At 46.1% G+C, this 137,616-nt stretch overlaps 4 protein-coding genes and 2 pseudogenes across 6 annotated transcripts; 2 read left to right on the top strand and 4 right to left on the bottom strand.

The window, feature by feature from the left end:
* The first annotated feature begins 45,497 nt into the window (after positions 1 to 45,497).
* LOC136512673 (transcription factor WRKY5-like) lies at positions 45,498 to 52,717 on the top strand. Its single transcript, XM_066506651.1, has 6 exons — positions 45,498 to 46,096; positions 46,286 to 46,375; positions 46,517 to 46,663; positions 48,495 to 48,794; positions 48,955 to 49,068; positions 50,274 to 52,717. Exons 1-6 carry the CDS (start codon positions 45,863 to 45,865, stop codon positions 50,994 to 50,996), a joined length of 1,608 nt encoding a protein of 535 aa, XP_066362748.1. The 5' UTR covers positions 45,498 to 45,862; the 3' UTR covers positions 50,997 to 52,717.
* An 871-nt stretch (positions 52,718 to 53,588) lies between these two features.
* On the bottom strand, positions 53,589 to 66,255 carry LOC136512856 (aspartic proteinase-like). Of its 3 annotated transcripts, none has more exons than XM_066506867.1 (12): positions 66,098 to 66,255; positions 65,359 to 65,756; positions 65,181 to 65,241; positions 64,941 to 65,035; positions 64,733 to 64,845; positions 64,355 to 64,628; positions 63,997 to 64,110; positions 63,806 to 63,870; positions 54,943 to 55,084; positions 54,723 to 54,842; positions 54,089 to 54,177; positions 53,589 to 53,997 (listed from the first exon to the last, which is right to left on the bottom strand). In XM_066506867.1, the coding sequence occupies exons 2-12, from the start codon at positions 65,737 to 65,739 to the stop codon at positions 53,913 to 53,915; spliced, it is 1,539 nt and encodes a 512-aa protein (XP_066362964.1). In that variant the 5' UTR covers positions 65,740 to 65,756; positions 66,098 to 66,255; the 3' UTR covers positions 53,589 to 53,912. The 3 variants fall into 3 exon arrangements, with proteins under 3 accessions (XP_066362964.1, XP_066362965.1, XP_066362966.1); XM_066506868.1 differs by lacking the exon at positions 66,098 to 66,255 and adding an exon at positions 65,948 to 66,091; XM_066506869.1 differs by lacking the exon at positions 66,098 to 66,255 and adding an exon at positions 65,953 to 66,091.
* Positions 66,256 to 80,395: 14,140 nt separating this feature from the next.
* LOC136514085 (protein AE7-like) lies at positions 80,396 to 82,682 on the top strand (annotated as a pseudogene).
* Positions 82,683 to 83,886: 1,204 nt separating this feature from the next.
* On the bottom strand, positions 83,887 to 85,776 carry LOC136511977 (diacylglycerol O-acyltransferase 3-like). The gene is made up of 2 exons (XM_066505980.1): positions 85,466 to 85,776; positions 83,887 to 85,066 (listed from the first exon to the last, which is right to left on the bottom strand). The coding sequence occupies exons 1-2, from the start codon at positions 85,718 to 85,720 to the stop codon at positions 84,089 to 84,091; spliced, it is 1,233 nt and encodes a 410-aa protein (XP_066362077.1). The 5' UTR covers positions 85,721 to 85,776; the 3' UTR covers positions 83,887 to 84,088.
* Positions 85,777 to 96,991: 11,215 nt separating this feature from the next.
* LOC136512453 (ABC transporter B family member 21-like) lies at positions 96,992 to 103,094 on the bottom strand (annotated as a pseudogene).
* A 7,001-nt stretch (positions 103,095 to 110,095) lies between these two features.
* LOC136512989 (putative F-box/LRR-repeat protein 22) lies at positions 110,096 to 114,077 on the bottom strand. Its single transcript, XM_066506990.1, has 2 exons — positions 113,655 to 114,077; positions 110,096 to 111,076 (listed from the first exon to the last, which is right to left on the bottom strand). Exons 1-2 carry the CDS (start codon positions 114,008 to 114,010, stop codon positions 110,431 to 110,433), a joined length of 1,002 nt encoding a protein of 333 aa, XP_066363087.1. The 5' UTR covers positions 114,011 to 114,077; the 3' UTR covers positions 110,096 to 110,430.
* Between the last annotated feature and the right edge of the window lie 23,539 nt (positions 114,078 to 137,616).

The raw sequence follows: 137,616 nt of genomic DNA, 5'->3' as shown, positions 1-137,616 counted from the left end.
AATTCTAGACTTCCTCTTGACTAGGGTTGGCAATGGGGTAGAGTCGAGTTAGGTACCCAAGGATATTTTGGACCCTTTGGGGGTGGGGGTGGGTTCGATTCCCCCTCTCCCTGGATTTGCGGGTTTGTGAACCCGAAACAGATTAAGGGCATGGCAGATTTTAAATTTCCCCCATGGATCCCCAGAGTGAGTAAGATAAGCCCATAACAAAACCTAGCCCAATATGTTCATTGATGTAAAGACAGCCATTTCCTCACAGAAGCCAATGTGAAAGCATGCAGGGATTCCAATCATCACTCTTATCCCGAATAAAATTAAAATTTAGGATGGAGGCATGTTCTCTGTCATCTTTGCTACTACTTGATACTTGTCCAGGCGATATTCCAATGCGTTGTATGGTTACCCTAAGTTTAATAATACATCAAACTGAAATCAAATCTATTTCCAAGGTTTCGCATGCAGTTCTATCTACCCTGGACGAAAATTTGTCATCTCGAGGAGTACGGAGTACAGGTCAATGACAATCGACAAATTGGTTGTTCCTAAATCCTAATTCGTGCAGCCATCTTCCTAATTTGCAAATTCTAGCATGTCATGATCTCTGCTATTGCCAATATTGATATTTACTGGTCGGCTGTTCCCGATACCCATCTCAAACTGAATCCTACTCAGCCACAATCCAATACTATCTGTTAGAGTGTACCTATTCTTAGTGCTATAGTTAGGCTAGTATACCTGGTCTTAGTGCTATAGATAGGTTAGGTTGCTCTCAGCCATTTATCCTAGCATATACGCATACAGGCACTCTATATGTACCAAGGATCTCAATGCAATACAGGCATTCATACCAGTGTTCTGATACCATGAAAGAATGTGAACAATAGTATGAATGCCTATGTTGTATTGGGATCGCGTCGGAGCCTACTCGCCGATGCATCCAGTCCCGCAATGCTTCTTCTTCGCCAAGCACAACCACGCCATCAGCGTCGCCATCTCGTCCCCACCTACTTCGTCTACTCCGACAACCTCGTGCTGCGCCTTCTACCCCACTGCTCCACGCGCCGCAAACATCGTCGAGACCTTCTCTACTGGTCCCTCAGACGATGATGTATGGTTGGGGCCCTCTACCTTGTATGTCCGGTATTGGCAACACCGGTGCGTGCGTTCGTCCCCGACGCATTGCTAGGTCTGGCAAACCCAGCCACGTCTCGGCTCAGGCGGCTTGACTGCATCGACTTTGGCATCGACCCTCCCGTTCCCACCCCATCTGCCTCGATTGCATCGTCGTCTTTCTTCTACGTCCACGATGCCCTTGACTGCGTCGACTTTGGCATCGCTTTCTCCCACGACGACTACCTCGACGCGTCTCCGTCATCATCCTGGCGCACCTTGTGCGCCTGCAGCTCCATCGACACGGTAACCCGACCACAATTACATCGACCTCGGCTACCTCTAGCATGGCTTCTTCAAACACGGCAACTGCACCCTTTAGCTCGGCTACCTCGACATCAGCACAAAGGGCTATTATTTGCGAGAGTCCTCATCAGTTTTCTCTCCAGTCCCAGCGTCTGCACTACGCCAAATTGTGACTACAGGGGGATATTCGTTGAGTTCTTCTCTAGTCTCATCGTCTGCGGGCGGTGCTCCCGCTGTGACTATGGGAATGTTAGAGTGTACATATTCTTTGTGCTATAGTTAGGCTAGTGTACCTAGTCTTAGTGCTATAGATAGGTTAGGTTGCTCACAATCATTCATCCTATCATGTAATGATGCAGGCACGTCGTAGCGACCGAGAATCCCAGTGCAATACAACATTCGTGCCGGTGTTCGCATTCTTCCACTATCAAACAACCCGCTCCCGGAAACTTCCTAGTCGAAGGCAAATCCAAAGGCAACAGGTAAGGAGAGGCATGATGCCAGACCGAGAACGACGAGGAGCAAGGCGAGCCCCGTCTCCGAGTCCCTCCGGATGGCGCCAACGGCGGCAAGCGAGGTGGAAGGAGGCGACTCCACTGCCACGAGTCGCGGCAGCGGTTGCGGATGCGGGCCGTAGCGCGCGCTGGCGCCACGTGCTAGATCGCAGGAGGGCCTCGAACATCGCGCGGGCCTACTGAGGACGAGCCGGCGGCGGCGAGGGCGCGACGGCGGCAGCAGCTGCGCCGCCGGCGAAGAGCGGAGAGCCGGTGGAGAGCTCATCGGAGTCGGAGGGCCTCAGTCCGTCACTCCGTCTCTATCCGTTGGATTGGATGGAATGGATGAGAGTGGGATGGGCCGTTGCAAATGGGTCTTTGCGCGTCATGGGCTGGGCCGTTGCGAAGAATTGGATGGAGCAAGTCCGTTTGATAGCATGTGGGCTGCTGGGTTATAAAAGTTGGTGGTTTTCGAAAAAAAATATTTCTGTATTTTTATTAATTTGTTTTCTACAAAAAAATAAGTGTCCCATGTATCCTTTGCGTCTGTGTCCATATGTGTACGCGTATCTGTATGTTTCCCTTACTTGGTAATATATGCAGCGCGTATTTAATAAAAAAAAAGCGTCCCAGAAAAAAATCAGAAGTATACTCCTACATCTATTCGAGACGGGTATTTAAATTTATCTAAGTATGAATTTAGATGAAGATAAAAAGTACATCAGAGTTATAGAGCTCGATCAAATATATAAGTTTGTAGTTCACAATATTTTGGTTCGAGCGCATCTTGCTGCTGTAAATAGATAGAAAGGAAATTCCAAGGGAAGTGTTGCGGTATTTTCACCATAGATGCTACGGATCTTGCCCTCTTTGCGGCTGCAACTCGTGTGCATGTAAAAAAATGGGAACAAAGCTAAATTTTAGACTTCCTCTTGACTAGGGATGTCAACGGGATAGAGTCGAGTTAGGTACCCAAGGATTGTGTACCCTTCCGGGGTGGTAGGTGGGTTTGATTCCCCCTCTCCCAGATTTGCAGGTTTGTGGGCCCGAAACAGATTGAGGCAGGGCAAATTTCAAATTTCCATATGGATCCCGAAGTGAGTAAGATAAGCCCACCACTCGACCTAGCCCAAATAATAACCCATCTAAAAGAGCCCTAATTCACCAAGCTCTCACCCCTCAACCTGAACTCCTCGTGTCTCCTTTGCTCATCATCCACTACCCATCAATCTCCCGCCGCAACTGCAAGGGGCCAACACCCAATGGCATCGAGTCGTCTATGCATCCTACAAGGCACAAGTGCAGTTAGAGGCGCAACCCGCAGGTGGCGATTGTTGGTGCATCCCATAGGCTAGTCTCAAAATGCGACTTAATTATGAGCATATGGACTTCTTTTGACACGCGGTCTTGTTGTCTTTCCTTCCTACTGCAAAATTAGGATAACCTTGCGGTCTAATGGATTTGTATTTTGGATTTGTGGTGGACTTTTTAACTTTGGCAGAGGTGTCCGTGGTTAGGCCATTATCACCATCTGGATTATATGGATTGAAAGGAACCATCGGACTTTCAAAAACCTCTCTAGAGAGCCTCAACAAATGATTGATGGAGTATGCATGGGACACTACTAGAGTATGGTGCCCAGTGGGTGCAAAGCACCTCAGTTCATTGTTAGTGCTCATACATGGCGAATTGGCGAGTACCTTATCACTGGAGGCTTGCATCTTGCTCTTGTAAAACTCTAACTCCTCTTATTAACATTTGTCAAAACATTCCGGGTCTTTCAAGAAATTTTGCTCGATCAGTGTGAAGAGGTCAAGAGATATGATCCATGTCGCATGTCGGCAATAGCAATCGAGGCAAATGTTGTACACAGGGTCGCGAATGAATAATGAAGTCAACTTGAGTTCCAATCAGTCCTCCGTTGAGCTAGTCGTGGTTGTATAGCGATGTTCAATGGTGTGTTCATCATGATAATGAATTGAGTGTAACGCAATTATTCAGATTTCTTATAGTGGAATTTTCTAACTTAACGTGTGGGTGCTCATATTTTCTGAATTTATTTAGAATTTAAAGACGTCTTTTTTTCAACGATAGACAATATATCCCTCGATAGCGAGACGATATAGACGTGTTCTCAATTCTCATCTTCGAGAGTCTAGCTTTTCTGGATGTCCTCGTAGGATAGATGAGCCTAGCTATTTTTTTTTATGTCCTCGTAGGAGACGATCATCAGTAGTCAGTCACGACTCACGACGTCGCGGTCTTATCTTTGAGAGAGGCTAATTCGCGGTCCCATTCATTCGTGTCTTACAGGCAGGTCGACGAGAGCGACGACGATGACTGCACTGGAATATCCGGCCGTTCTGGACGAGATGTGTGTAGTAGTAATAAGGAGGACGCAAATTTTCGTATAATGCTCCTTAGAGGCTGATTTTGACAAAGCTTTTTTTTGCCTCTACCAAAAAAGAAAAAACACCTCAACTAAAAATTATTTACGTAGTACTCCATCCGTCTCACAAATATTTGCACATCTACGATTTGAATTTTTTCCCCAAATTAACGTGCACTTATATGACATCACATCTGCTGCTCCGTACCAGTAGCAGTGCTGCAGCATTCTCCCCGCCACAAGCTTACTAGCGTGTGGGACCAAGGAAAAAGGAAATAACAAAAACTTGTGATAAAAAAAAGGAATAAAAATGACGAAGGCTCCAGCCACTCGTTCCTCTCTTTCACGCGTTCCGCGCCGATGCTCCTTGGTTCTTCGTCGTCTTCGTCTCCACCGCACTTCCGAGCACAAATCCAATCCAGTGCAAAAACTCCTCTCCCCTGCCCCCTCCCCATCCAGATCCAGTGCTCCTACCCCGTGGGCCCTCCCCATCCAGTGCTCCTTCGTCGTGCGTGGATGGCAGCGCAGCCCCGGCCCGTGTGTGGAGTCATGGGCAGGCGGGGCTGCCGGCGTCGAGCTGGCCAAGCTAACAAATAGCAGATAGCAGGTCTGCAGTGGATTGACGACTACGCTGCGGATTACGGATAGCGGGCGTTATAACGGACGCTAAGTTGCAATAGCATAGTCTAATAATCTCATATAATTTAGATATATGTGTATCTTAAAAAATATCTTTCTTACACATTAACAAATCAACTAAATACAAATTAATGATAGACTAATAAACATATAACTTAAAAAGTGTAAATAGATATTTAATTGTATTCGAAGAGTTGATTCTCGATCAAATATATCTTAAATTAAGGCCTCGTTCGCGTGTCCTTAAACCCGGTTTAATTCGTTTTTTTTCATCCGGAACAGTGTTTTCCTCTCATAAATTCTTCCAAATTCATCCAGATTCCTCCAAGCGAACGGGGCCTAAGAATAAACTAGTTATGTTCTGGATTTGGACCGCTATAGCGGACTGCTATGTCAAATAACGCCGCTATAACGGCTTGCTACGTCAAAATAGCGGATGTTAAGTTCCAACATGCTATACCCAAGTCGCTACGTCATAGCGGTAGGGGTAAGGGCCGCTACCGCTATTGCGGCTGTTATAGCAGACGCTACGAACGCTATTTAGTGATGTGGCCGCGAACGGGGCTGCCGGTGTGGAGCTGGCTGCTAAAGTGGCTGCAGTCGACAACGTCGTCGGTCCACGCGGGCAGCACGAGCTCGTGCCCGTCGGCTTGGAGGAGGAAGACGTGGCCCAACCGCCGGTGCGGTGGAGAAGGTGTGCTGTGCGGTGGAAGATGAGGGTTGATGCGTCTTCAACCACATGGAGGGCGAAGGGCTGGGCATGGCGCCATGGCCGACGGTGCGGTGGAGAGGAGCTGGAGTGCACTCCTGAGGCGGTGCCAAGGCGCGGCAGAGCGAGCGGTGTCGTGGTCGGCAGAAAACACGAGATATTTCGTAGGGACAGTTTCATCATTTTGGCTTCGTCTTGGTTTTCACACCCAAACTTAGATGTGCAAATATTTCTGGGACGGAGGGAGTAGTGTGCAAACCCTTAGATTAATTGTACAAGCTGACAATCTATGGGCCCAAAGCAGCTTATTTAGATCATACGATCTACCTCGATCTATAATGTATCATGTTTGGTTACCACCCACTAGGGCTTGCCAACTAAGACCGAAGACTCCTTGAAAAATACCAGTAAATATCGGCTACCACGAAAAGAATAAATAAACAAAAATACGAGCACTCGTACTCGAACTCCAGTGAAAATGTTCCACCGTAATGCTGTTATTCTAAACGATAAATGGCGGGTCGTCACTCTCTGTTTAGCCCTCAAACTACAAATATACATGGGCTAAATGGTTTTGTATAGTGCCACTAAAATGTAAACATTTTATGTATGTAAAAGTTAAAGATGCTAGAAAATATACATATTAGGCATATAAAAAGTATTTTAGCAAATAAATATTTTCATAATAAATAATTTGTACACATTTTTATAATAAACTTATTTGGAGATACAAATGCTACTAATATTTTCTACAAATTTAAGAAAGTTTGACCGGCACGAATACTATGCGACAATTATTTTGAGACTGGTAGGACACAAATTCCGCGACTGCAACGTAGTAAAACATCTTTCTAGACTATTATTACTGTAGAGGATGTATCCGTGACGGTTTTCGAGCAGGGTTGCATGACTTTCCAATTTCCCTATAAGGCTAAAATCGCTGACGGTGCGTAGCTGTACAACAACCATTACGACTGTTTACCGTTGGATGAAAACGGATAGGATACGGACGGATATCACCGATATTACATTTGTTTTCATATTTTTGTCCGGATTCGGATTCGAATACGGATAGTGTCAATTATGTCGGATAGGATACGATTGGATATCGACATCATAAATATGCGATTTGAGTATTTGGATACGGATACGGTATCGGATGTTGGATATCCGGACTCAGATACGGACAGATCTCAACCCCTCTAAACGGATTTGGTTTCGAATACAGTCGGAAAATATCCGTACCGTTTTCATTCCTATTTACCGTGCTTTTACTGATACTATGTGAAAGCACAGAAAACAAACGGGGAATTAAGACCTTCAAAGCGATAATTTGACTTGCAGCTAAGCTTTGTAATAATAAAAATATACCAATTTGAATCGTAAAAGTTATTCTGAAAGTATTTTCGCAATAAATCAAATAACATCACCAAGGATGTTGAGAAGGGATCGGAGTTATCATTGGTCGAATTTGCCGTTGCGCTATCACTCAATCATCTTGCATACAGTGCTTCATGCTTGTGAGGAATATTTAGGTCATATTTGGTAGAGTTCTCGGTAACTCCGGCTCTCTAGCACCTCTATATATGCATGGTAGTGAGTCATTTTTCTCTCTCTTCTCAAAATAATATAGGAGTCCGTAAAACCACAGTTTTTATTGAAAAAGTCCACTTAGCCCCCTCAATTATATATTGATGGTTGTCTATTTCACCATCTTACCTGTAAAACCAGTTATTCTACCATTAAACTATTGAAAACCATCTAATAACGCACTAAGGTGGTTTTGAAGGTGGTTTCGCTGATGTGATATATTAAAAATTATACATGACCCTCTAATATATCAAGGGTTGACTATATATATAACCTCCTCAACTACAAAACATGCTATTGTAGCCCTTATAAAATCATAATGTTCAAATGACCCTCCTTGAATGGTCTTGTAGGACCATTTGGACATAGTATCCCACCACGCTGGCCGAATAAGTATCCATGCTTGCACGCGACCCAATTACTGACTACACCTCTCTACTCTTTCTAGACTGACCCACCGTCTAACGAGGAACCATAGGAGGAGAAATCGATAGGGGGCGAGGATGTGGGAGGCGTTGGATGACCAGAGCACTGGTGCAGTGCATGAGCTCAATATCATTAAAGAGTGTCATGAGGTGGAGTAGGAGATAGGGTGATGCTCATTGGGCAGTGGTGCAAGCTTGGGGAGTTACATAGTCAAGATGCTAGTGTGGTGGGATACAGTGGCCAAATAGCCCTACAAGACCATCCAGGGAGGGTCATTTAACATTATATTAAATAGTTTTAGGGCTACAATGTCACGTTTTGTAGTTGAGGAGGTTATGTAGTCAAATCTTTGATATATTAGAGGGTTATATAGACTTTTTAATATGCTATGTCAGCGAGACAACCTTCAAAAGTACCATCTCAGAGGGTTATTCAGGTGGCTTTCAATAGTTTAAAGGGTAGCAGAATACTTAGTATTATAGGTGAGGGTGTGAAATAGACAACCACCGATAGTTTAGGGTTTTAAATATAGTTTTTCTATTTTTATTTGGTAAAGTGACTTCATCGGCTCTGCTCCTTCAGGTACCATGCAAGAAGTCGAAGAAAGCCACCCATACCAAACAGACCTTAATTTGAAGAAAATCGCACTCAAATGTATATGTACTAGCCAGTGAGGATCCATCCTGCTAGATTCCCAGCTAGGTCCCCGCCGGCTGACCGCGGCCCCTGTACGTCGCTCTCTCCATCAACTAGAAACTTGGACAAAATCATGCATAGAGATACGTACCATGCACCCATCGATCTACAGCCTGTTCGGTTGGCTGGTTTATAAAGAAGTACTGCTGGCTGGTTTGTGTGAGAGAAAAATATTGTTTCGGCTGAAAATTTACGATCGTTTACGACAAGCCACAGCCAAACGAACAGGCTGCTAACTGATGAGAATTGGGAGTTACGTACTGATCCTTCGACATAATGAAACCATCTGGATGTCTCCTTTGGCCAGCACTAACGTTACGTTGATATTTGAGTGATCTGCGATCTGCCTACATGTACTACGACGTCCCTCTCGCTTAAGAGTTAAGACACGCCCATCTATGACTAATTTTCCTGTCGAAAGTCCAAGAGGTCGGTCATACGCGCAGAGACTACTGACCATGCACATCAGAGCTAGTACACACCACCAGGTCCACACAAGTCTCTGTCCCTTTGGATTTTTTTCACTGGAGCAGAATTATCGGATCAACGATATTTACCTGCCTCCATCCCTATTGCATATATCGACATCGCCATCTACATGTACTAGATGTTGCAATCGGCAAGTAGTCCCAGTCCAGTCTAGTCCAGTCGCTCCAGAGTGCAAGCTAGGGCGCCGCTATCTTTTACCGCCTGAACCTACCTACCTTTGGTGGACATTTTGGCCTGCCTGTGGTATTCTCTTGCAGCTTTCTTGTGAGAAGCTGCACAAATCGATGTAACACTATAAAATTTGCATCTTTTAAAAATAGGTTTAAAAGGATTTATTTTTGAATTTTTGTGCTCATGAAACATAGGAAAATAAATTTTTTCATTAAATTAAAATCCATCGTAAGCTAGCAACATGTTTGAGCATATATGCCCTTACAATTTGATTTATTTGGTTGAGTGGTTTTGATTGAAAATTTAAAATGGTTTAAATAGCTTTTGCAAATAAAATTAAAATTTACTTTATAATGAAAGAAAAGAAAATTTGAAAATAAAAGGATTTCAAAAGGTGTAAAATTTATTTTTAAAAACTCACCAAAATTTCTCATTTATGTTTGAATTGAAAAGTGTATTTGAATCCTATTCAAATTTGATTTGGTTTACATTTGAATTGGTTTTGAAAACAAAATAGAAAAGGATTTGGAAAAAAGAAGAAAACTCTCTCTCCCTCTCTTTAGGCCCGGCCTCACCCTTTCTCGCTCAGGCCCTTCCCGAGCCGGCCCAGCGTGCTCTCTCTTTTCTCCCTTGGCGCCCGGCCCAGTTCCCTTCTTTTCCCTTTGGCCCCGCGCGCTTGCCCAGTCTTCCCCTCCCCGCGCGCCGCTTCCTCTTGAGCCGATGGCCGCGACCCGCCAGCAGGCGCGCCTGCGCTTCTCCTTTCTCCGCTTGCCCCGCTGCCATCCCGGGTCCACCCGTTAGCTCCGCCTCCTACCTCGGCCCGTCGTCGACACAGACTCTACTGCCGCCGTCGAGAAATCCGTGCCCGCGCCGACTCCGCCAATGCCTTGCGCCACAAGTTCCTCCGTCCCATAAATAGCGAACCCCCGTGTCGTGCCGCCTACCCCGCGCCCTATCCCGCACCGCTTCGCCTATAGCTAGCCCTGCGCCGCCGTCCGCCGTCGACTCGCCAAGCCGCGCGCCGTCTCCGGTGCTTGGAGGTTCCCACCAGTGCCCTAGGTGAGCTCGCCTCAACCTCCTCTATTCTCCCGTGTCTTCTTTGTCGAAAACCATGGCCCCTAAGGCCGTTTTCGAGTTTCGCTGCTGAGCTCTGTCGCCGGCCATGGAGTGCCACCGCGCCGGCTACTGTTCCGGCCGGCAGCCTCCTCCCTCTCCCTTCTCGATCTTATCCGAGCCATCCATCTCCGATCCTGTGGTCCAGAATCTGCGATACCCCTTCGCGTGGCCATCTTACTAAAGAGCCCCTCCAATTTTCTAAAATAGAACCCGCGGTCCAAAGCGCAATCACAGATTACACTTTCTTCTTTGAAAAGCGTAGTTTCGTCGGTTTAGATCTAAAATACGTTTTTACTTATTTACAGTTTTGCCACTGGATTTATTTAGGCCATAAAATCTATGTTTTAACTCCGATTTGACCCTTTCAACTTGCGTTAGGTTCGTAATTTTATAATCTACATGTTCATACTACTGTTAGATAAGTTTTCAAGTTTTAAAATTTGAGGTTAGATTTAATCTATTATTTTAATAAAGAAAATTTTGTTTAATTCATATCTTCTACGTTTTAACTCCGTTTTAGCCCATTCAAGTTGCGTTGGATTCGTAATAACATAAACTACGCATCGGTAACAATGTTTATCATGTCACTATTTCTAGAATTTTATGGTTTAAACTCTAACTTGAGTAATAATTATGCAACTGGATTTTATAAATAAAATATGATTTGTTTTACTTTAGTTTTATTATTCAAAACTAAATTTGACTTAATTCAATTTATATTATTTATAAAATATCTTATATATATGATTTTATGTAGTTAAAATAAATGAAGTTTATAGTTTTATATTTTTTTTATAAGTAAATCTATTGGTAGATGTATCTTTTTTACCGTAGCTCCAATTAGCGTGCTTTTCGCATTTGTGTGTTCATAGCGAGATGTAGATTCGCTTTACAAACTTTTCATCTTAATTTTATGTTTGGTGTACTATTCTAATTTAGATCTATTGTTTGCTTCGTGTATGATTGCATGGATGCTTGTGTGGTGCTTTATGATCTTGTCTGGTCAGTGAGTTATACATGGTGAATCAAGAAGCAGATCTTTAAAGTTTTGGACTTGAAGAAGGATCTAAGTTTAAGGCTAGTATAGCATGGGATCATCATTGTTGTTCTATACACCTTTAATCATTTAATTCATACTGCATGTGTCTACCTTGACTGCCACTAAGTATTTCCTAGTTTTTTGTATCTTGTGCCTTGATATCTATGGGGTATTGCATTGGGTAGTATGATGCTAGTGCTCAACTACAACCATGATCTTGTAACTTTACTAATGGTATATGCAATAAACACTAAAAGATGCTTTTTAGCAACATGGAACAAGGGGACTATAGCATTGGGCTGTTTTTATGGTGCTCTAGATTCCTCTCCCTAAGAACTTATCTATAAGTGATCATCCAAGACTTACAGTACAACCATGAGGACTACATGGCTCTGGTCTTAGTCTAGTACCTTGCTATTTCTAGTTTATAGCAGTTTATCGAAAGGGCAAGAGGGGCATACCAGGCTGGGTATGGGCCTCATCCCTAGGGTGTGTACTATGATGCATGTATAAGTGCCACTTCTGGAGATGACTCCATAACACTTGGGAGATGGAATCCTTAGCGGCTGCTCCTTATTAGAACGACTAGAGAAAAGCTTCGTAGTATACCCTGTCTGCTCACATTGAAAGTGTTTTGGGAGTTGCAAACTTGGGCATATGGGTATCATGACTCATGGTGAAAGTGTACAACCTCTGCAGAGTGTAAAACTGGTATATCAGCTGTGCTCATGGTCACGAGCGGCCTTGGAACTCTTACGGAATAGATGATGAACACTAATGATATGGATGATGAAGATGCTCACTAATAGTTAATTGTTTATGCTATTCATTATTCATGTTTATCTGATTATATGTTTATGGGCTTGTGATAAACTTGTTGCCACCCAATTGCTAAAAGATAACTCATTAAAAGCTAATCACAGTTAAATTAGTGTCAGCCTTTTGAGCCTCATGAACCTCATGTTATATTTGTTGAGTACGACGTGTACTTACGTTGCTTTACTTTTTAAATCCTTGGAAAAATCCTAGATGGGTACCAGATTGCTAGAGTTTGGAGGAATTAGGCTTGTGATCAACCAGTCAGCTGTCCTTGTGGAATTGGAGTCTTCACCTGAAGATCGAAGTTGTCTTTCCGCTATTTGCTATCTAAGGTTATATTCTTTATACTAAGTACATTATATATTGAGCATTGTCTATTGACATTACCCTTATTTGTAGCTATATTTGATATTTGACTTCCTGAGCTCATATATGGTATGTATCTGGTTTTGTTCTTAAAACCTGGTGCTACAATCGAGGAAAAACACAGTTAAGATAAGCTGGTCTAACTCGAAGAGAAACATGGGTACAAAAAGCTGCATCAGAAAGACGCAATTGTTCATTTGCTTCTAGTTTCAAGCTCATTTTGGCTACAAATATCTTATAAGCTGTACCAACTAGGCCCTTAATCTTCTTCTAAAAGCTAGCTAGTAGCCATAGGTTCTCTCTCCCGCGTACATTCATGTCAACGTACATGTCGTGGTCATGCATATGTACATCACCTTTTCCTCCCGGCCCCTAGATCTTGTTGCTTTCAACTTTAGCACACTCGCTCGCCTTTATGTATGTCTTTCTCTTTCCCTGCTGCTGCCATGGGATGGTTGCTTAGCTTCTTTCTTGTTATTGACCTCAATTATTCCGTCGTCGTTTGTTGCGACCTCGTGACGACCTGGGTTCGTTCATCGTCGTCGTTTCTGTGTCTCATGCCCTTGTATTTGTCTGTGCATCCATCATGACTTGATCTTGGAGAAGGACAATTCATAATTGTCTGCAGCAGAGATATATACATGATTTTCTTAACCACCGTTGCCTAATTTCAGTCCCTTTTTACACTACCTAGCTAGAGATGCTGGCTTGGAGCTTGCCAAACAAGTCTCCTCCTTCAGATGATTTGCCACCCCACTTGTCAACTTAACTTCATTAATTGGATGGATGCATTACATTCGTGCATCACGTGACATGAAAGCACAGTTTGGAACTTAATGACCACTCAACTCTGGTCGTACACTCAAGTGTCAACTTGTATATATAGAATACACAGAGGTAACAATATCGGTGCTTAGTTTGTAGAATTCTTATTAGCTAGTTGAAAATTATTAAGCATAAGACAGCCTTGGCAGTAGGGTGATCACATTTCCATGGTTTTATTTTAATTAGCTTCAAACATGTGTATGATGTGTGCGAACTTACACCTTACAAATGGAAACGAGATTTTGTTTCTTATATGGTCAATAACATTATGTCATAGGGACCAGGGGTTTAGGCATGCACTTACCAGGAAACAGAAATTTTGTATGGGTCAAAAACCAGTAAGAAAGCTAGCAAAACTGCACCAGGGAAGTTTTTATATATGGCCTAATGGATAGAGAGGGACAAAAGAAATTTTGTTTTGTTTCTTACCGTTGGTTGCTAATAATGAAGATTTTTTATTATTGGCTTTCCTGGTTGTCGTCGTTTCTAGGAACCTAGAGTGTTATTATGTTTTTCTAAGCCATACCTTTCATGGGCAACACTACAAAAGAACCTTTTCCTTAGGGTTTCAGTTTTCTCATATAACTGATCTCCATAAATGAGTTTTTTTTAGAGATGATGTGTAGGATTTTCACTAAGCCGGCGCCTCCTCGATGGAGGGGAAAAGCAGGTGCCTCTTCCTTCGCCGCCATCACATCCTCCGCTAGATCCAAGCCACCGCCACCACCCCACCCGATATGTGAAAGGAGGGAAGGAGAGGGAGATTGACAGAGCTAAGGATTGATCACGAAGGTACCACTGTGCCTACGAATCTTGACGACCAAGGTCAAAGGAGGCCACTCGGGGGAGGACCTCTGTCGCCCAAAGTCGGAGGATGCCGAGTGTCGATGTTTGACCACCGATAGCCTGCCATGGGGGTCCCCGGGGCAGTTTATTCAGGCTTCAGCGTATGCGGAACTCGACGGTAAACGCAAGAGACAGTCGATTTATCCTGGTTCGGACCCTCAATCTTTGATCGAGTAATAGCCCTACGTCCAGTCGGCGTTAGCCTTTGCGTTGGATTGATTGTCAAGTGTTGTGTTGTACAATTGTTCTCTTAAAACCCCCAATCCAAGGAGCCCTGCCCTCCTTTACATAGTCAAGAGGCCAGAGTCCTAGTCAGTTTACAATGAGAGTTCCTAGTAGGATTACAGAGTAATACTACTACTAAGATTACAGGAAAAGAATCCTAGTTAGACTAGTTCTCCCTTCCGTGCGGGGTATCCCGTGGGTCCCACACCGACAAGCCCCCAAGCACTTCATGGTTGAGTTCTGGGAGCCTCGTCTTGTTCCTTTAGGTCTTGCCGAGCAGGAACAAGCGTTGTCCAAGTGCTTTCTTGAGCGAAACCGTGTAGCGCTTCGTGAGATCTTCGCGTGGTGTGTACCTTTTTGAAGAAAAAAGTACTCCCATTTGGATATAGCCCCTGAGCCTCTTGCTATTTGGCACAAGGAGCTTGAGGGTCTTTTCTTAAAATTGCCTTGATTCTTCGTCGAAGGGCTCCCGTGCGTGTATCCAGGTTCTTTGTCGAGAAGAGCTTGGATATAGCTATTTCCGGGTTCTTTTCGTCGTGTGGCCTTGAAGTCGTCTGTCTTGAAGAAGTCTTCTGAGTCATGTGCGCTTTTTTTGAATAAAAAAAAGTGCACTCACTGAGTGTAGCCCCCGAGCCTCTTGCTATTTGGAACAAAAAGTTGGAGGGTCTTGAATCTTTATGCTGTTTGAAAATTCCTGTTTGAGTGTAGCCCCTGAGCCTCTTGCTATTTGGAACAAAAAGTTGGAGGATCTTGAATTTGAGTTGTTCAACGAATTGAAAACTTCCCCTGTTGTAGCCCCCGAGCATTGTTCAAAAAGAGCTCGGATACAGGATCCTGGCATATTCTCTGGTAGTCTGTTGTTGTCAGATGTAGAGTCTGCTATAGTCAGGTGTAGTTGTATGGTGGTGGTTGAGTATAAATGCCTTTTGTTCATGGGTTGTACTGTGTTGGTATATTCTCCCGAATACACTTGTTGTTGAGTACTGTCTCTTCACGCCTGAGTTCCCTTTCATTATTGAGTTCTGTCTTTTCATTGTGTCCTTTGTTAGGCTTGTTCCGTTGGTGCTCCTGGTCTATGTGCACCGCTCCTTCGGTCTATAAATACCCTCCTAGAGTGTTATTTTGATTCGTTGAGCGTTTTGTTGCTTGTTCTGAAGTCTCTATAGTTATGAATATGGTAGTTTGTGAGGTAGAGCAGCCCTCGGGTTTATTTTGCAGTTCTTGTATGTCTTGCCGTAGCTGGAGGGAGTCTTGTGAGATGTGTAATCTTGTATCTTTTGAAGTCATTTGTAATAGAGAGAATCTTGTCTTCTAAGTTGTCATTCTTTATTATGCTGATGTCCTAGTTGTTTATGAGATTCCCGAGTTCTTTATGTTAGAATCGGGTTGTTATGTTCCTTGTGAGGTAACCTCCCGTTGTTTCATGGCTAATGAGTTCTTTTTGTAGCCATATGGTAACTCTGCCGTTTTGCTGGATGGATAAGTCTAAAATTTGCCCGTTGAACTGTACCGTTGTGTGGATTTGTGCTTTCCGTTATTTTAGCTGTGTCAGTAAATGGACCGTTGCGTTCTCACACCGTGTTTTAACGGGCCTGGTGGGCCACGTTTTTACCGGTGTAAAATCTTTTTAAAGGCCTTTGTCCTCCTTTTCTTTGGTACTCTGCCTTTGCCTTAAAAAACCCTAGCCTTCGCAACTCCGCCGTCGCCATTGCCGCCACCATCTGAGCGCCGTTGTCTGTGCCTTCTCTTTCCTTAGTGCCTTTTGCCTCCATTAGTACATGGGTAGGAAGAAAGTTGCGAGCAAGTCCCAGGCAACCTTCGTGGATGAGGAGTCATCCCTCTCCGTGATCGAGAACCAAGAGTTTATGGCCATGAGGGCTGCCCAGAAGTTTTGGCCGGCTCCAACAACAACTGAAGACCAGCTTCGCGAGCTTGTCAGTGATGGCTTGATCCAGAGTAAGGACATTGCTGAATGGAGAGCATTGGGTCCCTGCTCTAGGTCTTAGTGAGATCATTCTTTTCATCTCCTTTATCCGTGCTGGACTCTGCCTTCCTGCTTCCACCTTCCTTCATCGATATCTCAATTATTTTGGGGTTAGCTTGAATCATCTTACTCCCAATGTTGTCCTCTATCTTTCTATTTTTGTACATCTCTATGAAGCTTTCCTTGGAATTCCTTCTTCTCTTTCTCTCTTCCGTCACTTCTTTCGTCTGAAGCCTCAACCCCGCCGTGAAGACACCAATGTTCTTGGCGGCTATGGGATTCAGTTTTGCCAAGGTCTTAAAAGCAAGTTCTTTGACTATGACCTGGTTGATTCTATGAGGGATTGGCGTGCTGACTGGTTCTATGCCGCCAATTTGATTCCTTCTCTCGTCGTTCATTCTAGATCTGGTCCCTCGGTTAACGACCGGTGGGAAAAGAACTCCCTGACGTCGGACGAGCTCCAGGCGATCTAGCCATTCCTTGAGCGGATAAGCACTCTGAAGTAGCAGGGCTTGACCGGTTTCAGAATCATCTCGAGTTTTCTTCGTCGTCGTGTTCAGCCTCTGAAGGAGCGATAGAACTTTGGCTTCGAGTACTCTGGGGCTGAGGATCCTTCACGCATGGTCCCTGCCCTTGAGTTGACCGACAAGGAGGTACTCGAGCGTCTTCAGAAGATGCTGAAAGGAGCAAGCATTGTCCCGCTTACCGTCTTCGAGTACTGTGCAAAGAACCTGCCTCTAGCTGTAAGTCGTTTTCTCTTTGTGTGGGTACTTTTTTCTATTTCTTTTTGATGTATCTATTTTCGCTTAATCTTCCCTGTCTTGTTGTCTTATTCCTTTTGTAGGAATTGGGGTGTAACTTTGTTGACCCGATTCCCCTTCATGACCTCCCTGCCATTGTGGGGGCTGGGGGTAGTCTTGCTACGGGTTCTTTAACCAGTAAGTCACAAACCGCCATAATTCTTCCTGGTGTTTCTTCTGTGAACCCTGATGTATATGTAGAGTACGTTCCTCGTTCAGTTCCCCGAGCTGCTCGTAGCATTGGCAAGAGGGGGTGAGTGGCTAGTTCTTCTTCTGGTGTGCCCGTTGCCAAGAAAGCTCACCAGTCGAGTACTTCTTCAGGTACTCAAGTTATAGCTAGCATGCTCTTAGGTGAGCACATTAATACGCTCTGTCCTTCTGTTGCTTGTTCTCATCTTTAACTGAGTACTTTTGTCCTTTTTCAGCTGGTGCTATGGTGGCCTTGGTCGAGACTGAGGAAGAAGAGGATGATGATGCACCCCTTATCACGCGGCGGTGAGTTGTTTTCTTATTTTCCTGTACTTGAAATCTTCTTTTTGTTTTGACATTGGTCTTGATCTCTTTGTAGTAAGCGGTCGTCAGGTACCAGTTCTTCTGAGGCTCCTGCACCGGGTTCTTCCATAGCTCCGATACCGAGTTCTTCTGTAGCTCTAGTACCGAGTTCTTCCGGGGCTCTGGCACCGGCTACGCCGCTCCTACTGCCGAGTGGCAGGAACGTTTTTGCTACCATGGTTCCCCCAGTGAGGTCTTCTTTTGGTTTAATGAGGAAGAAGATAACTGAGTGAGTGAATTCTGGTTTTATTTCTCTTCTTCTATTCTTCTTTTTTCTTATTCTTTTTTGACGGGTTTCCTTGTCATCTTTTAGGCCTTCATCTTCCTCGAGCCTCTAGTCGACTTCTTGTCAAACCTCTAGTGCGCCCTTGCATACTGAGTCTCAGGACTCGGAACGCATGGGTGTCGAGGTGGCTATGAGGGGAATAGAGTCTGCAGCTGCTGATTTGCTAGCTCCTGAAGTGACCGTGGCCATGGCGGCGGGTCCATATGAGGGATTGGCCTTAGCTTCCTAGGAGATTGCACTAGTCATGCCTTCTTTGCCTCGGTCGGCTTCTCCTTCTCCTTCTCTTGCCTCTGGTGGTCCACCTTTTGCCGATGACATGGTGCAGCAGTTTGATGCCACTCATCGGCTGTCGGAGCTAACTACCGCCTAGGGAAGCTTATCGACCCTTGCGACTTCTTTTGGGGACAAGCTCTAGGTAAGTTTTTCTACCGTTCCTTCTTTAGATGTTCGTTTTTCTTCTATCATTATGTCTTGTTTTTCTTTGTCCCTTTTTGCTCAGTCCTTCTCTCATGATCATACTGGCTTCTTTTTCTCGTCTGAAAACGAGAAAAAGTTGTCTTCTGAGGTGAGCGACTTGAAGGCCGATCTTGACCTCCTCCGGGCTGAGTGGGAGACTGAGCGCCAAATGCACCAAAAGGAGGAGAAGGCTCTTCGTGCTTGGGTGGTAGAGGCAGAGAAGCAGAAGGATGTTGTGGTGGAGTCCATGAAGAACGAGTGCAAAGGTATTGCGGGTTCTGTTTGTTTCCTTTCGTATTCTGACTTCCTTTTTTGCTGACTTGTTTTTGTTGCTTCGCCTAGCTCTCCGAGTTGAAAAGCAGAAGCTCTCGGAGGGTATCAAAGAGATAATGACACTCGTCCGCACTAACCACAACAAAGCTAAGGAGGTAATTACTCGAGCTGAAGAAGAACTCATACTTGCCAAACTGATTAGGTGTGGGGCTAACAGAGATCTTGTGCAGGCTCAAAAGACTATTCAAGACTTGTCTGGTAAGTTGGCGACGGCTACTAAAAACTAGAAAGCTTTGTGGAAGTCTTTTCAGTCAGTAGCCGACCTTCTTCGGACTTCAGCAGACGATGGTCATTCTTGGGCTCAATTCATTCCCCAAGTGCCCACCCATTTCCAGGAGTTTGTGAAGCGGTGTGCCCATCTTTGCACTAGGAACGTTCTTGCTCAGGTTCGAGTTCTTTCTCTGGATTTTCCTTTGTCCAAGGTTGCCGATGAAGCTGAGAGCCAAGAGTACTTGGATGCCGTTGAGAGGTTGGAGCCTGAGGTCGATAACTTAGCTAGGAAGATTGTAGATAATCTTAATATTGATGTTTCTACTCCTGATGACAATGCTTGAATGTAATCGATCTTTACACTCTAGCTTTTGTAACAGAATACTTACAACACAACACTTGACAATCAATCCAACGCAAAGGCTAACGCCGACTGGACATAGGGCTATTACTCGATCAAAGATCGAGGATCCAAATCAGGATAAATTGACTGTCTCTTGCGTTTACCGTCGAGACCCTCGATCTTTGATCGAGTAATAGCCCTACGTCCAGTCGGCGTTAGCCTTTGCATTGGATTGATTGTCAAGTGTTGTGTTGTACAATTATTCTCTTAAACCCCGGATCCAAGGATCCCTTGTCGATGTTTGACCACCGATAGCCTGCCACGGGGGTCCCTGGGGCAGTATTGTTCGGGCTTCAGCGTATGCGGAACTCGACGGTAAACGCAAGAGACAGTTGATTTATCCTGGTTTGGACCCTCGATCTTTGATCGAGTAATAGACCTATGTCCAGTCGGTGTTAGCCTTTGTGTTGGATTGATTGTCAAATGTTGTGTTATACAATTGTTCTCTTAAACCCCAATCCAAGGAGCCCTGCCCTCCTTTAAATAGTCAGGAGGCCAGAGTCCTAGTCGGTTTACAATGAGAGTTCCTAGTAGGATTATAGAGTAATACTACTACTAAGATTACAGGGAAAGAATCTTAGTTAGACTAGTTCTCCCTTCCGTGTGGGGTATCCCATAGGTCCCGCACCAACAAGCCCCCGAGCACTTCATGGTTGAGTTCTGGGAGCCTCGTCTTGTTCCTTCAAGTCTGGCTCAAGCATGTTTTCAGCTATTTTGCTCTCGGCCGGTATGCTCAGGCGTCTTTTCAGCCATTTTGCTTTTTGTTCAGGTGTTAGCTTATTGGCTACCCTCATCGGTGGGCTCAAGCATGTTTTCAGCTAGCTCAGGCGTCTTTTCAGCCATTTTACTTTTTGTTCGGGTGTTAGCTTATTATCTACCCTCATCGGCGGGCTCAAGCATGGTTTCAGCTATTTTGCTCTCGACCGGTATGCTCAGGCGTCTTTTCAGCCATTTTGCTTTTTGTTCGGGTGTTAGCTTATTAGCTACCCTCATCGGCGGGCTCAAGCATGTTTTTTAGCTATTTTGCTCTCGGCCGGTATGCTCAGGCATGTTTCAGCCATTTTGCTTAGTGAAGACAACTTCGGAGAAAGTCATAACAAGGCATATGTTTTGTGGAAAGACCATCTTTATTGATCATGAATCGTTGATAAGCCATAATAATACATATGTTGTTGATGAGCGCTATCTTTGTTGATCATGATCGTTGATCTCTTGTGTCTTGTATACATATTTTCCCTTGAGTTGTTTTCATGTGTAGAATCTTTGTAGCTGACTGATGTGCCATGTATTGTTGACTTCTTTTCCGTCCTCAGTTATTAGCTTGTATGTGCCTAGTCCGGTGACTTTTGTGATAATAAAAGGACCTTCCCATGGACTGAGTAGTTTATGGCGTCCGTCGGTTTTTTGTATTCTTCTTAGTACTAGGTCTCCGTCTTGTAATGATCAAGACTGGGTATTCTTGTTGTAGTGGCGTCTTAGTCCTTGGAGGTATCTTGCTGATTGAAGGGTAGCGTTTACTCTGACTTCTTCTGTAATGTCGAGTTCTAATCTTTGGGTGTGTTCTACTTCTCCTTCGTCGTATTGTTCTATCCTTGGTGACGTCCAGATGAAGTCTGCGAGTAGTACTGCTTCTGATCCGTACACCAGGAAGAAAGGTGAGTATCCGGTGGCTCTGCTTATTTGAGTCTGTAGCCCCCATACAACCTTGGGTAATTCTTCAATCCATTTTGATCCATAGTCTATTAGTTATTCATACAATCTTGATTTTAATCCAGCTAGTATGAGTTCGTTTGCCCTTTTGACCTGTCCGTTGGCCTCTGGATGTGCGACTGATGTGTAATCTATTCTGAAGCCACAGTCTTGTGCCCAACTTTGGAATTTTGTGGCTATGAAGGGAGAACCCAAATCCATGATGATTCAATTGGGCATGCCGAAGCGGTGCATAATGTCTTGGATGAACTCGACTGCTTTGGCTGCGTTGTATTTTGCGAGTGGTTTGAATTCAATCCACTTAGTGAACTTGTCAATTGCTACAAAGATGTACTCGAAGTCGCCTTTTGCTTTCTTGAGGGGTCCTACTTGATCTAGCCCCCAGCAGGAGAAAGGCCAAGCAGGTGGGATGCAGATGAGGTTGTGAGCTGGCACATGAGCCTGTCTTGCGAACATTTGACAACCTTTGCATCTTCTAACGAGTTCTTCTACGTCTTTCAAAGCAGTTGGCCAATAGTAACCGGTGCGGAATGCTTTTCCAACTAGTGTTCTTGAAGCGGCATAATTTCCACAGCAACCTGAGTGTATTTCGTCTAGGATCTCTTTGTCCTCTTCAAATGAGACGCATTTTAGGTGTACTCCTAATGATGCGGCTCTTCTATAGAGCTTGTCTCCTACTAGGATGTAGTTCTTGCTTCTGCGAACAACTCGGGTAGCTTCTTCTTTTTCCGCTGGCAACTTATTTTCTTTGATGTAATCAATAAAAATCTGGGTCCATGAAGTGGTGATTACCAAGATCTGGGTGTCTTTGGCTGAGATTTTAGGGGTTATCTCACTGGGTTGTTTGATAGAAGGAGCTAATAACTCCTCTATGAATACACCAGGTGGGACCTTCGCCCTGTCTGGTCCAAGCTTGGCGAGGATGTCTGCCGCAATATTAGAATTGAGCAGGACGTGTAGAATTTCTAATCCTTAAAAATGTTTTTCGAGCTTTCGTATTTCAGCACAGTAAGCACCCATGTTTTCTTTGGTGCAGTCCCAATCTTTGTTGACTTGATTGATTACTACTGCTGAATCTCCGTAAATGAGTAAACGTTTGATTCCGAGGGTAATTGCCACTCGTAGCCCGTGGATGAGGGCTTCGTATTTTGCCTCATTGTTTGTAGCTTGCCATAATATCTGAAGGACGTACTTGAGTTGCTTTCTGTCTAGAGAAATTAGGAGGACACCTGCACCGGCTCCGCCTAGCTTGAGTGATCCATCAAAGTACATCTTCCAATGATCAAGGATGGTATTTGACACAGGTTGTTGAATTTTTGTCCATTCAGCAACAAAATCAGCCAGAATTTGAGATTTAATTGCCTTCCATGGGGTGAAATCGATATTGAGAGCACCAAGTTCAACTGCCCACTTAGATTTGCACTTCGTTGCATCTCTGTTGTGTAGGATGTCTCCGAGTGGAAAATCTGTCACCACGGTAATCTTGTGACTTTCAAAATAGTGACGAAGCTTACGTGAAGTGATCAGGAGGGCGTAGAGTAGTTTTTGCACATGTGGGTACCAGATTTTTGATTCTGATAGTACTTCGCTGATGTAGTATATGGGGCATTGTACTTTATATACACGCCCTTCTTCTTCTCTTTCTATGACAATCGTAGTGCTGATCACAGTAGAAGTTGCCACAATATACAACATCATTTCTTCGTATTTCTTCGAAGGTGTGAGAACGGGTGAGGATGTGAGATATGCCTTGAGCTTCTTGAAAGCTTCATTGGCTTCTTCTATCCACTCGAACTTGTCTGTCTTCTTTAGTAATTTAAAGAAAGATAACCCTTTTTCGCCCAGTCTAGATATGAAACGATTGAGGGCCGCCATGCAGCCTGTTAGTTTCTGCACATCTTTCACACTTCGAGGAGGTCCCATCTCTATTATGGCTTGAATCTGCTTGGCGCTTGCTTCGATTCCACGATGACTGACCAAGAATCCGAGTAGTTGTCCTGAAGGAACTCCGAATACACACTTGTTTGGATTCAGTTTCCACCTCCATCCTTTCAGGTCTTCGAAAGTTTGCTTTAAGTCTTCGATTAGTGTATCTGGGTTCTTTGTCTTTACCACTACATCATCCACATATGCTTCTACATTTTCGCTGATCTGATCACCAAGGCATGTTTGGATAGCTCTTTGGTAAGTTGTACCAGCATTTTTGAGTCCAAATGACATGGTTTTGTAGCAGTAGGCACCGAATGGAGTGATGAAAGATGTCTTGCTCTGGTCTTGTTCCTTTAATGCAATCTGGTGATATCCTGAATAGCAATCAAGGAAGGATAATAAGGCAGATCCTGCTATTGAATCAACTATCTGATCAATGCGTGGTAGTCCGAACGGATCTTTTGGGCAGTGTTTGTTGAGATCTGTGTAGTCGACACACATGCGCCACTCGTCCGTATTCTTTTTCTGTACTAGAATTGGGTTTGCTAGCCAATCCGGATGGAGGATTTCTCTGATGAATCTGGCTGCCATTAGTTTCATAATTTCCTTTTTAATTGCTGCCTTCTTGTCGGGAGAGAATCATCGTAGTCGTTGCTTCATAGGCTTGGAGCCTTCATTGACATCAATTCTGTGCTCAGCCAACTCTCTTGGAACACCTGGCATGTCAGCTGGCTTCCAAGCAAAGATATCTTTGTTGTCCCAAAGAAAGTTGGTGAGCGCGAGTTCCTATTTTGTTGAGAGGTGGGCGCTAATGGTTGCTATTTTGGAGGGATCGCCAGTGCCTAGGTCGATTTGCTTGACGTCGGCTTCTTTTGGTGGTGCGAGGATGCTGGGCTTTTTAGCCGGTATCTCTAATTCTTCTTGGCTTATTTCTGCGGCAATAGTGGCTATTTCTTTTCTACCATTGTCGGCCTGTGCTTTTGCTGCAATTTGGATTGCCTGAACATCATAGTCAAATGCGCGCTTCAGATCACTCCAAAGAGAAAGAACACCGTTAGGCCCTGGCATCTTAAGCAACAAGTATGGATAATGTGGTATTGCCATGAATTTTGCTAGTGCTGGGCGCCCGAGGATCGCATGATATGATGAATCAAAGTCCGTGACTTCAAACTTGATGAACTCTGTACGGTAGTTCGAGGGAGTCCCAAAAGTAACTGGTAGAGTGATTTGTCCAAGTGGCATTGCTGCCTTGCCGGGTACTATGCCATAAAAAGGCGTGCTTGTTGGTGTGATCATCCCAGCGAGTTGTAGTCCCATCTTCCTTAGAGTTTCTAAAAAAATGATGTTGAGTCCGGCTCCTCCATCGATTAGTACTTTTATAACAGTCATACCGGTAATGGTTGGATCTAGAACCAGTGGGTAATGGCCTGCGTTTCCTATGCTGGTCCATTGGTCTTCTCTTGAAAATTGGATTGGATACTCTGACCAATTGAGATATCTTGGTGTAGCAAGTTCTGCTGCCATGATGGTTCGTAACGCTAGCTTTTCTTGATGTTTGCTTCTGGAATCTGGAACCCCGGCAAAGATTACTGCCACTGTCCCCCTGGATTTTTGGAATCCCTTGTCTTCATGGTTGTCTTCTTTTTTCTGATTTTCTTCTATATTGTTCCCCTTACTATCTTTTCTAGTGTATCTTTTGTTGAAGGTGTAGCAATTTTCGATGGTGTGCTTTCCATTGGGGGGCAAGGGGCAACGTATATTTTCAATGTCATCATATCTTATGGGTTTTGAAAACTTCTTTGATTTGTCCGCCATTGCTACTGTGTTGTCTGGACCGCGCTTTCTCTCCTGATGTCTGTTGTTTTGAGGATTTTGCCTATCTGGGTTGTCTCTGTTGTTTCTATCTGGGAATCTTTCTCGTGTCTTTTCCTCTGCAGTAATCATCTTTTTCGCTGTTCATCTGAATTCTTCATTGTTTCTTGGATTTTCTTTGCAGAAGTCTTGAAATTGCCACCTAGCCATGATTTCGTGGGAGAAAGCTTCGATTACTTCTCGTTGTGTGATGTCATGTACTTGAGCTCGTAGTTCGCCGAATCATCGATAGTAATTTTTGAGACTTTCACCTCCTTTCTGCTTGAATCCTTTTAACTCTGCGTGGGTGATTAGGTGTGTAATAATACCTATGAAATTTTCACAGAAAGCTTTTTGTAAGTCCTCCCAATTTCTGATTGATCCTAGATTCAATTTGTCAAACCATTGAAGTGGCATGGTTTCTAGGGCCATGGGAAAGAACAAGGTCTTGATGTCATCGTCTCCTCCGGCCAATTCAATCGATTGCGCGTAAATCCTGAGCCACTGCTTTGGTTTGGTCTTGCCATCATACTTGGAGTGGTTGGACGGCTTGAACTTGTGAGGTAGTCGTATTGAAGCAAGTCTGTTTGCAAAATAGGGGAATCTATCGTGCATTCTGGTTTCTATGTATTCTGATTCAGCGCCCCCTTCTTGCCAACTATTGTCTTGGTGAGAGTAGTTTTGCGTAGCTGACCATGTGGGTTGCTTCTGGCTTTTCTTGTTTGTTTGACCCGGTCGTTTTGACTATGATTCCTTCTACTTTCTCTGTTGTGACTTCCACTCGGTCCAAGTCTTTCGAAGGCGGACTTCCTTTGATTTTGATCTTCCTGTTCATGAGATGTTGACCTGTCTGGTAGTCTTGAGCGGGCCCTTTCGTCGTGTGTCCTTAGGACTGTTGATCGGAGGAAGTCCCGAAGCTGTTCTTATTTTTCATTGGGATGTGAAGTTGCTCTGAGTTCTTCTAGTGCTTCTCGGATCTTATCGTAGGGTGTATTCGCTGCTCATCCTTCTTTGACCTCTCGCTCTGATTTTCTTCTATTGTACTCAGTCAATGAAATATGGTCGGCAGTCTACCTAAAGGTATGCCCAAGGTAGTAGATTATCGGCAGACAGATGCGCAAGCCCCAAACAAGATAGTGACGCAAGACAGACACAAGGCTTTATCTAGGTTCGGCCACCGAGAAGGCGTAATACCTACATCCTGTGTCTGATTTTGTATTGCTGTATGTCAATGAGAGATGTTTTTTAGAGGGGTCCCCTGCCCGCCTTATATAGTCCGGGGAGCAGGGTTACAGATCTGGATACTAATCCTAGTCAGTTACAATTGCCATGTGTGGCCAGATAAGGATTCCTATTCTAACCGACCAGGATCCTGCTTGGTCACCAAATCTGTCTTGATTCCTTGTGCGGGACTCCGATTAGGTTAACTGGGCCGCACGTCGCCTTTCGGGTGGACCGAACTCATCGATCCGGGCCAGCCCAAGCTTAGCCGTAAGGGTATAGGGGTTAATACCCCCACAGCTAGTCCCCGAGCATCATGTATTATGTTGTGACACGCCATTTTAACCTTCTCCGACAAGTGAGGCTTGAGCCCTTGATGCCTCCGACCACCGTCATCACCGGAGAAGTAGGTTGTCCAAAGAATGTATGGTGCTCTTCCGAAAAAAGAAAAAGATTTCTTGTCCTGAGAAGTGTGCCCACTTGTATTTCTGAAAAGAAATGTAAGTGGTTTGGAAGCATAACGTCTTTAACCATCAGAAGCGTAGGGGTCGAGTAAACAAACACATTCACCGCAAGGTGAAGTGTGCCCACTTAGTCCCCGAGCCTAGTAGGAGGTGACGTAGGCACGTGGTGCCAGGGTCTAAAAAGAATTCCTAGTTTAGTTGAAAACTAAATTGCTGTACAGGCAAAACAAGATGCACCGGTAGGTGCATCGTACCGACGTAGTCCCCGAGCTTGCTGGAAAGCGAAGTATGAGCCTTGTAGCAAGGTCTAAAGAAATGTCTCTTAACTGTATGTGAGTATAAATCACATGTAGCCAAGGAAAACCATTATTCAAGCAGTGGTCGGGGGAGTCCCCGAGCACATTAATAATCCTTACAATCATTCAAAGCACAGAGGTCGAGTGGACAAACACATTCACCGCAAGGTGAAGTGTGCCCACTTAGTCCTTGAGCCTGGTAGTAGGTGACGCAGGCACGTGGTGCCAGGGTCTAAAAAGAAATTCCGCTGACGTTAAAAATCCAATTGTCGTACAGGCAAAACAAGATGCACCGGCAGGTGCATCGTACCAACGTAGTCCCCGAGCTTGCTAGAAGGCGAAGTATGAGCCTTGTAGCAAGGTCTAAAGAAATGTCTCTTAACTATATGTGAGTACAAATCACATGTAGCCAAGGAGAGTGAACTCCAAATAGTGGTCGGGAAAGTCCCCGAGCACAGCATTGGTCATAGCATTTACTGAGTACGGTAATGGTCAGAAAAGTCACCGTGGTCGGAGTAGTCCCCGAGCACGGGAGTGGTCTGGTCAGTCCCCGAGCACAGTAGTGGTCTAGACAATCCATTATCACGTGTGCCGCTTGTACTATTATTTGGTGTATTTATTTGTCGCCGTACTCTGTCAAGTCCAAACTGACACGTCTTGGTCAAAAAAGCAAACAGGTACAGCACGACATTCTGCCCTCTTACTCTTTCTGGCAAATTATCGCTTGGCACCTGTATAGAGGTGCGTCAGTGTGGGCCCTCTGACTTTATCAATGAAGAGGCGCGTACACTGTAAACGAAGGGGCGTGTTTATTGGCATAGATCTCGAGGCGGTGTGAACAACTGTCCGCTGCGCGTGCGCACGTCTCCCAAGAAACTCGGACAGACAAAACGACGGAACTCTTTGTTATTTATAATGTAGATCTGGCAAGTTACTGTCACTGTTCCCCATTGTCATTTGCCGCCGCCACCTTCGTCTTCCTCTTGCCAAACCCTATTCCTCCGATAAACATCGCCAAATCCCCTCGCCACCGCATCCACCCCCCTAGAAAGGATAGACTAATGGCGAGGAGAGACGCCCAGAAGAAAGGCGGAATCATGGCGAAAGAGTGGTGGAAGTCACGGAGCAACGAGCAGACCATCGAAGACCTCGTCGCCATGGGTGTGCTCCACAACAAGGCACTCGCTGGATGGCGCGCGCCGGAAGGAGAAAGCTTCCCCGATCCACAACCAGGTGAGATTGTGGTTTTCGAAGATTTCTTCAAACGGGGCTTTGGGATTCCAGTGCACCCTTTCCTTCAGGGTCTCTGCTTGTACTACGAGGTTGGGATTTGCAATCTGCATCCCAACTCGATTCTTCTTGTCTCCACCTTCATCCATATCTGCGAGGCTTATGGTGGCTTCCAGCCCCATTTCGACCTCTTTCGCCACCTGTTCTGTCTTCGGAAGAAAAGGAGCGGTGGCTCGAAGATCGCCGGAGGTGTCTACCTGAACCTGCGTGACGGCATGAAGGCTCAATACTTGCACTGCCCCTGGAACACCTCATTAGACGAGTGGTACAAGAAGTGGTTCTACATCCGTGAAGAGCCAAACACCATCACTCTGTGCGACGTGGGGCTGATTCTAGAGAAGAAGAATAGCTGGTCGGAGAAGCCCGAGAACTTGGAGCAGATCGCCAAACTGCTCGGGATGATCCCGTGGGAAAGGCTTGATGGCCCAAGCGTGGTCGGCAACTTCATCAGCCAAAGAATTTAGCCCTGCCAGAAAAGGATTCATCCTGGCTTTGAGTACCAAGGAGGCGCTGATCCAACGAGGACCAGGAAAGAGCCACTTGACAAGATGGAAATCAAGGCTAGGATTGGAGAGTTGTTCAACCTGGCCGATCCCAATTATGTCGCGCTGAACGCCATCGAGCATGCCTTCAAGCTGGCTCGACCTCCCCCAAAGGTAAATGACGCCTCCTTTTAACTATAGAGTCATGTTGTAGCAAGAAAATAACTATTTGTCCCCATTTTGTGTCTCAGTGTAATGGTCATGACCGGGTAGCGGTGTTCGTGTCGCCTCCCCCGGTGTAGAATGGCCGCAAGCTACCGGCCCAGCCGCCCAGACCAGCGCCAGGACCGACGACGTTCACTGGGCGGTACTCGAGACTGTAGAAGACGCATCGACCAGAGCCGCTGGCAAGCGTCCGGCTGCCAGCAAACGACGACAAGCCATCTTCCCCCTGTCGGACGATGAAGCAGAGGATGCGGACATCTTCCGGCTCGTCCCTCGAAAGAGGAGAAGGCAGGTGGGACCGACGGAGCAGGGTGGCTCCTCTGGGCCAGCAGTGGTCACAGCACCGACCACTGCAACACAGAGGACAGACAAAGGAAACGTCAAGCATCATACCCCGACGCCTGTACCGGAGGTGGAAAGAGTCCCGTTGGAAACTGCCGAGCAAGCGGAGCAGGGCGGTCGAGGAGACGTTCCTTCGCCACATCATTCCGCAAGTCGAAGCTGTAAGTATCTATATTTTTTATGTAAGCTTGCATTTTGCATTGGATACTATTATCTTCTGAATTTGTCTCTGATGCATTAGATCGGCATCCACCGAGAGCCCCGACCAGCTAGCTGGGTGCGGCACGTCTTCGCCAACAACAGTGGGACAAACTGCCTAGTAGCCAGCCGTGGAGGAGCCCATAGTAGGGACTCCGCCTGGGCCTCAGTAGGCGGATGACCAGACGCCAGTCCCTGAGCAGCTGGTCAAGAAGACAACCGAGCAGAATACAAGTGCTCCGAGCACAAACCCTGCTGAGGTGGATACCATGGCGCCAAGGGAGCTGGATCTAGCTGAGGAGCAGCAGCCAGAAGTGGCCCATAATGTTTTTGCCGATGCGACGGCTCGTGGAAAAACCCTGGTGGTCGTGGAGTCTACAAACTCCAGACCAGCGCCGCCTCCCGAACAGGAGGCTGAAGAAGAAGAAGTGGAAGAGGTCCTAGGCCGTCCCCAAGATAGGCGACAACATGTATATGTGTCGCGCTATCGAAACGACAAATGGGTCATGCACGAGGAAATCCCAGAGGTCGAAGAGACCTTAAGAGTCGAACGGGCGGCCAAGCGTCTGGTGACAGAAGTCCAGGTATATTTGGCTTGAGTCCTTGACCCTGTTGTGAAGTCGAACTGTCTGACGTAGCTTGTCTGTATGCAGGACTTGATGAAAACCGCAAGATACCGAAAAAGGTGCTTCGACCAAATTGAAGGAATCACGGCGACCAATAAGGAGCTGACGGCTGAAGTGGAACGCTTACGGCGCCAACTTGAAGCCGCCGACTAGGAGAGGACAGACCGAGAAGCACAGAACCAAAACCTGGTCGGCCAGCTCAATAACAAAGAGCGGGAGAGAACAAGTAAGTTTTCACCGTATCAGAGCAAGTGCAGGACTTGTGTTATTGTGTTCTCGGCAGTAACAGCCGTAATGCAGGTTTAGAAGCTGAAGTGACCCGCCTCCAGGGGCAAAATAACCGTTTGACCACAGAATGTGGTCGCCTGAAGGAGGACAACAAGAAACTGGCACGCAGCCAGTCTGAACTCCAAGACCACACTACCAGAATGAAGGATGACCTGAAAAGTAAGCATTCCAGATCACCTCTCTCATTCTATTGCCCACCTTGCCTTGTCGTATCATCACGTTTGATGTCTTGTACTGCGTTCAGTTTTGAAAGTCAATGCCAAGAGGCACCTAGAGGCCGTGATCAAGGAGCGTGATGACTGGAAAGCACGATGCCTCAAGGCCACCGAGGAGCAGGACATGTGGAACAAGCAGTGCCAAGAAATGGCAACTGGCATTGTGCCCATCCTCGACCTTATTGATCCAGTGCTCACAGAGGAAGAGCTAAGGACGCCCTAGCTCGGACTGGTCGAGAGATGCAAACAAGCATGGGGATGGTTCCAAGAATTCATGAAGGAGGCGGGTGAGTACACGGGTGCCCATGTGCTAAGCATGGTGCGTGCTCACTACCCCCTGATCGATCTCAAATGCCTGGAGGCTGGGTACCCAAAGGAGATAGACCCAGACAAGGCAGAAGAGCTTCAGACGGCCTAGCTAGACTTGTCATCAAAGATAATTGGCGATATTAACCTGTGTGGAGGTGGGACAGCACCTGTACAGGGTATGCCATCGACAAGCCAGCTGGAAATGCCATCAGCTACGAGCCAACCAACGAAGCCTGCGGTCTCGACCAGCCAGGCACCGGCAGGGCCATCCCCTTCAGCTCGACTAGCGCAAGAGTCCCCGAGACTCGAGTAGGGTATCAGAGGCGGCGAGCAGTAGATGCCATGCGCCCCGACCAGCCAATGTAATAGGCTTAGAGCTGTAGAAGGAGGACATAGTTGTGTTATTGTAAACTTGAGCCTCTTTAGGCAAGCTTGTAATAACATAACTATATATCATTATAAGCTTGTTTGCTTTATATAAATCGTGTTTAAGCTTGAAATTTTTTGTTGGTGTAACTAAGTGGGAACGTGTTAATGTTCCGTTTAGTTGTACTGTTTTGCTCGACACACCATCCCGAAGGGTTTGTGCGGGCCCTAGTTGGCATGTGGTCAGAGTGTGAGGTAATATGACCTGTGCACACGTGGACACGGACAAGTCAAACCAGGGGGGACCTGCCGATCACCCGCAACGCAGAGAGCGGATCCCGTGCACGTGTTGGGAGGAACCGAAGACAGGACCTGCTCTGTAAACCGTAGAAGGAGTGGTGGTCGGCTTGTACTGGCTAAGTCAGAATAACCATAAAATTCGGAGTGACACATTAGAGTGGTCGGAGAAATCATAATTGCTTTATTAAAGTAAATCGAAAATACAAGTGGAGTACATATCTTAGTAGTTAAGCATAGAAACGTCTAAGCTTGTCGATGTGCCATGAGTTTGGTACGTCCGTGCCGTCCAGGTGAGCTAACCTGTAAGACGTTGGATGTGTGACTTCCTTGATCATGAAGGGTCCCTCCCATGGGGTTGCGAGTTTGTGGACACCAGCCTGGTTCGTCTTCCACTTCAAGACCAAGTCCCCGACCATGAAGAAATGCTCTTTAACGTTCTTGTTGTAGTACCTGCGCAAAACAGCAAGGTATTTGGCCATGCGTACGCAAGAATCGAGCCTTTTCTCCTCTACGCTGTTGACTTCTAGCTCCCGTACTTCATTGACCTTGCCCTCGTCGAAGTTCTCTACCCGTGCTGATCTAAAAGCTATATCTGGTGGGAGGACTGCCTCGGCGCCGTAAACCATAAAGTATGGTGAGACGCTGGTGTTACGACTGGGCTGAGTCCGGAGGCCCCAGACCACGGCTGGTAACTCCTTAAGCCATCTTCCAGGAGCTTTATCGTTTTCTCTGTACATCCTTTTCTTCAATGCGTCCAAGATCATGCCATTTGCCCGCTCGACTTGTCCATTAGCTCTAGGGTGCGCCACCGAGACGTATTTTACAACTATGCTCCTTTCATCGCAGAAGTCCCAAAAAGCGTTCCCGGTGAGCTGAGTACCCAGATCAGTAATGATGCTGTTGGGCACGCCGAAACGGTGGATGACCTGGTCGAGGAACATGACCGCTTTCTCTGAGGATGCCTGTACCAGAGGCATGTATTCTATCCACTTAGAAAATTTATCAATTAGCACGAAGACGCATGTAAATTTCCCAGGAGCTGGTTTGAAAGGCCCGATCATATCCAGTCCCCAGCATGCGAAGGTCCAAGAGGATGGAATAGTCTGGATCTCATGTGCTGGTACACGGATTCTCTTGGAGAAGAACTGACAACCCTCACAGCGGCGGACTAGCTTCTCTGCGTCGACTACTGCTGACGGCCAATAGAACCCTGCTCGGAAAGCCTTACCGACCAGTGTTCTTGAGGCCGCGTGGTTGCCACAGGAGCCAGAGTGGATTTGGTCTAGGAGATGCTCGCCTTCCTCCTGGGTTATACACTTCATCAAGATTTCCTCCTTAGCGTTTTTGTGCCATAACTTGCCATCGACAAGCAGATATTGCTTACTGCGACGCATCAGGCGCTCATTTTCTGTTCGATTGATATAACCGCTACCATCTGTTAAGTACTTGATGAAAGGCGTTCTCCAGTCCGGCTCATGAGTGGTCGGAAGCGGCTCGGTTGTGCTCGGCGCCGGAACCGTTGCCACTAATTGCTGATCTGGAGTTTTGTCAACCGTAGAATCTTCATCTTCGATGGAAGGCGTGAGCAGGTCTTGGACAAATACACCATGTGGGATTTTGGCTCAGGATGATCCTAACTTTGACAATGCATCCGCTGCCTAGTTCTTGTCCTAGACCACATGTATGTACTCGATGCCATAGAACCTGCCTTCCAGCTTTCTTATCGATTTGCAGTATGCGTCCATTTTTTCGCTGGTCGTGTCTCAGTCCTTGTTGAGTTGATTGATGACCAGGGCCGAGTCTCCGTAGACATAGAGACGTTTAACACCAAGCTCAACCGCAATGCGTAAACCATGCAGGCACGCTTCATATTCGGCGGCGTTATTAGACGCTGGGAAATAAATCCTGAGGATGTACCGGAGCTGCTCCTTGGATGGTGACACGAAAAGAACTCCTGCTCCCGCACCATCAATGTTGAGAGAACCGTCGAAATACATCGTCCAATATTCGTCGGATCCCAGAGAGGCAGGCGTGCTTAAGTCTGTCCACTCGACGATGAAATCGACGAGTGCCTGAGACTTGATTGTAGTACGGCTTGCAAATTCCAAGGAAAAGGGGCATAGCTCCATTGCCCATTTGACGATGCGTCCGTTCGCATCCTTATTGCGAATGATGTCCCCCAAAGGATACTCGGTCATGACCACCACACGATATCTGTCGAAGTAATGTCTCAACTTTCGGGATGTTATCAGTATGGCATAGAGCAGTTTCTGAATCTGTGGGTACCTGGTCTTGGATTCGTTGAGTACCTCACTAATGAAATAAATTGGCCGCTGTACCTTGTAGGCGTGGCCCGGCTCATCGCGCTCGACCACCATTGTAGTGGAAACCACTCGATCGGTTGCCGCAATGTAAAGTAGGAGAGTTTTGTCTTCTCTAGGAGCAGTAAGCACCGGGGGTGATGTGAGGTATTCTTTTAGCTGCGTGAAAGCAGCGTCTGCTTCCTCCAACCACTCAAACTTCTCGGATGCTTTGAGCAGTTTGAAGAAAGGTAGCCCTTTTTCTCCTAATCTTGATATGAAACGGCTTAGAGCGGCCATGCATCCGGTAAGCTTCTGGACATCTTTCACCTTTTTTGGGGGCTTCATGTCTAAGACAGCTTTGACTTTCTCCAGGTTAGGGCGTATGCCATCGTAGCTGATGACGTTGCCGAGCAGTATGCCAGAAGGAACACCAAAGATACACTTCTTTGGGTTTAATTTCCATTGGAACGTATTGAGGGCTGCAAAGGTGCGTTCCAGATTGTCAACAAGGGTACGTACTTCCTTGGTTTTGACAACTACATCGTCAACATAAGCCTCGACGAGGCTGTCTCTTATCTCGTCGTTGAGACAGGCCTGTATAGCGCGTTGGTAGGTAGCTCCGGTGTTTTTGAGCCCGAATGACATAGTCGTGTAGCAGTAGGCGCCAAAAGGCGTGATGAAAGATGTCTTGATCTGATCATCCTTTTTGAGAGTGATCTGGTGATAACCAGAGTAGCAATCAAGAAAGGAGAGCAGCTCGCAACCGGCGGTTGAATCTATGACCTCGTCTATGCGAGGTAAGCCGAAGGGGTCCTTAGGGCAGTGTTTGTTGAGATCAGTGTAATCAACGCACATTCTCCATTCATTATTCTTTTTGCGTACAAGAACCGGGTTGGCTAACCATTCCGGATGATACACTTCTTTAATAAATCCGGCTGCCAAAAGCCGTGTAACTTCTACCCTAATCGCCTCCTTCTTGTCGCGAGCGAAACGTCGTAGCTTCTGCTTGATTGGTTTGGCCTTGCTGTTGACATTTAAGGAGTGCTCAATCAAGTTCCGAGGTACACCGAGCATGTCGGAAGGTTTCCATGCAAACACCTCCACGTTGCTCCTCAAGAACCTGACGAGCGCGTCTTCCTATTTGGGATCTAGGTTGGCCCCGATGAGGGCCGTTTTGCTGGGATCACCATCGACCAGCTGGATCGTCTTGTGCTCCTTGGACCTGATGTTCTTGCGTGGAGCCTCGAGCTCTAGGATCTCTAGGTGGTCGACCGAGGTCTTCTTAGCGTCGAGCATGGTCTCGGCCATACGAATAGAGAGGTCGTGGGCCTCTGCTATTTTGAAGCTGTCGTCCTCGCAGGTATAAGCTACGTATACGTTGCCCCTGAGGGTTAAAACTCCTTTCTCGGTGGGCATCTTGAGCACCAGATACCTGTAATGAGGTATGGCCATGAACTTAGTGAGCGACGGTCGACCAAGAATAGCATGGTAGGTGCCGTCGAAGTCAGCGACCACGAAGTTGACGTAGTCGGTGCGGAAGTGGTTTGGGGTCCTGAATTGCACAGGTAGCGTGATCTACTCGAGAGGTGTAGAGCTCTGTCCAGGGAGAACGCCCCAGAACTATGCCTCGTATGGCTTCAAGTCCGCCTTGGATATTTTCAGGGCAGGCAGGATGTTCTTGAATAGTATATCGATGGAGCTGCCACCATCGATCAGTACCCTATCGAACTGAACCTTGTTGATACAAGGATCGAGGACTAGGGGAAAACGCCCTGGCTCAGGTATGGCAGCCCATTGGTCCTTCCTGCTAAAGTAGATTTCACGGTGAGACCACGAAGGAAGCCGTGGATCGGTGAGAAGGTTGTCGGTGTTTGCCACGTTCAAGCAAGCGCGGGCAAGGAGCTTGCGCTCTCGTTTGGTCTCAATGGACACCTTGCCGCCGATGATGGTGTGCACGTGATCAGTTGGCTTAACGTATTTATGACGAGGGTCTGCATCGTCGTCGTCGTTGTCCTCGTTACGCTGTTCCCCCGCGTCGTTAGGCTTGTTGGACGTATCCGGAGCCTGTTGATGCATGTAGATAGTCTTGAGGACGTGGCAATTCTCCATGGTGTGGTTCGACTTCGGATGGAGCTAGCAGGGCCCCTTCAATGCTTTGGCGTAGTCGTCCTCGTAGTTACGACATCCACCGCCCTTTTTCACGATATTGACTTCACCGTCGTCTTCCCAAGCACGCTTGCTCCTGTAATCGTCACGGCGGTTGCGCCGCTGATTACGTTGGTCACGGTGGTCGCGGGAGTCGTTGCGCTGGTTGCGGCGGTCAAAATTGTCGTTCCGACCATGATTGCCGCGGTAATCGTCGCGGCGTGGAGGGTGGTCGGAGCGTGGAACCCTTGCTGCTTCTTCAACGATTATCTTTTTAGCGTCGTCGGCGTCCGCGTATTTCTTAGTGGTGGCCAAGAGCGCTGTGACTGATTCAGGTCTCTTTCGGAGGAGCTTGTCTCTTAGGGCGTTGTGGAAGCGGAGGCCGGTGACGAAAGCCTCGATTGCTTCGTTGTCGGAGATTGATGGAACCTTGATGCGCATCTCCGAGAAACACCGAACGTACTCGCGCAGTGGTTCGTCTTTCCGATCTCGGATCCGTTGCAGATCGTACTTGTTGCTGGGTTGTTCACAAGTAGCGATGAAATTGTCGATGAAGGCCTACTTGAGCTCCTGCCAAGAGTCAAAATAGTTCGCCGGCAAGCTAACCAGCCATTGGTGACCTGCATGATCAACGGCGACTGGGAAGTAGTTAGACATGACGTGCTCGTCAGCCATGGCTGATCGGCACGTAGTTTCGTAGAGCATGACCCATAATTCGGGGTTTTCCTTGCCGTCGTACTTCTGAAGTTTCTCGAGCTTGAAATTCTTGGGCCATATGACTTGGCGAAGGTGTGGAGTGAATTGCTTCAGACCCGGCGGGCCGTGGGCGGTGTCATACTCCATACGGCGATAGCTTTCATGGGATGCACGATCGTTGGCTCTCTGGTTGATGCGAGCACGCAGATCACGTCCACCGAGGTAATGGTGGAGATCGTTATTGCCATCGCGGCGATCTCGATTGCCATCTGGATTAGCCCTACGACCGTGGTTATCACGGCAATTGTCGCGGTTATCTCGGCGGTTGTCACCTCGAACGTCGTGGCGGTTATCCTCCCGGCGGCGATTTTCGTCCCGACCACCATCATGACCACCATTTCCACCTTGACGGTTGTCCGACGGGTCGTTGTTGTGCGAGCCACGTTGGTTGAGCGGCTGTGAGCGACTTGAGTATTGGCGGCTGTGGCTTGATTCTACTGAAATGGATGGTGCCCGGGCTTGATTTAGCTCTGCGGTCTGAACCATAGCAGCCGTCAGATAAGCTTGTATGTCATCACGGATCGCTTGGGTCTCGGGAGTGTTGGGCAGCCGCTGCATTGTCGCCATGGCAACGGCTACGTTGGCGCTTGGGGTCTTGAAGACTTGTTTGTCCCCCACCCTGTCGAAAGCATTGTTGAGGTCACGTGGTTGGACCCTTATGCGTCGTGCCTCCTGGTCTGCTTCAGCTTCGATTTGCCGGTGATTAAACCGGTCAATATTGCGTGCTTCGCGTGCAGTCTTTTCTTGTTCTGTTTCACTAACTACCGGCGGCTCGTCATTGCTGACAACATGGATCAAATCCCCTCGTCTTGGCGGGAAAGACGGAAATTGGGGGAAACCCGGGGTGTGGTCTAGTAGATCCAGATCGTATTTGACGCCTTTCTCTTCGTGACGCTGAAGCTCGGTGTGGACAGATGCGTTGGATGCGAGGCCGGATGAGGAGCTGGAGTCGCCCTCTCAGACCGTGTGGATGGATCCTTCTTGATAATCTTCAATCCGGACCATGTTGACGATGTTACATGGCTTCGGCTGGGATCGGTGTATAGGACACAGATCCAAGCGGCGGCGTAGATTGTACGCGTAGCTGGAGGCAGCGTTTTGCAGGCCGTAGGGCTAGACCTGGTGGTTCTCCATCGGGACTTCGTACTCGCAGAGTCGGAGACTCATCGCAAAGGCTGGCTGGCGACGAGCGAAGCGCCCCTCAGGAGTAGATACGACCACGAGATCTGTTCCAAGTCGCGCAGGACGACTGGTCCGAGCTGGTCGGGTAGATCTGTTGTGGGGAGCTATTACTTGCTCATTGGGTTGGCTTTGAATCATACTTACCAGAGCAAGGGTTTCAGCGAGTTTGATGCCGACCTGATCGACGGAGTCGAGCAGGTCGGTGTTGTCGATCTGCCTTCCTCTGTAGCGGGGAAGCGGATGACGGGTTGTCGGCATGGCTGTAGGCGTGGTCGGAGCCAGATGTACCATGGTCGGAGCCAGATCCATCGTGGTCGGAGCCGTATTCTTCGTGGTCGGGGCCGTGTTCACCGTGGTCGGAGCCGTGTTCACCGTGGTCGGAGCCGTAGCCGATGCAGGTGAAGTAGTCGTCGACGCAGGTTGAATCCACGCCTCCTCCGTGGTCATGGCGATGGAGTCATCGGAGCCGGTGGTCCAGGTGATCTGGCCAACGGTGAACGTGAGGCCGTTGGGCATAGCCATGGAGCCAGAGATGGTGACCATCTTGTTTGCTTGGAGAGCAGTATGCACACCCCCTACCTGGCGCGCCACTATCGACGAAATATGGTCGGCAGTCTACCTAGGGGTATGCCCAAGGTAGTAGATTATCGGTAGATAGATGTGCAAGCCCCAAACAAGACGGTGACGCAAGAGAGACACAAGGCTTTATCCAGGTTCGGCCGCCGAGAAGGCGTAATACCTACATCCTGCGTCTGATTTTGTATTGCTGTATGTCAATGAGAGATGTTTTTTAGAGGGGTCCCCTGCCTGCCTTATATAGTCCAGGGAGCAGGGTTACAGATCTGGATACTAATCCTAGTCAGTTACAATTGCCATATGTGGCCGGATAAGGATTCCTATTCTAATCGACCAGGATCCTGCTTGGTCACCAAATCCATCTTGATTCCTTGTGCGGGACTCCGATCAGGTTAACTGGGCCACACATCGCCTTTCGGGTGGACCAAACTCATCGATCCGGGCCAGCCCAAGCTTAGCCGTAAGGGTATAGGGGTTAATACCCCCACACTAGGTCTGACTCATATTTGATCCAAGTGTCCTGTCGCTGCTTAGCATGGCATTGACATCCTTGTTTCAATTTGTTCTTTCTCTCTCTGGCTTACCTCTGACTCTCAGTCTCACCATCGTGCCCCTGGATAAATGGTGATATGTTGGATTCGGATTCATCTGAAGATCTAATGTCGGGTGCTTCTGGGGGGATTAATGGTGATCGAGGACGGTGAATCATGAATACTTCTCTAGCGTGAGTTGTTCTATCATCATCGTTGATTTTTGTACTGCCAGAGCTGTTGATAACTTCAGTAGAGGTTTCAAAGTCATAGATCGAGTCTCCTTCTTGGTAGGGTAGAGTTGTTGTTGTCATATCGTCGACTAGTTGGGTGCTGTCATCTTTAGGAACAGAACCTGGCCAATGGACGATGCATTCTTGAGATGTTATAGTTAAGACGAGACCTTCCTGGGCTCCCTTCAGCGGCATTCTAAGCACGGGATAGGTGGATCCTTCGAGCCATGTCTGATAAGATGTTGCCATGTTGTGGAGTCCGAATGGAAGAGGACCCGACTTCTTTGAAGTACTCCGAGTGTACTCCGAGTAGTATTCTTGATAGGTTGACATCATGTTCCAGAGCTTTGTCGGAAAAGAACTCGATTTTCTGAAAGAACTCGGATAAGACTCTGTCTCGGAAGCGGAACCTGAGTTTGAATCAGATGTGTGAAGTCACAAAATCCAAGTTGGATTGGACATCACGAGCTGTGCAAATCATCTGGCAAGCTGATCTGTCGTTGTCGCCGAAATGAAAAAGTCCTGATGATGATCTGAATCTTCAAGGAGACGGCCTTGGAGCTTGCCATCATCGCCTACCTCGTAGATCCATGAACCGAAGATGAAGATTGATCCCTTTGAGAAGATCATGTTGTCGAGGTCCATCAAGCTCTTGGGTACAAAGTCGCCGAAAGCCCCTACCTGGCGCGCTAGCTGTCGATGTTTGACCACCGATAGCCTACCACGAGGGTCCCTGGGGCAGTTTGTTCGGGCTTCAGCGTATGTGGAACTCGACGGTAAACACAAGAGACAGTCGATTTATCCTGGTTTGGACCCTGTATCTTTGATCGAGTAATAACCCTACGTCCAGTCGGCGTTAGCCTTTGTGTTGGATTGATTGTCAAGTGTTGTGTTCTACAATTGTTCTCTTAAACCCCCAATCCAAGGAGCCCTGTCCTTCTTTAAATAGTCAGGAGGCCAGAGTCCTAGTCGGTTTACAATGAGAGTTTCTCGTAGGATTACAGAGTAATACTACTACCAAGATTACAGGAAAAGAATCCTAGTTAGACTAGTTCTCCCTTCTGTGCGGAGTATCCCGTGGGTCCCACACCGACACCGAGAGCCTAGGGTTCTTAGTAGCTAGAGGTCGCAGGCAGCCATGCACCATCGAGTCTCAGTGGCTCAAGGTCGGAGCAGGCCGGACGCCTGTAGATCCCAACCACTCAAAGTCCAAGGAGGTTGGTCATGTTAATATCGGTGTAGTTTGTAGTATTATTATTAGCTACATGCAAATTATTAAGCATAAGACATCCTTGGCTGAAGGTGATCATCTCTCCATGGTTTTATTTTAAGTAGCTTCAAACATATATATGATGTGTGCCAATATTACAACTTACAAATGGAAATGAGAATTTTTTTTCTTATGTGATCCATAACATTCTGTCATAGGGCTAAGGTTTAGGCATGCACTTACCAGGAAACAAAAATTTTGTGTGGGTCAAAAACCAATAAGAAAACTAGCAAAACTACACTAGGAAAGTTTTAATTGCCTAATGGGCATAAAGTGACAATGAAATTTAGTTTTATTTCTTGGTGTTGATCACTAATGAAGATATTCATGTTGGTGTTTCCTGGCCATCGTTTCTACAAACCTAGGGTATTATTAAGTTTTTTAATCCATTACTTTCATGGGCAACTGCTACTAAAGAACCTTTTCCTTGGGGTTTTGGTTTTCTCATATAACTAATCTTGAGAATTGAGTTTTTTATATGATGTGTAGGCTAGGTTTAACTAAGACGCCGTTCCCTTGATGAAAGGGGAGAGTATGCCTTCTCCTTCACCATTGTCACCTCCTCCACCAGATCCAAGCCACCACCACTGTCGTCGAATCTGTGAAAGGGGGAGAGGGTGATAGAGATTGAGATAGGAGAGGGAATGATGACGAAGGTATCACTGTGCCTACGAATCCTAAGAGCCGAGGTCAAAGCGGCTCGCCTTGGTGGCCCTATGCATGACCCGGTTGTGCCCTATGCACAAACATTGACATCATGAGCATCATTAGCATTTTTATTTTTAACTCAGTTTTTGAAAACTTGCGTACAAAATTCTACATTTACTGGGCTCTATTATGCGACAAGGAGACCCCGGTCAATGAAACCCCTGATATGGAAGTTGAGCAACCAACCCTAGAGAACCAAGGCAGGCTCCTAAGCACCCCTACTCTTTGCAATTGCATAATATGACTAATGTTAAGTAATGCATGCTATGTTACTATATTACCTATCTCACCTAATTGAGCTTCATACCTTGTTATTGATCCTGATGCATGTCTAGCTTGTACCTTGATTGTTTACTTTCATTTATCGTATAATGCATGCTAGTTTGCTTAGATGGTAGAAGTTGAGAAGGTGATGGGTTTCTCACCTCTCGCGTATGTAGGACTTGTTTGCCCACTAAGCAACTTGAGATGGAGAAAAGTCTAAAACTTGGCCAACGTGATAAGAATTGAAGCAAGGGTCAGCGAGGGATTGGACCATGGCAAGATGGGAGATGTCTTGGGTGGTGTAGCTAGCTCGCTGGACCAATTAAGGACAACCTGAGATGCCTAGGGTGTTATTAGGTTTTCTAGGCCATTACTTTCATAGGCAACCACTAAAAAGGAACATTTTCCTTAGGATTATGATTTTCTCGAGAAATGAGCTCTTTTAGATGATGTATAGGCTAGGTTTCACTAAACCGTCATCCCCTCAATGGAGGGGAGAGTATGCATCCTCCTTCAACATTGTCGCCTTCTCCATTAGATCCAAGCCATGCCCCCACCGCCGGATCTATGAAAAGGGGGAGAGGGATTGATGACAAAGGTATCACGTTGCCTATGAATCCTAATGGCAGAGGTTGAAGGAGGCCACTTGGTGGCAGGTCACAGTGGCCTGAGGTCGGAGTATATTGAGTGCCTAGGTTTCCCGGTACTCAGAGATTAGAGGTAGCCACGTGCCATCGAATCCAAGTGGCTTGAGGTCGGAGGAGGGCCGCAAGGGGCCAGGGTTTAGGCACTTACTAGAAACAAAAACTTTTTTGAGACTCGGAAACAAAAACTTTGTGTGGGTCAAAAACCAATAATAAAGTTAGTAAGACTGCACATGGAAAGTTTTTATTGCCTAATGGGTAGAGGGGGGGTAAAGAAATTTAGTTTATTTCTTGGTGCTGGTTGCTAATAATGAAGATTTTTTTATGGATTTTCTTGGTGGCCGTCATTTCTCAGAACATATACTACTATTCATGTGTTTTTAGGCCATACCTTTTACAGGCATCCACTACAAAAGAACCTTTCCTTAGGGTTTTGATTTTCTCATATAACTGACATCAACAATTATTTTTTCTTTTCAGATGATGTGTAGGCTAGGTTTTGCCCTTTTAAAAGTGCGTGGACCTGGAAGAAATTTTTGCTATAATTTTTTTAGAGAAGGGGCCGAGAAGCCCTAGTCTAGTAGCATGCACATAGAAGAAAATGCTATAAATTCCTGACTATTTTCCTATCACCCGTATCAATGCATTTGAGCTTGTCCGAGTAATTATCTTGAAAGAAGATCATCAATCTTTCTTACATCATATAACCTAGCCCCATCTTGATTATCATAGTTTTTATGCAACACTAAATTTATTGAAAGTTCTAAACTATTGTTAAGAGTTAAGACTAAGATATGCTGCATATAATAATTTGGCATTCCTCCAATAGTACAAGGGTTGGCTCATTCGTATATACTCCATATGGATAGAAAGGGAAATATCCATGTAACGGGTAGCAGACAACTAAGGGCATGCTTGGATATAAGAGCTAATTGCTAGCTAATTAAAAATTGGTTAAAATTTCTCTAGTGCATCCAAACAGGAGAGCTAATAGGTGGGCTAATTTTTTTAGCCAAGTATTCAACTACTGGTTAGCCAAGTAGCTAGACAACCATAGCTAAATTAAGCTAATTTTTAGCCCAGCTAGTAATTAGTTATGTGTATCCAAATAGGCCCTAAGTAACATCGATATATGGATAAATTTCCAATGTGCGAGGATGGAGAATGTACAAGCTACCGTTCATTCGTTGATCTCAGGCATTTACATATGCTTATATTATCGACCACGCCACGACAGCATTTGAGTAGCTTGTAGGAATAAGCTATCTCTCCAGCAGATTTTTCATATTATAAGTCACAGTTGAAAACGTCCTTGCTCTTAGATAATGCACATTGTCAACTAGCTGATGGTGGCCATTGACCAGCTAGTTAATCAAGCCAGCCCCAATGGCCGGCTATCGTCTCACATCTCCGATCCCTTATTGTTTCTTTCTCAAATTCTCCACAAATTTGCTATGGCTAGATAATACATAATATGGACACATGATGACTGAAAATATGCGTGTGACTATATAAGTCCACCTCTGTTTTGTCTTGCAAGCATAAGTTTGAACTACCTACAATTTTCTCCGAACCCAGTACAGCTCATATACACGCATGCATATGCGCACATCTTACTCGAGATTGACGAACGAAGTTACCACAAACGTCTCACTATTAACGAGCACGTTACCTACCATGGAAAGAGTAGTGACATTAAATCCTAGAATGAGTACAAGAAAATGTCAAAACTCGTGTTAAGTCAAGAACTTGAACTCAGATAGATGGGTCATTCCATAATAAACCTAACCAACTGAACTACTCTTATAGTTTGCTAAAAAAATACATACAAGTTGCATGTTGTTTACAAGCCATTGATATTTTCTTGCGAGCACATGGACATAGAGTCAACAAAATCAGCGCTTGGGTTTTTCTTTCATTTCCCAAAATGAGTTTCCAAAATTAATGTAGTAGATAATGCGGCAGATAGATAGATAGCCACTGCTTGGGTTTTTCTTTCATTTCCCAAAATTAGCCGGTGTATATTGTGGGTTAGTGACGACACAACCATAAACCCCTAATTTTGTATGAGCTTTCACACTAAAATCTTCAAAACTTTTATTCAAGAATTTGCATATCAAACTAGATATTTGATTATTTGTTTCGACAAACAAACATGTTTCAGGCACTACTCCATGTATTGAATCTAGACCATAGACATGAGTTTTTTGTTTTAAAAAAATGAACTGGGCATGAGATGTTTTATAAAGAGAAAATGCTTTGTTTGTTATTGGCATAAACCTAAATCCCCTATCCGCCACCTAGAAAACACAATTTACACATATATGCCATCAGTGCTAAACTATAATTCTTTCCATGCATGCAAGATCATTGCCTCAGTGAGCATCCACTGTTAGGGAACATTCCATATACATACCAGTATTTCCTCAAACTGCAGAGGTAGTCCATGACGAGCGAAATAGGGGGCCTCGACAAGGAAGGGGGTGGCCACACTTGATTTCTGGTCGAGGAAGGGGCAGTGCGGGCTAATGGGTGCCTCAGTTACGTGAGTTGCTCTGCGGGTTGGCAGATTAGGATGTGCCATTGTGAGCTACAACTATTATTCGATTTGTTGGCTGGTTGCACTCATCACTACTACAAACAACTACTATAGGGGCGGCTAGGAAGCTTCTATAGCCACCTCTAATTTTTCACCTTTGTATAGGCGATTCTCCAAATACATTTCTAGAGGCAGCTCGATTCAGATTGAGCCGCCCTTACACCCAAAAAAAAAACTGGTTGTTAAAAATCAATTCTGTAGTAGTGTGTGCTACTACTTGGCTACGGTTGCGACAGTTGTTGTGGAGGATAAGCCCACTGAACACTCTTTAACAAATACCCTCTATTTCTCTCATCAAACTTGCAACATGGGTTCTAAGATTCCAGACTCGATATAATTTACATCCTTTGTGCTCAATTGGTGGCATAAAAGAGATCAGATAAATTTGTGTCCAGATGAAAGAAAGGAACAAAACAGGTTACTTTGACATGTTTATTAGTCAAGATGATCAGAACATGCACGGTGAACAATTAAGCGTGCAAAAAAGATTAAAAATTTTGGGCAGTGTTGAGAGGATATTAGCTAGTCTTTTAGGTGGGAACAAATATTTTAGCACATGATATATAAAAAAGTTCCCTATTACAAAAAAAAAAGATGAGCCCACAATGGATATTACAACAGAGCACAACATACATATATACTCTTATTTTTCTTAAAAAAGACATATATATACTCTTAATAGGTGTGTTTTTTAGGTTCCGTATCATTTGTTGGAGGAAAAACCTGTTCCATACTTCCATTTGGCCACAGAACAAATATTATTGTAAATGAACCCAACTGATAATAATAAAAATAATAACTTTAATAAAAAATAATAATGAGAGAGATGTTATGGTTCGTGGCCACTCCCCAAGTCGCAAAACGCAGCATCCGTTGACTGAGTTGACCCGGCCCACGCGCAGCGACACGTGGGCAGGGCGGCGTCCCCTCCGGTCCAGCCTCAGCCAGCTCTCACGCTGACGCCACGCGGGCTGGCCCACCCAGTTCGTCCCCGTGCCATTGGTCCAACTCCTCCAGCCGTCTCGTTCCTATGGACAAGTCCAAAGTCCAAGTCTTTCCGTTTCACGTTTCCGGCTTCTTCACTGTACTCTGTAGTAGTAGCTTGCATAGTTGGACATCTCTCTCTCTCTCTCTCCCCTCTCCTTTTTCTCTCTCTCTATTCTCTAGCTAGTACGGCACTGCAGGTCGTCACGAGCTGTATATAGCCGTCTCTTCCTCACCATTACCTGGGTTGATACCTCTCGCTCCAACCCGACCATCCATGGACTTGGTGCCGAAGCAGCAGCAGAGCAAGGAGAAGCAAGAGGAGGAGCAGGAAGAGGAGATGATGATGGTCTTGGCGGAGCACGGGGACCGGCCGGCTTTCGGTCACGGCGGCAGCGGCGGGCGCAGGAGCGAGATCAAGGAGGTGGACTTCTTCTCCGCCGCCTGCGGTGCTGCCGCTCGGCGCAGGACCGACGGCGAGGACTGTGGCTGCGATAATACCACGGTCAACGTAAGTCTCCCCGTCGAGATCGCGATCGAGCTTGAGATTATTGATTATTGATGTCTGTGCTTGCAATTAATAAGACAGCCATTAGATCAACGATGCGTACTTACATGTATATACATGAGCCTTGCTTGTTTCTGCTGCTGTTGTGCCTGTACGTTCTTTGATTCGTATACATGTTTTCTGTCATCGCAGACTGCACTAGACCTGCTGACCAGGGCGGCGGTGGCGACGCCAGCAGCAGTCGACGGCGGCGAGGGCACGGCGAGTGGTCGTGATAAAGAGGTACTAGTAAGCTTCTTCGTCTGATCTTGTTCGTTCTTCTTCTTCCACATCAGAATTTGTATTGATCTTGGTCGTAGCACGGTCCATGCACACTCATGGTGACTGATCCGATCCTCTTACACATATATGTGGTGGTAACAGGTGGATGTGGCGGCGGCGGCGGTGGAGGAGGAGCTCCGGCAGGCCGGCGAGGAGAACCGGCGGCTGCGGCGGATGCTGGAGGAGCTCACCCGCAGCTACAGCGCGCTCTACCATCAGCTCATTCAAGCCCAGCAGCAGCAGCAACAGGTATGGTAAACCTAAACTAGCTAATTGGGTGGCTTGATTCGTGTTCAAGACTTCAAGTTCAAAGTTTGTTGAAAAGAAATGGCTACGCGTCTTAATTGGAGCCTACCTAGTCAACGTTGTACTTGTCTTGTTATCAAAAAGATATGACCCTGTTTGCTTATGCTAAAATTTAATTTACGCTGATGCTTATGCTAAAACGTTGGGAGAGAAAAGCACTATTCTATGATTGAAAAGTAGCTTAAGCCAACAGGAACTCCTACCTAGTCAACGTTGTACTTGTCGTCTTGTTATCAAAAAGATCTCCCGAATATCTCTGTGTTACTATTATATATAATCATCAAAGAAAAAAAAAGGTACTCCTACCTCGTGAATGGAGCAGCGAGCAAAGCGATACTAATGATACTTTATTCACTTCACATTCACACAAATTTTAAATCGATCGTTCCTACAAACCCGCGCATATATATATATATATATATATATATATATATATATATATATATATATATATATATATGCATGCTAATTATTAATTGCAATCTGTGACACCCTACCTAACTATTTGACTCATATTTTCCGTTCTGGATCCATTTAATTCCTCAAATTAGGTCTTGTTCTAATATATATTCAACCAATAACTTCATATATGTGTCTAACCAAGAATAAATTTCATATATAGCGATGTACACCAATTAATGATCGATGAAATTGTAGAAATTATGCATTGTAAAAGCATTTCCTTAAAGTTGCATGCATGCCCAGCATTTCCAATCATACGTGAACAAACAACTAAGGATAGCTCTAACAATCGACTTTTAAGCTAGCTTTAAATATTTTTTTATATTTTAATAGAAGAGAAAGAAAAGCTCTCGCTCTTGATTAAGAGCTAAGCTCTTGCACACATTTGAAGATTATGTGAGAGTGTTAAGTGGAGCTATCCATGTTATAAGCTACTCCTATGTGCTAAAAGTTAGCACTATTACTATTGCGAGTGTCCTAATGCCGCTAATTTCTCTACGGTGGTTCAGATGGGCACCTCATTTAGTTTCCGTCACCACTAGCTATAGTGTTTACCGTATTGAATTTAAATGCAAGCTGCTTTTCTGTTGACATTCTTCAAGCATTAACATCCCGAGAAAAATTTGGACACCTAATGTTTAGGTGGCTAATCAAATCTATGTCAATCGCCCATGCATTTGCATTGATAATTTGGATTGGAGAGAGGTGTCTCCATCCATGTGTGCACCCCCACAGGCCGACTACATATACACAAGTACTGTAGCACAACACACGACGTGTCTGTGCGTTGTAACAAAACTTAATGTCTTGGAGTGTCATACTCCGTACACCATCACTAAACGTGAGTTGTTCTGACTCGTATATATGACCATGGATCTTAAGTTTAGGTCACATATACATGACATGGAGAGCGCGATGGTATTTTAGGATGAAAAAAAAAGACGGATGGAAAAATCACTTTGCTCTTTAATATATTATTAGGTATAAGTATAGATATAGAAGATAAAATAGATACATATATAGTTGTATATGTAGATCTCGCCATCGAAAGCAGCTTGGCCGTGCAAACAGAAACTAAGCTTTGACAGCAAAGCCTCACTTACTAACGGTGGTTAGCATGCATGTTCATTCATGTCAATGTTACATTGGGAGACATTACACTGCCCCCATGCATGCATTTCCGATCACGGTAGTCGGTAGGTGCTTTCATACGCACCATTTTCTTACTCCTATAACTAACTCGATCAAGCAATTAATGAGCACGACTAGTTCATGGCAAGTGATACAATGGTCGTTGGATCGATCGATGCAGGCCAGCACAGCGAACCCGATGCTACCGGCGGCAACGACGACGGGAGTGCAGTTCATGGACCCCGGCCGCGTGTCTACGGCAATAGCAGGAGCGGCGGCGCCCCCGCCAGCGTTCAGCGCTGACAGAGCGGATTCAGACGGTGGCAGCGGAGGAAGCGGCGGTGAAGCGGATCAAAACGATGGGATGAGGACGCCTGAGCGCAGCGAGAACGCCGACCGGGCGGCGACGGCGACGGCGCCGGCGGAGGCGCCTTTGCGGAGGGCAAGGGTGTCCGTGCGCGCACGGTCCGAGGCCCCAATGGTATGTAAGAATGCAGATACAGATTTATGCTGCTGCTGTCAGCAAATAGCTAGAATACATATGTGTGGATTCAAAAGAACAAAATCCACATGTTTGTGCTGGTTTGTTTCCTCAAATTTTTAACGAATCTTTGTTTGGGGATATGTGTACATGTGTGTAGATCAACGATGGATGCCCATGGAGGAAGTATGGGCAGAAGATGGCCAAGGGTAACCCATGCCCCAGATCTTACTACCGCTGCACAATGGCCACGGGATGCCCAGTCAGGAAGCAGGTATATATTACGTACACTAACAATCTATTATCTATGCATATTACGGTTGCTATTTCGTAAATACTCTCTCCGTTCTAAATTGTAAGTTTTTTTTGGCTTTTATAGATACATAACCTTTCTTATGCGTCTAGATATACATTTTACCTAGATACTTAAAACGAAAGCGACTTGCAATTTAAAACGAAGATAGAATTGTTACGGTACTGTGCATTCTTCTTCCGTTAGCTTATATTCAAGGACAGGTTTTTCCTAGCTATTGGTCAAGGAAATGCCAAACAAAAGGTTGCTGAGTGTACTTGATTTGAATACTAATATACTGCAACATGTATGTATAGCTAATAAACAAGCAAATGGTCGCATGGTGTATTATTATATGCCGTGGTCTGATACGTTGCGTGCTCCGCAGCACAATTCAAACACATGTAGTACTTTCTTTGCATTTCAATATTTGGATATACGTGTCAAATATGGCATTTGAAAACGCACACGCACCCAACAAAGCAGCTGCAAGTAGATTTTGAATATACCTTTGCATGCAACTCTGATGACATTATCCTATGATAGACGATGACATTTAAATGTGAACATACTATGGCCTTGTTTAGATTGTAAGTTTTTTCACTTTCTCTCCATCACATCAAATCTTTAGACACATGCATGGAGTATTAAATATAGATAAAAAAATAACTAATTATACAGTTTGATTATAAATTACGAGACGAATCTTTTGAGCCTAGTTAGGCCATGATTGAACAATAATTGTCAAATACAAATAAAAGTACTACAATGCCAAATACTGATTCATAACGTCAATCTAAACTAGGCCTATATGCTAAAGTTGCAGGTTCCACGCTTGCATACGTTATTGTTTTGAACCTCTGTCTCTCTCTCTCTATAGCCTTACCTGTCCCCAAATGAACATTTACAAATAGAAGATCAAACTGTTTACAGATTGTGACATCTCACCAGACGGACGACCATCCCTCTAAAATATTTTGCTCAAACTTGCTACGTGTTTGCCTTTAACAACTTTCATTAATAAAATGCTGCTACGTGTTTGGCTTTTACCTACGTACACATGCAGGCGTATTAGAGATGAGCTAGATGCCTGCATCTGCATCTGCATCTGCGTGCATGGGAGAAATGAGCATACGTCATCAGTAACTGATGGGCACACACGTGTGCGTGCATATATGTATGTGCAGGTGCAACGGTGCGCGGAGGACAAGGCGGTGCTGATCACCACGTACGAGGGCACGCACAACCACCAGCTGCCGGCGGCGGCGGCGGCGATGGCCAAGACGACCTCCGCCGCGGCGGCCATGCTCCTGTCGAGCCCGGCCGTCAGCCACGACGCGGGCACGCTCTTCGCCGGACACCACGTCGCGGCCCCGGCGCCGCTCTTCCAGTACCACCACCCCTACGCGTCCGCCATGGGCGGCGCCACGCTCTCCGCCTCCGCGCCGTTCCCGACCATCACCCTCGACCTCACGCACTCGCCGCCGCCGTCGTCGTCGGCAGCGGCCGCGGGTCTGCTCCAGCATTACCGTCAGCTGTCGTCCGTCCCTGCCATGCCGCCGTTCCCGATGTACGGCTTCCCTGCTGCCGCTGGGCACAGGCCGGTGGCGCCGCCACAGCCATCGGCGGCGACGCTGTTGGGTTTGGACGGCAGGAACCGGTCGGCGCTGGAGACCATGACCGCCGCCATCACCAGCGACCCCAACTTCACCACGGCCCTGGCGGCCGCCCTCTCGACGATCATGGCCGGAGGCGCTGAGCCACCAGCTCTCCGGAGCGGCGCCGCTGACGCCGCCGGAGATGGTGGTAACGGTAGCGGGGGCACTGACCCCGCCACGGCTGCGGCAGCCGGAGCACGTGAGACTGCATTGCATGCGCTTTTGCAAAGACTTAATGATAGCCGGCAATGACATTGCTGGAATCAAGCTCATGCACCAACAGCTGTGCATACATCCATATACACATATCGGCTTTGTACACGTAATGTATACCACAGAGTCCTCTTATATACGTTGTAGAGTTGTAAATGGATTATAATTGAGGTTTTTAAAGAGGCAATTTAATTTTGGGACTTGCTAGCGTCCGGATGTCCGATCCGGGGAGCTAGCATCGGATGATGCCCGCGCAGTGAGCGAGAAAGCGCCCCAGCAACTGGCCAGCGCCGCCCTGGACGTCGCCCGCGCTGCCAGACCACGCACGAGGACCGCTCACGCCCCCTCCCGCTTCCCACGCACACCCCATGTGCAACGCTCGATCTACTTTTGAAACATCCAGATGAAACACTTGCAACATGTAAAAGAAGATAGATGGAACACTTGAAACATGTGTCTGAAATACTTGCAAAACACCTGAAAACACTTTAAAATCATTGCAAACATACGCAACATCCAGATAAAACAGTTACAATATATGTGTGAAACATATGCAACATCCAGATAAGCACACTTGCAACATACATCTGAAAAACAGATGAAACATTAGGAACATACGTTTGCAACATACGTGTACAACCATTGCAACATATGGAACATCCCGATCTACTTTTACAACATCAATATAAAACACTTGCAACATACCTCTGAAACATTTGAAACCTACGTTTGCAAGCACAAACATCCTAGTCTGATCTCGTCCACATTGCTGGATGCCATCGCCGAGGGAGAAAGCGGACCGAGCGCGGTGGAGAGGGGGGAGGCCTACTCGTCGCCGCTCCTGGCACAAGCTATCACCGAAAAGGGCCAGAAGTGACCGGGCGAGCGTGATGCAAAACAGAAGCCACGCGACGGACGGTGAGCGCGGTGGAGAGGGAGGAAGGCGGGCATGGCACTCGGTTGCGGTGGAGATGAAGGATGGTGGCCGTCTAGGCGCGATTGAGAGCGTCGTAGTAGAGCATGCCGCGGCAGTGTAGGCGCGACGGCGTGGTCGCAATGCAGCGATCGAGAGAAAAGTGAGAGCAGAGTTGTTTGTTTTTTTAACAAAATGTGAGATGGGTGCGACCATGCGAATGATATTGTTGGGCCATTCGGGCGGCATCGAGGCGCACCAACGCAAGCGTCCGGACGAACAAACGCCCTACCCATAACATTTCCATTTAATTTATCATACTTTCTGTACTTTCTTCTATACTTAGTTGGGGATCGGCACTCGCTACACGTTAAACAATCTATTTCTATTCTAGTATGCATAAGCATAATAATCTTACTATTATTAATTAGATATTCCAAATGAGACTCCACACAATAACCCTCACGAGCCATACTAAATCTATAAAATATTATAATAATTAGAAATATCTAGTCTTTAATTTGGTTAACTCTAATCATCATCGTTGGTAACAAGAAAAAAGATAAATCATAGGAAATTGCACGATAATCAGAAACATTTAGGCTTTAATTTTGTAGACTCTAATCATCATAGATAATAATAGCCTTGGGATCTATTCTATTTTATAAGAAGTTACCCACCTCAACATTATGAAAGTACACAAGGTAACCCATAAATTTGTATCTAAATTACCTACATACTCCATCTAAAAGATAATTTAAGATAACCCCTAAAATTTGTAACTAAGTTACACCTTTGTCATTAGGAAAAATAATTAAACCCTTAAATTTTGATCTAAATTAACCACCTTTTGCCATTACAAAAAATAATTAATGTAGAACTTAAGTTTACATCTAAATTTATACTTTCTTGTATATTTAAATTTTACATATGTAAATATATATATATATATATATATATATTTAATAATGATACTATACAAGACTATTTAACCTCATTTAAACACGGTCTAAATAGCCTAACTGGTAAATAAAGGATGACTGATTGTATACCTATGGTGTTTAGGACCTGTTGTGCGTCTTTATCCTACGGTAGAGGTTTGGGCTAGCTTCTGTGGCAGTCCTCTTTCTCCTTTCTGGGTGCTGCAACTGTTTGTTTGGCCGGGCTCTGTATTTTTAGACGCTTGGTCACGTTTCCTCTTCTTTTACTGAAAATCAGTGCAATGCACGTTCTCATGTTTCAACTTCCAGCACCATTTACGTGGGAGACTAATGTTCAACTGCCCGAGATTTTAATGCCAGACCACCTTTTTTCTCACTTACGGATTTTAACCCATTTAGCCAGATGATATTTGTGTTTGGCACTACCTCTCTGCTGCATCACGGTTTTGGCAACAGAGACCCTATTTACATATTCCTGATGTAGTTTTGTTTATTTTCCTTCTATTTTGCTCTTTGTTTCTTTCCTGGTGATTATATTTCTCAACTTTTATCTTTTTAATTTTAATACATATAAAGAGCAGGAGATCGCCCCAACTGTTGCAGGAAAAAAAAAAAGCTACAGTTAGTAAATATACACCTATTGTTGTCTCTCATGCCAGGCTTAAAAAATGGCATCATTGTTCAGGCCCAGCCCATGTTCAGTCTCTCCATTCTTAATAATAGCCCACTTTGACACCCTGAGCAACTAGAATAGGCCATAGCCAAGAAGGCAAGAGCTATCCCACTGAAAGTAGAAGAATGCATTTATACATGCTCATCAGTTCATAGGCAATCCATAAATTATTTTACAAATGATAAGTTGTACTGCCATGAACAAACAGTTTCAAAGAAAGCTCTGTTCAAACATTTGCTCTTCAAGCATACATACATGTCTTCGAGCATCCATTTGCTCCTCCAGAAAGAAAGCTCTGTTCATATATTCAGTTTCAGCATTTTTGGCCATCCATTTATTTGCAGCGTACTGTCTGCACGTAGCGGATAGAGAAACTACACATCCCTAATAGATACGATGTCTTCATAAAGAGCAGAGTGCTCCCACGCTCATGCAGATTCCGCGAAGCCAATCCTGTCGTTGCCGAAGTCGAACACCGTGTGGTAAGCTCCCATGAAGACATCCCCAAGAATCCTACAATTGTTCATATGCAAAGCTCTCAGACTGAGATGGGGTAGAAGAAAAATATCAAGGTATGAAGCAATGTCATGTCCCCTATATATACCAGAGAGGACCACGCGGGGGTGGGACGTCATATGCCATGAAGCCACTGATGCAGACAGTTTGGCCTCCTTGCTCCAGCTTCACAATGTACTGCAACACATGTTTCACAAGGTTTGAGGGATGTACGCACTTGCAGGAATGATTGTCTAAATAAATAAATTATAACAATTCTAAAAAAAATATATAACAAAGGAACTTGAGGTGAACTAGAACGACTTCACTTCAAACCATGTAGAGTATAAGACCTATAAATTTATATTCAATACATCTACTAGGCACTTTTTGGTTCCAAATGTCAACTACTGATCATGTCACTTCAAGACTTCAAAATTGTTGCCCTCAAATGTTGAGTTACTAACTGCCCCAACACTGGATCCTTCATTCCTTCTTAAACTAGGATAGGTTCCTTCTAATAAACATCAAGTATAAAATGTTCGGGCCTACTAATAATAAACATCAAGTATAAAATGTTTTAGCCTACTAATATATACCTTGTTTACAAAATGTTCAGTAAATTTGATTAATCATTTATCGATAGCATCATTTGCTGAAAAAAATTGGCTACTTTATTTTATAAAAATGAAGAAATGCTAATATTAGTTGAAAACGATATATGATGGGCTACTGGAAAGCACCTGATCTGGTGTTAGGGTGAAGGTCTTGTTTGCAATGGTGAATGCAAGATTGGGCATCGTTGAGATATCCTCGCAGCTGACTGTTGATTCTCCGCTGGGGCTTGGTAGACGCTCACATAGCTGGAACACAAGCAGAGTCTTGTCACCAATTATATAATTGAACTTATTATCTAAAAAATTATATAATTGAACAAATGGCAAAAAGAAAATCCACAGTAACCTGGTTAGCATATTGCAATATCAGCTCCTTAGTTTTGTTTTCACGGAGCTGGTTCTCTATCCACACAACAGCCATCTCACAGGCTGAGCACATAACATCTGAGCCCAAGTTTTCTTTGCCAACAACAGATTCAATTCCCTCGCTGCAGAAAATTTTGCATGATAATTTATCACAGCATGAAAAGAACATGCAGTAACATGGGAAAAAGCAATGTTTTTGTAGGCGCTAGGCGGTTTCTAGGCGGTGACCCATCGCCTAGCGCCTAGGCGTTTCAAGGCGTTTTTCTAGGCGTTTTGATAAATTTGCATTCAGCATGTATAGCTGAATAAATATATAAATGGAGTTGCTGAAATGCTGAATAAATAGAAGTTCCTACAGCAATAGAAGTGGTATCTTGTGAAAAAATAGAAGTTCTAGGGACTAGAATGTAAGAAATCAGTAAAGGAAATCATAGCAAGAAAATTTGCTGAAATTTTTTACAAAGTGGAGGGGCAAGTTGCAAAATCGCTCGGTCTTATCCACATCTCATCTGCAGCCCGAGCAGTCCGTCTTCTTTCCCGTGACCTTCTTCTCCCTTCTTTCCCGTGACCTCTCTCTCTCTCTCTCGTAGAGGCCGGCTGCAGGCAGGCAGGCCGCAGGCTCAGCCTTCGTGCGTTGCCGCAGCTTCGCCTCGCGCCCCCACGCCATCACGACCCAAGGCCTGCCTTTCCTTTCTACTCCCTTCCCCTCTCCTTCAAACGGATGCGCATCTGATGGGATTGGGAGGAGGGAGGCCCGGAGGAAGCGGCCTGGCAATGGATCCGGCAGCGCAGCTCCCTCCCTCGGGCGGCGTGGCTCTGGATCTGGTGGCACGGCGCCTATTCTCCGCTTATCCCCCTAGGCGAGGCGTTACCCCTCCGCCCAGCGCTGAAGTGCGCCTAGGCGAGCGCGGAATCGCGCCTTGTTTTTCATTGGGAAAAAGCATGTTGGCGTATGTTATGACCAGCATGCAGTACGAGAGGCGCAAGCGCGTTAGTAGGGAGGGCCATCGGCCATCAAGGGGTAATGGGACCAGCTATCCCTTTGATTAGTTTATTTCTTATTTAGTCCCATAAAATTAGGAGATAAGATCTCAAATTTGGTTTGTTAGGAAGGGATAAATATACCTAAACATTGATTGAGATAATTAAACAGATTTGTTGCTGGGTTTCTCCCAGCATCTCTCTCTCGCTCTTCTTCCATGCGGCCCCACCTTCCCCTACAAACTCCGCAGTCGCCGTAGGATCATCGATCCTATCAATCTGGTATTGCCAGGCTCCAATCACGGTGGCAAGCAGCCCACAGCGCCTCCCGTGCCGCCGCCTAGTGCCACTGCAAAGGCACTGGCCAACCTGGTGAAGCGGTTGGCAGGCATCTCAGTGTGCCTGGCCAACGTGGATGGCATATGGGGCCCACTAAACCAAGTCCCGCGCCACACTTGACCACAGTCCAGAGTCCACACACCGCGTCCGAGGCCGAGGCCGTACCTACAATAGAGCAAGACAGACCTATCGATTTGTGGTTGGCTCCGATCCGGCTGACATGTCACATGTTTAGCCTATATACTAGTTTATTCGGAAATGTTGTGTGCAGGGCGTTCGTCCCGGACGCCTCTTCCTGGGCTGGCGGACTGCGTCCGCCCTTTCCGTTGCTCCTCCCGCCCGCCCCGCCTGCTCCTGCTTTGCCACCCGCCGCGCTGGTCCTGCCGCTGCTCCGCGCGCCCGCCCCGCTGCTCGTGCTTGTGCTCTGCCGCCCGGCCCAATGCTCCGCGCGCCCGCCCTGCTGCTCCTACTCCGTTGTCCGATGACTCCGACAGGCACCGCCAGCGCAAAGAGAAGCGTCAGCCCAGGCGCGGAAGCCCCTCCTGCTACGGCTGCGGTCCCGATGCAGACGGCAGAGGAAGCCGCACCCAGATAGGATGCATGTTGCAAGTACATTAAAATTGTTTCAGATGTTGTACAGATATGTTACAAAAGTAGATCGGGATATTACATACGTTGCAATGGTTGTACACGTATGTTGCAAGCGTCTGTCCTCAATGGTTCGTCTGTTTTTTCAGTCGGACGTTGCAAGAATGTTTATTTGGATGTTGCATATGTTTTACACATGTCGCAATTGTTTTATCTGGATGTTGCGTATGTTTACAATAGTTTTCAAGTGTTTCACACGGATGTTTCAAGTGATTTATATATGTTCAGACGTACGTTGCAAGTGTTGCATCTAGATGTTCAAAAATAGATCGGATGTTGCACACTGGTTAGGCGTGGGAAGCGAAAAGCAGGCGCGGGCAGGGTCTTGCTGGCACAGGCGCGAAGTACAACCGCGCGTGCGGAAACGAATCGGCCTAGACCACTGTACCGTCTGATGGATCGGTATCCAATCGGATGTCTGGGGCCAGTAATTCCATAGTTTATTTAGGGGGTAGTACCTAGTACGTACTCACTCGTATAGACTAGTAGTAGTGCTTCTCTAGGTGATGTTGTGTTGTCACCACTCACCAGACCAGCAAATCCGTTTGGTTTCGGGCGGATCACGGACGATATGTATTTGGTTTCGCGCGGATCGCGGACGATATGTGCAGGGGCGGAGCTAGAATTTGAACATAGGGGGCTGATTTAGATGACAACAATTATACGTGATAAAATATGTACACGCTAAGAGCCCGTACACCCCGGCGGCGAGTGGGCGCCGTGAGAGTGCCGGCAAGGAAGATGAGGGAGAGGGGGAGGGAGGGAGGGAGACGTTGGGAGAAGCCCACCAAGGCAGCAACAAGTCTGTTATATTTATTACCATGATTCTTTTTTCGGTCTAAGAATTAGAGTCACTGAGTGGAGGTTAAAAACCTAGGGCTAATAAAAATAGTTTAATTTTCTTAGTAATATATATTTTAGCTTTCTTTTGTATTATAAAATTAGCGTTTATTTGGTTCTTATCTACTCCCTCCATTTTAAATTATAAGACATTTTACCTTTTTAGATACACTAGTATATTGCCCGTGCTAACGCTACGGTGACATCTAGAAAAAATAAATCATAAAACTAAAAATTAAATCAACTAATGAAAGAAATACAAACTCACAAACTAATGAAATAAGACCATGCATTATTGTGTGTTAAAAGATATTCGACTTTGGAGATAAGAAACTAAAAAAATAAATAAGAAAAGTGAAAAACTGTCTGCCTATCACAGCCCAAACATTCATGTCTAAGGTATCCATGTGAGTACTTCAATAGATAGATAGATATGAGCTGGAAAATTAGTAACAATAGCAAAGCTACATATATATAACTGGAAAATATTGCAAATCTCACAAGAACAATTGTTTCAATAGCAATGTTTTTGTACCCATTCTTGATATAAACAGGTAGAAGGGCAGGCCTGGTGCAGTGGTGAGAGTTGTTTCACTGAGTCACCAGGTATGTGTTCGAAGCAGCCTCTGCAGATTTTGCGGGGGAAGGTTTGCCTCCGGCACTGGGTCTGCCCCCCTAAGAGCCTAAGAGCATACTCCATCCGTTCCAAATTCTATGATGTTTTGGCTTTTCTCGATACATTAATATTATTGTGTATACAGGCATGGTGCATATCTAAGTGTATGACAAAATCAACTTTTTTTTCTTAGATCCACAAAAAAAACGTCCCCCGCTGAGAAACCCCGTCTCCATTTACCCAAAAAAGTGTACCCAGAAAAACATCTTCGAAATGGACTGTCCAGATATAGCCTGAGTCTTCGCTCTCCTAATTCACTCAAATCCAAGGGCCATCATCGCTTGTGTCAACCTCCTCAGCCTCAGGCGCCTGCGCACACGCCCGACGCTAAGCAACCGTTAATCACGCTCACGCCCGCGTCCGACGCAAGCCGCCGCTAATCACGCTCGCCTCCCTACCGCGGCCGCTCCCTGCTCGCATTCCGTCGCTACCTGCCATAGGAGTGTTACGCTGAAGATTCGTCGTCGAAGTGCAAGTCTAGGACAGACACGGGGCTGAGCTGCTGCCCCCCACAGTTGATGGCAGCGCCAACGCCGTCGTAGTGGTCGGCGGGAGCGATGACGTCAACGTGGTCGGCGCGTGGCGGCACACAGGAAGCAGCCGGCAAGGACGTCCTCCGCCTAGCGCAGAGCAAGCTTCGTGACGGTGGCCATCGTGCTCCCACGCAGCAGGCTCCTCGCCGCTGACGCGACGGCGGTCGTCCGGGCAGGCCGGCCGCGTCTCCCTCTCCCTTTCCCTTGCCTACATCGGTCGGCCTCACTCTCCCTCCCCGCACAGCGCCTCGCTCTCCTACTCCCAGTCCGCCTGGCGGCGGCGCCACCAGGCGCAAGCACCCTGTCCGGCCGCGCCTCCGTTTCCCACTCCGGCCGGCCCCGCGGATCTAGCTCCAACCACCTTCTTCCAGCGATGTAGCAGCCCCCGTCGACCTGTTAGTGTTGATCTCTCCTGCTCGGCCCAACAGCCAAGTTGGGCCTTGACCTCGCGCCCTGATCGGGGGCGCCCAACCCTACATAGTTGGTGGGTCTCCGTCGCACTGCGCTATAAAGAGAGGTGGAGACCGACGACTCTCAATACGAGGTTCACCGTGAGCCGCCACACCCACCGACAAACCCAATCCGATCTAGTGAGGGGCGCAGCCAGCGACGGGAAGCTCCACTGTCGTCTTCACCGCCGCCTCTGCACCGCCACTGCACTGCGACTAACCTCAACACTGTCACCGCGACACTGCCGACCCGGGCCACATCACCTTCGCCATGGCTACGTCGAGCTCTTCCTCCAAGCCCGCGGATGGTCGGTGACATCTCATCTCCCTTTCTCTCTCTCTAGATCATGTTCTAGAAAGTTTTCATCCCGTATGTAAGAGCATCTCCAAGAGTTTGCTATCTCAACTTGGCATCCATATAATTTTGGCAAAACAAGAAAAAATAGCCTCCAACAGTTTGGCAAAACAACTTGGCATCAATAGCAACTTGGCAAATCTTCCCTCCGCGCGCGCAAATATGCGCGCGTGTATACGGCTTGGCATCCGGGGCTCTTCGTTTCTTAGCGGAGCTCTTCGTTCACTTAGCGGGCCTCTTCGTTCGCTTAGCGGGCCTCTTCGTTTTGTTAACGGGTTTTTTTATTTTACAAGTCAAAAATGCCAAACTCTTGGAGATGGATTGTTTTTTTACTTGACATATAATTTTGGGAGTTGGCAAATCACAAGATTTGCCAAGTAAAATTTGACAAACTCTTGATGCTCTAAGGTTGTACCCACTAGATCTATGTCTAGGTGATCCACTAAGTTTATCACGACCATCTTTCTCATACAAGTGTGTTCTTCTCTGTTCCTTTCTCTTCTTTTGCAGATGCAGAATGTCTGATTCCTCTCCTGCTCCCAGTACGCCCGGCGGCGATGCCACCAGGCTCGGGCAATCTGTCCGGCCACGCCTCTGTCTCCCACTCCGGCCGGCCCCGCGAATCTAGCTCCGGCCATCTTCTTCCAGCGATGTAGCAGCCCCCATCGACCATCTTGCTCGTGCAGGTATGTTCTTAATCCAGAACCCAGAATTTCTCTTAATTCTCTACGTCGCCATCTAATCCAACAAGGTCAGTATATCAAAAGGAGTTGCTTGAGAAAATAGCTGATATAGTCAAGAAGCATCCTAGGCTTCTGGTAGTTTCTTTGGTGTTTATATGGAACTTTTAATCAACCTGTTAAATTTTACTCGATGAACATCATGGGTTTAGATGCATCAAGGGGGTGATGCTTGGTTAGTGAAGCGAGTTCGCTCGATTTGTGTGGACTGGATGCAATGTTCAGGTTCTCTTCTGTATTGATTTTGGGGCGCTGATTTGACTGATTGGATTCGTTTCAGTCAGTTATAGTTCTGATTTTTGTTGTGATACTGACAGAGACCCCTCTTATTATGTTTTGATATCTATTGCAAATTTAGTTAATGTTTATTCATTTGATATGTGTACAGAAGGCACTAGATCCCTCTTCAGTTGTTCCCGTGAATCTGGAACTGAGACATCTTGTTCCAGGAGAGCCTGAAATACCGTTTGTTCGGCTCTGAAGGTGATATTGGTTCATGGGAACATGAATATGTGAGGTATGACTGAACTGAAATGATATGATTCCTGGCTCCTTCAATCACCGAAGTCTAAATTTTTTGGAATGAAAATGCGCTGGTAATATTCAAGTAGACTAGGAATAAAATTTTCAGTATCTAAGGAATACAAATGCGCTGGTAATATTACTGCCTGAAGATACTAAAGCCTCTTACCTTTTGTTCATGGACTTCCCTAATTCATTTATCTGAATGGGGAACCGTTGTCGCATGGGTGATATTCGGAGCATGCCTGCTGGCTTGATCCGTTCGTTCCTATAGGACGCTGGACCTGCGCGGGGCTGGAATGATCATCACTGTATGCTTGCATGGCTTTGATATGGTTCCTATAGGAGTGTCAGGACGTGCATAATTGTGGATATGGTTTTCAGCCCTCATAACCGTGCATTTTTCTTGCGAGTGGTTGACATAAACTAAACTTCAATAAATCCTTTTTCGTATTTCTGTGTGGCAGGATGAGATGGAGACCTTCACCGCTCTCAAGTGTCAACAAGATGAATGACACTAACACGTCCAGTGGCGGACCCAAGATTTCAAACTTGGGTATGCCCAAGCCCCAAGCTAAAGAAAATATATTACAAATTGAGCCAAGATCAAAGAAGAACTTGAGTTGTTGCCTCAGAAATTGGTTAACAAAGATACCGAATCAAGATCTGTCTGCACTTCCAAACGCCTCCAGTGGTGTGCGCCTGCGCTGGCGACCAGCGTGCCCTCCTACCCGTTGGTATCTAGCGGGGTGTGAGGCGACCCACGGTTGAACTATGCCTACCTGCTTGCCGAGTGCTCGAGCCGCAACAGTGGTACATCCACGGCAACACGGTGCGTCTTAGGGCAACACCGCGCTGGGGTTTTAAGGTAGTCAGGGGGGTGGCCGACATCTTTGCTTGGCAGGTGCTAGGATTTCATCTCGTGGTAGCGTCCATTGGGCTCGCGGCTCTTGCGCTTTGCCTCGCCAGTTGCTAGACCGAGGGTGGAGAATGGACTAGAATCCGTCTGGCTGTTTTTTGATAAATAAGATGAAGAGAGCTACAATATTAAAGCTTAACTATATCATACATATGTGTATACTTATATCTACTAATTTTTGTGGCAAAATGTTGGGTATGCCCGGGAATACCCGGGCACAACACCAGGTCCGCCCATGAACACGTCGTAGTACAGTGAGGCCCAATCATCCTGGCTCGGGTGTATATCCAACATTTCCCGTTTCACTTGTATTGTGGTGAACTATATATCTACTATACTATGTAATAAATCAATATTAATTTGCATGCCATATTCTCAATACAAATATATAATGCTTGCCTATCTATATTAAGGGGACAGACTCAGTGTCGGAGGCTCCCATATGAGTGGGGTCTGGGGAAGGAAAAAACCGAGGAAGCCTTTCCACGTAAAATCTGTAGAGAGGCTGCTTCGAACACATGACCTGGTGACTCAGTGAAACAACTCTCACCACTGCACCAAGCCTGCCCTTCTGCCTGTCTATGTCAAGAATGGGTACAAAAACATTACTATTGAAACAATTGTTCTTGTGAGATTTGCAATATTTTCCAGTTATATATATGTAGCTTTGCTATTGTTACTAATTTTCCAGCTCATATATATCTATCTATTGAAGTACTCACATGGATACCTTAGACATGAATGTTTGGGCTGTGATAGGCAGAACAAGTATCCAGTTTTTCACTTTTCTTTTTTTTTCAGTTTCTTATCTCCGAAGTCCAATATCTTTTAACACACAATAATGCATGGTCTTATTTCATTAGTTTGTGAATTTGTGTTTCTTTCATTAGTTGATTTAATTTTTAGTTTTATGATTTATTTTTTCTAGATGTCACCGTAGCGTTAGCACGGACAATATACTAGTGTATCTAAAAAGGTAAAATGTCTTATAATTTAAAATGGAGGGAGTAGATAAGAACCAAATAAACGCTTATTTTATAATACAAAAGAAAGCTAAAATATATATTACAAAGAAAATTAAACTATTTTTTATTAGCCCTAGGTTTTTAACCTCCACTCAGTGACTCTAATTCTTAGACCGAAAAAAGAATCATGGTAATAAATATAACAGACTTGTTGCTGCCTTGCTGGGCTTCTCCCAACGTCTCCCTCCCTCCCTCCCCCTCTCTCTCCCTCATCTTCCTTGCCGGCGCTCTCACGGCGCCCACTCGCCGCCGGGGTGTCAGAAACTGTAGAAGGAGGCGCGGGAAGTAGTGTGGCTAAGTGTTGTCTTGTGACAGTGATTTGGTGTTGGGCTTCGTAACTGTATCGAGTATGGAGAAGAGTTGGGCTTGGCCCATGTAGGTGTAGGGGCTCGGTCCAAAGAGGCGGCGGAGTGGCTTATAAGCCGTTGTAAGAAACCTGGAAGCGGTTATGGAATAACAGAAAACCCGTTTCCCCCATTTGCTTCTTCTCTGTTCTTCAATTCCCCTATTCTGCTCCCTCTGTTCTTCTCAAATTCCCCAAATTCTATCCAAATTCCCTACTTATCCTTCCTTGTTCGTCACGCGGGGGTATTAAAGCCGGCTGATAAGCCGGCTGAAGCTGTTTTGTTGTGAGAGAAAAATACTGTAGATTCTAGCTGATAAGCCGGCTTATAAGTTCAAGCGAACAGGCTATCAGGCCCCGGCCACCGGTCACCTTCCCCTACAACCTCCGCAGTCGCCGTAGGATCATCGATCCTATCAGCGTATATCATAACTGTACGATGGTCTGGTACTCTGCAATAATCATAGGCTCACCTGACAGACTGAGCGCCATCAAACATACAAAGACCAACCTGGCTGCACACTCTCTCTGGAGATGTCTGCAGTGTCAAAGCATTACCAAATTACTGGAGTTCAAAACTAGTTTAACAGAGCACAATCATCTATAACACCCGTTCCACGGTCAGAAGTCTGACGAAAGATAAGAAATGCAGAAGCTAGCAAACCTGTGCTACGAGCAGTTCGAGGATCATCTCTCCATACTGGCTCACAACTTCTTTGCATTCTTGGCTGATAATTCCAGCAGCCCCAATTGCTTCGTTCACCTGAGCAATTATTGTCTGTAAAAAAACACGAGGCAGGTCTTTAGTCATGGCATATTGCAAAAGCTGTACTCCCATTCAGACTCAGTACCTAGGCACCTTGTCCAGTTGTGTAAAGACTAGTCAATAGTCTACTGATGCTACATATTCTAGTAATTAATCTATTGATGAATGACTCCAAATCAGCTCAAGCTTTGTAACCCAAGTGCCTATGATCGTGCAAAAGATAGAATTTCAGGATCATCAGTATGGAGATACATACTGTTGGACCAGCCAACAAAGAAGTCCCAGAGTCCACAATAGCAGCACAGCCCTTGGCGCAGAAACCAGTGGACTGGCCATCAATGAGAAGATCCCCCATGTTGAACTGCCAGTAACCCTTGCTGGAAACAGGAACATAGGTGTGGTTTCCCTTGAAGTGATCAGGGTCCACGCCGCCAAAGACAAGCTCACCACCAGATTCCTCTTCAGTGTTTCGGTTAAGCCAGAAGGAGAAAACATCTTCCGCAAGCAGGTTTTGCTCTTGCATGCTCTGCCTGGCAAAGAGAGAGGGAAAAAAAAAACAGGTCTCCTGTTAAATGGCAAACAGGCAAGCCAACGCCAGCGACCTACATGGTAACACAGGCACAAGACTATATACCAAATTGGAGGAGCTTTGCCGACGGAGATGTCAGGGTATCCAAGACCAAGAATGCCATCAAACTTGCCGATGATAAACGTGATGCTGCTTTCGCGCGTCGTCTCGATGAACTTCTGAAATGGGTAGATTGATTTGCAGCGTTAGAGATACAGTCCCGCCGCGCGTGAATGTCAACACTGGAGGCAGGTGTTGTTAGTGTTAGATTTACCTGGCTTTTGACAGTAAGGTCTCCAACCAGCACGTCGTCGTAGCTGAAGAATCCAGCAATTGAACCGGAGCCATAGGTGATTTTGCAAGTCTCTCCTGAACAATTTGAGGAAGAAAGAGTAGAGGCATTTAGCAATGGCCTTTGAACTACCCACAAAACATATTTTTTTTTCTTTTTTCTTTAAAAAAAACAAAGAGAAGAAAAAAGATGAGGCCAGGCCACAAAATCACAAATATATACCATCCTTCTTGTAAGTGCTAGACTTGGCGGACTTGTATCTGGGGTGGAGGTAGCACGCTATCTGCAGTTCAGTGGAACCAAACAACAGTCAGATCTATTTCCAATGATGCAAATGTACACATGGCAATGGCAAACCAAACATCAGATACAGAAAGAAAGAAAGCAATGAACGACGGACCGACAAGTAGCATTTGGAGGAGGGGACCCAGAGGTTGGAGCTGCCGGTGTCGAAGATGACGGTGAAGTTCTGCGCCGGCGTGCCGAGGCCGACTTCCCCGTAGTACTGGGTGTTGAGGTAGTCGACGAGCGGGACGTCGTCGCCGCCGCCGCTGCTGCTGCTGCTGGCCCCCAGGCGGCCGCGGAGGCTGTCCTCCTGCCTCGCGACCTTAGCCGCCTGCAGCGCGTGCTGGTCGAGGCCGCGCTTGCTGAGGCCGACCCTGAGCACGCCGTGAGGGGACGCTGACGACGCGCGGAGCAGCAGCAGCGCGCATGACAGAGCCCACAGGCAGGCGGTGGCCGGAAGCATGAGGTGGTGGTGGGTGCGCCGGCGCCCGGCCATGATCCTATTCCTATCCCCTGCAGAGAAGTCAATACAGGTAGGTGATGGAGAATTTTGTGAGAGGATGGATGTTGGCACGGCCACACGCATGCAGTGCAGCAAGCTTATGCGGACTGCAGAGTGAACAGTCAGTTCATCAGCTCATGCATCCTACTACTACCAGTAGTGGAAAGTATGGAAACAGCAAGCGTCCAGATCGACGACCTACCCTACCCGGCAACGGCGAGGTGGAGCAGAGGAGGAGCAAGCAAGAACGCGCGCGGCAGAGTAGAGCTCAGCTCACGGAGAGGAGAGCTGAGCGAGGCAGGGAAAAGCGAGTCAACGGTAGGCAAGGCGGTTGGAGCAAGAGACTACTCACCCTTGTTGCTTCTTCTTCTCGCTTCCTGAAAGAGCGGATTGAGGAGGAGGATGAAGAGGACGGTGGCGAAGGAAGTCAAGGCGGAGATGGAGAGGGGTGAAGCGGAGACGGAGTGGAGGAGGGGGAAAGAGGAACTGGGGCAGTTGCAGGCACTGGGATTGGGATTGGGATTGGCATCGTCCACGTACGTACTACGTCCAGTCACCTCCCTGGGCCCTGGCTGGCTCCCTCCGGCAGCTGGGCTGGGCCTGTCTTTTTGATTGAAGCAACTGCGGTACGGCCACGAGGGGAGTCGGGAGGCGCATTGAGTGCTTGTTTACTCCCTCAGTCCCAGTTTAAGTGCACGTTTGCACTTCAAAAAAATTTCCGAAATAATCAGTTCACATAGTCCTGGCATAGCAGTGCAGTAGTAACCTCGAATCTTATAACGTGGCAGAGACGATTAAAAAAAACATGAAACAGTCATTCCAACGCTTCCTGTCCACTCGTTCCCACCAGCCGCAGAACGATTTGTCATTAAAAATGAAAATGGACGTCCAGCCTTATCCCTCCGTCCCCGTGGACTTTGTGAACTGTTATCTTCCCAGCCTTACTCCCTCCGTCCCGTAATATTTGCATCTTTAGGTTTGGGCGCGCAAACCAAGGGAGGAAGATGAGCAGGTACGGCGGCAGCGACGGCCATGCGGAATAAGGCTGGGAAGATAACAGTTCACAGAGTCCACGGGGACGGAGGGATAAGGCTGGACGTCCATTTTCATTTTTTAATGACAAATCGTTCTGCGGCTGGTGGGAACGAGTGGACAGGAAGCGTTGGAATGACTGTTTCATGTTTTTTTTAATCGTCTCTGCCACGTTCTAAGATTCGAGGTTACTACTGCACTGCTATGCCAGGCCTATGCGAACCGATTATTTCGGGAAATTTTTTGAAGTGCAAATGTGCACTTAAACTGGGACGGAGGGAGTATTCCGCATGGCCGTCGTTGCCGCCGTACCTGCTCATCTTCCTCCCTTGGTTTGCGCGCCCAAACCTAAAGATGCAAATATTACGGGACGGAGGGAGTAGTTGTGAAAAAGTTTTCTAAAAATGCTATAGTAGCCATCATATCGAATCTTGCGATACGTGTGTGGAGTATTAAATATAGATGGAAAAAAAAACTAATTGTATAGTTTGATTGAAAATTACGAGACGAACGTTTTGAGTCTAATTAATTTATAATTAAACAATAATTGATAAATAAAAAACAAAAGTGCTACAATAGCCGAATTTTTAAAATTCACTAATAGACGTACGATGTGTCACCCGTGTTGGGCCCCGTGGCCGAGCGTGAGCCTGGCCCGCGTGTCAGTATCCAGGGCGTGGAGGTAGGTTTACTTGTGTGGACAGGACACACAAGTGAATGATGAAGCGAATTGAAGGAAGAAGCCCGCGAAAGGGACGGGCAGTTGGTGATGGGGGTTGACGTGTTCCACGCCGGCAGATATTTCAGTGGGAGTTTCATTGCCCGTTCGCTTGGCTGTCGTGGGTGAGGGTGTCAGTGTATTTAAAAAGAGAAAAAATAAGTTTAATTTAAATGAAGATGAAACTCTCTTGATATGATTATCGACCCTTTATGAGTTATGAAATTAAATGACTACAAAGCTCTATAATAAAACTTTACATTGAAGTACGATGTTTCATCCAAATTTTATTTTATTCTATGTGACATGATAGACTTGAAAACAATAAAATAAAACTCTCCACTTAAACTGACGTAAAAATAACTACCGGGTAAACATCTTGTTCCTTGTGGGCCTTTCTTTCCATTATTAGGAGGGCCCCCCAAAAAAATCTATGGCCCTATTTGCTTAAACTCATCAGCCATACCGTTTCAGCGAAATTACAGTGTTTTTCCTCTCATAACGAATCAGCATCAGCATCAGTGTGACAAAACCGCCCAATTTATATAAGATCAAGTACGGCTGTCCCCGCTAACACATTGACACGCGCATACTTTCACTTATATAAACTCGATAGTCCGCCGATTGTCACGAAGGACCTCGGTAAATCAACATTACAACCAAGATCGCGTGATTAAGAAAATACACATCACATACGCAGAGTTACAGCGGAAATAATATTACAAGTGGGTTCACAAATAATAGTACAAGTTTGGGTTTCAAAAACCGATTAGTGAAAACAACATAGCTTTCAAATGATAATATTAATATAAGTTCTAAATACATTGCTAGCATAAGTGACATCCTCAGATAAAAGCATATAGATGAGAAATAAATATAGAGTCATCGAGCCCATCTGTGGTTAGCCACCATCTTCAGCAGGCTAAGAACTTCACCTGCAACATGGTGGGATAAACCCTAAGTACTCGAATGTACTCATCTAGACTTACCCATCATAAACCAAAAATAAAGTAACACCAAAGAGTATGTAAGACTTTATAGGTGGAGCTAGCTTGACAACATTTTGCATAAAACGTGACTAATTCAGTTATACAATTATACTTTGGTCATCAAGTTAATTATAGCTATTCATCTCTAGATTAACAACCAACCTATGTCAAACATGTGGTACATTATTTAGTAGCATAACAATAGTAATCATAGTCGGTGTAAGATTTTTATATTCATCATAACCATCATATTCCATAATACAGTTACTACGATGTTGGGACTAGCCAAGTTTCTCACTATCCGGGAGAGACGACGATTCGAATCGATTTCAACCAGCTGGGAATTTATTTCTAACATAAACCCAGATATACCTGCGCTAAGGTAGTCTTAGATCACCTTTGGTACAACTCAGGTACACATTTCGTGGGTTTGGCCAGCGCCGCACAATCAGGGATGACCAGTTGTCAGGACAATCAGGACTACCTGCTCTTGGGCTCACTTCTAGCTCTCCGCACATCCTTACTATCATCCAGAGTGCGCACTTTGACATAGCGAGGCCTGGCCTGAGTTGAGCTACTCGGCTTCACGGTCGAAACGAGTTATTCGGCCAGCTAAGTGATAGGCATGCGTTCAATCTTGTTAGAAGCGCCAACAATGATACGGTACTTAATCGACACAGATGGGGATAGATCCACACCCAAGACCACCATATCTTGTTTCTTCTCTATCGACATCCCGCCCGGTCTCCATTCATTATTAACACATGGTTATTTTCACGATAGCAAATATAGTCAGTCGTGCTTTAGTATCTACCTATATCTCGCAGGTGACAGAAAATCACTTGACTTCTACAGGTCTAAGCATTGCTAAGCATACATTCGATCCTAGACCTACATAGGGTTCAAGGTATATTTCTGGACAAGGTAGTTCTATGCATCAAGTGGTTTCAATCAACTCTTATAACCTAATGCATCAAACATAAAGAACTCATGTGATATTTATAAAAACATAGGAGGCTTAGAATGCTCCGGGGCTTGCCTGTGATCCAATCACAAGGTTAGTGTTTGTTAGATGACACTCGCTTGGTGAGCATCTCTCATCCTAACACTTGTCTAGTCCTTTCATCTTTGGGATAGGTTCACCATACACCGTTTTCGGGTTTAGCTCCAACATCACGTCCTTCACGTAGTTCATCTAGCGTACCTAGATGAGATACAAGATGCAAGTGCATGAATATGAAGAATGGTAATATGAGATACATCACATAATAGCATTCAAGACAAACATAAGATCATGCAAGATATAGGCACCTAGAGTTATTTAACTAAACATCACATAATCCTATTATAGAGAGATAGTAAGCATATTAGGCATGGCATACAAGTGAACTTAAGTTCAGATATTGCACACATACATCGATCAAGAACTAACCAACATGTTTAGCCAAAACAAGAACAAGCTAAAACAATCACCTAGCATATGTATAGAAATCTGGATAGCAGTACAACAGTCATTTATTTTAACCATAACTAGAGACATAGGCATCCAATAAAGGAGAAACTAGACTTTCTGGAAAGCTAATGAAATTGCCTGCAACATGGTTATTATCACCAAAAACTTATTCTAAAGCTAACTAGGTCAAACATGCCAATGTTACAAATCTACACAGAACTAGGACATAAAAGTAGTAGTAATTTCAACAATGCATAACTGGAGTTATGGATATCGAACAAGCATGAACCTTAACTTTCTAGAAAGTTTATTAAATTATCTAAAATGTGTTTATTATCATCACAAGGTGATTCCACAATTAACAAGGTCAATCAAGCACAATTGAGCACCTCTGTCCAGACTTGGACATATTCTACCATGAAACTTCATAAGCTTATAACTGGAGATTTATACCACCAAAAGGAGTGATATTTAACAATTTAGAAAGCTCATGAAAAGAACTACACTTCTTATATTATCCCCAAGACATGATTCAAAGCTTAGCTAAGTCAAATAACACAATCATTTAGATCTATACAGAGAGCATGCAAAATCTTACAATGAACTTGCAAAAGTCTATAGCTCCTAAATTATCAGGCCTATGGTCATGAAACTTTATCACAAGCTATATTATGAAATTAGCCACAACTTTGGTATTCACTACAACCACAACAAACATCATTTACATCACGAAAATAATTGCAAAATTAAAACTGCACATGCAACTGAAACAGTAGTGGTACAGAAAACTGATAGGAACTTCAAAGAAGCATAACTGGAGTTCTATACCTCCAACAAACATGAATCATAACTTTTTGAAAAGCTTATGAAGTTACCTACAACTTTATTATTATCATCATAAGATGATTCTATAGCTAACAAGGTCAATTAATCCAATGAATGCATCTTTGCCCAAAACATGGTATAATCTGACATGCCACCTTAAACAGATATAACTAGAGTTCTACATGTCCAATAAATGTGGTTCTAGACTTCTAATAAAGCTTAGAAATTTGTAAACAACTTTGTTATAAACACCTAGAGCTAATTATACTATTAAAAAGTCCCCACAGTACCAACATGGCAACCCCATCTGGGTTTAGGCAGAAACAACCACAGAGATTTAAGCAACTATAACTAAAGATCTACTTAACCAAAAATTATGCTATTTAGCTTTTTGAAAAACTTAAGAAAATTAATACAACTCATGTATTGTCATGAAGTCATTATTAATAACATAATTGAGCCAATTAATTCAAACATGCAGGCCTATTCAGAATAGGAGCAAAGCAACATAGGACATTTGTTATTTTTATAGATCTTAAACTATCAAACCTCAACTCCTCAAATTTTTATCACAGCATAAACATAGCATCAGTAGCCTACCATAAAAATTTCATATTTATTTGAGCACAAAAACTATAGTTATGAAAAAAGACGAGACATAACTAGTATTAAGAACCTAACTGCACAAATTGATTTTCACAGCAAAAACTTTAAACTAAAGATGTCATATTATAGATCTAATGCATAGATAATTTCACAAGGATTCTGAAAAGTCCTCATTTACTTTTTTATGATTTTATACTAATTACTACGAATTTTCAAAGTTGATCATTCAAATCTGCATAAATCAAAGAAAAGGAATGTAAATCTTGCATCGGGGACCCTGTAGTTTCTACAAATTAAACTCGAACAAACATATCATTTCTAGCACTATTCAACTGAGTCACGGCTTCGCAGTTCAGCCCTCCAAGTTCTTCAAATTCTTGCCCACGGTCCTTTGCATCCTCTTCGACACAGACATGGAGCAGCGCACGACATGGGCCAGTCGGGCTCTGGCCAGTGGAGAGGGGGAGCCTGTGGCAGAATCGCCCAGAATAGCATACTTAAGGAGGCGCTCGTCTTCCACCAGACACTAAGCACCTCGAAAGCGGGCTACAACGAGCGGTGTCCGTCGGGCACACCCCGAGGGAGAACCCGAAAGATCCACATTTTTCCTAAGGATCCAATAATAAAAACGAGTTATAATACTAGTTCATTTCATACATCAGAGTTTCTTAAAAAGTATATTATTACAATACCAAATACCAGAGTGCGGAATGATAACAGCGGAATTTAAAATAACATCTAGCAGTAGGGGCGAGGATTCCGACTGAGCCCACCAGAAGGATCCTCCACACAAAGAGACTCTTCAAGCATCACCTGCAACAGGGATAAATGAACCCTGAGTATACAATGTACTTGCAAGACTTATCCGACTAGTGGAAATAATTTTCTAACTCCAAGAAATATGATAGGCTTTATGGTTTGCTGGTTTTCTTTAGCAGAAAGCAATATTAATAGTGAGTCCTTATTTATGTATTATTATTAACAGCCATATTAAGTGATCATCTAGCCAGTCTATATAAGCACATGTTCTATTTTCAAGCAAGAGTTGAGCAATTAGTTATACTTCTTCTTCTTTCCACTTTTAGTTCTTACTATGGTGCTAAACCGTAGACAAGCCATACCAGATTTCCCAGTGATTCACGAATCAATGTGCCCAGCTGGGTGCCCCAAAACACACGCCCCGCTTGTACCCCAGGCACAAGCAGGACTAACTCATCACCCTCCTGTCCCGGGTGTCTAGGTCTCCGTCCAAACTTGGACTCCAAGCCCCCACATCCTGAGTCCTGGACTCCGTGTGGTGCAAGGACCTCCACCATCCCCACCTCCAATCAGTCGGTCCAAAGAAGAGCCGAATCTACGACAAGGGAGCAACAAGTCTTCCCTGCGCCCATACCTAAGTATGCGCTTGGGACAATAAATCTGTGACTTGCCTAGAGTCATATGCAATGACCGATCCTTAATCGACATGGATAGGGGAAAAGTGTAACCAAGTCATGCCCTATTGGCCGTAGAACACAACCCCTTACACCCACCAGTACCTAATCCATATCCCTGCCCGGTCATCATTTTCCTTTCCACCATTTTATCATGAGTGTTCATATTTTATTACCCAATTGCAAGTAACGACAGGTTACTCACGCTACCGGGATCCTGAGCATCGCAGCTACTCAGCCTATACTGTATGACTCATGGGTAAGTATGTTTATGCAGGTAGTTTTCCATAAAATGCTTGTAACTTAAATGCACATCACATATATATATTCAGTGATCATAAAAATATGGGTTATGTTCCGGGGCTTGCCTTGGGCAGGCGTCGGGTCAGTAGGGTTAGCATCAACAGGCTCCTGGGCTTCCTCCTGTGCGAAGATGTCCTCCTCGTACTCCTCGATCACCTCATCGTACTCTGGCTCGCCGACGGGCACGAAGTCTACCTGTCGGGTTCATAAACCTGAGGTCCCTCGGGGACCGGCTTCCACGCTAAGGCTCGGCCCAGAAGAACGGCCTTTTCTTCCTTCTAGACCGGCCCAAAAGTCTAAAACCAACCGACCAAAGCGCTCGCTTCAAGCCTAGGCCGCCTTCGGCCCATCTCTCCGACCGGAGCACTAGCTCAGGATCAGGCCAGCTCCGAACGGCCTCTTCGATCGGAGCGCTAGCGTCAGGCGCCGGCAGCCTCCGCACGGCCTCCACTCGGAAAGCTTGACCCGAGGACCGCCTCTGACTCCGACCCCGTGTCTCCGACCGGGATTCATAAAAAAACACTGCCATCACTATTCTCCGACTAGTGCGTCAGAACCAACTAGGGACCATCCGACTAGGGACGCCCGCTCGGAAAGAACCAGAAGGCGTGTGGAGAAAGGCAAGGCATGGCTCACAAGTCAACACCACTGTACCAGGGACCATACCCTGCACGAAGCAGTGCTCTACAGCCACCCTAACACAAAGTATTATAGGGGCCGCTAAAAACTCCCATATGGTAAGCCCCCTCCGCGTGTCTCTGGACACCGATTGCGGTATGGGCTCTAGGATTTGCCATACCGGGTGAACATAGCATAGCTCCTCACATACCACTAGACATCTAGAAGTATTCTGCAGGTACCGACGTCATCTTTCCTGAAGAAGATAGCTCAACCTTCTGTACACATCTAACATCCTACAGCGACATCGATAGTATTGGGGGGCTTCAACCATTATCCAGTTTTCATCATCGTAGGCAGCAAGACTTAGAAATATATGTACTCTCTCCCTCTCACCTATAAAGCCATCCCCTTCATCTATAAAAGGGGATGCGCTCCCTTTAGGAGATCGACTTCTTCATGCTCAGACTCACTAGATCGACACCAACCCCTTACAACCGCAGTACCACTGAGTTCTGACCGCAACCCATCCGGTCGGAGCCTTTCGAACCTCTTGTATACCCCTCCTTTCTCCTTCTCGTTTGTAACCCCACTACAGACTTTAAGCACTTGGGCTCAGGAATAAAGTCACTGTCCGACCCCGACTGGACGTAGGGCACGTTGCTTGAACCAGTATAAATCTTGTGTCATTGAGTGCTAGGCCACCTCCAATCACAACGTACAGCAAAACTACAAATATTTACTAGTTGGTCACTTTGTGCACCGACAGTTGGCACCGTCCGTGGGGAAGATGTTGTACGTTCAACACTCTTTTGGTCATCGGATGGCCCATTTTTCTGCCACCCCCGTCGTGGCGGGCTTGGGCGATACGATTCGCTTCGGCTCGCTGGAGTTCCCTGCACTCTCGCCTACCGGGATGCGGGTTCCACCCATCTTTGAGCCATCCCAGGCCTTCCGCTTCGGGAGCCTGGACTTCGTCGCCAACCGGCTTGGCGTACTTCACCTCCGTGAGGAGGCTCACGACCCGGCACCCGTCGGAGGGACGTCCTCCATCGACTCTGGGACGCGCGACTTCAACAGCGTGGCATCTGCGCTTCATTCTGAGCAAACTCTCTACTCAAACCCCGCTGTGAGTAATATACATGCTGTTATTTACTTACTGTGCTCTATCTTCTGCCAAATACTCGGTGGGTTACCGTTGTCCCCATCGTAGCCGCCATACGGCCGATTCCCCTATGGTCTTGCATCTTCCACGGACGCATATGCCCGGAGACCCCAAAAGGTGCTAGCACCGCACCCTCTCACGTCTGAGTTCATGGGGATGGCGAGCTATGCTCCCACCTATTTCCTCGACATCATGGATGACGATGTCAGGAGTGACGGCTCCAGCATCGGCGATGTGGCGCCAAGCCACCGTTGGTCCTGGGAGTACGCTGCGGCGGACACCCCGGAACGGACGCTAGGGGTAACGGAGTCCTTTTGGACCCACGCCCCGCTGGGTCCTCACGCGAAGACCCCCGAGCTCACACGTGAGCACGGGGAGGATCTACGACGACAGTGGCCGCATCAGCCACCAACTGCACCAATGCGCCCGGCGTACCACGCTGTGCCCTGTTGAAGGGTCGAGATGGCGGACTAGAGGGGGGTGAATAGTCTTTTCTAAAATTAATCGCGTTGGCTAACCGATATAAGTGCGGAATTAAAACAATTGGTCTTAGCCAAAACTACACCCCTTATATATGTTCACTAGCACCTAGCAAAGATAACAATTATGCAACTAAGGTGCTGCGCTAGCTAGAGCTCTCCTAAACAATTCTAGGAGCAAGGTTACACAAACCTATGCCACTAGTACTTTAAGCAACAAGGGAGCTCTTACACATGCTAGTAAGCAAAAGCACAAAGCTAACTAAGCTCACTAGCAATGCTCAATAATATGGCAACCAATGCCTAATTAGAGAGTGCAAATACTTAGCTATACAAACTAAGCAATGTGACTAACAAGGTTACTAAAACCGAATTAGCCACGCAAGGGAGCTACTTCTATGCTACACAAGCAAGAAGGTAATTAGCAAGCTACACAAGCTATCTAATTACAAGAGCAACTACACAAGCTTAATATGTATAAAAGTAATTGCAAGCTTGTGTAACGGGGATGCAAACCAACAGGAAGAATAAGGTTGACACGATGATTTTTCTCCCGAGGTTCATGTGTTTGCCAACACGCTAGTCCCCGTTGTGTCGACCACTCACTTGGTGGTTCGGCGGCTAATTAGCATCACCCGCTAAGCCCGCACGTCGGGCGCCGCAAGAACCTACCCCTTAAGTGAGGGTAGCTCAATGACACGCTTTACTAGAGTTACTCTTCGCGGCTCCCGCAGGGCGAGCACAATGCCCCTCACAAGCACTTCTTCGGAGCGCCGCACAAGCTTCTTATGCCCTTCGACGGAGACCACCACCAAGCCATCTAGGAGGTGGCAACCTCCAAGAGTAACAAGCACCACCGCCTTGCAACTCGATCACCTAGTGCCATTCGATGCAACCTCACGATGCAATCGCACTAGAATCGCCCACTCATACAATCGGATGATCGCTATCAAGTATGTGTGAGATGGAGGGCTCCTAAGCACTCTTAAGCATGGACACAAAGTCCCCCAAGGTGCTCCACACTAGCCATGGCCGAAGGCCACTTCTATTTATAGCCCCAAGGGCTAAACTAGCCGTTACCCCTTCACTGGGCAACGGTCGGGCCGACCGGACGCTCCGGTCAAGTTGACCGGACGCTGGACCTCAGCGTCCGGTCGCTCGCAGATGACCATGTGTCCCGATTCCAATGGTCTCTTGACTTGACCAGACACAGTAGCTTTCAACTGACCGGACGTTGAACCCCCAGCGTCCGGTCGTTTCCAGTAAGGTACCGACCTCGACCGGACGCGTCCGGTCACACTTGATCGGACGCAGCCAGCGTCTGGTCACACTCTAGCTTCTGTGTCATCATACGTCAGCCTGACCGGACGCAGCCTGCCAGCGTTCGGTGCATGCAGATCCAGCGTCCGGTCAGTTGACCGACGCCAACATCTTCGTGACCAACTCGTTTTCACTTCTAACTTCTTCACCCTTGTTCTAATGTGCTAACCACAAGAATTTGCATCCGGCGCAATAGAAAATAGGCATTCCATTTTCCCGAAAGCGTCGAATCCCATCTCAACCCTGCAAACACCACCTCCTTTGTAAATGTGCCAACGCCACCAAGTGTACACCATCATGTGTATGTGTGTTAGTATTTTCATAATCATTTCCCAAAGGATGTTAGCCACTCAACTTGCCACGCCACTCGATCCTAGCGACAATGCAAAGTTAGATCACTCGAGTGGCATTAGATGACCGATATGCAAACAAGTTTGCCCCTCTTGATAGTACGGCCATCTATCCTAAACCCGGTCATAAAACTTCTCTACACACCTATGACCGGTGAAATGAAATGCCCTAGGTTATACCTTTGCCTTGCGCATTCCATTCCATCTCCTCCAATGTTGATGCAACACATGCACCAACACGATCAACAATGATATGATCCACTTCATATCATCACATGATCATATTGGTTCATCGATCTTGACTTTACTTGCTCTTCACCGTTGCCATCGTCCATCGGCGCCAAGTCTTGCTCAAGCTTCACCGCCACGCGGTCCATCACTCCAAAGCCTTCGACTTGCCCTTCACGTTTGCAACCGGTCCATCAAGCCAAGTCTTGTTTTGATCTTCTCCACCTTGATCACATGACTCAATGTCATGTCTCATGTGCATTTAAGCTCCTTCATCATCACATGTGTGAGCTTTGCAACATCTCCAAGCCATTTTCACCTCCATGGCATATGTTGCTCATACACATGTACCTGTGGACTAATCACCTGTGTATCTCACATAAACACAATTAGTCCATCTAAGTTGTCACTCAATTACTAAAACCAAACAAGGACCTTTCACCTGTGTGCATGGACCGACGTGCGACGATTGGGGTCGTGCCCGTTAGCCCCAGCGTAATGCTCCAGTTTAGGGGACCAACCCCCACAGTTCGCTCGGGCCAGCCAGAACGTTGCCGCCATAGTAATGCTCCTGCGTGACCTGCCCGAGCCAAACGACCCTCGTGGATGAGCAATCCACCAGAACCTCCGGGCACTGTTGGAGACCGCCGCCGTTCAACAAGCGGAGTGCTCCGTATCACGACGCCGACTCGCGACCTCGCTCCCCGTCCAGGGAACAAGGACGCAACAGATGGGGCACTACACCCTGTCATCGCCACAACCACCGATTGCGGCACAAGAAGCCGCAACCGCTCCTCATCTTGACTTGACAACCGCCCCGTACCGACCGCCTATCTACGTGCGGCTCAGGCCGAACCAAGACGCGCACAACGTCGACCGGAGTTCCAGCCCTGATAGCCTGGAACCACGGACATTTGTCCAACACCCCCAGCAAGCGCCTTTTCTGCCGCGCTTCAACGGGGGCCGCGACAAAAGGCAAGGCCAAGCGCTAGGATCAAGACGAAGGCCCCTCCACACAGAGAGGAAAGAAGAATAGAAAGGATCGCCGCTGACCGGCCAACTCCGCGTTGGCCGCCACGGCAGATTACGTGGGCACTCAGCCCCAGCAAGACCCACTAGGCCACTTTCATGAACTCATGGAGAGCTCGTGCACCAACCACAACTATCCCGTCAACCATCTCTACAAGGACTGCCAGCTCCTCAAGCGCTTGCTGAGGTAGGCTGGCAGGCCAAAGGAGGAAGAAGACGGGGAAGCACCGACTAAAGGATGACGACGACGACACCCTCTCCATGGACCTTGGAACAACTATGTCTTTTCTTCTTTTCCTAAGTTTTAGTCTTACCTTACTTAGCGAACGCTCCTACAAGAGCACCCCGACCCGAACACTGTTCGGCTCGGAGCGCTCGGGGGCTCCACCAGGGGGCTCTACTACCCCTTTGTTGTTTTTTACCTTAAGTACTCTTTTGCTTTTGTATAAAGAAACTCCTTCCTACCTGAGTAAAAGGGTAGTTCATTCCTATGTTTTACCTTACGTAACTTTGCTTTAGAACATTCCGACTGATCGCACCCTGCCTTTTCCTACAGCTACGACCGGCCGAGCCTCGTGGGCCACGCCCCGGGCTTGTAAAGTTGCAGCCCACGGAACAAACGGGCAGGTACGAGAGAGAAAGAAATTTAAAACAAAATTATGCCAAGGGAGAACTAAAGAACGAAAGGGAACAAACTTCCCCGGACGGAGCAACTCCATTACAAAAGCAAAAAACCGATTACAGTCATTAAAACACACCACGGACGTCTTACACGGGGGCTAATGCATCCGTCCATAGCATAGTGTTGCTCAACACTTCTGCTTTTGATTTGAATAATTACACTACAGCTTGTAATAATTTAGTATAAGTCTATGTTTGTGAATAACTCATCTATATTTTGGACATGTATTTGGCTATATGCCTGTGACCAGTATGTATACAAGATTTAATATACTAGTATGCAAGGTCTAATATATTATTTATACAAAAATCAAGTGAATTTGTTCAATGTGATGCCTTCTATATGAGCAAAAGTGGATTTGTCAAATTATTTAATTGTAATTATATCTATGCAGTTTTTGCCGACAGTTTTTTTTGGCAGGGTATGGTTTGTAAAATACCTTGGAAATGGTTTGGCCAACGTATAAAATGTCGGAAAAGGTCTTAACTGTCGGCGTAGGTCTTAACTGTCGGTAAAGGGTTAACTGTCGGTAAAGGTTTCAACTGTCGGCGTAGGTAGACCGTTTGTCTATATATAAAGTGTCGGGGATTTTGTTAACTGTCGGCAAAAATTTCACCGACAGCTTCTAGCGCAGCTGTTTCTAAACTGTCGGCAAAACTTTTCGCGGGACGTTATCTGTCGGCAAAGGTGCCCTTTGTCTACAATAGAAAGTGTCGGCAAAAGTATGTTGTGTTATAGTGCGCGCCCGACTAACATCTGCTCCCTCACCATGATCACCCTTTCTCCATCCTCGTAGCTCCTAGAAGCATCCGAGCAGGAACATAAGAACAAAGCTCAAAGCGGGAAACCAACAATGTGTGGATCTGCGCGGACGTAGGGCCCGAGCCTGCCGAGAACCCAAGTGCCAGATGCGGTGACCGTGCCTCGACCCGACGTGGTATTCACACCCCTGCTGGCGGTGGCCATCAGATACGGCGTCGTGTCCCCGAGCCTGTGAGTGTGGGGAGTCGGGGGTTGCGGCGGCAGCATCCAGAACCGACTGGGGGAAGGAATGAAGTGAGGTGGTCTAGGGTTCCAATCCCGTTTATATATGTTGTTACTGGGCCTAGGCTGAATAATAATACTTGGGCTAATACAAAAGATACTTTGGCCAAAATACAAAACATACAGCATGGAGCTTTGAGCCGGGTAAATTTTACCCATGGGTTTATGGGTATGGGAACGTATCGGTACCTCCAAACCCGAACTATATGAGTTTTTTTCCATTAAAAAGTTCATGGGTATAAAAATTGACCCATTTCCCTATCCTAATGGAGTAAAAATCCATCATGTTTCGGGTCGCGGTACCTTTGGACCGGTACCTTTAATCGTGCCTCCACTCCTCCGCCCGTCCGGCCTCGGATCGGCCAACGAGCGAGGCCGCGCCGCGCCGCCAAGACGAGAAGCGGACGCTGACTGACGACGTCTTGCTCCGACTCCTCTCAGCTCTGACGGGCGGCCGACCGCGAACCCCGAGGCCCCGACGCACATACTCCAGTCGGCAGTCGCCACTCCGTTTCCCCACGGCGACAAGGGTACGGTGAGCTGAGGTGGGAGCCTGGGAGGGCCTCTTGTGTTGGTTCGTGTCAGATTCATTTGATTCGCTTGGGTTATCCATGCTATAGACCTTTGATTCCTTGCCTCCGTAACTGTAACGTAGGTAACACTGCTCGGTTAGATCGGTCATAATAATTAACACAAATGGTTGAGTTCATAATGCAGCCCTCAAAAATAAATATTCTTTGGCAAACATTTTACGGTATGACTTGGATGTGCAGTGTAAAGTGTAAACCAGATACTGTTGCTAACACATTTTCATTTGTTTTGACGTGCAGGAATTTGCCTTTCTCATCTAAGGTTACTGCATTGCATTTCATAGGAATGGCTATGGGGTTGATTAATACTAATCCTATAATCCACGAGAAGAAAGAGAGGCGCATTGTCCGACAGGCACCAGAGACCAAAGATCAAAATGCGGCAGAGCCCATAGACCAGCTGGAAGTATTTGATATCTTAATGATTTCGCTTATATAAATGCAGCGAAGCTTGTTTTGCCCCCATTTATTTGTGAGTTCTGTGTCCTAGCCATTTGGTTGTGGCCCTTAATGTTCTTTACATCACATTAGAGATATAAAGGATCCAGAGCATCCATACTCACTGGAACAGCTGAATGTGGTAACTCAAGACTCAATTGTACTCAATGATGAAAGCAATTATGTCAGGTAAGTTCTCATATGTCTAGGTGCCTTGGTTTGGATGTACAATTCAGGATCGTTACTGAAGCTCGCTTCTGAGATTCATTTTGCTTTGCATCAGGGTTAATTTCACCCCAACAGTGGAGCACTGCAGTATGGCAACTATTATTGGCCTCTGCATACGTGTGCAACCTGTACGAAGTCTCCCTCCTCCTTACAAGTTTTGTTGTCATTGTAGAGCTTGAGACAAAGTACTCATGTTATGATTTACACTAAAAGGGCGTACCCAGTGCAGAGAGCTCCCGCTCTGTGCGGAGTCTGGGGAAGGGTGTCAGTGGCAAGTCTTACCCTCGCCTGTGCAATGGGAGGAGATCGCGACTCGAACCCGGGACCTTCCGGTCACAAGCGGTACGACTCTACCGCTTGCACCAGACCCGCCCTTCTTATGATTTACACTATCAATATTATTTTTCTAGAGCAATCAGGGTTTGATATGTCAGCATACTGCTGTCATTAGGGATAATGTCTGTCTGTCAGATTGAATTATAAAAAGGATTATACCTTTGTTGCACATAAAACTTGGTCACTGAAATGGTTAGAAAATTAGTAGCTCATGTACATATCTGCTGTACATTTCAAGAAAATATATGATTTTTTACTGGTGGGAATACACCTCTCTCTCTCTCTCTCTCTCTCTCTCTCTCTCTCTCTCTCTCTCTCTGTGTGTGTGTGTGTGTGAGAGAGAGAGAAAATTCAGGCAGCCATCTGAATCTTAGCATTTTGTAGGTGGACATAAGGGTTGCCCCTGGATCACATGCAACTGAAGCTGCTGGTATATGTTCTACAGAATCTGCAATAGTTTCCATATCTATTGCTTGGCTGAATATCTCAGCGTATAATTTAATTATTTGTTGCAGTGAATAAAAAAATGAACGACAAAGAACGTGTTGCTGCTGCATTGGAAAACTCAAACCTACTTGACATGGTTGAAGAGTGCTTATCACCAACATTTGAATGTTGAGGCCTGAACATTATATCTGGGTGCCACAGTGTTGATGTTCAGAAACCACACAAGCTTATTCCCAGTGGAGTTCACTCGTCTCTTTCTGAGAGTAGGTTATATGCCCTCTCCCTTGTCTTTCTTCTATCTTAATGAAATGGCACGCGGCTCTCCTGCGTCGCTCGAGAAAAAAAGTTGTTAAATTTTGATGGTGCTGATCGTTTGTCAATAATTTGCAGTACTACTCTCCAGGCCTTCTAATTGCAGATGGCTATTTCAGTGTTCTGGCTAAGATTCCCAAATGTGAAATGCAGAGACCTGTGAGATTCATCCTCTACGTGATGGCTGTGCACTCCAGATGTTAGAAATTCTCTCTTTGCCAATGGACTTAAGATGATACTCATGGTGTTGGGCATTACCGGCGTTCTGTTGTTGGCAGCCTCTCGGGTTCCTACCAACAAAGCATAAGTTGTCCTCAAAACTTGTCTCTTATGTACAACCAGTTTTTATTTATCCCAACATGGTTCAAAACAGCATGTTGCTCAGATGAAAAGGTGGTATCTGATGATCTCAAAAACAAAGTTTTTCCATACTTTTTTTTTGTTGCATTGAAAAATTTTAGGCAGCCGTTGCAACGCACAGGCATAGACCTGGAACTTAAGAATGAGAGACCTTATCTGAGGTGGGTCTCAGCTTAAGGTTGTGGCTGGCCATACATGTTACGAAAGCCCTAAGACCTCTCCAGTATCTTCATCAATAAACGTTAGAAACGATGTCTTTAGCCCTCCAGGAGGCATGCCACTTCAGTTTTGCCAACTCTGGAAGCTCTCTCCAATGAGAATGAGATAGTTCATCTCAATCTGCAAACACAGTCACACAGGCCAGTAACCAAAATGTGACCGCGGAAACCACCAAATTGCATGGGGGCTGAGAAAGCATTTCAAAGACTTTCGAAGTTGAATTTACATATGCAGATCTGAATCAATTCACGCACGCACGCACGCTATGGAAACATCAAAAAACCATTGAATTTAGCAGACAACGAAAAAATGCCTACCTATTAATAATTAATAATTAGAGAAACAATTGGTAGTGATGCATCATTGTGTCCTGTTATTGACACATATCTGCTGTTTCATTTGAAGAATAACAAGAAGACAGATACCCTATGTAATATTGACCACTATATTTTACTAGAGTATATTTAAATGATCCAAGACATACATAAGGTCACAAAAATAATTTTAAAACAATCGACACACTTCTCAAGTCTCGGAACTAAATATTTCAAATGTTGTTGATACTAAGTTTCAAAAGTTTGAGCATAGCTTGTCCAAAGCGACAAGCAGTACTAGTAGACAGGTCAACAACAGATCTGGCCATATAATACAAATGGAGAAAAAACAACACAGGACAAACAGTCCAGAGTCAATAAAATGAAATCAGGTAGCAACGGCTAACTTTTCTTAGCTGGGGCAGAAGATAAAATTAAGTGATGAAGATGGGAAAGAGCTTATCATTGAAAACTTGTATGAATCCGATAACCTCAAACACAAACACTGCACCTGCAGGACACTAGTTGTCTAGTTCCAGTTATTCCTTTCGTGCAGACAGTGGAGAACATTAACCATCCCTATACATCCCTATGTAGTCCCAGATGCTCAAATCTGAAAACCATGAAAACAATCACAGTCCAATATATACAGATAAGAAACATTGATTACCATACATGTTCTATATAGACATATAGTACATAAACTTAGCACTAGCAGCCTAGCAAGGCCGTAGCTATCATCTGCACTATACATTTGTTCAGTGCAACATCTGTGAATACAAGCTTCTCTTGAGGTGCGATTAGGTCTAGGTAGTACAACCAGGTCTAGGTGGGTGTCATGCCTAGATCAGCGTCTCCGAAGAGACCTGCCACTATGGTGCCAACATCTTCAAAACCTACACCAATGCAGAGTGGGCTCCCCTTTGCGGAACCTTCTGCAGAGACGTCGCTCCTCAGCCGCACGTTGGGACCAAGGCCGCACTTCCCCAGACACTTGCAGCCAACGACCGCACCTTCAGTACCCACAGCCTTCTCGAACTCCTGCAGAAGAGCAAGCGCGCCTGACTTCTTGCATTTGCCGCCCATGCAAACCTCAATTCTGCTAGTTGTGGATGTCTCAGCTACTGCAACGCTGCTGACCCTGGTGGCTTGCACCACGGTTGCTAGCTCTGAAGGTTGAGATGGTTCCGGTGACAAAGGTGCTGGAATTTGAGGAACTATGATGGGGAGACCTGTGCTTGGAGATGGCATTTCTGGTGCGGTGATTGTAGCGCAGCGGCTCATCCTGACAACTTGCCCCTCGCATTCGCTTTCGCTCGACTCTGATGAGCACGAGGAATCGTCTTCGTCCCTGCAGCCATTCAGTGCAGCCATTGCCATCTTCTTTGCTTCCTTCTCCATCTTCATGGCCTTCTTCGCGGCCTTCTTCTGTTCCTTCTCCATCTTCTTCGTAGCCTTCATTTGTTCCTTCTCCATCTTCTTCATGGCCTTCATTGCAGCCTTATCACACTCCATCGCGGAGACAGCTGCGATGCTTGATGCAACAACTTCGGGAACCGCTGTTGAGATCATCATGCCCTGATCAACATTCATGTTTGCCTCATCCTCACAATCGCTCTCGCTTGACTCAGAAGAGGACTCATCTTCTTCACACTTCATCATCGTGATGGCAGACTTCTTGGCACCCTTCTCCTGCTTCTTCAGTGCTTTCATAGCAGCCTTCTCTTCTTTGTCTACCTTCTTTATCTTGTATTCCTCATCCTTCATCTGGCTCAGCTCCTGCAGCAGCAGATCTGTGGCTTCCTGCGTTCACAGGTGCAAAGAAATGCGAACTCGACTTGAGAGCTTCAATCAACACACATAGACAATACAAAACTATCAAGTAAACCAATTACCAACACTTAATAACGCACATGTTCAGTCTGCACTGGTAATAATTTCTTTCAAAAACCGTTGGGAACCAGCAGGAACTGAAATTAGTTGGTAATAAAACGTAGCGATGTTTACCATCTGGGTACCAAATCGACCATATTACATATGTCATCAACTCATCATCATGATTATCCTCAAAGCCGAACCGAGTTCTTCAACAGGAACCAATTAATTACTCAGATTCGTCGTCCATTTCCCAAATCGGAACAGAAACATGACTACATACAAGAGCAAAAGGCGAGGAAGAGGGGGGAGAAACAGAGGGCTCACCGAGAGGACCTTCTCCTTGGCCGCGTCCCCCGCGACGAGCCCCATGGCCCGGAGCTTGCCCAGGTCCCTCGCCACCACCTCCACCGCCTTCCTCCGCGGGGCCGCCTCGTAGTACCTGAGGTGGCCCTCCTCCGCGAACCCCGCGCCCCCGACGCAGGCCACCCTGGTCGGTCGCCTCCTCCTCCCCGCCCTCGCGGCCACCGGGGACTCTGACGGCAGAACGGATAGCCGGAGCGCGGCTCCGGTGAGCTCCATGGCGACGGCGAGAACCTTCGCTACCTGCCCGGCTGCCGACGCCACACGTTTGTCCGATTTTTTTTTATATATATATAGAAAACAGCTCGTGCGTCACGGTACTCTGGGTTGGGATTTTACCGCTATGCCCCTTGGTGGCGTACGTGGCGCGCGGTGAGTGGCCGGCGACGGCCGCTGCCTCGCTCGTGCCGTTCGAAGATCCTTGCGGTCGGGTGCTGGGGTGCGGGGAATGGACGGCCGCGACGCGTTACACGCTAGCGCAGACGTGGTCTGGCCGGCGTGGTTGACTACTTGACTTGTTCGCCGCGTGGATCGGGATCCTGATCCTGCCTACGGTAGAGGGTAGACCAAGCGGCAGAAAAGTTCAGATTCAAGAGCGAGAGCGACAGAGCCAGCTAAAGGCCACGGATCATGACGCGCCAGTGATGCGCCCTGATCAGTGGCGCGGTAGAGCCAGCTAAAGGTCTGTGGCCTAGTCCCGTCGTGCCACGTCTTGCCCACCGCACGCCTGCCTGCGCCTGCCCGCCTGCCCACCCGCGCCTGCTGGCTATCGCGCCTGGCCGCCTGTCTGCCCGTCGCTGCGCTTGCCCGCCTGCCTGCCCGCCACGCCTGCCGTCGGCCGCGCCACGCATGCCAGCGCGCCACTCCCGTACGTCGGCACGCCAACCCCTCCAGCCGCTCGCCGCGCCCTCCGGCCATGCACGGCGGCTGCCCGCCACGCCTGCCACCGTCCTCACTGTCGCGTTGTACACCGCTCCCAACTGCCGCACGCTCTTCTCTCTATCCTGTGTGCACCCGCCGCCACCGCCGAGGCCACCGCTCGCGCCTCCCGGCCTGGTCTAGCGCTCCGCCACCGCGAGGACGGGCACACGCTGCTGCCGCGAGGACGAGTGCCGTCGCCGCGGGGTACTCCCCTAGTGTATTTGTTGATTGAATCGACATTGTTAGTATAGTAAGTTAGTAAAATAAATAAAGTTAGTATAATTAATAAAGTATAGTTAGTAAAGTTAGTTAGTTTAGTTAGTATAGGCAAGATAGTAAGTTAGTATAGATAGTAAAGTTAGTTAGTTTAGTTAGTACAGTTAGTGAGTCTAGTTATACATTGTATTTAGTATAATTAGTTGTTGTAATTAGCCTTGTATGGATGTTAATATTAGATTAGTTAGTATAGTTATAGTTAGAATATGTATTAATATTACTATGGATATTACGTACGACGATTTCGACGACTTAATGAAGTTTCTTGAAATGCTTTTGTAGATGGATTGTTGTGTTAGAGTTTTTTACGGAGGAAGTGTTAGGAGAGAAGATGGTATGTTTGAGGATATGGAAGAAGAATTAGAATGGTTTGATGAACCTCCTAGCTTTAACGACCTTTGTGTCTGTTTGAATATAAAGTTTAGCGGTGATTTCACACTGAAGGGAAGGTTTGATACTGGGAAGAGTAGGGCACACTATGTCCTTATACCCTTACGCGACCCTGCTCACTGGTCCCGCTACACTAGGGTGCTCCAAGATTTCAATGTATCTATGGCTGAGGTGATGGTGGAGAATGGGTACAGGATGCAGGGTGTCCTGGACGGGCCGTCCATTAACGTTGTTGGAGGCAATGAGCAAGAATTGAGGGTCGAAGGGGAAGCAGCTCAGGGTAACATGGATTTGAACGGTCAGTTGATGCAGGAGCAGTTTCATTCAAGTCAAGTAGGTTGTATAAGCAATGATTTCGATATGAACGAGTTCGAGCTGAAAGAGCAGGAGCAGGAGCAGGAGGACAAATCCTAGTGAAGTTGTTTAATATGTCTGTTAATGTTACTTTGCATGTGCTTTCATATTATGTTGCCTATATGAACTCTATGAACTAACGATCATAAAGATTATAAGTAATCGTACATATCATATACTTGCAGGGTATGAGCCGTAAGCACTGGCAACGTGACCACACCAACGTTGGCTACACTCCCAATGTGTTGCCTACAAATCTAAAGAGACAGAGGCGTTCGAGGGATCCTTACACTCCTGGGACTTAGTTGGTTATGTCGAACTTATGTCGAATGAATATTGTCGTTCAAAACTTGAAGACTCATGAACCAATGCAAATGTTATGTGGCAACTTATCAACTTGTGCACGGACTCCATTTATTTACTTCATATTCATTTCAATGCATCGCGGTAGCACTTGTAGTTGTTTACAGCACCGACAGCAGCTCCTGTTCAATTGCAATTGAGGTTGGTCGGCTTCCGTCTACATCCAGGACCTGCCGCGCCGTAGGCCTTGGCGCGTCAGTGCCACGCCGTGGGCTATGGCACGGTAGAACCTAGGCTTAGGGTTGCGTGTCAAACGTGACTCGTGAAAAAAGAACACTAGAGTAAAGTGATAACATTATTGTTATTTTACATTGATCTGATGCTAATAACATAAATTATACTGAAAGGTCTTTGTGTGGTTTTGGTAATTGAGTGACAACCTAAGTGGACTAATTGTGTTTATGTGAGATACACAGATGATTAGTCCACATGTACATATGTGTGAGCAACATATGCCATGAAGGTGAAAATGGCTTGGAGATGTTGTAAAGCTCACATATGTGATGATGAAGGAGCTTATTGCATATGAGACATAACATTGAGTCATGTGATCAAGGTGAAGAAGATCAAGACAAGACTTGGCTTGATGGACCGGTTGGAAGCGTGAAGGACAAGTCGGAGGCTTTGGAGCGATGGACCGCGTGGCGGTGAAGCTTGAGCAAGACTTGGCGCCGATGGATGAAGGCAACGGTGAAAAGCAAGTGAAGTCAAAATCGATGAACCAATATGATCACGTGATGATATGAAGTGGATCATATTATTGTTGATCGTGTTGGTGCATGTGTTGCATCGACATTGCACATTGTCAGCTATAGTGCAGCAGTTTTTAGCATGTAGCAGTGGTGGAAGAATTGAAATCTAATAGCAATATAGAAGTCAAATGAAGCTCAAATTTTTACAGCTGCTAGATAACTTAGTAAAGCGCATCTCCACCAAATTTTGTGATATTTGAATTTGTACTTTGGGCGATATGCTTATTTCTTTGAAGGGTACAGAATCTACTAGAAAAGTGACAAATATTGGATTGATCTAGAGTCACTTTGATTGAAAGGTCCTCAAGTTAGAAACATGTTTATAAGTAATTAAGGCACCTAAGTTTGATTTTGAGATGATCTATAAGCATGGCAAGAAAAGAGTACAAGGCCATTTGATTGTGGAGTATACTTTGCACATATTCGGTACTAAAATTAGAAGATCAAGATCAAACTTAAGATAAAGATGAAATTTAAGTTCTAGTGACTATTGGAAATAATTTGGTAGAAAGAAAAGGACTTAAAGAAGGAATCCAGGTTACTCATCAAATTAAGTCCATCACATGGATCAATCAATCAAGTCATTTCAAGTGAGTGTCAAGGATGGTTCTTGGAGAGAGGTCACTTCTCCCTAGTGTAGGGGCTTGCCGCCTATGAGTAGGTAAACCAAGTGTGGTACTTGGAAGGCTAACATAGAAGTGGTGATTCAAGAGACATTTGAGATGCTTAGTTGAAGCAATCAAAAGGATTGATCAAGAAAAACAAGCAACACCAAAAAAGAGAGCTAATAAGTGGTATTCTCAAATTGATGTTCTCATGCAAGCATTGATCAAAAGATGAAGCAAGCCAACCACAACAAGAAAGTGCACTTGATCATAAGTGGTATTTATTTCATATGGGTGAAGAATGGAATTCAACATGGTATCTATTGGTCTTCACCAAGCTTATAATTGGACTTCACATTGCTATTGGAGTAATAAATTGGAATCTATGTGACTATCCTCTACTCCAACATAGCAAAGGTATCATTGTAATGTGCATGATCATTTCATACCTTACTAGTATGCAGTTAGTGCATATAGTACATGCTTCATAGGATCATGCATAACAAATAAAATGTTTAAATTCATAACCTACCACTATTGCTTGAATTATTACTTGATCTAGTGGTTAGTATATGAATTTGTTCATGAGCTAGTGATCCCAAGTACTTGATCTAATTTGGATTGCTAACAAGTGACAAGTACAATATTGGCAAGATAACTCTTGCAAGATGTGTGAAGAAGCTTGTCATTGGTTCAAACTGGACTTGAAAGCTTAGGCAAATCAATTTAGTTCAAGTTAACCATAGAAGCTCATGGTAGTGATAAGAGTATAAGCACAAGACAACAATGCAAATGTATATTTAGTTTGTTTGTTTCAAGTGGTATCTAGACTCAAGCATTTCATCAAGAATCTACAAATGATGTCTAGATCAACTCACAAGTAATATCATATAAGTGGTACTCATGAAGATAGCAAATGTTCAAGAAATGGTTTTTATTGATAAATCCAATAAGTGGTTCTATACTAAAAAATTCTTTCAAGTGATATCATATCTACACATGATATCAATCATGCAAGACGATGGTTCCATAAGTGATCCTCAACTTTAAGTGATCATCAAATGAAGAATGCATCCTTCACCTACAAGAGCTCAAGTGTATCAAATGGATGACCCATGCTATCACATAGGGGAAGGTGTCCCACAAATTGATCTCAAGATAAAAAATCTTATGTGTGGTATCTCAAGAAGCCCTACACAAGATACAAGTGGTATAAGTTACAAGTGATATTTACAAATGGTGTCATTCCAACAATCAAGTGATGTCCATAAAAATGCAAGATTCAAGCCTCAGCCATCTACCCCAAATGCATACCTTTGCATCAATGAGAAGCACACCTTTTATGGAAATTGATGACAAAGGGAGAGAGATTGTACAAAGATATGAAAGCTTTGATATTGAGATTGAGATTAAGATTGTACAAGGGGGAGAGATAAGATATAAAAGCTCAAAGAAGTAGAGGTTGGACATGGACATGGACAAAGAGGGAGCAACATTGAAGAAAAGAGATAGATCAAAATTGAGGGAGCAACATTGAAGAAAAGAGATGGATCAAAATTCTTGGACAAGAGAAGCACACAAGTAGGGGGAGCAAGCTCATGAACTTTGATTGATTGCATTTGATATGTGCATATTTATATGCTTGCTTGTATTGCATAAGCTTTCAAATTCAATATACATGCTTGTGTGGTGTATGCTAGTTGTAGAACTTGAATGATGATTTGATAACTAGCATGCATAGGATGATAGCTAGACACTTGGTATGCTTTTCAAGTAATGCTAGTACCTTGCTTTTAATGTTGATCTCATAAGGTATCTAGTGCTTTTATTTCCAAGTGATATCTAGCTAACCATGGTGCTAAGGATGAACTTAAAGGTGCAACTCCGATTGGTACACGCTTCAAAGGTTTATTCTATACACCTTAGCATCATTTAGTAGTAATTACTCTCCCACAATTTTAATCTATGCATATGTGCGAGCTTCAAATCAAACACTCTAGCACATATGTAGGGGGAGCTAATACTACCATCTTGGGTTTGTGGTACTTGTCCAAAATTATTTTCACATGGTAAAATTGCTTGGGCAAGCAACATGAATCCAAAAGAGCTTAATTTCCATATCTTTGTAGAGTTGTCATCAATTACCAAAAAGGGAGAGATTGAAAGGTTCTTGTGTGGTTTTGGTAATTGAGTGACAACCTAGGTGGATTAATTGTGTTTATGTGATATACACAGGTGATTAGTCCACAGGTACATATATGTGAGCAACATATGCCATGAAGGTGAAAATGGCTTGGAGATGTTGCAAAGCTCACACATGTGATGATGAAGGAGCTTATTGCACATGAGACATGACATTGAGTCATGTGATCAAGGTGAAGAAGATCAAGACAAGACTTGGCTTGATAGACCAGTTGTAAGCGTGAAGGACAAGTCAGAGGCTTTGGAGCGATGGACCGCATGGCAGTGAAGCTTGAGCAAGACTAGGCACCGATGGACGAAGGCAATGGTGAAAAGCAAGTGAAGTCAAGATCGATGAACCAATATGATCACGTGATGATATGGAGTGGATCATATCATTGTTGATCGTGTTGGTGCATGTGTTGCATCGATATTGGAGGAGATGGAATGGAATGCGCAAGGCAAAGGTATAACCTAGGGCATTTCGTTTCACCAGTCATAGGTGTGTAGAGAAGTTTGTGACCGGGTTTAGGATAGATGGCCATACTATCAAAAGAGGCAAACTTGTTTGCATATCGATCATCTAGTGCCACTCGAGTGATCTAACTTTGTATCGTTGCTAGGATTGAGTGGCGTGGCAAGTTGAGTAGCTAATCCTTTGGAAAATGATTGTGAAAATACTAACACACATACACATGATGGTGTACACTTGGTGGTGTTGGCACATTTACAAAGGAGATGAAGTTGGAGTTGATGTGGATCAACTTGGCGATGAAACGGAGGCGAGAAGGGTTTGAAACTCCACTGGCGGAGTGTCCGCCCATAGAGTGCGGATAGTCTGACGGTGCCACCGGCATCCTATATAGAAAAGATAGGGTTTCATAGAGTGGACCGGACGTTGGTCACGTGGTGACTAGACGCTGGGGTCCTACGTCCGGTGAGTGGTGGCAGAGAGCATGCAGGCGTCGGTCTTCGACCGGACGCAGGTGCTAGAAGTGACCGGACGCTGGCAGGGTGCGTCAGGTCAGGCTGACATACGGTGACGTAGACGACACAGAAAAGTTGGAGAAGGACCGGATGCTGACGCTACGTCCGATCGTGACCGACCGGACGCGTTCGGTCGTGACTGGTACCTTACTGGAAACGACCGAACGCTGGGGTTGCTGCGTCCGGTCAGTTTGTGTAGCTACGTCCGATCATCACTTGACCATTGAGATCAAGTGACTGAAGTTGAATGGAGGCGACACGTGGCGAGAATCCGTTGACCGGACGTTGAGGTCCTACGTCCGGTCAATACGACCGGAGCGTCCGGTCGTCCTAAGTTTTGCCCAGTGAAGAGGTAACGGCTAGTTTAGCCCATGGGGCTATAAATAGAAGGTGGCATCGGTCATGGCTGGTGCTGAGCACCTCGAGGGACTTTGTGTCCATGCTTGCAAGTGCTTGGGAGCCCTCCATCTTACATATGCTTGATAGTGATCAACCGATTGTGTGAGAGAGCGATTCTAGTGCGATTGCATCGTGAGATTGCATTGAGTGGTACTAGGTGATCGAGTTGTAAGCCAGTGATGCTTGTTACTCTTGGAGGTTGCCACCTCCTAGATGGCTTGGTGGTGGTCTCCGTCGAAGCCCACAAGAAGCTTGTGCGGTGCTCCGGAGAAGAGCTTTGTGAGGGGCATTGTGCTCGCCCCGCGGGAGCCGCGAAGAGTAACTCTAGTTGAGCTTGTCATTGAGCTACCCTCACTTTTGGGGTAGGTTCTTGCGGTGCCCGACGTGCGGGCTTGGCGGGTGATGCCAATTAGCCGCCGAACCACCAAGTGAGCGGTCGACACAACGGGGACTAGCGTGTTGGCAAACACGTGAACCTCGGGAGAAAAATCACTGTGTCAACCTTGTTCTTCCTGTTGGTTTACAATCCCCTTTCACAAGCTTGTATTTATATTTCATATACATTGTACTTGTGTAGTTGCTTTTGTAATTAGTTAGCTTGTGTAGCTTACTAGTTACCTTCTTGCTTGTGTAGCATAGAAGTAGCTCCCTTGCGTGGCTAATTTGGTTTGTGTAACCTTGTTAGTCATATTACTTAGTTTGTATAGCTAAGTAATTGCGCTCTCTAATTTGGCATTGGTTGCCTTGTTATTGAGCATTGCTAGTGAGCTTAGGTGGCTTTGTGCTTTTGCTTACTAGCTTGTGTAGGAGCTCCCTTGTTGCTTGAAGTTCTAGTGGCATAGGTTTGTGTGACCTTGCTCCTAGAATTGGTTAGGTGAGATCTAGCTAGCCCGGTACCTTTGTTGCTTAATTAGTATCTTTGGAAGGTGCTAGAGAACATAAATAGAGGGGTATAGTCTTGGCTAGACTGATAGTTTTAATTCCGCACTTGTTTCGGTTAGCCGACGCGATTAATTTTAGAAATGACTATTCACCCCCCTCTAGTCCACCATCTCGACCTTACATACACGCTACTATTTTAAAATACATGGGAAACATGCAAGATATATATGCCAGCCAACCGTATTCGAAATAATTTCACTCAATTTTGTTCATTTTAGAAACTCTCAACACATTCACTATTATTAAAAAAACTTGGATGCATTGGAGAGCGACAAACGGATGGCTCGGAGGGTGACAAATGGATAGGATCACTTAAGATCGACCATGGGTAATCTGAGTACATGATACATGGGTACAATACATCAATAGTTCAAATAAAAAACAAGACAACACAATAAAAGTTTTAGTACATAGCTACATTGATCATTAATAAAGCATGGAACTAACAGACAACGCAATCAAAAACCCTTGGTCAGAAACATACTGAGTAAGCAACTCATCGTTTGAGTATCAATCATCTACCACTACCCTGTTACTATGGCTAGGGTCACCTGCATTGCCCTGATCTGCCTGTCGCCTGTAGTAAGCGGCCTCTGTTTCATTTGCGGCCTCTATAGCTTGAGAGAAGAACGCTTTCTCATCCTCCTCTGCCTTCAAATCCGCCTCTACTAGAGCGATGAGCTCGCTTAGTCTGTCAGTGTCATCCTCATTCTTCTTCACCTATAAGCCCGCCTCTGCTAGAGCGATGAGATCGCTCAACCTGGCAATGTTGTCCTCATCCTCGTCCTCCTCATTGTCCAACACAATCGGACATAGAACGATGCGACCGGCTCGGGTTTTGACTCATGTAACTTGTTTTCCACATAACTTGCACGGGCCACCTCTGCGGCATGGTCCCCGCTTCATCCAATCCCTTCATGTATAAAATGCAACAAGTTACTAACACGATTATAGTACAATTAAAAGCAGGCAACGAAAGTAAGAAGGCTTCCAATGACTCACTTGCACACAATGCAGCAACATAGTCATTCAAGACCCGCATTTGTACTGTTTCCTCCTCCATTGCAGCCTTCCTTGCCCTATCCTCCTCTAATGTCCTCCGTCTCTCTGGCCCCTATTTATCAAGCCTGACATCGGTCGGGTTACGAATACCGCTCTTTCTAGCAAACTCACGCATGTTCTTCTTTCGTAGTTTAACAAAGTGGTCGATATAGTTACGTCCATATCCCCTCTTCCGTGCAATTACTTGCATCCTCTTCGAGTCATCCAAGAACTTATCTTGACCATCATAAGATTCTCACTTGCATTTCCTAGTGCTCTGTTCAAACGAAAAATTATATCATAATTCTTCAAAAAATCCAGAAAATACAATTTTAGATTTTCAACACCAATAACCAACCTCATCATAGTAAACCATATGGCCACAATAATGGCCTATTCCAAGCTTTGAAGGGACTATGCCATAGTTGAATTTAACACCACATTCGCACATGACAGGAGGTGCTTTGTAAATTATCCTTTCTTTCTTCTTTTCCTTAACCTTTGGCGGTTCTTCCGGCCATTGGTTCTTAGGACCATACAACCACTCCTTGAAACGACACCTCGCCATTGAAAACACCTAAATAAGGTGACATTAGTACATGAACACATATAGCTCAACATTTCAACACATACACTTTGCACTTACTTCATGCTTGTTTGGACACCTAAACTCCAATGTATTCTCAGGGTTTATCACAGCTCAATCTCCGTAATCGCACAGAGGAGGTTCCTCGAGTCGTCTAACTGCGGCTAAGTGCTTCTCCTTATCCTTCATTGGAGGGGGGTTTGGGGGAGGTGGAACCCACCACTCAAAGTGCTCTCGTGGATGTCGCCCTCTCCACCAATCGTCGAAAAGGAGGTATCTGGAGTCAAACTTGTCTGCACCGTCGATTCATTGAAAGAAAACGCACCTCTCATGGGCCTACATAATAAAATTCCAATAAAATATTAGTAACCTAATAATACAAATGAAGAAAAAAACATACGGAAACAATTACTTATATTAAAACGACTTCATGTGTAGAAGCAACGAGCCGCTGTGTCCGGATGTCTCGATTGAAACACGTCGCCCGGACGACCACAGTCACAGTTAGGGACAGGGAGGTCAGGAGAGACGGGGGCATCTTTGCTAGACTCGTCAGGGTATAATTCTCTAGGACGACCCCGTTTTCACCACAACTGCTCCCGAAATATGTCTTCCATCTAATAAAACGGTTCAAATTAAACATCAATCAAAACAACGCAAATTAATGTAAAATATAATCATCTGTATTGCAACTCAAATTATATAACCAACACTTATAGCAACAAAAATATACATGGTAAATATACTTCTAACTAAATAATTAACCTTAACATTAACAAAATCAAACTAATATCTTTCTCCAAGCCATAGCCTATAGTTCCAAACATAATTTTCATCCTAACCTTAACTCTCATTCATAATATTTCAATCCACCATTCAAACGAAAATAAAAAGTCCGTCATTACCTTGAACGAGGCCGAGGAAGGAGGGAGGCGTCCAGGGAATGGAAGGGAAGGGAGGGATGGAGGCGGCAACGGAGGGCCGGACGTCGACAGCACTGGGGAGTGGCGTGAGGGCGCGGCGCGGAAGTCGTCCACCGCGTTAAGGTAGACAGAGGGAGGGTGGCTCGCGGGCGATATTTACCTGGGACTGCCGCGCCGTGAGGGATGGCGCGACGACGCCGCGGCAAGATCGGTGGCGCGGCAGACCCTGCCACGTCACCGGTCAGCGCTCCGGTCGTCGCCACGTCATCCCTCTCGTCGTGCCATCATGCATGGCGCGACACAGACGTTTCGCCGCGCCAGGGAAATAGACGCGGACAAAAGTATTAGTTTTGAAAATAAAATAAAATAATGTTAGATTTAAAATTAGTTTACAAAAGGTGTTAAAAAAATCCTGGCTGCTAACTTGCGGTGCCTCCTTCCTCTGAGTTCTGACGAGAACCAAAATGTTTTCTGCAGGCTTTTAGATGCTGCTTATCTTCTCTAGGGTTCATCAGTCTCTTAATTTATAGTTCGATTCACTGGAGGACTTTCTTGAATTCAGCATCTTCTGAAATTATTTACGGTTTTATGGTGGCGGAATTGTGATAGATTATTTTCTTCTCCTCACTTGATCTGTCGCTACAAGGTCTGCCCCTCCCGAGTTGGTAGACAGATGCTCGTGTTCTTGGCACACCTGAAGGAGTGAAGGCTAAGCTTTCCTTCCCACTGGGATGAACTCAAGGCAGGCAATAAGGTAAGGAGATGCCGACATCATCTACTTCTTTGTTGTTATATTATGTAATATATATACTACATTCAGTATATGTTACACTGAATATCTGTATTCATATTAGTAGTAACTTAGACATGATTGCTACATTGCTATTTGTTGTGTAATCTTCTTTCCTGCTTAGCTATGCTGCAGAGTTTATATATCTTTGCCTTGTAACTATTTCACCAGGAGCTGCACAACAAATACCAGCGGCTGAACTTTGTTAAGCTGCCAGTCTTGCTCACCTATCACAAATTCAGACTATCCCTTCTGCCTGGACCTTGCCACGTGCTACAACGGCGCTGTTGAATGGAGCGCGACGAGGGACGCGTACGCGCCACCCTCAATTCTGATCAAGGTATCATGGCTCCCCTTTTCGACGATCACGCCATCCTTGACCACCGCGATCACATCAGCGCCCTGTATCGTGGACAGCCGGTGCGCGACGATCACTGTTGTTCTGTTCACCATCACCCTGTCCAGGGCGTCCTGCACTGTCCGTTCGGATTCTGCGTCGAGCGCGCTTGTCGCTTCGTCGAGTAGAAGGATCTTGGGGTCCTTAACGATGGCGCGGGCAATGGCGACGCGCTGCTTCTGCCCTCCTGATAGCTGAGCCCCACGCTCCCCAACCATGGTGTCATACCCCTGCATTATTGTTCAGGTAATAGCTGATCTCTGTAAGGTGACATTTTTTTTTTATATATCATCTAGTTAGTTATGCAGAGTAGACAGTACGCAGGCTAGCACGTTTGAGGCATGCATTATTACCTGATGCAGTGAACTGATGAACTTGTGAGCATTTGCCAACCGTGCGGCAGCCACGATATCCGATTCTGTTGCTTGCCCGTCCTTTCCGTAGGCAATGTTTGCCCGTATCGTGTCGTTGAACAGGGATGGTTCTTGACTCACCAGCCCCATCTGTTGCCTTAGCCACCTCAGCTGGAATTTCTGTATGTCCACTCCATCTAGGAGTATATGGCCTGCGTTAGGATCATAGAATCTCTGCAGCAATGTTATCGCTGTTGATTTGCCACTACCACTCTCTCCAACAAGTGCAACAGTCTAACAGGTAAGAGACATAATGCAAACAGTTAGCTATGCTCGGTATCATAAACTTGTACGCTATATGATGATAGGCTGAAATCAAGTAACACTGTAATCCTTAGAAATTAAGATGTTTAGTACCTTTCCAGATTGAATTGTCAGGCATAGGTCTTCGAAAATCTGAACATCGGGCCGTGTTGGATATCTGAATCTCACATGCCGAAATTCGATGTTGCCACTTAGTGGCTCCAGGGTTACCCCAGAATCATCACTTGGATCTATCCTTGATTTTCGGTCCATGATGGCAAATATAGAAGATACAGCCGATTTTGCTTTGGAAGAATCTGATGTCATGGTACTAGTATGTGACACCCCGATTGCTGCCATACTGAGAGCAAGAAATACCTGCATTCAGATACCCAACATAGGATAGTGTTATCCTCTGCAATTATTATATTTAACTGGCCATCATATTATTAGATCATCCTTGCCATCTTCAAGTTTATATTGCAGTGTAAATAAATATATCATTTATAAATGCTTTATAACACTGAAATCCATCAGTAAATATTTTTTGAAAGTTTATTTGAAGTCGGAATCAGTGAATATCTCATTGTAAATTACTTATCATTCTTCATAAAGTTGCAAATGTCCATGATATCGAGTAATCAAAAAATCATTGCAATGTCCAGTATGTATTTCAGTGTCATGGTAAAAACATTACCATTTATAGATGTTCTATGCCATTAAAATTCACTTTTTTATAATGCAAACATCTAATATTTAACATGATACATACCCTGAAAACTTTGGGGAAAGTTGTTTTCTCGTTCTCTACAAGCCGTGCACCGGCATAGAAGCTGGCTGCATATACTCCAAACAGTAAGAAGAAGGAAACCCCAAAGCCAACGCCGTTTGTTATTCCTGTCCTGATCCCTGCTCTTAATGGTCCTTCACATTTTTTCTTGTACAAATCCATCACCTTTTCTTCAGCTGAAAATGATGCCACTGTCCTTATGCTGCTCACTGCATCATTTGCTACTTGACTTGCCTCCTCATACATCAACTGAAATCATAACACAGAATCCGTGAATTGATGTGAATAATATGTTCATCTAACTGAAGAAACAGCAACATTTGTTATGGCTTCTTGTCATACCTTTGCATCTGCACTGAATCCTTGAATAAACTTCATCTGGATCCATCCGTTGAGGCCAATAAGCGGTATCAGAGCCAGTATAATAAGAGAGAGCTCCCAGTTTGATACAAAAGCAATTACCAGACCGGCAACTAAAGTTGCCGAGTTCTGCACCACCAGTTGCAATGCATCACCCACAAGCCCCCGCACTTTTGCTGCATCTGCCGATAGCCTTGCGCCTATTGCTCCACTTGAATTCTCTGGGTAATCGAACCATTCGATCTCCATATTGACCACCTTTTCAAATGTCATCAGTCTGATCCTTCTTATCAACTTGCACCCAGCCACTGAGAAAAGGTATGAGCCAAAAGGAAGTGACAAGAAGTACACTGCACCGAATACCAAGAACATAGATGACCAAAACTCAGCATCCTTCCTCAGAATACGCGGCGGCTCATAAAATGCTTTGATCACATTCGATAGAAGTATCGCAAAGATCGGGAAGATCATTCCGCTGACAGCCGAAGCAATAGAACCAAGGATAAGCACTGGGATTTCGGGTTTGTTAAGTGAGGCGAGGCGACTGAGAGGCACTTCGTGCTGAATTTCTTCATCTATATTCTTTGATGAACTGTTCTGGACGTCAATTTCTAGAGGCACATCATGTGATACTGAGAACAAGTGGTTGCTGCTGCTGTTCTGTGGTGACCTTTGGCTTGGTGACTGATTTGTCGACATTTGCTTGCCGAAGTGAATCCTAGAATCACCCTTCCTGCTTGACTTGTTCTGGTAGTTTGCACCCTCTGAAGCATGGCTCGTTTCCTGTAGGCGTATCAGTTGACTGTAAGCCCCCTCTGGATCCCTTACAAGATCATGGTGCGAACCTGGTGAAGTGTGAAATTTTAAGGAGCCAAGCTGATACCAGAAAAGGCAAGTTATGATTTCAGGAAAAAAGAAATACCTTTTTCGACTACTGATCCTCGATGAATCATGGCAATGGTGTCAGCATTCCTGACAGTGCTCAAACGGTGAGCAACTATGACAGTTGTCCGGTTCGTCATGACCCTATCAAGAGCCTCCTGTACAATCCTTTCAGATTCAGTGTCTAGAGCGCTTGTTGCTTCATCTAATAGTAAGATTCTTGGATCTTTGAGAATTGCTCTGGCAATGGCTATTCTTTGCTTCTGCCCACCTGAAAGTTGTGTTCCATGTTCACCAACTGAAGTAGCAAAACCCTGGGAAATGTAAAAAACATCAAGAATTTCAAACACATAGCAGGGTAGCTTGTCTCATATATTTTCTTTAGAATTCATCATCAGTGATGAAATTTGTAAATTCATAGGATAAGAAGTCTTCTGACCTGGGGCATTTTATCTATGAATTTGGAGGCATTAGCAAGCTCAGCTGCAGCTCTGATTTCCTCATCGGTTGCATTGTCCTTGCCATAAGCTATGTTGTCTCTTATGCTCGCAGTGAACAGGACTGGTTCTTGGCTCACGAGGCCGATTTTACTTCTGATCCACCTCAAATGGAACTCCCTTAGATCAACACCATCTATCAGAACTTGACCGAGCTGAGGGTCATAGAACCGCTCAATCAAGCTGATAACCGTCGACTTGCCACTCCCACTCTGCCCAACCAGTGCGACAGTTGTGCCACTCTGTATGGCAAGGGAGAAACCACTGAAGATCTGTTCATCAGGCCTTGTTGGATAAGAAAAGTAAACATCCCTGAACTCAATGTCTCCCTGAATGTCGTCCAGCTTCCTACCTGTCGTGCTGTATGCGTCAATCTCAGGCTCCCTGTTGATTGTTTCGAACATCTTGTATGCCGCAGCCTGCCCTCCGGCAAATGCTTTCATGCTCGGAGATGCCTGGCCCAGAGCTCTGGTGATTGCAATAGCAAGAGGGTCAGCTTGCTAAGTTAACTAATTCTGTTGGTCTGATCGAAGAACTCCATGTGCAATCAACAGTACTTTGAATTCGGTGACAAGAAAGCATGCTGAGAGTGCAGTAGTTGCATCATTTAGCACTAACTAAAGATAGAAAATTATCTCCTGTACATGATATGAAACTGTGCCAGCGCAAAAGACAAAAGTGAAAAGGTTTGTCAAAAGACAAAAGTGAATTTCATGAGAATTCGATTCGATTGGGTTGGACAGTTACGGTCACTCAACAACACTAGTGCTCGGTTCCTGCCAACCTTGCTGGGTATGGATGGTATGAACCTGTTGAAACAAAAAGGCAAGGTTGGCATGTTCTGCAATTGGTTTGTTGCTGCTAAGCGCTAACTGAATAAAACCAAACGTGCAGGGTTGGTCTAGCTTTATTTGTTTGCTGACAACATCTAGTGCTTATCACCGTCAAACTGCCGAGTGGCCTGCCTGACATGTCTTAATCAGGGGCAAATCCAAATATAGTAGGCTTTATCATAGACAGAAAACGGCAGAATCCTGATAGATTTATCATGTATACAGAGAAAGCAACATGAACATTTGTTTTCGTAGTCTTTTTGTTCCTGAAACCACCCAATCGTTTCTTGCAGTTGCAGATAAAGACTATTTGGTCACACACTTGTCACGATCTTGACTGACACTTATTGAGATGAGATTATTGGTGCAACTAAATTCTGTCGGAAATGCCTGTTTTAGTGAAGACGAAAAAAAAAACTTACAGTGAGCCAGTGAGCACTGCGAAGATGACATTCATGACTTGTGCGCCGGTGTAGCCCTTGTCCAGGATGAGCTTTGCGCCGTACCAAATCCCCAGGGACTAGCCGCAGAAGAGGAGCACCATGACGATGCCCATGCCGACGCCGGCGGCGAGCCCCTCCCAGACGCCGGAGCTGTACGCCCTCTTGAGCGAGCTGCTGTACTTGGCCACCGCCCGCCTCTCGCCGGTGAAAGACGCGACCTGTGGTGGGGGGCGTGTGTGTTGCAGGGACGTGTCATCGAATCGGACCGACATGAACGAACGAGCATCGATCGGTGTCGGCTTACTGTTGTGATGGAGCCGATGGTCTGGTCGACGATGACGGCGGCGTCGGCGTAGGCGGCCTGTCCGAGGGATGCCATCCTGGCGACGACGCTGGACATGAGTGCGCCGGCGAGCGCGAGCGGCGGGATGGTGGCGAGCATGACGAGCGCGAGGAGCCAGCCCTGCGCGAAGGCGACGGCGAACCCGCCGGCGAAGGCGACGAGCAGCTGGATGCACTTGCCGACCTTCTCGCCCATGGCGTCCTGGATGAGCACGGTGTCCCCCGACATCCGGCCCACGACCTCGCCCGTGGTGGCGCGCTGGTCGAAGAAGGCCACCTCCTGGCGCAGGATGGCCCGCAGGTACAAGCCCCGGATCCGCGCCGCCTGCCGCTCGCCGGTGATCATCCAGCACGCCACCTCTGTGGAAACGTGGATGGATGTCCGTCAGTGAGAGTGTCGGTGGAGCAGCCGGAGCAGTCAGTGTGCATGTAAATAAATGTACTTACGCACGAAGGATGCGGCGGCGGATGCGACGGCGAGGTAGAGGAACTGGAGCGAGACGGCGGAGACCCGCGCGACGACGTCCCGCGTGTCCGCGGCGACGCCAAAGGCGTCGATGAGGCGGGCGAAGAGGACGGTCATGAGCGGCATCGCGGCGCCGTTGGCGAGCGCGCCGAGCGTGCCCAGGGACATGAGCGCGGCGTCCGCGACGTCGGCGAACGCGAACAGCCTGTGGAACGGCACGCTGCCGCGGCCGTGGCCCGCGGTCGAGGCCGAGGCGGCGGGCTTCCCATGGTGATGGTCGCCGGCGGCGGCCGACGAGGAGGTGGACGACGACGGGGCGTCGAGGTGGAACGCCCTGCTGGACTCGGACATCGGCACGGCACGACACGCCGCGACTCCTGCCTCCTGGTGACCAACCAAACAAGGGAGGGATCTTTGTATGTGGAAGAAAGAGGGCTACGCCTCTACACGTACGTACGTGCACGCGTCGTGGAGATGGAGGAGTGCAATTGGCGAGCGGCAAGGATGAGATGAGACAAACACGCCAGGGTACGACGAGGGATGAGAAGCGACCAGGAATCAAGGAAGGGAGACGTACGTCAGACGCGGCGCCGCAGGCCGCCGCACACCGACCAGTGCCGGTCCTGGATTTTAAGGGCCCTTCACGATCTCATCGTAACGGCCCCTTTTAATCATGTATAAAATTTCATAATATATAGGCGCTAATTTTACTTACAAAATAAAAGCAAATTCAATAACATATTTTTAATTTAACATGTCTGATAATTATCGAGGAACAATATAGATTAAGGAATATATATGTAGATGTATGATAATTATCGAGGAATAATGTAGATTAAAAAATAATATATTCGTTTTCTTTTCTCACCCATGACAAATATTTCGTAGGTAACATTATAAAATTCTAACATGTAAATTCGTAGAAAAATATAACTATATGGGTACAAAGTACTAGAAGTCTGGAATACTATACAAATAATTAATTTGAATTTAAAATAAAAAAGAAAAAATACCTTGGACCTAAACAACTAATCGGTGATCGCAATTCATAAGAAGCAAAGAATCAAGATGTCGTCGTCGTAGAGCCACGTCTGGTCGCCGTCTTTGTGCGTCGTGTCCGTGTCTCCGGTAGTCTAGCTCTTCGCAGCGGCGCAGCTCTTCAGCTCCGCGCGTGTAAGGCGCACGTCCCGAACCCACGATCAGAGTGTGTTGTGTGCAGTGTGACTCCTCGCCTCCTCTCTACCCGAAGGTCGTGGGGAAAGAAAACTAGGAAAAAATGTCAATGTTGTCTTTTTGGACCGTCTAGCCAGTTCTATGTCTCTCTTCTTATTAGTTTGCTAATGTCTAATGAACTAATTAACCTAAGAGTTTGTATACCTAGGCTTGGACTCCTCCTCCGCTTCAGCCCTCAGCCGTCGCACGTCGTGGTCTACCCTTAGGGCCGGCACTGCCACCGCCATGGACATGGACGGCTGGGCTCGCTCGGTGCCCAAGAGTCGTGCGCGCTGGTGGTGTTAGCGGTGCGGACGAGACAGGTTGAGGTAGAGGGTGCCGGCCGGTGTGGTGTTAGCTGTTACTCCTAGTTATGCGGCTTTACTACTAGTGGTGGCAAATGATGACAGGTCTCCGGGCTCCGGGCTCCGGTCCGCTCCTTGAGATCGCCATATGCCTATGGCTGTGTACTGCAGGCTGGAGGAGGGAGCGGTACTGGTATGAGAAAAAAACCCTGTACGATGACCGATAAAATGGACTGATAACTTCAAACGAACATTGTTGCTGCTGTGTGTGTGTCTCTCTCTCCGGTCCTTGTCCGGCCTTTACTTCGCCTCCGCAACCGCATACAGCCATGGGTCCATGACCTAACCCAACCAAAGCTACCTGCTGCTTTCCTCTCTTTCTATCTTTTGTGGTAAAGCCAGGCTGATATATATATATACATCGTCACTGTGTGTACTTGTCCTGTGCCTCGTACAGTACTAGCTAAGTAGAGTACCTATTATGTTTTGCTGATGGGCACTTGTCAAGTTCTCAAGGAATTAGTCGCCCAGCTTCAAGTAGCTTCGATGATGTATTGTCTGGTGGCCGGAGGAGACGATGCAGCCAGCGTTTGGGTTTGGTCGGTGCTGTGCCGTCCCTCAACTTTATTTGTTCCTTGCTGTACATCGATGGCGCGCGCAGTGTGTTTGTTTCCTGCATTTGCAACCGCATGCAGACCACTTTGGTTGTTGTAGGGAAATTCTGAAAAGGATCAGGAACAAATAAATCTGCATTTGCTAATTAAACAATCTCATCTAGCTTAGTGTTTGCATGCATAGTTGCAATGATGCACTCTGAAGCTTTTTTTCCCTTCTTCTCCTTCGACGTGAGACGCAGGCCATGGTGATCCTTTTTCCGGATGTTACTCGACAAAGTCCGCATCAATCCTTTTGCTGGCAACTTTAGTGGACGAATAGAAATACAACTCTCCGACGCTAGCTACATCTTTTGTTACGCCTGGGTAGTAGCAGGAGCATGCACGCTTTGTGTTTCCTGTAGTGGTATACTGATAGACGGGCACTCCAGCTAGTAGGTCTGCTTTTTTTTTTGAAACAATGTAGGTCTGCTTTCAGATGCTGCTTGTTTAATCAGTTGTTGTGCTAGGCTTTATTTTTCCCTTTCTTCCTAAAAATAAATAAATTTTTCCCATCCTGCACTGCGCAGTGTTTGATGCACACACAGCTTGAGTGCTACAGCTGTGTGTGCGGTAATGTGTCCATCAATTCCAACAACAGCAACGTTGTTCGCTAATGTGTTCATGCCAGTATGCCCACAGGTGTGCGGTGCACACAGACAGAAGACTACATCAATATGCTAGCTTTAGTTTAATAATGTGGTGGTCGATCTGATGCATGCAATGCAACATACGTGTCCTGGAACATGGGTTAACAGCAACCAGCAGTCATGTGACGACTGACAGAGAAATGGGACGCTAAGGTCACGTCGTCGGACCAAATAAAGCGGGTAAAGCCGCCGTTGATTAAGGCTCCTCTTGATCTCCTTTGTTTTTTGTGGTTACAAGCGATAGAGATGATTATTGAGCCCTCCTTGAGCCACGTAAGTTTGTAGATAAATTAGTACACATAATTAGTAGTCAAACCTTCTACGCTAATCAAGCAATCCTGACGATCTTCTACTCAAAACATCTCCAAGTAAAGTATCATTCCTTGCCTAAAGTGTTCGTCAACACTGGCCGGCGGCTCTTTATTTGAAGCAACATGGGGTTACAGCTGATCCTTTTTTTTCAAGTTAAAATTCCATTGCATCATAGACAAAGTACAGATAAGGGGAGAAGATTATTCCCCAGTCGAAATGTTCTGGACCTTGAGCGACATTATATATTGGATCTTGATGGACGAGAGGTTTCCCACTTGACTGTAATCCAGAAAATACCTGATGGGCTCTACTGTGAGGTGTGTATATATGCTTGGTGGGGGTGAGGGGAGGGGGCAGCACAAGGGCGAAATGGGTATCCCACTACGTCTTAGTGTTTACTTGCTCCACTTACCTTGTGTCTAGCTAGTGTCATAGCTGATTGAGAGAGCTAGCTTTGCATTGGCTGCATGCGTGGGTATGTAGTCGTCCGAGTGTGCATGGCCTGTTTCCTGACGATGCTTTCAATTCAGAGAGGGTTTGGGCGCTTTCTGACGAGAGTTAGTAGACTAGTGCTACTGGAAGCAGGCCAGTTTCATTCGGTGGTTGCTTGCTGACTGAGCCTCAACTCAAGAGTCCCACACTGTTGGGCTACTAGCTATATACCTGATATATACGACGCACAAAGTGAGCTTTGTTTGCACGTATACATACGTACCCGTACACATCCTGCAGGCCGCTGCTAGACTATAGACTAATCTCTGAATTTGTTGCCGTCACCAGTCCTTGTCCACACCCCACACATGCATGCATGTATATACATTGAACGAATACGTCTGCCGCGTCAGATCTATCGCTGCACCGAGATCGACCTCTGGATATATATATCGGATATAAGGGGTGTTTGGTTCCATGGACTAAATTTTAGTCTATGTCATATCGGACGTTCGGATGTTATTTAGGAGAACTAAATATGAGTTAATTATAAAACTAATTACATAGATGGAGACTAATTTACGAGACGAATTTATTAAGCCTAATTAATCCGCCATTAGCACATATTTACTGTAGCACCACATTGTTAAATCATGGACTAGTTAGGCTTAAAAAATTCGTCTCGCAAATTAGCCACAATCTGTGCAATTAGTTATTTTTTTCGTCTATATTTAATACTTCATGTATGTGTCCAAATATCCGATGGGACAGGGACTAAAATTTTCCTGTAGGAACCAAACACCCCCATAGTTTAAATACATACATGTACATGCATGCAGGCTTATTCACAGCCGTCGCCGGCCATCGACGATGGGCCGGGACGACGTACGCCGGCGTCAGGTCGAGAGCACAGTGACAGTCGTCCAAACAGGTCGTTGATGCATGGATTATATATCGATGTAATAACTGAATTGAAGCCGATGATCGATGAAATGCTCATCAGCTCTCTCTACCGAACTCAACCAGCATAATTATATTCTGGTCGTCGTCGTCCTTGGCGCCGGGAGCAATTCGCTCGCCGGCGGGGTGCACGGCGACTCGATATGATCCGCCGCCGCTGGCCACACACGTACGTCTCGTCGCCTCGTCGGCACTCGGCAGGCCGCCGCCTCTTTGGTTCTTTCTTATATATTCCACTTGCTGTACTAGCGGACTGTTGGTGGTGTTGTGTAGTGTCACACACATATACTGACCAGTGACCGCGACCATCAGATCGGTTGGAGATCGAGTTGCTTTTTAATTTACTCCGACCATTGATGAAAGGATGATCAACACATAAATGAGAGGCGCCTGCATGCCTGCTCTCTGCACCTGCATTCTTGTTTCCCTGCATAAATGAGAGGCGCGTGTGAGCTGTAGCCTCTCACGTTCCTGTGTTAGACTGTCACCCATAACGTTACCCATACGCAAAATGAGTCATACAGAAACACGGTCTAACAGAACACCCAAACAGAGAACCCATTTTGCATACCACCCGAGATGAAACGCAAATAAGCGTCTTTCAGGGAGACGACGCAAATCTCTGACGCCCGTAGTGGTGGGCCCTTGGAGAGGCGCGGCTAGCTCGGCGAGGCGAGCCCGCGGCGGGGAGCCGCCGGCACTTCCAGACGGGTCCACGGCGGGGCGCAGCTAGTGGGGCAAGGCAGGGAGCGGGGTGCGGCGGGTCCGCGGCGGGCGCGTCCTGCGCGGAGAGGAGCGGCCGCGGCGAGGAGCAGCCGACGTAGCGAGGCGGGTCCACGGAGGAGCGCGGCCAGCGCGACAGCGCCGAGGAGCCGCCGACGCTCCGAGCAGGCGGCCACGTGGCCCAGATCCGACTCCCAGCGGTCTGAGGAGGGAACCCAGGAACTCGGCGCGCTCCCGCATGACGTCGACGGTGACCGGGAGCTCAAGGCCCGCGAGTTCGCCCGGGTCGACGCCGAGGGAGGCGAGGAAGGCGTCAACGTCGGCGCGGCGGGTGGCGTGCTCGCACTCCATGTTGAGGAGGATGGGCGGCGCGACGCCGCCGGCCGGGGGGAGCGGCGGTCGGCTTGGGGCGTCGCGGAGGCTGAGGCAGAGGAGGAGGCGTGGAAGCGGAGGAGCCTGCGAAGGCGGGGGGCGGGGAGGAGCGGCGCCGTAGGGTTGTGGCCCGCCTCCGCCGTCGCTGGTGAGGCGCCTCCACGGATCTGGAGCTGCCGCCTGGGGGAGAGAAGAGAGAGAGGGATCGAGCGGAGAGAGAGGAGAGGGAGCATGAGAGGACTTTTGCATAGGCTATTGGAGAAGACATGTTCTGGGTGCGTGACTTATTTATTGTGCATGGCCTAAATCATGGAATGGATCTCTGGTTTGGGTCTGTGCTGAGATAGCCTTAGTCGCCGGTCTTCATTATTTTCTGCGTCTCTTTCCTGGTGCAACTGCTGCCGTGGCTCATAGGTTCCTTGTCTTTCGGTACCTGCAGTAAAGTGGTGCATACCTTGGCTTGGTCTGTGAATTGGTCACGCAGCTGCGGCATTTGGTGTTCGTGGTGTGCCTGGTCTTGCTTTTGAAGCGAACTGGCCACAATGTCAGCAGCCACTGCATGATGTACCTGCCAAACATTCCATGGTTTGTTCTGAAATCTGCGATCTTTCCATATGTACCACATAGCGGTTAGGATGAGCATCATCTGTTCATCAGTGGTTTGTTGGTTGATAAGTTGAGCAAGGGATTCCTGTACACCATCCTGCTCATTGGGTAAGAGTGAGGAACATAAAGGTGGATTTGGGCTGGTCAAGCTATCCAATGCAACCAGACGTAAAACATGGTTAATCAAGAGTTCAAGACATGTGTAGCACGAGCGTGGAAACCAGGATTCGGAACTCATACATTCGGTGCTGCGCTAGGCTATAATATGGGCCGCTCCATCTGTTTTCCCTTTCGGCTTTCGGTCCAAATGTCAATTTGTCTCCTAGCTTTGCGATCAAAGTGCTCAATTTAGCTTGCTTCCTTCACACATTTTGTTTTCCGGCTTCCTTTGTTTTTTAATTTCTTGACCGACTTGAGTGAAATGATGTGCTCGCTTAGGCTTAAAACGTTATTTTTTTCATACTTCAAAGTAGACACTACTGAAATCCTCCTATTTCCCTACGGTTTTTATGTTTCCCTCGGAAATTTGAACGCTTCTAGACTAAAAACTACAAAAACAACACCAAATCGATCCAAAAATAGATTCCTCAATTACCACACACTTCCTTCGAGGTTAGCAGACCCCTTTTGTACCTTTCCCCTAGACAAAGAGATAGATGAGGTGGAAATACTAAATGTCAACGTAAGAGAAAGAAATGGAGTGCAAGACAAGCGAAAACACAACAACAAGCGCGTGAGATACAAGGATTTAACCTAAGATTTCACCACACCACCAAGGCGAGCACTTGCCATGAGTATATGCATCTGAGCCATAGCCGCCACAAGGGTCACATCATCACCCAAGGAATTAATAGCGATCACTTGTAGCCTCTCGTTGAGGGACGATCACTGGTAGGCTGAGGAGCTGCGGCTGAAAAGCAACCAGCATGAGAAGTACCAAGAGGGGGCTCAAACCCTACTCACTAAATCATATGCATCACATATAGAGCATATGGGAAGTGCTTCCTAGCATCACCTGAGTCCTGAGTCAATACTCATCTCCGTCAAAATGGCCGAGCGTTAATTTGACAGGGGAAATATACGGTGCAAAACCACATACTGTGTAACATGTACTCAGTAAAAATATAAAAACCAATTAAAAAAAATGTATTTTGACTGTTCATTTTTAAAAAAAAAAAATTCGACACATCCATAGGGCATGTTTGGATCCATAGTGCATACTAACATGTACTCACATCTCTAACATGGCCAAGAGGTATATATACAAATTTTTTGGCCCTAATAAGTTATTATTAAAATATCAATTAAAAAGGTTCATCAAAATATAAAAAATCCAACCAGTCTACATCAATTAGAACCAGTTTAGCTACTCCAGCTTCTTACAACAAATGGAGAGGCGCATAAGTATAAACATCAGGGAGATTCCATCCTAGCTACCCGAATCTCAAACACAAGGGGATGCCAAACCATTCCAACTCACAGCACTTCACATGGGGCACCGAAAAGCTGTTCCAAATAATTTCTTGCTTCAGATATCAAAGTCATCATCGTACATGCCTCCATCTGAGACTGTGTCATCGAAATCATTCATATCATCAAAATCAGCATCATCATCTTCGGTGACCACATCCAGCAGATCATCATACATATCCAACTCAAAATCAGAGCCCAAGTTAGATATGCTGCTGACGATGTAAGCCCGATACCTGAAGTCAGAGATGGAGTCATGAGGAAGCTTCAGATCTCTTATCCTAGCACATTTCGATTTCAGCGCATCGTCCATTTGTATGTTGTAGCACTGGCGAATGTCAAGGGATTCAAGGCGAGGGCAACGGTCAAGGATTGCCATGAGTCCGTCATTGGTCAGCTGGTTACCAATCAACTGAAGTTCTTGGAGCCCAGGCATGGTGCTAGCGATCCCTAATGCTTCCGTGTCATCATCCATGCCCTCGTAGGGTGCAAACTCACTTTGAAGAACAGACCAGCGCTCATTCAACCTGAAGCATTTAAGTTGTGGGCAGGCTCTCCCAGTAGTCTCACACATGCTGCCATTCAATGAGCAGAATGTAACATCTAGCTCCTCAAGCAGAGGGAAACAATTAATTGCCTCTGCAAAACCTTCATTAGTGACAGAATGGCACAAGCAGAGATGGAGGCTCTTCAATGAGGGGGCCCTGCATGCAGAGTGTGTAAATATGGATGAGTTTAGCTTTAGTCAATCCAAAATAATCAGGTGCCAGACCCAAGCTGATTTCTAAGATCATAACAGGCAGAATAAAAACTTGTGCTACTACTTCAGTAAATCAATGCCAGTTCTTAAATCAATCAACAACAATATATCAAAAATTATCTAAACCTAATTGGAGGCAAAATTCAACACACAAACCACAAAAAAAAAAAAAGCTCAATACTGCGTGAGTTGACACTTTACAAACAATCTACGTATAACATCTTGCTAAAGGATTGAAACAACACAAGGATAACGAACCACAGTAAAACACCTCTAACAGGGATAAGCATGATCTCAGCATAAATGAGAACTCAAACTTGCTGAAACTGGTAACTGTAGTAAATCAAAGTTGGTACCGGGTCCAAAAAAAACGTAGTTGATGCAGCAGCACAAAAAAATTATAGGTGAGCTAGTTCAATTTGTGGAACTTGAAGCAAACAATTGCACACAGAAAACACTAAACAAACAACAACAACATAGCCTTTCAGTCCCAAGCAAGTTGGGGTAGGCTAGAGTTGAAACCCAACAAGAGCCCCAAGTCAACTAAACAAACAACAAAAATAAAATATCAATTCTGACTAAGAAGTCATTTGCAAGCATTTACACAACGCTAAACAACACGAGTAATTTCAAGTAGGAGAAAGAAAATAATCACAGATGATAGTAATAATTTGGCACCAGACACTTCAATTACATTATGATCTTTTCCTTTTATAGCTATATAAGCTGAATCTAGTTATAGTAAATGATTGTAGACTAATATCAAGCTGCATGGCATAATCAAATTTGTCAAGTCAACATTCAACATCAAGCTATTATTATGAATATGCAGCAATAGGAACAGGAACTGAGTTTACTCGGTTGAAGGCATGGGTGTACACCCAGACCACCAAGTTCAAGTCCTTGTTGAGGAAAATTTGGGGGTCTATTCTTCACATCATAAATAAAAAGGCACCTAGTTCCTCCTAGGTTGGTCAAGCTTTTACACATATGTCACAGGCAACAATTTAATTTTCTTCCTCAAATACCAGTCCATTCAGAAATTCTCTGACAAATTCTTAAGAAATCAGACAATAGGGTGAAAGATATGCAAGCTGCCAAGCTTCCAGATACTCTGAACATCAGAGACAAATTGTTATGTAGTGTGGGGCAAGCACTATTCCCACCAGGCCAAGAAGAACAGCACGATAACAACAGTGACGATAATGGAGTGGCAGCGTGTGTGGAAACTACAGTTCCAGTCTGTTAGGAGTTTGATTGGTTTGTTAGTTCAGTTTCTTAGATTGCTTCGAGTTGTTAGTGATTGGATTGATAATGCTCAGAACTAGGAGGTTGTTGGGACTCGGTGCTTATATAAACCTAGATGTAACCATGAACTTAAGCAAAGACTTATCTTCCTTCCCATCTCTACCCCTCTTTTACTTTCCTCAACATAGGGTGTCGAGATGAAGAAGCTCACCCCAGCACTGACCATGACTACCATCTGCGTAATCACTAATCAGGGTCCTCCCCTTCCTGCCCACTACGCGAATGTTTCTTCTCAAGAATGCATGAAGCAGGGTTACTAAAAAAATAAAGGTCAGTGAAGTCTGAGAAACAAGATAGTTTGCCATTCGCCAAAGGTGACAAAGACATAAGAATCAACTGCAGAAAAGGTCATTAGCTAGCAATATTTGGATTCATTCCAGCAACGATGGCTAATGCTTCAACTACAAGAGAAAGGTTTGTTATAGAAACCATGGACCCTACTAGTTTATTGACGAACTGTTAATTCTTCCTTTGAGACAATTTTTTTGAAAGACATAAGTTTCCACGTCGAAGATATTGAATTTCTATATCCTACTATCAAACAGCCCATGAATATTGAATTGTCTAATCCCAGAAATCCTGCTCTTGACCTTCGCTATATGGCCAAAGGATCTGCTTGCAACTGCCTCACAGTTCCTTTGGTGCACCGAGACGAGCCTAACATCTAGAGTTCTAGACAAAATCTAGCTAGGTCAATGTGGAAAAAGTTCAAGGACTAGAGACAAATGCTACACAAAAGCCACATGTAAGATGCATGCTTTTAATAATTGCATTTTTTCCATCCATTTTTATTTGGCTACTAAGTTTTAAAATTGTCTTGTCCTCGAAAAAGATCATAAGGATAAGACATCAATATCAGACCCGTACTTTCTTTTCTGCAAGTGAAAAAGGTGGTAAATTCAGATCTCTCGTATCGACCTTAGACTGATTAACCTACTCACAGCATGTCATTTTATCCTAAGTAACCGAATCCCGTACACGAATAGGCAGACGAAGGAAGACCAACAGTCTGATCTAAATTTAGATTGAGGTGGAATCGTACGTTTAGCTAAGAATGCTCTTAAAATGTAGAAAGATTAACATTTTTCCTCAAAATTGGTTGCAGTAATCATGCACAGTGAGTACCAACCACGAATTAGCTAGAGGCTGTGTCTCCATCCACCATTTATAATAACAAAAAGAAATGCAAACGGAGTGGGTAAAGCTTCCCCGACCTCTGAGAGATGTAGCGGAGGAGCTCGTCGTTGACGAAGGTCTCGGCCCCGAACGCCTCCATGGTGCCCGCGGAGCGGTCGACGGCGGCGCGCGCCATGGCCTCGACCTCCTCGGTCTGCAGCTGGTCCCCCTGGTAGGTCATGTCGACGCGGCGCCACAGCGTGGGGTCCGAGGCCGCGAGACGGCGCCACGCGCGGCAGACCAGCCCGGCCCCAAGCAGGATCTCCGCCACGTCCAGCTTCGCGAACACGGCCGCCAGCGCGTCCGACGGCATCTCCGCCCAGTCGCGCGCCTCGTCCTCCGCGGGCACCATGGGCGAAGCCGGCGGCGGCGGCAGCAGCGAGGAAGAGGACATGGGGTAGGGTTAGGGTTCGCCGGCGCCCGGCTGGGTGTGGGAGTGGGGAGGGATAGCGCCGGGAGTAGGTGACGAGTGGGGATGGTTGTGGTTGTCTACCCTTTGGCACTGTGTTGGGCCACGTCTAGGCTTGCAAGTGGACCGGGCTACGCCGCCAGCCCGCTCCGTCAGCCTGCATAATCCTACAGGCCAGCCCATATATAGCAGGGTTGAATGGAAACCCACTAGCACCTCCCTCCAGTCGCCTCCAAATTCTCTCTCCATGGCACCTCTCCCTATCCGATCCGATCCGATCGGCAAGCCGCCCAGTCCGCGCGCCGCCGCGGCGGCTGCCCTGGGCTCTCCCGCGCCGCGTAGGACTGTCTCCGACCAGACCTATTTCATGTTTGATAGCACTACATGTAAAGGACCTATTTCACGTTTGGATAGCGCTACAGGTAAAGGGTTTGTTGACAGAATATTATTGTTAGTTCTCCAAGGGGTATGCTATAAAGATAGATTTATCGACGGAGAGGCGTGTAATCAAGAATAAGAAGATAACAGACACACATGAGTTAGACAGGTTCAAGCCGTCAGTACGACGTAATACCCTACTCCTGTGGTCTGCTGGATTGTATTGGCTATCATATAATATTGCGTAAGTTTGGAGGGGGTCCCTGCCCGCCTTATATAGTCTGGGGGCATGGTTACAAGTCGGTTAGATCTGAGAGATAATCGAAAAGTAATAACAGATTACATGAATCATAGGATCATACGTATCCTAACAGATCTCGTAGTATCTTCAGGATATCTTCCCGGTGGCTTGCGGGAGGCGCCAAGCAAAGTCGTCGTCAGAGGGGATCTCCACCACCTTGGTTTCACGACCCACCGGCAGGCGTTCTGACTCCGTCCCAGCCATATCTCCCCTCGGCACCTCCAGCTCCGACCGGGAGGGTGAGCCGTGCGGCCCCCCGCCTAGCGAGGCAGGGAGCCCGGTCTCTTCTCTTCCACCGCAGCCGATGGAGGCGGGGCCGCAAGGGTCACCTCCAACGCGGCCTCCGCCGTCACCACTGGGATCGCCACCAACACCGCCACCGCCGCTGCCGCCGTACTAGCAACCGACCCAAGGGACGCCGCCTCTGGAAGGGAAGGACCCACCGCCACCGCCATGCTCTCCCCGCCGCTCGCCACGGCGCGCTGCAAGGTGGGCCTCCAATCCTCCCGCACAGGAGTTGGGCGATGCTCAGCCCCATCAACATCTGGCCGCTGTTAAAAAGTACAGGTCAGTCATACTCCAAAAAACTCAACAACGAGATCAAAAAAAGAAAACAAAGTAAGGCATACCAGGATGTAAGCGGTACGACTCTGAAGCCCTGACCCGACGTCAATGGGCCCACCGGGCGAGGACCGCTCCTGGGTTGCGACCCACGCCCCCTCACTTCAACCGGAGGGGAAGTCGTCCCAACCGGCTCCGTCTTAGCCCGCGAGTCACCACGACTTTTGGCTTAGGGCATGCCGACCGGGGCAGCTGGCGGGGCATCCTCCCGTTGTGGGTCACATGCTGGCGCCGGCCCCGATGACGCGTAGGTGCGAGCCCACTCCTTTGACCGCCTAGCCTGTCCCGCCGCGCCCACGGCAGACGGGGACGAGGCCGGTGACACCTCAGAAGGGCGCGGTGACCTCGCTCGCTTCGCCGACGGCGTCCGCACTCGCAGCACGCTTCCTCAGCGTTTGAACATCACCATGCCTCTCTGCCCCCTACTCGCCGCCAATAGACGCGGCCGTAGGATCGCAACGCTTCGTCGAGGTCGCAACGACCTCCCGGCTTTCCTCCTCATCGGAGAAGATTATGTCATCCCCCATCTCTGTGGAGTCCTCCAACTCGAGCTCTAACTCGATGTCACTCCTATTTTCTCCGGCCCGCACACGCCGGGCTATCTCCTTCTCCTTCTCATGCTTCCGTTGAGCCTCCTCGGCTTTCTTCTTATTCTTGGCATCAACCGCCTCCTTCTGGGCGGCCTACCGAGCTGCGCCCTCCGGCCCCTTCAGAAGGTGCGGCCGGGACTTGTAAACTTCAAGTCCCTACGAAACAGGTGACTCAATCAAAAAATAGGAAACAAAAGGGGAAAAGAACACAGAGTAAAGAGAGTAGAGTATACCAGTTTGGACACCACCATAGAGTTGAGAGGTCTGGGATTTCCATCAAGGGTCTCTCTAGGCCTCAGCTACAACACCTAGTCAAGACGACTCCAGACCTTGTCGTTTGGCAGCTCCTCCGGCGACGCATGGTCAGGGTCCATCAGACCGCTGTACTTCCACACCGGCCACATCCTCTCTGCCAGCGGAGCGACCCGACGGCGAAAGAGGGTGTGGAACACCCGCACCCTGTCAAGACCGCGCCGCATGAGCTTCTAGAGCTCCGCCTTGATGATCTCCACCTTCTTCTTCTGTCGGCTGGTGTGGCCCCACGACCAGCTCCCCAGCTTGTTCGGCCTCCCCCCGGTGAATGGCGGGAACGGCGCCTCCGCTGGGTTCCTGATATAGAACCATTCCCCGTGCCACCCCCAATTGGAATCGCAAGGGATGTACATGGGATACGAGCCCACCACGCTTGGCTTCTTCTGCAGTGCGAAGCCCTCCACTGGCGCGATCATGAGCGGCTTCCCCTCCGACAAAGCTCACCCAGAGAACATCCATCGAAAGAGGTCCGCATGTGGCTCCATCCCAAGGAAGGCCAGCGATATGCAGCACCCCAGTCAGATTGAGGTGCTGCAGCTCCATGCCCCACTCATTGAGAAGCCCGCGCAGGAACCAGTGCGCGGGGTATCCTAACCCATGCTCATGAAAGGCGAGAAAGGAAACAACGTCATCGGCCTGAGGTTGTGGGAAACCCTCCCTCCTAGGAGCCCTCCAGTGTGCCACCTCCTTCGGTGGCAGAAACCCCTTCTCGGCGAAGGCCTCTAGCACCGACTTTCTCATGACGGATGACCTCCAGCTCGACATTTCACTCCGGGTGCACAAATGGATCTATGAGTTTTCTCCTCTCCCTCGTTCTCCCCTTTTTCTCTCCTAGGAACCACCATGGCACTCAGACGCTCTTGGCGAGAAGGAAGAAAGAGAAGAGACGGTAGATGAGGAATAGGCGAAGGAAACAGGGCGAAAGCCCTCTCCCTTCTCCTACTTAAAAAAGGGGATAGCAGTTGGGAAAGCCGCGGCGATTAGGGAAAGGCGAAACAATGGGGGCAAAAAACTCTCTCCCTTCCCCCATTCAATGCAGATGGGATACGATGGGACGCACCCTAACCGATGGGACGCACCCTACTCGACGGAACAGCGCCTGGTCAGACAGGACGTGGCCTGGGTATGGCCCACCACTATCGCACATCAAGCACAAGAACCAAAGCGCCACCACATGCAGGTGGCCCTCCACCTTCTCAGGCGGGACTTAGAAAGGCCCAACCATAGGATCTCCGCCCAGGAGAGACCATCGGGCTTCCTAAGTCGATTGGACGGCTCAGGCAAACACCGAGAGACAGGTAAGGAGCAGAGGGACGCCCCATGTGGGCCATGCCGACTCTGTCATGAACGACGAGCGTGGATCCCGGTCGGACATTTTCGATTCGAGCTCCTCAAACCCCGTCACTTGAGTCATCAAGGTAACGTTACCAACCCCCACTATTTGTTTATATATAATCATTCATACATCTATACACGCATTCATTCATTCCATACATCCAAAGCATTGCATATGTAGTCAAATGCATCATAACGCTCTGTGTTGCATCACGAAGTGGTAGTTGCCTCATTCAACATGAGCAATGACCGACTGGTGTTCGAAGGCTAGCCCATGAAAGGCTCGAGGCCACCTCGCGTCAAACAGAGCTAGGAGAGAAAACGTAGATGAGCCCCGAGTGGCCCTCGCCTAGTCTGCCCCAAAGCAGACAGGGTCATCTTAACCTTCTCGTTCGATCCTAAACCTCTGCCAAACCCATAGAATCACCATCGAGGAGAGGCCAGTGAGCCACCCGGGTCGGTCTCTAAAACGACCCAGGCATCTGCCGGGTTGTAGGTTAAGGAGCAATGGAATGTCACATGAGGACTATGTTGACCCTGTCACGAACGATGGACCCATATTCCACTCAATCATACCCATTAGCGAGCTCACCGAGCGCGCACTCAAGCCCGAGCCATCGAGGCAAGTGACGTTAGCTCAGCCCCTCTGGTTGCGAGAAACCGCGGATGGGGTAACGTACAAAACTCAACCAACCCCTATCAAACCCATTAGGGCTCAGGGGCTCAAGACACCTAAATTGCCTTGGCTACGCCCGACGCGTGGGCCTAACACCAGGATCCACGAGCTCTGTCTCGCTCGATCCCTAAAACAACTGCCTCGACCACGCATGATGGTTCCACGAGTCCGCCTCGACCGATCCCTCGGCTACGCCCAATGCCAGGATCCGTGAGCTCTGTCTCGCTTGATCCCTAAACAACTGCCTCGTCCACACACGATGGGTCTGCGAGTGTGCCTCGATCGATCCCTCAGCTACGCCCGACGCAAGGATCCATGAGCTCTGTCTCACCTAATCCCTAAAAAATCGCCTCGGCTAGGCACGACACCTTGGTTGATGACTCTGTCTCGCCTAAAATGCATGCACACACGCCCACTGACAAAACCCCCCTAGGCGATCCTACCCAAATCACCCGGGGCTCGGGGGCAACACCCGCGGGCGCGCTCGCGTGCACCCGCTAACAAAACAAAACTTCCCCCGCCGTTAAGACAAAAATCCCCCTAGACGATTCTACCTGAATCGCTAGGGGGCTCGGGGGCTCCTGTCGGGTTCATAAACCCGGGGTCCCTCATGGACCGACTTTCCAGCAAAGGCTCGGCCCAGCAGGCAACATTGCAAATGACACGTAACTCCTAGGCCGGCCCAAAAAAACTAAACGACAGGCCAGAAGGGTGATCCAAAAACTCCAACCAGAAGGCCTGGCTGAGGAGGAACGACGTCCGCTTTCGACTCCGGCCCGCCTCTTCGACCAAAAGAAGAACAACGCTCGCTTCCAACTCCAGCCTATCTCCGGATGACCCCTCCGACCGGAAGGCCTAGCCAAAACACCACTTTCGACTCTGACCCGCTTCTCCGACCAGGAATGCGTCGAACCCATGCTTACTGCTCCTCTCCGATTGGCGCAAACAGAGCCGACTGGGGCCAACTGACCGGGGACGCCCGCTTAGTAAGGATCAGGAAATGGACTAAGAAAGTAAGGCAGGGCACTCAAGTCAACCATAAATACCAAGGACCGTACCCTGTACACCTGCAGGAAAGTACCCTACGACCTCCCTGGCATGATAGAACCCAAGTAGTGTTGTAGGCGCCGATATTTTCCCCTACAGTGTAGTGGGCGCCATAAATTCCCATGCTAGACAAACATGGTAAGGCACCCCCCACATGCCTCTGGGCATCAACAGTATTGTGGGCACCGGCATTCACCACACCAGGCGAACATGGTAAAACCCTCTACATACCTCTGGGCATCAACAGTGTGGCAGGCACCGATGTCTGCCATACCAGAAGAAGACGACGCAACCACCCATGTGCATCTGATATTAAATAGTGTTATGGGCGCCTATAATCATCTTATACCCGATGGTGTGGGCAACAAGACTTAGCATATGTACACTCTCTCCTCTCACTTGTAAGGCCATCCCCTTCATCTATAAAAGGGGATGCGCTCTCTCCTAAAGAGGGAGATCGATCAGTTCACTAACAGCAAAACCACTAGGCTCCAGGGCTCTCTCCTGTACGAGAATCTCCTCCTCGTATTCCTCAATGATCTCCTCGTACTCCTGCTCGTCCGCAGGCACGAACTCTACCAACTCGTTATCTATATGTATGAAATGATGATGCAACACTTAATAATACGGCAACAACAACTCTTAAAATAAGAATACATCTATCAAGCTATTAAGCTAGCTCTACCGAGTAAGATGCTAAGTTACCTATTACTACCACTAAACAGGTATGAAACATCGCATGTATTATCTTAGCAACTAACGACGTCCCTATTCTTATTATCGATTTAATATATATACTACCACAAGGAATACGTAGCTACCATATTTCTCAATACATTCCAAGGCTACAAAAATTATAGTGAGTACCTAATACTGTTATGAGTCTACTGTAAAATTTTCAGAGCGAGTGCTTCTATCATTTCATCCCGAAAATTTATTCTCTAAATAATCATAATAACAACAAGCATATTACAACAAATAAAGTAACCCTAAAGATACCACAGAACTGTATGAACTAAATACACTAAAAGCTAGATCATGAATTTAGGAACCTAACAAAATTTACTTCATAATTTTAGGTCGCTTACATAATTTTATATTAATTATCAAAGATCAGCTCACAATTTAAATTAGAAAACCATTAACTAATTCCTTAGAAAAGAAAAGGGCAAAACCACCCAGCGTGGCCCATCGCGGCTCGGCCCACGCCCGCACAGCACGCGCGCACTCGCGACCCACCGGCACGACCCAACCGCACCGCAACGGCCCGCAACGGGGAGGCCCGCGTGCTTTGGCACATTTGCGAAAACACCCCTGCGCTAATACCGAATCGATCCGCAGTCCACATCACTATTCCTATAGTCTGGACTTAAGAAATCTAGCCCTTAGAACCATCTATCTTTACCATGGCCAGATCCTTGGGCACCCGTACGTGCACCACCGCGACAACGACGGCACTGGGCGGTGACACCGGCCAACCTAGCCGCTCCCCGCCCTCGATAGCGAGCTGATGCTCACCTAGATGCAAATGCGAAGCGGTGGGCGATGAAGCGATGAATGGAGACGTAGTCCAGAGCTCCCTCCACGGCGGCGACAGCCATGTTCCTATGAGCCAAGGCACAAACAAAGCGAATGAACCAAAGGATTGGCACAAGCAACTCACCCCAAAGCTACCTATGGTGATGGCTTGACTGAGGACGGACCGGGTGAGTCTGTCCACACGCACATGGCAAGCTCCGCGATGCGCTGCGGTGGCGCGATCATGTCAGCGGCGCCAGGAAGGCAGTAGCAGTGCAAGTGGGGTGCGCACATCAAGAAGGACTGCGAGGTGAGGCTGGGGGTGCAACAAATTGGGTTCGGGAGGGCCAGGCGGGTAATGCCCATGACAATGGTGGCTAAGCCTTTAATGGCATGACGACGGATGTCTGGCTCCAAATTGAAGCTTGCCAAGTGTCTGGGTGTGCTCTACTCGTGCAACACGTGCTTGGGCGCGGTAGCGGTGATGCGGAGCCTACGCGGCGGTGTGCGCCATTGGGCGAGCCGGCGCTGCAACGCTAAGTGCTGAGGCACGGTGACCACGCCCAGTCGCTAAAACCGGCCGAAAACATTCCACACACGGTTTTTAAAGCATCCTAAAAATTCAAATCGTTGATTCAAACACCAAACCACCTATGCAATTCTCAAGAGGGCATATTAGGCTACTAAAACCAGCCCTAATACCCCCTCACTCCTTAACCTGATTACTCTACAAAAATTGCCAAAGTTAGCCTTGTCAAACCATTTTCTGACTTAAGAAATTTGACTAAGTCTTGATCGGATTCACGTCAAATTCAATTTCCAAGCTATTAGGTATGCTAGCTAGTGAATTTATTATTTGACCACAGGTATTTCACCGTCACCTATGGAGTTTGTACTTCTAACTTTATTAAACTTCCATATATACATTCTATAGTGTTTTCATTCAATAAAAATTTCACGAACATCCTTTCGTTATGCATTTCTACGGTTCATTTTGAGTTACAAAACTTGATCTACACTCCCTATTTCATGCACCAACACACAAAACATGATGCTCATGCAGTGTTTTAGTAAATGATTTATAGTGTAACACCGAGGGTGTTACAAATCTACCCCTCATAAACAAAATCTCGTCCTGAGATTTCATGTGCCTAGTGTGGGAAAGGAGATAAGGAATACATTTTGATTTAAACAACTACCTCAATGACCAGAAAGAAGGTGAGGATAATGCTCCAGGATGTAACTTTCTTGCTTCCACGTTGCTTCATCCTCCGAGTGGTTTTGCCACTAAACTTTGTAGAACTTCACCACATTGTTCCTAGTCACTCTTTCTTTCTTATCTAAGATCTTAACAGGATGTTCAATATATGTCAAGTCAGGCTGGAGGGGAAGTCCTTCAATTTCCATAGCTTCATTAGGGACCCGCAAACATTTCTTCAACTATGATACGTGGAACACATCATGTATCGCCGATAAAATATCTAGAAGTTGGAGACAATAAGCAACTAGGCCACACTGTTTCAAAACCTTGTAAGGACCCACATATTGAGGGGCTAGCTTGCCATGGACACCAAATCGATACACCCCTCTCATAGGAGACACCTTGAGGTACACATGATCCCCAACTGTAAACTGCAAAGGCCTTCTTCGTTGTCCACATAAGCTTTCTGTCGGCTCTGAGCTGCCTTCAAATGACTTTGAATAATATTGACTTGCTCTCGAGCTTCTTTGATGAAGTCAGGCCCAAAATATCTACGGTCTCCCAGTTCAACCCAATTAAGTGGTGTCCTACATTTCTTTCCATAAAGAGATTCAAAGGGTGCCATATGAATGCTTTCTTGATAGCTATTGTTATAGGAAAACTCAGCTAAGTTCAAGAATTCGTCCCACTTCTTAGGAAAAGAAATGGCACCAGCTCTCAACATATCTTTAAGTACCTGGTTTACCTTTTCTGTTTGGCCATCAGTCTATGGATGATAGGCTGAACTTCGGAGGAGGCTAGTACCAAGACACTCCTGGAGTTGCTCCCAAAAGTGAGAGACAAAGACTGACCCTCTATCAGAGATGATAGTTAGGGGAACTCCATGCAGGGTCACAATCCAGTCAAAATATAGCTTGGCATACCTTCTAGCTTAATATCTAATATCCACTAGAAGGAAGTGAGCTGACTTGAAAAGGCGATCCACAATGACCCAAATAGAGTTATAGCCCTTGGACATGCGGGGTAAACTCACAATGAAATCCATGGAAATATCTTCCCATTTCCAAATAGGAATGGGCAAGGGCTGCAAATATCCCTGGGTATGCATATGGTCTACCTTAACTCTCCCATAAGTGTCGCACTCTGTGACGTACTTGGTGATATCCTGCTTCATATTTGACCACCAGTACAAGTGGCGCAAATTGTGGTACATCTTGTTACTACTAGGATGGATAGACAACTTAGAATGATGAGCTTCATTCAAAATCTTCCTTCTAAGCTCCTCATTTGATGGCACCACCAATCTGTTCTTGTACCTTACTACCCCTTGCTCATCAATACTAAATTGAGGACCACGCCCTTCGGCAATTAGTTTCTTGATATGAGGAATTTTTGAAGTGTCATGCCTTTGCTCCATGATAATCTGCTCAAGTAAATCTAAGACTAAGGCAATGTGAGCTAGCACCTCAGCATGGTTGAGAGACAAAGGTGCTTCTTCAACTTGATATGACTTCTGGCTCAAAGCATCGGCTACCACATTAGCTTTTTCGGGGTGATAATGAACCTCTATGTTATAATCCTTGATTAATTCCAACCATCTTCTTTGCATCATATTTAACTCGAACTGAGTGAAAATATACTTGAGGCTCTTGTGATCTATAAAAATGTATACTTTGTTTCCCAACAAATAATGCCTCCAAATTTTTAGAGCATGCACCACAGCAGCCAGCTCTAAATCATGGATGGGATAATTCACCTTGTACTTTTTCAGCTGGCGTGAAGCATAAGCTATCACATGCCCATCTTGCATAAGCACACATCTCAACCCTATCTTCGAGGCATCACAATATACATCAAACGGTCTGTCAATATTTGGTTGGGCCAGAACAGGAGCAGTGGTAAGAAATTTCTTCAAAGCTTGGAAGGCTTCCTCATAAGCCAGGCTCCAAACAAACTTGGCATCTTTCAGGAGCAGCTTTGTCATCGGCTGAGCTATTTTGAAGAAGTTAGGAATGAAGCGCCGATAATATCTAGCAAGACCAAGGAACTAATGAATCTAATGCACTGACTTGGGAGACTTCCAATTTAACACATCCTACACCTTGCTTGGATCTACAGAGATACCTTCAGGTGTCAGAAAATGTCCAAAAAACTGCACTCGATCCAACCAAAATTCACATATGATGAATTTAGCATACAACTTGTGTTCCCTCAATTGAGTCAGTACTATCCGAAGGTGTTGGGCATGCTCTTCCATGTTCTTGGAATATATCAAGATATCATAAATGAATACCACCACAAACCTGTTCAACTCCGGCATAAATACTGAATTCATGTGATACATGAAGAATGCAGGAGCGTTGGTGAGACCAAAAGACATGACTAGGTATTCATACAACCCATACCTAGTAGAAAAAGCTGTCTTTAGTATATCTTGTGGTCTAATCTTGATTTGGTGATAGCCTAAGCGAAGATCAATCTTGGAGAACACCTTAGCACTAGCTAGTTCATCGAACAAAGTATCAATACAAGGTAAGGATACTTGTTCTTAATGGTTACCGCATTGAGAGGGCGGTAATCCACACACATCCGAAGAGTGCCATCCTTCTTCTTCACAAAATGGCTGGACAACCCCATAGTGAAGAGCTAGGATGGATGAATCCCTTTTCCAACAACTCTTCTAACTGCTTCTTCATTTTAACCAATTCCTTTGAGGCCATGCGGTACGGGCATCAGGAGATAGGAGTAGTGTCAGACTCTAACTCAATGGAGAACTCCACATTTCTATCCGGTGGAAACCCAGGTAGATCTTCAGGAAAGACATCCGAGAACTCACAGACCATAGGAATAGAGGCAAGATCAGGAGAAGCTTCAACATGAGCAGCAATAGGTAAGGCTGGATCTGAGGGCAAAAGAAGAGACATCCTATCCTCAGAAGAAGGAAGTCGTAACTCAACAACTCTCTGCTTCAGATCTAAGACTACCCTATATACACGCAACCAGTTCATTCTCAGAATTGCATCATTGCCTTGCCCAAGTAGCACCATGAACTAGAGATGGGAAATGTGAGTGGCTAGCACTAACCCCACTGTGTTCGTCTGAGTATTAACGCACAACTGTGCACCCGAAGTACTGATTCTATAGGCAAAAGGTATAGCCATAAGAGGTATATTGTGCCGGTGTGCAAATCCCATGCTCATGAATGAATATGATGCACCAGAATCAAACAACACATAAGTTAGATGGGAATCAATGGTAAACATTCCAACCATCACCAGTTCATTTTGCAATGTTTCCTCAGCCTCCATGAAATTAACCTATCTAGAACAACTGACTAGCACCTTCTTCTTGATAATTGTTCACTTGATCAGGCGAGAGTTAGTTGAGGGCTGAGCAGACTGGGCAAGCTGGTTTTGCGGACACTCCCAGGCATAGTGGTCTTCCTTGCCACACTTGAAACAAGCACCAGGCTTGTTCTCCTGTCCTTGATGATGTGGGACCTACTATCTCTAAGGCTACTGATGTTGCACCTACTGAGTAGGTGCACGATACTGAGTGGAACGAGCCTGAAAGGTCTGCTGAGGCTGTCGAAACAAATGCCCACCCAAAGACTGATAGAGCACCCGCTTGACAACCTGTACTTTCTGAGCATGGGGGTGACTAGAAGACCCAATACCCACCTGCTTGTGCTTCCATTTTGCCTGAGAGTCATGTTGCAATCCCTCCATGGCAATGGCCGCATTCATCATAGCCTCAAAGGTCTGATAGTTTCCTATATATAACTCCTTTTGCAGGCTGCAAGAGAGGCCATGATAGAAACGATCCCTCTTCTTCTCATCTGTATCAACATGAGTCCCAACATACTATGACAAGTGGTTGAACTTGTTGACATAGTCCATCACAGACATGTTTCCTTGCCTTAGGTCTAGGAACTCCATCAACTTCCTGTTTAGAACACCAGTAGGAATATAATACTCTCTGAAGGCCGTAGTGAACTCCTACTAGGTCACCCGGTGATCCACCGGCTGCATGGCATTAAATGTGTCCCACCATGCACTAGTAGATCCCAACAGCTATTGCGCTGCAAAGTGCACCTTCTGCTCCTCAGTTACGGTGAGTAGCAAAAACTTTTGCTCTAGAATATGAAGCCAATGCTCTGCATCTAGAGGCTCAGCCATTGGCGTGAACATGGGTGGGTGCGTCTTTAAGAAATCTTGATAAGAGCAGGGTCCCTCAAGACCGCGGGCACCACCCTCATTCCCACCATTTCCCTCGTGGCCTCCATGGGCAAAGCCACCGATAGCCTATGCCAATAGCTCCATGGCATGGGCTGACTCACGATGAGCAGCCAACATCTCCGCATGAGTCATCGGAGGTGGCGATGGTGGAGGAGGAGGAACCAGAAGTGGAGCCTCATGACTCTCCTCGTTGCCATTCCCATTGCCTCAGCCACTTTCACCTTGGCCTTCAACAAGACCATGGCCCGCTCCAGCACTGGTGCTCCCATGACCGGATCTCAAGTTTATCTGAAAACAGATAGGAACCAACCATTTAGGACAACCCTCCAGATTAGGAACAAGAGATTAGAGAAATGATAAGACATTTATTAAAGCATTCTTTTAGTTTATCCTATCAATTCACTAATCCAAATTATACGTGTAGGGGAAGTTTAGTTTAAGCAAGATTCTCTTATCATGATGCATGCATCGGCCTATACGTTCACTCAAGTCGAAATATAGCGTCATTCGCTAGAATTTTTGGCACATCGCACACTCACTTTTCGTATGCTAATGATTTCTTACGCAGCGTAAGTCAGTGTACCTATAGAAAGTTGATTAGATAAAACTAGTGCCGCTATCCTAGATAGACCATATTACTAGGGCTTATACTTATTTGCATAATTTTATCGCATCCTACTTTTTGTAAAACTTTTGTTGGTCAAATTTTAAGTTTTGGAAAAGAGTGAGGAAACTTAGACTCATTATTGGCTCTGGTACCAACTGTGGTAGAACCATCCAAAATAACGCACTTACGGAGGCGCTTATCTTCCACTAGAATCTAAGTGCCCCGAGAGCGAGCTACATTAGGTGGATTCCATCGAGCACACCCCAAGGGAGAGCCCAAATAATCCACATTTTCACCGCAAGATCCAATAATGAGAATGAGTTTACATTACTAGTCCATTTCATACATCCAGGGTTCTTAAAAATACCTTATTATAGGACCAAATTCAGAGTGCGGAAATTTAAACAGCGGAATGAAAAGAAACATCTGTCGATAATATACAAGGATCCGTCTGTGCCCACTAGAAGAATACTTCACACAATGGCTACTCCTCAAGCTATACCTGCAATAGGGGTAAATAAACCCTGAGTACACAATGTACTCGCAAAACTTATTCGACTAATGAGAATAATTTTCTGACTCCAAGGGATATGATAAGCTTTATGGTTTGCTGGGTTTCCTTTTTGCGAAAAGCAATTCTAATAGTGCATCCTTATGCATGTTTATTATTAGCGGTCATAATTATTTCATTATCTAGCCATTCTATTTAAGCACCTGTTCTACTTTCAAGTAGGGGTTGAGCAAACAGTTCTATTTCACCATCTTTTATCTTTCAGTTCTTACTACGGTGCTAGACTGTAGACAAGCCATATCGGATCATCTGGCGATTCGTGAATCAATGTGCCCAGCTGGGTACCCCAAACACATGCCCCACTTGTACCCTAGGCACAAGCAGGACTAACCCACCACTCTCCTCTCATGGGGTCTAGGTCCCATCCAAACTTGGACTCTAAGCCCCCGCTTCTGAGTCCCGGACTCAGTGCGGTGCTTAGACCTTCACCATCTCCACCTCCAATCAGTCAGTCTGAAAAGAGACAGAACCCACTACAAGAGAGCAACAAGTCTTCTCTATGCCCATATACAAGTATGTGCTCGGGATAATAAGTCTGTGACTTGCCTAGAACCCAATACAACGGTCGGTCCTTAACCGACATAGATAGGGAAACAGTGTAACCAAGCTATGCCCTATTGGCCATAGGACACAACCTCTTACACCCACCAATACTCAAACCATATCCCTGCCCGGTCACCATTTTCCTTTCACCATTTTTATCATGAGTGATAATAATAATTACCTATTGTGAGTAACGACAGGTTACTCACGCTACCGAAATCCTAAGCATAGCAACTACTCGCCCTATGCTAGTAGGACTCATAGGTAGGTATATCTATGCATGTAGTATCCATAAAATATCTGTAATATAAATGCACATCATTTATATATTCAGTGATCATTCAAAATAAGGGTTATGCATCGGGGCTTACTTTGGGTAGACGGGGTTCAACAAAGTTAGCAACTGATGGCTCCGGAGCTCCCTCCTGTACGAGAATCTTCTCCTTGTATTCATCTATGATCTCCTCGTACTCCTGCTCGTCCGCAGACACGAACTCTACCAACTCATTATCTACATGCATGAAATGATGATACAACACTTAATAATACGACAACAACAACTTTTAAAATAAGAATACATCTATTAGGCTACTAAGCTAGCTCTACCGACTAATACACTAAGTTAATTATTACTACCACTGAACAAGTATGACACATTGCATGTATTATCTTAGCATCTAACGGCGTCCCTATTTTTATTATCAATTTAATATATAAACTACAACAAGGAATACTTAGCTACCATATTTCTTAATACATTCCAAGGCTACAAAAATTATAGTGAGTACCTAATACTGTTATGAGTCTACTATAAAATTTTCAGAGCTAGCGCTTCTACGATTTTATCCCAAAAATTCATTCTCTAAATAATCAATAACAACAAGCATATTACAATAAATAAAGTAACCCTAAAGATACCATAGAACTGTATGAACTAAATACACTAAAAGCTAAATCATGAATTTAGGAACCTAACAAAATTTACTTCACAATTTTAGGTCACTTACATAATTTTATAATAATTATCAAAGATTAGTTCATAATTTAAATTAGAAAAGCACTAAATAATTCCTTAGAAAAGAAAAGGGTGAAACCGCCCATCGCGGCCCATCGTAGCTTGGCCCACGCACGCGTAGCGCGCGGGCACTCGCGACCCACTGGCACGGCCCACGTGGGCGTGGCCCAACCGCACGGCAACGACCCACGACAGGAAGGCCCGCTCGCTTTGACACATTTGCAAAAACATCCCTGCGCTAATACCAAATTGATCTGTAGTCCATAGCATTATTCGTACAGTCTGGACTTAAGCAATCTAGCCCTCGGAAGCATCTATCTTTACCATGGCTAGGTCCTCGGGCACCCGCGCGCGCACCGCCATAGGGGCGACGGCACTAGGCGGTGATGTCGGCCAACCTAGCCCCTCCCCGCCCCTGATAGCGAGCCGATGCTCACCTAGATGCAAATGCGAAGTGGTGGGTGGTGAAGCGATGAACGAAGACGCGGTCCAGAGCTCCCTCCATGGCGGCGACAGCCATGTTCCCGTGAGCCAAGGCACAAACGAAGCGAACGAACCAAAGGATGGGCACAAGCAACTCACCCCAAAGCTACCTGTGGTGATGGCTTGACCAGGGACGGACCGGGTGAGTCCGTCCACACGCACACGGCAAGCTTCGCGATGGGTTGCGGTGGCGTGACTGTGTCAGTGGCGTCGGGAAGGCAGTAGCAGTGCAAGTGGGGTGTGCATGTTGAGAAGGACTATGAGGTGAGGCTGGGGCTACAACCAATTGGGCTCAGGAGGGCCAGGTGGGTAATGCCCATGACAACAGTGGCTAAGCCTTTAATGGCGCAACGGCAAATGTTTGGCTCCAAATTGAAGCTTGCCAAGGCATGATTAGACACGGTGCGGGGTTGGTTGGCTAGTAGGATTGAAGATGGAGTCAGAAGCACATAGAATTGAAGAGACATGACCTATCCATGCTAGATTGAAGGTGCGGCCTGGCGGGCATAGGCAACAGAGGAGGGAGAGGAAAGAGGGGATGGGTGCGGCTGCTTGTCCTGCCTTTGGTGGGACGCAATGGTGAAAGGTCCTTGTTTGGTTTTGGTAATTGAGTGACAACTTAGGTGGACTAATTGTGTTTATGTGAGATACACAGGTGATTAGTCCACAGGTACATGTGTGTGAGCAACATATGCCATGAAGGTGAAAATGGCTTGGAGATGTTGCAAAGCTCACACATGTGATGATGAAGGAGCTTAAATGCACATGAGACATGACATTGAGTCATGTGATCAAGGTGGAGAAGATCAAGACAAGACTTGGCTTGATGGACCGGTTGCAAGCGTGAAGGGCAAGTTGAAGGCTTTGGAGTGATGGACCGCATGGCGGTGAAGCTTGAGCAAGACTTGGCGCCGATGGACGATGGCAACGGTGAAGAGCAAGTAGAGTCAAGATCGATGAACCAATATGATCATGTGATGATATGAAGTGGATCATATCATTGTTGATCGTGTTGGTGCATGTGTTGCATCGACATTGAAGGAGATGGAATGGAATGCGCAAGGCAAAGGTATAACCTAGGGCATTTCATTTCACCGGTCATAGGTGTGTAGAGAAGTTTATGACCGGGTTTAGGATAGATGGCCGTACTATCAAGAGGGGCAAACTTGTTTGCATATCGGTCATCTAGTGCCACTCGAGTGATCTAACTTTGCATTGTCGCTAGGATCGAGTGGCGTGGCAAGTTGAGTGGCTAACATCCTTTGGGAAATGATTATGAAAATGCTAACACACATACACATGTTGGTGTACACTTGGTGGTGTTGGCACATTTACAAAGGAGATGGTGTTTGCAGGGGTGAGATGGGTTTGGGTCCCTCTCTCCCTCCCGCCGAGCAAGCTCGGCAGGATTCGGCGCTTTTGGGAAAATGGAATGCCTATTTTCTATTGCGTCGGATGCAAATTCTTGTGGTTAGCACACTCGAGCAAGGGTGAAGAGAATGGAGAAGATGCTGGCATCGGTCAACTGACCGGACGCTGGATCTAAATGCACCGGACGCTGGCAGGCTACGTCCGGTCGCGCTGACGTATGGTGACGCAGTAGCTGGAGAGTGACCGGACGCTGGCTATGTCCGATCGCGTTCGACCGGACGCGTCCGGTCATGCTTGGGAGCTTACTAGAAACGACCGGACGCTGAGGGTCTAGCGTCCGGTCAGTTGAGTGCTGCTGCGTCCGGTCAGGTCAAGTGACTGTTGGAACCGGGACACGTGGTCATCTGTGGGCGACCGGACGCTGAGGTCCAGCGTCCGGTCAACACGACCGGAGCGTCCGGTCGGCCCGACCGTTGCCCAGTGAAGGGGTAACGGCTAGTTTAGCCCTTGGGGCTATAAATAGAAGTGGCCCTCGGCCATGGCTGGTGTGGAGCACCTCAAGGGACTTAGTGTCCATGCTTGTGAGTGCTTGGGAGCCCTCTATCACACACATACTTGATAGTGATCATTCGATTGTGTGAGTGAGCGATTCTAGTGCGATTGTATCGTGAGGTTGCATCGAGTGGCACTAGGTGATCGAGTTGCATGCCAGTGGTGCTTGTTACTCTTGGAGGTTGCCACCTCCTAGACGGCTTGGTGGTGGTCTCCGTCGAAGCGCGCAAGAAGCTTGTGCGGCGCTCCGGAGAAGTGCTTGTGAGGGGCATTGTGCTCGCCCCACGGGAGTCGCGAAGAGCAACTCTAGTAAAGCGTGTCATTGAGCTACCCTCACTCAAGGGGTAGGTTCTTGCGGCGCCCGACGTGCGGGCTTAGCGGGTGATGCTAATTAGCCGCCGAACCACCAAGTGAGCGGTCGACACAACGGGGACTAGCGTGTTGGCAAACATGTGAACCTCGGGAGAAAAATCATCGTGTCAACCTTGTTCTTTCCGTTGGTTTGCATCCCCATTACACAAGCTTGCAATTACTTTTATACATATTAAGCTTGTGTAGTTGCTCTTGTAATTAGATAGCTTGTGTAGCTTGCTAATTACCTTCTTGCTTGTGTAGCATAGAAGTAGCTCCCTTGCGTGGCTAATTTGGTTTTAGTAACCTTGTTAGTCACATTGCTTAGTTTGTGTAGCTAAGTATTTGCGCTCTCTAATTAGGCATTGGTTGCCTTGTTATTGAGCATTGCTAGTGAGCATCGTTAGCTTTGTGCTTTTGCTTACTAGCATGTGTAGGAGCTCCCTTGTCGCTTAAAGTACTAGTGGCATAGGTTTGTGTAACCTTGCTCCTAGAATTGTTTAGGAGAGCTCTAGCTAGCTCGGCACCTTTATTGCTTAATTGTTATCTTTGCAAGGTGCTAGTAAACATATATAGTGGGGTATAGTCTTGGCTAGACCGATAGTTTTAATTCCGCATTTGTATCGGTTAGCCGACACAATTAAGTTTTAGAAAAGACTATTCACCCCCCCTCTAGTCGCCATCTCGACCCTTCAAATGGTAGCACATGCGCAATCACTACGAGCCAACACAGCCAGGAGGGGGCATACCCATGTGGGTGGTGGTAGCGTAGCAGCATGGACGTGGCACCATTAATGGCGAATGACAAGCGGGTGACCTCGGCAAGGCCACGTGCATGAAGTAGAGACGGCAACGACGTAGAGGCGCAGGTGGACGCGACCGCAGCGTGTAGTGGCATGACAGTGATAGCGCGGCGCAGCAGGATGATGGGATGGTGGTGGCACAGCTGCTCAGGCGGACGCAACACAACATAAAGCAGTGGCAGTGACCCGATGAGGGCAGGTGGCCAGGGCATCGGGCCCGCCGAGCGTGGCAGTGCGTAGCGTGGGAGTGTGCGTGCTTTGCTCGTGCAACACGTGCCTGGGCGTGGCAGCGGCGATGCAGAGCCTGTGTGGCAGTGTGTGCGTGTTGGGCGAGCCGACGCTACGACGCCGAGTGCCGAGGCACGATGACCGCGCCTAGTCACTGAAATCGGCCGGAAAGATACCACGCACGCTTTTTAAAGCATCCTAAAAATCCAAATCGTTGATTCAAACGCCAAACCACCTATGCAATTCTCAAGAGGGCATATTAGGCTAGTAAAACTAGCCCTAATACCCCCTCATTACTTAACCTGATTACTCTACAAAAATTGCCAAACTTAGCCTTGTCAAACCATTTTCTGACTTAAGAAATTTGACTAAGTCTTTATCGGATTCGCGTCAATTTCGATTTCCAAGCTATTAGGTATGCTAGCTAATGAATTCATTATTCAACCATAGGTATTTCACCGTCACCTATGATGTTTGTACTTCTAACTTTGTTAAAGTTTCGTATATACATTCTATAGTGTTTTCATTGAATAAAAATTCACAAACATCCTTTTGTTATGCATTTCTACGGTTCGTTTTGAGTTACAAAACTTGATCTACACTCCCTATTTCATGCACCAACACACAAAACATGATGCTCATGCAGTGTTTTAGTAAATGATTTATAGTGTAACACCGAGGGTGTTACAATTGTATCCCAATTCAAAGCATACCCTATTAAGTTATAGAGATGTCTGTCAAAATGGTTTTCATATTGAAACCCATGATGACAATAATGAGGATATTCTCCTTGTTACTAAAGATAGCAGATATGGCAAAGAAATTGTTGAGAAAATTCCCTCTTTTCCTTCTAGATTGTACTACAGAAACATCATACCCGTACCACATGTTGTGTACAAGGTATTTTTTTTCCAAATGTTGACACATTCAAAACTTGGCATGAACGCCTTGGCCATCCTGGTACAGGGATGATGCAAAAAATTATCAGCATTTCTAATGGTCACGAGTTAAATACTGCTAAATTTCCAAAATCTTTGGATTTATGTGCACTTCATGCGTTGTAGGGAAATTAATTTTACATCCATTGCATGTTAAAATCTAAAATGAGCCACTCAAATTTCTTGAACACATTCTAGGCGATATATGTGGCCCCATCCAACCAACGTCTAGAACCATTTAGGTATTTTATGGTTCTAATAGATGCATCTACTAGATGGTCTCATGTGTGTCTTTTGTCCACACGTAACCATGCATTTAAAAAATTATTGCTCAAGTTATTAGACTTAGAGCACATAATCCTGAACATCAAATTCAATCAATTCGAATAGACAATGCTGTTGAATTTTCCTCAAAGGCTTTCAATGATTATTGTATGGCTTTAGGAATTCAAGTTTAGTGAAATCTCTTATTAAGAGAACTAAACTCATTGCAAGACCCTTGTTACAAAATTGCAACCTACCAACTTCATGATGGGGTCATGCAGTCTTACACGCTGCTGACTTAATTCAATTGCGACCAACTGCATATCATGCAGTCTTTCCACTGCAATTAGTATGTGGGAATATGCCAAATATTTCCCATCTGTGGAAATTTGGTTGCGTTGTATACCTACCGATCTCACTACCTAAGCGTACCGCTATGGACCCACATAGGAAACTTGGGATCTATGTGGGGTATCAATCTCTGTCGATTATCAAATACCTTGAGCCCCTTATAGGGGACCTATTCACGGCCCGGTATGCTGACTGCATATTCAATGAGGACCCTTTCCTAGCATTAGGGGGAGACTTCAAGTACCAAAGTGAATGCTAGGAGATCAACTAGAATGCGCAAGGCATTTCCTCCTTAGATCCACATACTCAAGAAACAGAACAACAAGTTCAGAAAATTATAAACTTGCAACACATTACAAATAACTTATCAGAAGCATTTACTGATTATAAGGGTGTCACTAAATTCTCTTATCCTACTCGCAATGTGCCCAAAAGAGTGGAGGTACCAATAGAAACCATTCAACTCTCAGTTCCAAAGAAGAGGGGGAGAAGTACGGCCGATCCTAAGGATAATGCTCAAAGCAAGCGTCCGAGGATACCGAGGACTAGATCCTCTAAATTAGTAAATCCAAGCCAACCTCAAGTTGGTAGACACCCTATAGTGGATAAAAATCCAAAACCTAGATCAAATCCACAACCCAGATCAACGATGCACCCAAATTATGATCCTGGGCCATCAGAACACCCTGACTCCATAGTTTTGGGAAATGACGAATCACTTAATGGGGTGAAAGAAATTTCCATCAATTACATTGACACTGGAGAATCATACGATCGTAAGACTACTGTTGTCGTCATGTACTTCTCCGCAGCAATTGCAAAAATCTTCCTAAATGATCTAGATCCTAAGACCATGGCAGAGTGCAAAAAGCGCTCGGACTGGACTCAATGGAAGGAAGAAATTCAAGCTGAGATAGACTCGCTCACTAAAAGAGTGGTATTCACATCTGCAATACATACACGTTCCAAAGTCTTTCCTGTAGGCTTTAAATGGGTTTTCGTCCGAAAATGTAATGAGAACAATGAGGTGGTGAGATACAAAGCGAGGCTAGTAGCATAAGGGTTCATGCAAAGACCCGACATTGATTACAATGAAACCTATTCTCCGGTAATGAGTGAAATAACTTTCTGATACTTAATATCATTGGCAGTTCAAAATCATCTATCTATGCAGTTGATGTATGTAGTGACAACATATCTCTATGGGTCACTTGATTCGGACATATACATGAAGGTTCCCGATGAAATTCAAATTCCAAATCCAAATGCAAATCGTAACATGTAGTGTGTAAAGCTTCAAAAGTCATTATATGGCTTAAAGCAGTCAGGACGAATGTGGTACAACCGATTGAGTAAATTTCTTCTAAAGAAAGGATACACTAGTAATGATAATTGCCCATGTGTTTTCATTAAGAAATCTTCAACGGGTTTTTGTATCATATCCGTATATGTTGATGATTTAAATATCATTGGCAGTCCAAAGGATATGGAAGAAGCACACAATCACCTAAAGATAGAATTCGAGATGAAGGATTTGGGTAAGAATACACCAAATATTGCTTAGGTTTACAACTTTAGCACCTTCCCTTAGGAATTTTAGTGCCTCAATCAGCCTATATCTAGAAAATATTGGAGAAATTCAATATGGATAAATCTTATCCTTCCAAAACACTGATGGTTGTTTATTCTCTAGAAATGGAGATAGATCAATTTAGACCACGTGATATTGGAGAGAAGATACTGGGACCCGATTTTCCATATCTTAGTGTCATTGGGGCACTTATGTATCTTGCAAATTGCACCAGGCCTGATATTGCAGTTGCAGTGAACTTACTAGCTAGACATAGTGCAGATCCAACTTAACGTCATTGGACAGGAGCAAAGAATATCCTAAGATATCTTAATGGCACAAAGGATCTTGGTTTATTCTTTAAGAAAAATCATGATCCCAATATGATAGGATACATGGATGCTGGTTACTTATCTGATCCCCATAATGGCAAATCCCAAACAGGATTTGTATTCCTACATGGAGGTACAACTATCTCATGGAAGTCTTCTAAGCAGACTCTGACGGCAACCTTTACTAATCATTCTAAAATTATTGCACTATATGAGGCATCACGCTAATGTGTATGGCTTCGCAAAATGATTAACCACATACAACAATCATGTGGTATTGGTTCAATTGAATCACCTATAATTATCTATGAAGATAATTCCGCTTGTGTTACACATATGCAAACAAGTTATATAAAGAGCAATATCACTAAGCATATTGCTCCTAAGCTGTTTTATCCCATGAATTATAAGAAAGCGGGGAAATAAATATCTTGCAAATCAAGTCATGTGATAACCTCGCTGACCTATTTACTAAGTCATTACCAACATCTATGTTTCAAAAATTTATACATGAAATTGGTGTGCGGAAACTCTCAAATTTGCAAGAATCAGAGGGAGATATCTCCTAGATGCTACCTGTACCAGCATGATATTACACTCTTTTCTTTCACAAGTTTTACTCGCAAGGTTTTTTGTTAAAGTTTTTAATGTGGTAATATTGACATAAGCAGGTGTCATATTTTCTATTTTTCCCATCGGGGTTTTTGTGGAAAATATCAAAGACACATATTACCCTCGTAACTCATCCATGGTTTTTCCCTGGAAAAGTTTTTTATGTGAGTTATCCAAGAGGCAATACCAATAATATGTCATCACATTTTCTCCTAATTTTCCCATTAGGTTTTTACAGGAGTTTTAGTGACATATCATTCTACATTACTCCTTATATTTTTTCCAAAAGATTTTTGGGGGAGTTATCTTTATGTCATCTCTCCAATATTTTTTACCACTAGGGTTCTTAATGGGATACTAATGACATAGTGATTTATTTAAATCACACACATATATGCTATTTTCTCCTTATTTTTCTAAATAAGGTTTTAAATGAGTTTTTATGGCATATCTATATATACATATTCCTCTGATTTTTCCGACAAGGGTTTTCGAGGAATCTCAGCTTATAGCTGCATTGATCTCAAGAAAGATTCGATCAAGGGGGAGTGTTACGAAACGACGTCTGTTCTTAATAGATGTCTTTTCATGGTGATCTCATCCTATCCGTATGGACAGTTAGGATTAGGATTAGTAGTTAACCATAGGATTAGGTATAGTAGTTAATCTCGTCACCAAGGAGACTGTCCTTTGGAGACACCCCTTCATCAGATGTATATAATCCCCTTTACTAGATCAATGAAAGACAGTTGTCTCAATTCATTTGTTCCATTTACATTTCAC

The sequence above is a fragment of the Miscanthus floridulus genome, chromosome 16, assembly GCF_019320115.1.
Source record: "Miscanthus floridulus cultivar M001 chromosome 16, ASM1932011v1, whole genome shotgun sequence".
Taxonomy (NCBI): Eukaryota; Viridiplantae; Streptophyta; class Magnoliopsida; order Poales; family Poaceae; genus Miscanthus; species Miscanthus floridulus.
Note: the sequence above shows the minus strand (reverse complement) of the source record. Positions and strands in the feature narration are given on the sequence as shown.

Coding starts and splice junctions, on each gene's coding strand:
- LOC136512673 (XM_066506651.1), top strand. CDS start 45,863: ATGGACTTGGTGCCGAAGCAGCAGCAGAGCAAGGAGAAGCAAGAGGAG. Junction 46,376..46,516: donor CGAGTGGTCGTGATAAAGAG/GTACTAGTAAGC, acceptor TGGTGGTAACAG/GTGGATGTGGCGGCGGCGGC. Junction 46,664..48,494: donor CCCAGCAGCAGCAGCAACAG/GTATGGTAAACC, acceptor CGATCGATGCAG/GCCAGCACAGCGAACCCGAT.
- LOC136511977 (XM_066505980.1), bottom strand. CDS start 85,720: ATGGAGCTCACCGGAGCCGCGCTCCGGCTATCCGTTCTGCCGTCAGAG. Junction 85,067..85,465: donor CCAAGGAGAAGGTCCTCTCG/GTGAGCCCTCTG, acceptor CTGTGAACGCAG/GAAGCCACAGATCTGCTGCT.
- LOC136512856 (XM_066506867.1), bottom strand. CDS start 65,739: ATGGCCGGGCGCCGGCGCACCCACCACCACCTCATGCTTCCGGCCACC. Junction 64,629..64,732: donor GGCAAAGCTCCTCCAATTTG/GTATATAGTCTT, acceptor TCTCTTTGCCAG/GCAGAGCATGCAAGAGCAAA. Junction 53,998..54,088: donor CCCCCGCGTGGTCCTCTCTG/GTATATATAGGG, acceptor GAACAATTGTAG/GATTCTTGGGGATGTCTTCA.
- LOC136512989 (XM_066506990.1), bottom strand. CDS start 114,010: ATGTCCTCTTCCTCGCTGCTGCCGCCGCCGCCGGCTTCGCCCATGGTG. Junction 111,077..113,654: donor CTCCGCTACATCTCTCAGAG/GTCGGGGAAGCT, acceptor CTCTGCATGCAG/GGCCCCCTCATTGAAGAGCC.